This window comes from Pseudorca crassidens, chromosome 1 (genome assembly GCF_039906515.1).
Source record: "Pseudorca crassidens isolate mPseCra1 chromosome 1, mPseCra1.hap1, whole genome shotgun sequence".
NCBI classification, from domain to species: Eukaryota; Metazoa; Chordata; class Mammalia; order Artiodactyla; family Delphinidae; genus Pseudorca; species Pseudorca crassidens.
In genome coordinates, this window is record NC_090296.1 from 10,234,135 (window position 1) to 10,378,313 (window position 144,179).

General features: G+C 43.5%; 1 protein-coding gene across 5 annotated transcripts; it reads left to right on the plus strand.

The window, feature by feature from the left end:
• The first annotated feature begins 1,789 nt into the window (after positions 1-1,789).
• DICER1 (dicer 1, ribonuclease III) lies at positions 1,790-68,604 on the plus strand. Of its 5 annotated transcripts, XM_067726661.1 has the most exons (28): positions 1,847-2,109; positions 19,060-19,123; positions 20,421-20,521; positions 25,254-25,416; positions 26,398-26,528; positions 27,447-27,581; positions 28,042-28,202; positions 30,063-30,231; positions 31,526-31,998; positions 37,743-37,875; positions 39,107-39,349; positions 39,935-40,089; positions 42,645-42,777; positions 43,751-43,826; positions 44,492-44,631; positions 46,908-47,087; positions 47,316-47,529; positions 47,733-47,886; positions 48,872-49,054; positions 49,333-49,438; positions 49,876-50,051; positions 51,017-51,797; positions 54,612-54,767; positions 57,784-58,669; positions 60,639-60,907; positions 63,400-63,562; positions 63,654-63,729; positions 64,082-68,604. In XM_067726661.1, exons 3-28 carry the CDS (start codon positions 20,468-20,470, stop codon positions 64,245-64,247), a joined length of 5,676 nt encoding a protein of 1,891 aa, XP_067582762.1. In that variant the 5' UTR covers positions 1,847-2,109; positions 19,060-19,123; positions 20,421-20,467; the 3' UTR covers positions 64,248-68,604. The 5 variants fall into 5 exon arrangements, 4 of the variants coding, with proteins under 4 accessions (XP_067582770.1, XP_067582772.1, XP_067582762.1 ...); XM_067726651.1 differs by lacking the exons at positions 19,060-19,123; positions 20,421-20,521 and adding an exon at positions 24,419-24,607; XM_067726669.1 differs by lacking the exons at positions 19,060-19,123; positions 20,421-20,521 and having other exon boundaries at positions 1,790-2,109.
• Positions 68,605-144,179: the final 75,575 nt, after the last annotated feature.

Sequence of the window (144,179 nt, forward strand, 5' to 3'; positions counted from 1 at the left end):
ACTGCATAAAAAAATTCTCTAGGAGAAGGAGCAAGAAACGGTGGTTACCTGTTTGGAGCATGGGGACAGGTGTGGGGAGAATTCTTTTTACTGTATACCTTTTTATGCTTTCTAATTAATGAACCATACATATGTACTTCTCTTTTTAAAAATTCAAAAAATGGTTGAAAATCAGACAAACCTGTTGATGGAGAAGCTCAGCTAGTCTTGACAGATTGAGACGACTGTAGGAGGGGATGGGAATTTTACCTGCCCACAAATTTCCACTGTAGTGAACCCCAGTGCCTATTCCCACCCTAAGAGGCCATCCTTCTCATAAAGGATTATCTCCAGAAAGGCTTTATTTATATTACTGGGGAGGTCTTCTGCCTACAGTGCAATATAAGTGCTGTATATACTTAAGAAAAGTTATTTTTATGGAGGTCCGCCAAGTGCATTCTGACTACTTCCTAATTTTGCCCATGAACATTCTGTTTATGTGAAACGTCTTGCCAATTCACAGTAAATATATGACCAAAACGTGGGCGTTGTAGTGATTGAATACACCAGCCCTGAAGCCAGACCGCCTGGGTTCAAATTTCAGTTGTTCGCTTATTAGCAGCTTACTTGCTGGAAGTTATGAATTGTCTTCATCTGTTAAAATGGGGGGGCAATCAGCATCTACTCACAGGGTCCACATATCAATCAAAGCTTAGAACAGCCTGTCCAATAGCAATATATACGAGCCACAAAAGACATTAAAAACTTTCTAGTATTTACACTGAAAAAAAAAAATGAAACCCATATGTAACCTAATATGTCAAAAATACTATCACTTCAAAACGTAATCAATATAATAAATATTAGTGAGATGGTTTACATTCTTTTGTGGTAAAGAACACATACATCTGATTTCCAGCTATCATATCTCGACCAGGACTAGCCATATTGGAAGTGCTCAATAGTCACACGGAACTGGTGGCTGCTGTATGGACCAGCGCCGCTCTAGACATGTCCAGCACGTAGTATGTGCTAAGGGCTAACTCTTAGCAGAAGCATGGTCGCTGTTACCATACCTCGCCTGGAGTAAAGCAATCTATCAGGTGAGTCATCCGGAAGACAGGCCTACATTTGGGGATAAATTAATAGAATTTTCTTTTAGCCAGTCACTTACTGGATCTCTGTATTTTAATTCACAGCTGCAAGATAAAATACACTGTTCTGACCTACGCAAATGAACAATTTACATAAATGGGGCCGCTGCCCCCATCTCATTTTCTGGTTATCCCTGTTCCGGGGTGGGGCTGGGGGGGTGGGATTAGTTGTCTCCCCACATGTGGAGGGCCCTGGACCACTAGCAGGGGAAAAGCAGGCGAGGGGGTCGGTCCTTTAAAAAAGGTGCGGGGGCGGCGAAAGGAAATCCGAGCCCTGCGCACAACAATTACGACCATGGGGAAGGGCCTCGTTTAGGGGGCCGGGGGCCGTGGGTGCCAGAAGGGGCAACAATGCAGGCGGGCGAATTCCGAGAGCCAGCAGATTCTGCCGACTCAAGCGAGCGTCCGCAACCCCGACGCGCGGGCCCGGGATGGTGGCGAAGGTGCCGAGCGGCGGGCAGTGGAACGTCCGGGTACCGTCCCGGCTCTGGGCCGCAAACACCGCCTGGGCCTCCGCCGCTCGCCTTCCACTGTCTCCCGGCTCCTGAGTGGCTGGGGGGCCGGGATTAACCTTTCACCGCCGAGCTCTGTCCAATCACAGGCTCGCTCTCATGCCGGCGCGGGGCGAGTGGAGCGTGGGGGCGCGGAGGGGGCGGTGCGGACGCCGGTCGGATTCTCCAAGCCGCTGTGCGCAGTTGCCGCAGGCCGTGCGCGGGCTGCGGGCGAGCAGGGCGCTGCGCAGTCTCCGCAAGCGCCGGCGGGAGGGGTCGCGGCGGAGGCGCGGCGCAGCGCGGCGCAGGCTGCTTCAGGCCCAGGTGAATGGAGTAACCTGACAGCGGGGACGAGGCGACGGCGAGCGGGAGGAAATGGCGGCGGCGGTGGCGGCGCCGGGCGGCAGCGGGAGGCCTGGGCTGTGACGCGCGCGCCGGAGCGGGGTCCGATGGTTCTCGAAGGCCCGCGGCGCCCCGTGCTGCAGGTGAGGCGGGATTCCGCGGAGCCGCTTTGTGTCCGGGGAGGGGAGCGGCCCCGCCTGGCCCCGCGCCTGCCTGGGCTCCGAGGCCCGCGTGGGCGCCCGGCCTGGGGCCTACGGTGGCGAGACTCGCGCGGACAGATGGCGCGGCCTCGCCTGGTCCCGGGCGACGCGGCCTGTGGGCCGGACGTCCACGCCGCCGGGCTTTGCGCCTCCCCGACCCCAGCGTCCATCCTGATTCGGTGCTTCCCAGGGACTTTGTGCGGTCGCCCTGGCACCGGACGGGGACGGGGACGCGGGCGCCTCCGCTCCCGGAGTGGAGCGGGTCCTCGCAGGTCGCTCCCGGCCCGCGGAGAGTGGGGGTTTGACAGGTCCGGTTACGCACACGACGGTGGTACGGAGTCAACCGCCGCGTCTCGGGAGCATCCTCGGGAGCCTGCTTGGTGGCGGAGGCCGCGTTGGGCCTCCTGGGTGGACACCTTCGAGGGGGCGGGAGGAAAGGAAGCCGGGCCGTCCGCGCTGGCAGGAAAGCGCGAGACTTCGGGGCGCGCCCGGCGAGGATTGTTCGTGTTTATTGGCAGGTGACCAGATCTGGGTCCCCAGGGACGGGTGGCCGAGGCCATCTTTAAGCCCCTCCTCTCCGGTGTTTTTGTGCCAGCACGCCTGGACTCTGCAAAGGGGCTTTCTTGAGGGTTTTCAGTCTTTGGGGAAATCAGTATATGTTTTAAGTTGGCACGGCAGATTTTTTGTAGATTTTCCGGAAAAGCTGAGCTGCCCGATAGCTTTGCCCGCAGTACAGAACTAACAGACCACTTAATGTATCTTTAATGGCCTGAAGATTTGCAAAGACAGAGATGAGTGGGGCTCCTTGCTGTACAGTGTTTAGTCAGTGCTTTTGTGAAGAAAGTCATGCTTATGGGGACACGTTACTTAACCCAGATGATAAGTCTATTGTTGTGACTATCACGGTTTAAAAAATACTCATCTGATTAAAGAATATTACTTTGAAGTCTTTGCTTCTTGACGTGCTTTGGTCTTTAACTTTTCTGAATCTTCACAATTCTGATTTTCAGTTGTCTTCGTGTTGCTTCTTTTTCAAATGCAGCACACTCAGTGAATGGAAAAGGGTACAAATTAGGAGTCACTCGGAAAATACTTTTAAAAAATGTGCTTCAATAAAAGGTTAACTCCATTGCAAATATAGTGTCCTAAACATTAAATTTTTGAAATAAAAATATCCATCTTAACCCAGAGCTCCAATAATTTATTAGAGGGTGGATGATGGTACAAGATGCTGAATGAGGCTGCTAGTGAATAGTAATTTTAGTATTAATATCTTTGGGAACTAGGTTGCCGTAATCAGCTTATTTTGCAGTGTTGTCTTTAAAGCTAGCTAGTAGCTATCTGTGGCATATGTATATTATATGTAATATATGCTGTGTATACTTACATATATAATTATTTCAAAATTTTATTTTAGGACATAGTTTATAAAACTTTAAAGATTAGAAACACTACAAAGATTGCTTTTAATATGATCTTTATGAACATTTAAATGGCAGTGTTGGATAATGGACTTACTCAAGGCATCAAAATGCTGATTTAAGAAAAGATGAGCACATTTAATTTGGGGAGAAAAGACCTTCTTTTCCTGTAGTTATTTCAATAAGGGCTTGTTTTACTTTTTATGCTGTCATCTCATGATTAAAGGTTAAGTTCTGTCTACTGTATTATATCTGTGGCACTGTGTATGTGTTGTAAAGTGAGGTGGTTTTGCCATTGCTGAATTTTATTGTCTTGATTTAGAAGACATTGTATTTTGATGTGGCTCATGATTCTTATTTGATAGTGATTTTGTGGTAGTATATAGTGGGTAGTACTTTCAGTGTAGTGCTGTCTTCAAAGGAGGATGACTTTTATGGCATTGAGAGATTTATTCCCTGCCACTGTCTGATGTGTGAGATGCTTGTTTCGTTTGAGAAAATAGGTATTTCATCAACATTCTCTCCCTTGTGACCCTAACATCCTGTGGTCATTACTTGTGGCAGAGGAGAGAAGGGAAAACATTTATTCATAAGAAGTTCCTCCTTAACTGTGTGCCAAGATGTTTCAGATGCTTTTATGTGTGTTCTTATTTAATCCTCACCGTGACCCTGAGACAGACTTGGTATTGTCTTATTTTACATGCAAGGAAGCTAAGACTCAGAGAGTTATGAATCTAGAAGTGGCAGAGCCAGGATTGAATCATGGTTTGATTTAAAAATCTTTGCATGTGGGCTGTCTTCCTTACGTTGCATTGCTGTTCCAAGTGGATTTTAGGGAAAAAACCTGTGTAACTTGCAGGTAAGTTTTAGTTAATACTTGTTTAATGAATGGAACTCTGTCTTAAATGTTCAGGTGACCTTTGGTTATCTGAATAATTAAGATTTTTAACTTTTTTTGTGATAAAATATAACAAAATGTACCACTTTAACCATTTTTAAGTGTACAGTTTTGTGGCATTAATTACGTTCACATTGTTTGCCTGCCATCACCACCATCCATCTCCAGAACTTTTTCATCTTTCTCAACTGAAACTCTGTAGCCATTAATCACTAACTCCCCATTCCACCCTCCTCCCAGGCCCAGGCAACCACCATTCTGTTTTCTGTCTCTATGAATCTGCTGCTCTTGGAACCTAATTGAAGCAGAATTGTACAACATTTGTCCTTTTGTGACTGGCTTGTTTCACTTAGCATTGCATCTTCCAGATCCATTCACGTTGTAGCATGTGTCAGAATGTCCTTCCTTTTTAAGGCTGAATACTATTTCATTCTGTATGTATGCACCACAATTTGCTTATCCATTAATCCCTTGATGGACACTTGGGTTGCTTGTGCTTTTTTGGCCTTGTGAGTGATGTTGTTATGAACATAGGTATACAAATACTTGCTCGAGCCCCAGCTTCTGCTGCTTTTGTGTATACCCGGAAGCGGTCGGATTGTTTCTAGATCATCAGAACACTAGTCTCAGAACTTACTGCAGTATGAGTTTTCTCAGGGTTTTTCCAGGTGGTTATACTTCCCTACAAATAGGAACTTTTTATTAATAGAAGACTTTAATCTTCCCGAGGCCCAGGATTTACTTGTTTTTATGATCTCGGTTCCCACCAGTGTTTGGCAAGTAACTGAATTCATTCAGTTGATCCATCATGGAGCTATGTTCTGCTCTGTTGATGTCAGAGGAAGGTACTGGTCAGGTCCCTTTTTAACTTGTGTAAATAGTTAAGTTGGAGCCAAGTGATTTATCCTTGTGCTCTGCATTTTGGACATTCAAGAGTTCAGCTCATTCTCAAAGCCCGATGGATGTATGTGTTTTATTATTTGTCTGCTTTGAGAAAGGATTTGAGATGGTCTTACGATAGATGTTTGAGAGGACAGTGAAAATAGTGGTGAAGGTTGAGGGGTAGAGTGTGGAGGGAATTAGATGAGAAGCTCAGCGCAAGGATAATTAGCGTCTGCATGTCACTAAAGTTTTTTTTTTTTTAATATTTTATTAGTCAAAGCAAAAGAGGAAACAGGACTAATTATAGTTGGTATTGATTGGTGAAAGGAAGTATAGCAGTTAATCAGGAGAAGCAGACTTTTCTCTTGTATGATGAATAAGCATTTGAATTCTTATGTAAAATGACATTAACAATATATGGAGAAAACGTTTTACATTTTATAAATGATGGAGAAATAGTTTTCACATGCCCTTTTAGAGAAACTGGATAAAGGCCTCAGACATAATGGAAAAGTGTTAGTAATGTAGGTATACACGTTCTGGTGATTTGATTCATGAGTTTAGTTAATTTCTCTTTCAGACGATGTCCATCATATATCAGTTGTCTCATTCAGGCTTTTGACAGACGCTGAGTAATAGTCCATTCACAATGTACTCTTTTCTGGATAGTACAGGCAGTCAGGATTTTCCAGATTCTCTCTGCCTGTCTTTAGGAATTGTGTGTTGGTCTAAAAAGCAGGATTGCTTGTATAGTGGTATAGCCTTATTTTTGAGGTCCAGCTGATGAAATTGAAATTTTCAGTCATGTAAGAAGGCCTTTGTTAAAATAAATTTTGAGTACAAAATGGCTTTCCTATTTTCCTAGAATTGTCAGTGAATTGTTGGTTCTCCTTTAATATGCAAATTTGCTATACATTTTAAGTAGGTGGCTAAGAAGATGCCACAAGAAAACATTGTCTGAGGCTGTCAGTAAGACTTACTAGAAATAAGACACGAAAGACTTGAATTTTGGCCTTGCTGTTCTGATGTTTGAAGCTCATCGTGACACTAAATGTGCCGTGTTAAGGTTTATGGAATGGTAAGGATAGTAAGGGTAGAATAGAGCAGTGCTGGCGTAAAGACAGTGCTCATCTTTGTTGAGTGAATAAATTACTTTTATATTCGTTTTTAAAGGACTTAGAAGCTAACAGTTTTATGGAAAATAATATTGCTTGTATAGTAAGGCTTTTAAAAAGATCATTACTGTTCTGATTTTGGACAGATCATGCTGCCTCATTCTTCATTAGTGAGGACTTACTATGTACACAGAGACATTGTGGATGGAGAGAAGAATTTCATAGAAGAAAGTTGCTGTGAAATTGGGAGTTTTCCTGGTATTGTAGGCTTTCTCATGCCGAAGCTGGCTAACCCTCGGTTCTTTCTCAGGTGACGGCTCAATGTGTGCAATAAAGTAAGAATTTAGAAAACACATTTGGAAATTCTTTTTTGATTAGAATATGTCAGCACGCCAGTTCAGAATTTTAAAAATAATGTGCTTAAAGAACTCAGATAATGAGAGAAGGATCTCAATTTAAGAACTGATCTTTGACATGATGTAGAAAGGTTCTTTGATTAAGGAGTTAAATCAGTAACTCTGTTTGAAGGGAAAGAGAAAGGCAGTAGACTTTGAGATATTTTTTTTGAGAGGGCGAATTTAACATGCTGAGCCCAGAGCTTCGCGTGGCCTCTCCTCTCGCCCATCCTGCTACACTGCCATCACTCATGGGTAGCTCTGATTAGTGGTATTTTAAGCTTTTTCCATTTTGCAGAATTAAATATTAGTATTTTATCGAAGCATTATAAGGACGTTTAAGAGCAAGTTTTTGGTGTCAGAGAGACCAGGGTTCAAATTCTGATTCCTCCAGTTTAGCTGAGGAGCACAGGGTGTCTGGCAGCCTTTCTGAGTCAGCTCCCTCATCTGAAATCCGCTCATAATAATAGTACCTACTTCTTGAGGTTGTGAGGAAAAAGTGAGTTTCTTAAACTCTTAACCCAGTTCTGTCACATAACCACCATTTCATAAAATTTAGCTGATGTTATTTTGCTTCAGATACGTACATTAGAGGAAATTTTGCTCAAGAATATATTCTTAATGTGATTTGATGATATTGTGATTTCCCCCAGAATTATGAATATTGAGATGTTATGCTTAGCTTTATAATGGAAGATGAAAAAGAAAAGAGGGCTTGAGTGCAATATTTCACAGACAGGTATTCTATATGAGGATTGTCTGTATTGGGTCAAATGGTTCAGCTACCTTAGCTGGGTCTCTATAATAGTGACCAAACATAATAGTGCCTTAAGTATTGCTCAATTTCCCTATATAACTATCATTCTTCTATTATGTATGAATAAATGCATCATCCTTGAATCTGTATTTTGAAGCAGCATAAACTTTATATATATATATCATATGTACTTGATATAGTCCAGTGATTCTTATTCTTTGGAGACTCCTGATTTGACAAAAGATACGAATCTTATCCCCAGAAAAATGTGCATGTGCATATTCAGAATTTTATATACAGTTATAGGAGGTGCAGGGACGCCTGCTGAACCCCATCTGTACACGCTGATGTAGCTATATGAACACAAATAAAGACAAGTAATAGGTTAACCAAGGATAAAAAAATTTCAGATGATTGAGGCAGACATGATTGGTGGAATGAATGAACAATGTAAAATAACGCGTGGTTAGGAAACCTGTGTTCTAGTTTGGCTTTGCTTCTAAATAACTACATATGTTAAGGGCAGGTCGCCCTGGCCTTTCTAGACTTAGTTTTGGTTTTCTCACTTTTAAAATGAGAACATTTGTAAGACTCCAGGCTGTCTTATAGTCGGTAATCTTTGAAGCATCTGTATAATTCAGGGACTTCTCCATTTCAAGCTGAATCTAAACTACGTATGAGACTTGGAAAAGAGAGGCTGCATTTACTGAGCATTGAGGTTTGTATGTAGTGACTGTAAGAAAGTAGGTGATGGAATTGTGAGCTGTTCGGAGCAGGAAAGGTAAGGTGAAAACCATGGGAAGTAAGGCTTGGAAAGTAGGTCAAGTTGGATTGTGCCTTGAAAGGACGGCCAAATCTTTCAGAGACAGTTGAGTCTTTTCATCTTTTATCTCTGCATCTAGTACAGCTTAGTGAATGATTGTGAATGAATGAGAGTCTGATGGGAACTGTTTAAACTCTTGATCTGATCAATATGATGAAGAGCAAGTAACCCACTGAGAGGCCTCTGGTACTATTAAAGAGGAAGAAAGTATTTGATAGGCACCTTCGTATTTTAATTGTAAAAGCTTATTATATTTTTGTACGGGACTTCCCTGGGGTTTCAGTGGTTAGGATTATGCGTTCCAGTGCAGGGGGTGCGGGTTCCATCCCTGGTCGGGGAGCTAAGATCCCACATGCCTCGTGTCCAAAAGGCCAGAACATAAAACAGAAGCAATATTGTAACAAATTCAATAAAGACTTTAAAAGTGGTCCACATTAAAAAAAAAAATCTTAAAAAAATGCTTATTATATTTTGTACATAACACTACCGGGATTACCTACCTTTTCCAAGGGTCTTGTATATTGTATAGCTAAACATTAAAAAGAAAAAACCCCTAATTTTAAAATCTTTATATGTACCTGTTACATATAATAAACTCAAGTAATTTATCTTAGACCAAACATAATTTTGGTGTTCAGAGGAAAATGCATAATTTGTTGATTAAAAACATACGAACAAATAATAGAACAACCTAAATTAGGCATTTAAATGTAGTGTGTAAATTCTACTGGAGTTAAGGCAAGCTATAATTTCCAAATGCTATTAGTGCTTAAAAAGAGTAATTCTTTATTGCTTACATAACACATGGACTTCAGTTTCCAAACCTTCTTCAATAAAATATGTGAAATGAAGCATTGTCAAAGGGTGCTTTCTTTTGGGGATAATTTGTAAAAAAAAGTTTTTGTTGACATATGACAGAATTCTGAAGGAGAATATTTATTGTTATTATTTAAAATCAATCTTTGTACATCTCTAGCTTTTCTGTTGCTGAACATTAGGAGAATTCAGGGAAGTTTTTTTTTTTTAGATTTATTTATTTATTTTTGGCTGTGTTGGGTCTTCGTTTCTGCGCACAGGCTTTCTCTAGTTGTGGAGAGCAGGGGCTACTCTTTGTTGTGGTGCACAGGCTTCTCATTGTGGTGGCTTCTCTTGTTGTGGAGCACGGGCTCTAGGCATGTGGGCTTCAGTATTTGTGGCACGTGGGCTCAGTAGTTGTGGCTTGCGGGTTCTAGAGCGTAGGCTCACTAGTTGTGGTGCATGGGCTTAGTTGCTCTGCGGCATGTGGGATCTTCCTGGACCAGGGTTCAAACCCGTGTCCCCTGCATTGGCAGGCGGATTCTTAACCACTGCGCCACCAGGGAAGTCCCCGGGAAGTTTTTTTACGTATGAATTGGGTCCATATTTTGGCCAGGAGTAGGGAAAAAAATAATTTTCCTAAGGCCTCTTTAGCATGCACACGCTTATACATGTGCACGTGCATGCATGTACCCACACATACATGTACACATGCAAAACATAACTTATACCTACATATATACATGTATGAAATCTGTGTCTTGCCTCAGCAGCAAATGCTCTGGCAAAATGCTTACCTGTGTTGTCTATATTGAGTGAAGAAAAAGTTACATGGTACATTGTAGTTTCTATAATATTAATTAATCTAGTTTATTTCACTATGTCTGAACCCCCTTTATAATGATCTGTCTTAAGGTAGCACTTAATTCATTTCACTAGAGAAAGAAGTCATTATGTAGTTTCTGTGTCAAGCAGTAAATCATGTTTAGTCTTCAGTTAAATGTAATAAAGGTATTGAAAAAAATGGTGAGATACATAGTCTGTTATTGTGTATTTATTGAGCACCTAAACTAGAAAGGCCAAGAGAAATATCCATAGTCAGGGCTGATTTCAGTTGCTAAGGCTTTATAATTAAAGCAATATTTACTTATATGTGTTTATGCAGATTCAGTTAAAAGTAAAATATTCAGTGGGCATCTGTTAATCTTAAAATGGATACATTCTTTTTCAATCCCCTGAGGAGATCAAGGGGAACATATCCAGATACATATTTTGACCGGCAGATCAGTGTAAATGGGCACTTCCTTTGAGACCATAGTGTTTTGTATATTGTGAAAATAAAAATAGGAATCAGACAAAATTTTAAGCAGAATTCTACCTCTCCCATTCATTAGCCACATGGCCTTGGGCAGGTTATTTCAAATCCCTTTAAAATGGAGATGATAACTTGTCTTAGTGTTGCTTTGTGGATTAAACCAGATAATAGAATATAAGTGCTCAATAAAGGTAAATTTTCTCCCTTTCCTTCTTTACTCTGGGAGCTTTTGATATTTCATACTTGCCATGGTATATGAAGAATTTTTACACATTGTATTAAGGATTGTTTACTTCTCTTTTATTTTATTTTTTATTTTTAATTTTATTTATTATTATTTTTTGTGGTACACAGGCCTCTCACCGCTGTGGCCTCTCCCGTTGCGGAGCACAGGCTCCAGATGCGCAGGCCCAGCGGCCATGGCTCACGGGCCCAGCTGCTCCGCGGCATGTGGGATCTTCCCGACCGGGGCATAAACCAGTGTCCCCTGCATCGGCAGGCGGACTCTCAACCACTGTGCCACCAGGGAAGCCCCATAAGCAGTTTTTAATTAAATTTCTTTAAAAGCTATAGGCTTCTCCACATTTTCTCTTTCTTAGATGGTAATTTTGGTAAATTGTATTTTTCAAGAAATTTGTCCATATCATCCAAAGTGTTCTCCAGAGTAAGATATAATTGATATTAAAACATAACCAGGGCTTCCCTGGTGGCGCAGTGGTTGAGAGTCCGCCTGCCGATGCAGGGGACACGGGTTCGTGCCCCAGTCCGGGAAGATCCCACATGCCGCGGAGCGGCTGGGCCCGTGAGCCATGGTCGCTGGGCCTGTGCGTCCGGAGCCTGTGCCTCGCAACGGGAGAGGCCAAAGCAGTGAGAGGCCCGCGTACGGCAAAAAAAACAAAAACAAAAAACAACATAACCAGATAAAACTTTGCTCTGTGTGGAAAAAATTACAACTTTTTAAGAGAGTCATTTAATGATTTAATATAAATAAATACTCTTTGTTGTGGTGTATGGAAGAATAGAAGTGTTTAATGTCACTGAAATTAGGTTTTTTATGTCCTTAGAATTTAGGCACAAGTATGATTTATATGGACAAATTTAGTTCCCTGAAAACTAATAGAGTTAGTTTCATGAAAATGATATTCAAAAGCTGTCAGTATGTGACATCTTTAATTAGATTGGAAGCTAAATTTTTAATCTTTGGCCAAAGTTCACTCTGGATAAATTTGACTAATGAATTATAATTTAACATATTCTTTGTTGTTCTTGGAAGGATTGTTTCTAAGTGATAGTAAATAAAAATAAGTAGTTAAGGTATGAAACAGTAGTATTTTAAAAACCTTCCGGGAGGTGGGGGGCAGTCAGTATTCAAATGGCCTCTACCTAAGAGTTGCCTATTAGTGGTGAGAATTGTCAGCCTTTCTTCATGTATTCAGATAGATCCTGCTTGTGCCTGGTACTCGGATTGGTTCTGGACATATGGATTATATATATTACATTACTGTCTTTTAACTGTTATTGTTAACTTTGTGAAAATGTGACACTGGAGCTGAGACTTGAAGATTGAGGAGCAGATGGCCAGGGGATGGTGTGTGCAAAGGCTCTGAGGTAGGAAAGAGCTTGGTGGAGGGCCTAAGGCCCTGTGACTAGTGGGAGACGGGGGAGTTACCCAGCCCCAGTCAGGGAGAGGGAGAGGCAGGGTCACACATAGTAAGGATTTTAGATTTTATCCTAAGTGCACAGGGAAGTCATTGAAGGTTTTGAGCTGTCTTGCTGTCCTGGTTTGATTCATCACGTTTCTCGTACCCAGAGTCACCTGGAGCTTTACGCTCCATGAGTACTATACTTTTGATTTTAATCCCTTTGTTTTTTTTCTGGAACTGATGCTTGTTGGTAGTCCTTGGCGAGAGGTTGAGTTTGGCAAATGACAGCTACTTCTTCTGCTCTTAGTGTTGGATACTGTGTCTCAGTCACATTGTCTATTTGCCATTCAGACAGTTTACTTACTGAGTAGGTCCCTTAGAGGTGCCAGACTTTATCTTTGCAATCATGTGTAAGCAGATACATATGGGGTATCCTCGTGGCTTTGCTCATGTTCAAACAATGTAGGATTAAAAGCACTAGGATACGGTATCCTTGCAGGATACGGTAGCCGCCAGTTTTGTCCTTTGGTCCAGTGTGGGCACTTGCCTGTTTTTTTAAAGAGGACTATAACAATTCTGAAAGGTGGGACCAGTTATAGTTTTGGTTCTTGCTCTTCTTCCCATTCTCAGTAGTCCCCAGATTTGTGAACCATGTAGCATACTCTTAATTGACTCTCAAGGAGAGGCTCTGAGAGTCTTTTTGAGCATGGTTCCCGCAGTCTCTCACCTCTTCTCTCCAATATGTGCAATTCCTTTTTCCAGAACAAACATCTTACCTATTTTTTTTTAGTGATTTGTGTAGTTGACTTACGCTAGAGTTAAATGTGTGTGTTGTGGATTATGTAGGGAGAAGGAGGAGCCAAGGGGCTGCCATCTGTGTAGGTGCCATTGTAGAAATGAGGTCGTTTGCCCGCAGTCTTAGAGCTAACGGGCTCATTCACCACTGTGACTTCGGAGCCTACTTCCTTTCCTCTCTTACCTGGATTCTTTCTATAATATATGTATATTGGGTTTAATTGTAACATAATTGAGTGAAATAAGAGCTGTTACCTTAGGAGACTGCATTTATTTTGATGCTGCTTTTCTTTCTTGAAGCATCTCTGGAATTCCTGTAAGAATGGTTGTGTGAGGGGGTGTGTTTTTAATTGTATTTAGCAGTAGCAGATCTTCATCTTTCTTTTTAGATTAATTGAATTTTTGGAATTTTTGGAGAAGTTCCTTTGATCTCCAAGTGGAAATGTACTGTAGGCAGTCAGGGATAGTGAATGGGAGCTAGAGATGGGGTGACCAACCATCTTGATTCTTCCGTGGTTGGACTGGGTGGGTGGGTGGATCCTGGGACAAGGGATTTCAGTGCACCAACAGGGACAGCTCCAGCCAAACCTGTATTCGTAGAGGCAATGATTGTAACCAGGAAAAGGAATGTCCCCTGTAAAGGAAAGAGTAAAGTTCAGGAGTCTGTTACTTTGTTGTATTCAGATGTTCTTGTCTGTGGGCCTTGATAGAGAGTCATTCTTAGGCTGAGATTAGGTAGGTGACAACCCTTGGTGTATGCTGAGACTAAAAAGGCCCACAGGGATTCTAATCCCTTTAGAGCTGTGTATAAGGCCCTTTATGGTCTCGCCCCTGCTTATCTTACCACTTTCATGGTCTTGCTGTTGTCCTGTGGGACACTGCGCTGCACCACACAGCTTGTAATTCCCTCAACTCGACTTGCCTGGTTTCTGTTTAAATGCTGCTTCACATGCTGTCTCCCCGTCCCCACGATGTCCTGTATTATCTTCTCCCTAACTAGTGCTAATACTACACATTCTTCAAAACTGAACTCAGGTTCTCACATTCTCCAGAATACGAGTTTGCATTAGGGATGTCTTGCTTGATAAATATGTGTTGAATGAATGAACAAATAATTTGAGGGGCAGGAGGTGCAATGAGAATTTTTTAAGTGGGGAAAACCACTTTAAATATCACTTTTTATACTACTCATCTGTGGAGGCTGTGATACACTCGTCGTGGAGTTACAGGGAAAGCAGAGAGCATGAGTGGTTGCACGTGGCTGTGGTGTAGGCTCTGCCTCTCACCTGGAACTTTGATGTGTTTGCTTCCTGACTCAACATTGACTAAGCGTCCATCCATAATCATACGTTTCTTAGGCTCATTTTGTCTCAGAACTGACCTCTCTTTAGTAGTGAAATGTTCACATTGTAGCATCTTAAAGCAGCTTGACATAGAGAGTTGTGGACCCTTTTCCCTCGTGGATGTTCTTATGTGTTGTAAAAGGTAGAATTGAGTAACATTCTAGCACTTGTTGAACAATATTTTTGAGTAAAGTACAGAAACTTGGAATCAAACATTAACCTTAAAACTCACCTTGGAAGCTAGTGATGTATTAAATATTTACCTTTCTGAAAACAAAATTGCAAAGTAAGGTCATTATAGGTGACTTGAAGGGCAGGGGCGGGTATCTGTGCCATTTTGATGTGTTGGAATGTTGTCTTTTTAAGAAGTATTCCAAGTAAGTGGGCCATTGGCTGGCAGCCTAGAGTGACTTTCTATATGGAGATTTTGGTGGATGGAATTTGTTAAAATGGTATTTGACCTGTATTCAACTTCAATTTTGGACAAATCCCATTTTAGGCATAATTACATGGAAATGTAAATATAATATGTTTATGCTACAGATTTTAGAGAAATGCAGAAATTTGTTTGGGTCATAGAGTAGTGCAGGAAAAGAAGGCTGGTGAATTTGTGGTTTAAATTGTAGAAACTGGGGTAAATTTTACCACATTCAGTGGCTTAAGAAGGGAGTTTTTTCCCCCAATACTTAAGACAGAGTCATATATCTTTATTGTCTTCATCCTCAGTTTAAGAGTGTGTTTAATTCTGAAAGTAATAAAGTGTTCAAATTGTAGGGGATTTTAAAATGCAGAAAAGTTTTAAGGAGAAAGAAATTACTTACGGTAGTAATCCCAGCCTCAATTTTGGGTGCAATTTTCTTTCCCTCCATTCCTCCCTTTCTTCTTTTCTTTAGTTTTTAACTTGAGGACACAATCAGATCTTCCTGCAAATAAAAGTTTTTTCATTGAATCCCATAACGTAAGCATTTTTGTTTATTATAAACTGTCATCATTTTAATAGCTCAGTTGAACTGTAGTTCATATAAAGTGAGCCATCCATGGTTTACCAAACCATTCCCTCACTCATTGTTAGACATTTAGAGTTTTTGGGGGAGGTGGGAGGGACATTTTTTGCTATTATAAATGGTAATGCTGAAGGGTGCATATCTGAATGTAGTTTGTGTTAATGTTGTAAGCTAGATTTATATGCAAGGATTTCTAATTAATAATGACAGATATGACAAAAGTGAAAATGGAAATATTTCTTTTGTGCTGTGTATTTAACTACCTAAGACTAAAAATTCCAGTGTTTAAATTTTTGAAATTATTATCCCTTTTCTCTTTGGTCTGTCACTCTTTGGTTTGACCTTAGTCATTTCATAATCTATATTCACCAAATAATAGTTGATAAATCCTTGAAATATTTATTTTATGTACAATGGGTATTTTGGATGTTTCCTATCTTTTTGTTTTCTCTTTTCTTGCATTTTATATTTTCAAAACTTGTCTGATGGTGATGATGATGATGACGACGGTTACTTGCCCAGCTGTGTACCATTTCATTGCCTAAGAAACAGTTCAGTCATGTTTGCAGTGATGCCTGGGGAGCCAAACAGAAGTAGCACGTAGTATTTTTTGGTTTTTGCTTTTAAAGAGGACTAGTGGACACAAAGGTGTTTAATTTTATTTTACATTATATACCATGTTTTGTGATTTAAATTTGTTTGATTTTCATCGTACTGGAAATTCATAATGACTAGGTAGTGTGGTTTTTCAGGTTCATCTGATTAAAAATACTGTATAAAATCTTGTATAGTACTTTAACTTTGTATGAGAATAATTTTTTTATATTGAATCTTAGGATTGATACAACATTTTAGGTTCTTTAAGGAGTTCCTTAAAGTCTTAAGAATTGTATGACAACAGTGGTTGTAGATAGAGATGGTATTGTGGTTTCTTTAAAACTATCTTTTTTTGAACATTTTCTGTGCAAGGACTTTTGCTCTACCAAGGTTATTATGTGTTTAATTACTTAATCGTCATAATAGGTGCTCTATTTTATAGGCAAGGAAACAACCTTAGAGAGAGGTAGTAGAGTCTGATAAACCTTGGTCTTCCTGACACTGGACTCTGCTAGCATTCAGATTATTTTAAATGAAAGATACTTAAAAAGAAAGAAAGAGAAAAGACTGCTTTCTACATCCCCAGTGGCCTTACCCAGTGTCCCTCCCACATCAGAGGGCCTCGGTGAGGAGGGAATGACTATATTCCAAAATATTAAGAAGTGAGAGCATTGGCTTGACTTAGGAATTAACTTAAAACAGCCTCCTCTCTTTCTCCTCTAACTTCAGTTTAGAAAAGGGAGGTTGTTGGGAGTTATTTGTAAATACCTTGGATCCTTCTTGTGTGCAGATTCCTTTTTAGGAACAAGAGGAGGTGTTTGCGCACTTAAGTTCTATTTTCATTTTTAAAACTGCTCTCTCCAGTGCAGTTGAGCAGTATATTTTAGGATTTTTCTACTGTTTTAAGTTTCAAGAAGTGGATTTTGTTATTTGGCGTGAATACTTTTTGAGAATTGGACTATTTTTTTTTCTTTAAAGCTAATGTTGGGGAAATATAATTAAAAACAAAATCTCCTCCCAACCCAGAAAATCTCTCCAAAAATGTAGAAGGGAAGGAAGAAATTTTATTGAGTAAGCATTAAACTAGAATGTGATGTGTATCTCAGGCTATCCACTAAAGAGATTGCAAAGACAGAAACCTTATTCTTTTGTATAGCCAAGTGGTTACACCACGTTACACCCATGTTTTCAAGATAAAATTGCTACTTTTCTCGTATCTTTATGACTGGTGGTAGGTTTTGCAATTTGGAGTCAGTTGCCAAATTAGGCCATCCTAGGAAACTGGGAGATTGGGCATTATCTTTCTTGGTGATGACATATCTTAAGGAAACATTCCTGAGAAGTGAGACTGGCTAGAGGCTTATTTGGCTTTTATAAAGATTCAAGTACAGCACAAAAGAACTGAAAAAGAAGTTCTGAAAAAAAAAAGGAGGGGAAAGAGTCTCTTTCCTTTATTTTCAAGTGGGAGAATTGAACCGCTTATTTTTAATTTGCCCTTATGTCAGCAACCTGTATTATAAACCTGTTATTTTATATCCATAGCCAAGGATGCTCGTAGCATTTAGGCTTTGGCTGGAGTTAAAGTTAATGTCTTGGATCTCCATAGCATATTTGTTACTGTATTAGAGACTAAAAGCTCTTCAGACGTTTTTTAGTTTTATCTGTTAGCTTCCAGGAGTATTTTTGACAGTGTTTTAATGTCACAGTATTGATGTTGTGTGGGTGTGTTCTTTTGTTCACTATGGAACTTCATGGTAGTTGCGCATTTTGGGCTTCATGAGAGTAGGAATGAAATCTGGACAGTAATATTTGTAAAGTTAGTAGTATCAGAATCTGTGACACATAATAAAATGAATGAGTTGGAAGTTTTCTGTTACCAATTTTGAAAATATGTACCAGGAAGCTCTAGATGCCTTTAGACTTCAAACTAGGAGGGTTAGCTGTCTGTTGTTACAAGCCTTTGTCTGAAAGAGTACAGCCATATATGGGATCTAGATGCTAGATTAGGTTAAGTTTGTTGGTTTATACTAGAACTTGACTGAGCATCTGGTATGTGGCATGTCTTTTTCAGAGTTATCTTAAAGGGACCTATCAAACATGAGTCATGTATGTAATTTAAATCGTAGTCATCAATTAAAATGAGAAAACTTGACCTGTTGGCTCCGTAGTATGAACATAAGTTGTCATTGTACTTGGCATGTTAACTTTCTAATTTATCTCTATACAGAATTGTCTAGGGAAGTAAGTTGGATAACTCAACAATAATTTTGTAATAGTGGAGTTGCATTAAGTTTTAAAGGATTATCAGCTTATTATTTTGGCTACGGTGTTTCTAGAAAAGAGGTGAATATGAATTGGAAAGATGTCGAGTGTGACACATCAGGCCAAGTTGGTGTATTGCATTTGCATCATACTAGGTGGCAGTACAGAACGGAATTAAAAGTCAAAGCATGAGGTAGTTTTTGAAAACACGAACTTACTCATTAGGAGAGTAAGGGGTTATAAGTTCATGTAAAATAAAGCATGGTACTGACTTACCGTAGTCTTTTAGTATTTTTTTATTTTATTTTTTTTGCGGTACGCGGGCCTCTCACTGCTGTGGCCTCTCCCGTTGCGGAGCACAGGCTCCGGACGCGCAGGCTCCGGACGCGCAGGCTCAGTGGCCATGGCTCACGGGGCCCAGCCGCTCCGCGGCATGTGCCATCTTTCCGGACCGGGGCACGAACCCGTGTCCCCTGCATCGGCAGGCGGACTCTCAACCACTGCGCCACCAGGGGAGCCCTCTTTTAGTATTTTTAAAGCCAGATTTTACTGGGGGGAAATGTAATCTACTTCCAGGAATTCTCCTTATATCTAATTGGATTGTACTAACAACTCTTAAAAATTCCCAATTGTAATAGAACATAATAAATACTAATTTTTAAAGGGCAGCCCTTTCATACATACACTGTTTTCTTGATTCCCAATAGATAAATACAAAAATTGTTTTTATCAGAGATCTTATTCTGATAAGATAAATATCAGAAAAGTTTGTCAAGTAGGAAATTTCTTAAAGTTGTTTTTTAAAAATGAGTTGTATGTTCTAAAATATTCTCTCTGATTGCTTTTAGGTTACCTAGGGTATGAATTAATACAGACTTGGAAACTGAAAGAACTTAGAATCAGCATTTGGAGGTAAATATGTACATACTAAAGTAGTGTTAAGGCTTCCCCATTCTGCGTTGTTACCTTATTAGCAAAACCAATTTGTGTATGAAATGAGAAAGTTTAACCTCCATGCACGCACTGTAGACTAGACTAGACTAGACACAAATAAGTGAAAAGAAACCACTGCCAATTTGTTTTTCCTGAGCTTGTGGTAGTAGAAGCATTGCAGTTAAGGAGCATAAATGAAATCCGGTATCAAATCTAAAAAAAGCAGCATTTGTTGATTAAATCAAGCTTTTCACCTCAGTACTTTATGCTTCCTCATTTATTTTTTTTATTAATTTATTAATTTATTTTTGGCTGTGTTGGGTCTTCATTTCTGTGCGAGGGCTTTCTCTAGTTGTGGCAAGCGGGGGCCACTCTTCATCACAGTGCGCGGGCCTCTCACTGTCGCGGCCTCTCTTGTTGCGGAGCACAGGCTCCAGACGTGCAGGCTCAGTAGTTGTGGTTCACGGGCCTAGTTGCTCCGCGGCATGTGGGATCTTCCCAGACCAGGGCTCGAACCCATGTCCCCTGCATTAGCAGGCAGAGTCTCAACCACTGCGCCACCAGGGAAACCCTACGCTTCCTTATTTTTTGACTTATAATTTTGATTTTGATTTATAATCTCTTAGGATTATTTAGGACCACCCCTAAATTTAAATTTCTCCACAGTATTGACATTGTTGAACTGTGTTCTTAAATTTTTATTCATAAATGAATTTTATAAAAGAGTTTATCATTAGATTAAATTGTTCTTTGAGTTCGTATTTTTAATTTCCTTTGAGAAGTTGAAATTGCTGATAGATTTCATACTTGTAGTGAAAGCTTGCTGCCGGGTGATGTGGATTACTCAGCCAGGTACTCTTCTGGTGATCTTCTTTACTTCTTTTGTGTATATGAATTTAGGAAATGACACATCTCTGTCCTTTTATTTATTTATTTTTTCCATTTCCCTAATCACTGTCTTTAGAATTTATGTACTTTGTTTGATTTCCTTGCATTCATTTTTAAATCTTTCCTCTAACTTTTCTCAAGACAGCCCACGCCCCACCCCAGTCTCTGGGAATTAGGCATGCTATTGTTATAGCTCATTCTCTTGTTCTTTGTTTTAGAATACGACTTAGTATCCTAAAATAACCCAGATGTCTTTTGTTTAAATTTTAATCCAAAGTAATGGCCTTTTATTCAGCTTTTCATATCCATAAGGCTTTCTTGTAGATGCGTTTATATTTAGTTTAAGAACAGGAGTCTTAAACTTGGCTATTTTTGCATTTATTTTTAGAGCAGAAGCTTGGGTATGCTGTGATTTTCCAATAAACTGCTATCACAATGTCAAAATGCAGTTCAGACAACAGCAACACAGAGATCTCAAACATTAAGACGGTAAATCTGGGCTTTATCGTATGTGGAAAGAGGAAGAGAGTTTTTATTCATGTGTTTTACTAAGTTATTTCTAAATGAACCATATAAAAGCTATGAAACAACCTCACAGCTTTCATGAGTGTTAATTGTTTGACCAGAAATTTGAAATCTATGATTGGAAAATAGTCATGTGGATTACTCTGTTGGCTCTGCTGAAGCAGTTAACCATAGTCAGTTAATCTGTGAAACTATAGAACTTTCACTTACCAGCAGGGATTCAGAGCTTTTCATTAAGACCAAGTTAAGAAAAAAAAATCTATTTAAACATGCCAAAGAAAGTAAAAATTGGCAAAATTATAGGTTTTTCAGTTTTCACATTATTGGATTACTTGTTGAGTTTTTTAATGTTGGATTTGCTTTCTTCAGATAGATAGTGTATCGCTGGGGCCAGTCACTGTGTACTAAATGAATGAAAATTAATTTAAATATTGTGACCTTCTGGAAATATAACGGGGTGGGTTCAATTGCCGTCCTCCATTTCCCTGCAAATTCTCTGTCTTGTATCCACCCTTCAGGGTGAGTAGGAGTGGTGCGGGTATGGATTTCCAAACCAAATACTGTAGAAATAACTTTTGAACTATGATTCTGTTCTGTATGGTATTGTGTGGACATTCATGAATCTCTGATTCAGTTCATCAGATATTTATTTAAATGTACATATGGTACATTATACCAGGTAATAAGAGCTGCAAAGAATGAGACACACATCTAGTTCTCGTGGAGCATGTTTGCCAGTGTGCCAGTAAAAGGATAAGTCGTGTATGTATGTGTCTCTGTGAATGTATGCAATGTGATGTAAGTTATAAAAGGCAAATAGAAACTGTTTGAAGGTTTTCATGTCACGCACATGGACAATATTTGCATTTTACGAACCTGTATTTTTTGTTTGCCATGTCTGGGGTGTGATTTGGTTCAGTAGGTGGTAGGAATATGTGTGAGACATACAGCTCTTGTACTCAAGGAGATCCTAGTCTAATGGGTAATATTTATTTATTTACTTTTTAAAACTCTTTATTTGGAAGTAATTTCAAACGGACAGAAAATAAGATTAGGACAAAGAATATGTGCTTTACCTATTTTGCCCCATTTGCTTTATCAGTTGCACCCATTCTCTCTCTGTATATCTACGTGTAGTTTCTTCTTCTGAACCATTTGAGAATAAGTTGCATACGACATGACCCTTTTACTCCTAAATATTTCACTATATATTTGTCAAGAATAAGGATGCTCCCCTGCATAGTCATGGTGCGGTTATCAACTCAGTGAATGTAACACTGCTGTATCTACAGCCTTATCAATGGACTCTGTAATGGTCTTTATGGCATTGCTCTCAGGAAAGGATCCAGTCTGAGGTCAGTTACTGCGTTTAGTTGTCATGTCTCTAGAGTCTTCTTTAATCGGGAACATTTTCATAGTTTTTCTTTGTACTGATACTGATAATTTTGAAGAATATAGTTCCCCCTTAAGAAAATGGAACAACAGCAGCAAAAAAGGAACATGCTTCTATTTTTTAGACTATTCTAAAAATAGACTTTATTTTTAAACTACTTTATATAGTCTATAATAAATTTTTAACTAAATATTTATAAATAGAGTATTTTTAGACTATTTTTTAGACTGTTCTAAAAATAGAACATTCATTTACTTTTTAGACTGTTTTCTGGCACTGTCATTATTATTAATGTTGTCTACATGAAAAGAAATGATGACAGTGATAGGAAGGAGGGTTCCTGCTGTACATGGTTTCTGGAGGTGGAAGAAGTGTGTTTGGGGATTTACACTGCTGCCCTCTTTTCTCCTTTTAAAATTTCCATCCACCACCAGGATTTAGGCTTCTTTCCTGATCCCTTCCACCATGTCTTTGTTTGGTCTTGGATTAACATTTGGGTTGGGTGAAAAGTGAGGTGTCAGGCTTAACAATGATAAATCATCCTACCAGTAAGCAGCCTGGAGTAATGAAGGAGAAGTACAGTTGTCCTTCAGTACCCACGGGAATTGGTTCCAGGTCCCCTGCAGATGCCAAAATCCGTGGATGCTCATGTACTATGCCCCCTTGCATAGTGCAGTTGGCCCTCCGTATCTGTGGATTCATCCAACCAAGGATAGATTCGACCTGCGGGTGTGGAACCCGTGGATAAGGAGGACCGTAGAGATATCCCAAAAATGGTAGGCAGGTGGGAAGTGCCTGCAAATCTCTTGGGCCTTCAGCGTGGCCTGCTGGGTCTTCGGAGGTTAGGTATAGCCTTCCGCTTCAGGTTCTCTGCAGCGGCGTTAAGAAGCTTGAATGATCAACCTGAGGGTGTTTATCCTGTGGGCCTGTAGAGTTGGGAGAAGTGAATGCTGAGTGTAAAAGGGGTAAAAGGAAAGGCTGTTGGGACTTTGATTCAGTAGAGGGTGAGCACATTATTTCTCATGAAAGACATAGTTCTGCTTGACCCAGGCAAAATAATGACTTGATAGTTTTTCATAATGTACTCTGGAATGCTGTGCTTGCCATCTTCCTCTGAGAGGGATAATGAGAATGGTTGTGCTGTCTGGTCCACGGACACGCCTGCCTTGCTGAGGTCCTTGGCCCTGGAGCCATTTGCCCCTTTACCATTTACTTGAGATCCTACTTGTATTAGCTGGATGTTGAATTCTTGTCAACTGAATTGAGCTCTGAAATCAGAATTTGGTATTATACCTATGCATAAAAGAGACTCTACTCTTGAGACTTCTTGTTGGATTAGCTGCAACAATTTAAGTCACTGTGTTGTACAATGGTTATAAATTTAACATGTCAAGAGATTCAGAGTTTTTGTTGTCAAGGAACAAAGAGTGGGGATTCTTTCTTTCCAGTGTCATAGAGTAATAACAATGAACACTGCAAAGCAGTACAAGGGAGAAAATTCCCTTCTACAAGGCAGGTAAATTCTGATGATGATGGACTTTCACGTAGAGATTTGAAACCCTAACCCTCTCTCTGCAGGTTAGGAATTTTAAAAAGACTGAATTATTATTTTCTCATTTTACATAATAATTTTTATCTTTGGGGAAGAATATATGCAATATAGAAGAGTGCTTAGATACCATGAAATAACTTTTATTTCACAGAATGGTGTTGCCTTGTTTTAATTTATCTAGGATATGAATAATTTTAAAGATACATATGTAAATAGTTGAGCAGCTGTGCAGTTGTGATAGGTTATCAATTGAGAAGAATGACCTTCTGTGTTTATGGTCCTTTGATAAAATGACCAAACGTTGGCAGGCATTTGAATCCTTCCTGTGTGCAGGCACAGTGCGAAGTGCCTGCCATACAGTTTTCTCATTATTTTATCAATAGTAGCATCATAGAATTTACAAAGAATGTTTGAAATATATTTACGTATGTATTTACATGTTTTGTATATATACACGTTATTTTAAAGGGCATCGATACTGTACATATTTTCTCTTAAAGGTATATTATGGACACAGTTCTGTGTCAGTAAATACAGATTTGTCTTATCTTATGGATTTATAGTATTCTATTTTAAGACTAGACCATAATTTACTTAGCTAATTTTTGATTAATTCATTTTAAGGTTATTTCTTGTTCTTAAGTAATAATGCAGCAATAAATATTCATGTGTTTACCTCTTTGTGCAGCCGCCTAATTCTTTTAGACAGGTTTCTAGGTGTAGAATTGCTGGGTTGGCGAGTACAGAATGCTTGACTTTTAAAACGATCCTCTTAGATCACGAAAAAGCTAAAACAATTATGAAGAGTTTGAAAAGGCCCATAGGAATGATATTCTGATGTTCCTCTTGTTTCCGTGCTTTCTTTTGTTTTTAACCCTGCATGGTTGTGTAATGGTATTCTTTTTCCCTTTTGTAGTAAGCTGTGCTAGAACAAAAATGCAATGAAAGAAACACTGGATGAATGAAAAGCCCTGCTTTGCAACCCCTCAGCATGGCAGGCCTGCAGCTCATGACCCCTGCTTCCTCACCAATGGGTCCTTTCTTTGGACTGCCATGGCAACAAGAAGCAATTCATGATAACATTTATACGCCAAGAAAATATCAGGTACTAATGAGAACACTAATACTGGAGCATTTTCACTAAAATGGAATAAATTAGCATACAGTTGACACAACTTATATAAAACTCCTTTACCTTTTCAAGCTTTCCTCTTCTGATTAATTTTCTCATTCCAGATACTTTTTTTCTTAATAGTCCTTTTCTTTTCTAACATCTGCTGGGTAATTGATTTGATAGTTTTATTGGTGAAATTTCTTTTTCTTTTTTTTTTTTTCCCCTGTGAAAACTTCACTGTTCCTTAGTATCTATTTGGGTGTGTCTGTCCTCATGATCTGGGTAGGAATTGAGATTGGTTTGAACAACCTTGGACTGGCAGAAGAACCATGGTTATCGTCATTTCAGTTCATATTATTCTAGAGAAGTTTTCTGTCCCTGTGAAGATAATTCTTAAAGAAATTGTAAGTGCCACTTCAACACATTTACACAGCACAGCTATGTGTAACCGGTATTTTAATGCCTCTGATTATTATTCTCATATAAAGATGTAGAACGTATGCTTTTTGAAGGGGCAGATTTGTTGGAGGAAGATTTTAGAAAACAGTGAAATTTTCTGAATTAAAACAAATCCAATTTTGTAAATTCTGTAGTTAGATAAGAAGTGTATAATCTCTTTTTCCCACTGTATTTCTAGGTTGAACTGCTTGAAGCAGCTCTGGATCATAATACCATAGTCTGTTTAAACACTGGCTCAGGGAAGACGTTTATTGCAGTACTACTCACTAAAGAGCTGTCCTATCAGATCAGGGGAGACTTCAACAGAAATGGCAAAAGGACGGTGTTCTTGGTCAACTCTGGTAATAAAAAATTATTTTATCAAATTGTGTGGAGGAAAACTGGATGAGATTTTATGGTTAAGGAGATTTTTTCTGTGGGTATTAAGTTAAACTCTTGAAAGTATAGAGAGGTTGATGAATAATGTTTGTTGAAGCAGAAATATCATTCTGTCTTATTTCTTAACTTTATAGTATTTCTCTTAAATGTTAGTCATCTTACTTCATAGGTGTTAAACTTCAGCTTTTTTCTAAAACGTAATTGCATTTAATTCTGATTCTGCATTTTTTTTGAAGGATTACTTTCGGAATATAATCTGATCTAAGTAGTTATTTTTGTTTTTGATGTTTTAGCTTCACACAGTGTATCAAAAGGTGCTTGATTATGAAATAGGTAACTTTGATTTATGATCTTGCTATACCAGTTGTAGAAAGAAAGTTAGATGCTTAACTTAAAAGTTAGATATTCAGTAAGAGTTTAAAGTACTGGGTTTTATGTGTTTGGGATTAGATATTAAACTAAAAAGTATAAAATGTGAACATAAACTGCTCGGGTACTAATGTAACCATGTCACTCCTCTTCTTTTTTTTTTTTTAGATTGTCTCAGCATGTGATGTTCTCATGTGCTTTAAATACATATTAGTCTGTCTTATTTCTTGGTGATACAGTCTGATTTTATTGAAGAAAACAGGAAGGGTGGATCTGGAGTAGTTGCCATTCCAACCTAGAAATTATATTCTTAGATTGGGGAAAAATCACCTTTAAAGAAGGAAGGTGGTATAAGGCTCTCTGAAGTGAATGACAGAGGGTGGGGTGGTGAGTCTAATAAGTGTGTTTTGGAGATTACTGTGAAAATATGATTTTAAATTGGCTATCTAAAAAATTGGTGGTCAGGTGTAATATATAATAATAAGGATTTCCTTAACTGTTTAACTGTTAGTAGTCCAGAGAGCCATTTAGGGAAGAGTTCTCATATTTACACGGAATATTATATTTGTAATCAGCAAACCAGGTTGCTCAACAAGTGTCAGCTGTCAGAACTCACTCAGATCTCAAGGTTGGGGAATACTCAAACCTGGAAGTAAGTGCATCTTGGACAAAAGAGAAATGGAACCAAGAGTTTACTAAGCACCAGGTAAGACTTGTAGAGAATTTTCACTTAATAAATCTGTACAAGTCCTTGGTTTATAAGATGATCTGTAGCCTTGGTTGTCTGAATTAGGTTTGAAAACTCTACTTTTCTGTACTTTGTCAGCCTAGAAGCTAGCCCTCATGTGTTTTCTTACTATAATCTCATCCTAAAGCCAGGTAAATTACTGACATGTATTGCTCTTATGCGATAGAAAAGAAACAGCTTTTACAGTATGATTTACTTGCTTGAAAAACACAAATTCCTATGACCTATTTCCATCTTGCAGATAACTTGCTTTCACAAAGTTTATTCTTGAGTTAAATGTCTTGAAACTGGAGACGTTTCTTGGTTGAGATCTTAGCGTCTTTGATGGAAGACTTCCTCGTAGACGTTTCCATGTAGCCAGCTTGTGTTGAGGGCCTTTCGTGTGTTGGATCTGAAGTGGTTAAGAGATGCTTCCTAACTAACCTAAGCAGTCCCCAGTTTGCTAGTATGTCTTACATATTGGGGTAAAGCCCTCATTAGTAAAGCACTTAAAATCCACAGAATGATAAGCCCCTGTCTGCTTCCAGAAAACCTTGTCAGTTTGATGGGGAAAAACTGTGATAAAACTGATAGGTCTTATCAGTCAAAATTATGGCTCTAGGAACCTAAAAACCTGAAGTAGATTTAGTAGATTTATCATAAAAACATGATCTCCATTATCAAAATTTTCTTTCTTGTCTCTTTCCGCGTTTTCCTAATTTTACACCTTGGTTCTCAAGTACGAGCTTCCATACGTTGAGGATTTGGGTTTTAATTTTTACTGATGAGTGTCTTAATCTTCACCTAAAATACAGTGGTTTCATAATCTGATTTCATAGAAGTGTGTCCAGGCAGGTGAATGGCATGTGTTGTATACTGATAGCAGCTTTATTTTAGGTTCTCGTTATGACTTGCTATGTCGCCTTGAATGTTTTGAAAAATGGTTACTTATCACTATCAGACATTAACCTTTTGGTGTTCGATGAGTGTCATCTTGCAATCCTAGACCACCCCTACCGAGAAATTATGAAGGTAAGTTTTTAGATTTTTATCAGTCTTAATAATGCAGGTCAAATTACTGAGTATAAGCAATGTTTTTATAGATCAAAAGCAGTATTAGTTACCAGTTTGGGGAACTTGGTTCCAGTGTAGGAATGAATGAATGAATATTAAATTAATGTTCATTTAAATCTATAACCTATAATATTAAACTGTAATAAGTTTATAACAAGTTCTAAATCTATAATAAAAATTTAAACATAATATAAATCAATAAATTATATGATCTATCATAAGTGAATTCATAATCCATCATAGCATATTTAAATGTTCCTTTTTGATAAACTGATCTTTTAAACAAGCTACAGTAATTCTATAAGTGATAATTTTAGTATTTGTTAGGTCTTCTTGACATGTTTTATTAGGATGCTGTCTCTTTGGTTAGGGCCTTGCAAAATGAATCCCTTACTGTCAGTATCTTTTCTTTTGTTAGCTCTGTGAAAATTGTCCATCATGTCCTCGTATTTTGGGACTAACTGCTTCCATTTTAAATGGGAAATGTGATCCAGAGGAATTGGAAGAAAAGATTCAGAAACTGGAGAAAATTCTTAAGAGTAATGCTGAAACTGCAACTGACTTGGTGGTCTTAGACAGGTATGCACTTCGTATTGACTTGGCTTTAATGAGACCTGCTATGACAGTTTTAGGCCTTCAGTCTCAGTGCTTTGCAGATAGTCTCTAAGAGAACAAATGGCTATTAAAAGGAAAGAGCAAGGCTAAGAATTCCTTATCAGGATAGTCATCTTCGAATGCAAGAATCTGACGTTATTTCCACAGAGAGTAACGGAGGCGTTTCTGCCTTAAGAGGAAATGCCTCATAAGCGCGGGCCCATCCTATTTGCTGGTGTTGACGAGGACTGGGGAACTCAGGAAATCGGCGTCCTTTTCTGCAAGTGTGGACACTTTGTTGTTTTGACCCACGTGTCCCACATGATGCTTTGAAAGAGCATTTATTTATTTACAGGATTCAATATTTTACAACCTGCTTTAAAATAATAGGAAACACCCTCTAGTTTTGAAAGTGGGTGTAAATTTCTGAGAAGATGTTTATGACTTTGAGGTTTGTCTCTTTTCGAAGGGGTTGCTGTTTCGAGTTTCATTAAAACGTGCAGACACAAACAGCCTTTTTGATCTAAGTTGGTGGAAGTGAGCCTATATAAATGAGGTTTTTAAATAAATATAACGAATTCAATTCATATTAAAATACCCTTATTAGATATAGCCTTTAACAAGGTTAAAGATTACCAAGCGGTGGTTCTTAGGACAGTTATAATAGAGATGACTTATTTCTCAGGTTATGAAGTTAAGTCACACATGGGTTTTGAGTACTGGCTCCACTAATTGTAAGCCATGTGACTTCAAGTGAGTCATTTATTGTTCCTGAGCCTGTAAAATGGCATTAGTGGTTTCAAGGGATTCTTTGATGGCATGGAAAACACCTTGTGGTGTACCTGTCATTTAGTAGGATTTTGGAAAGAGTTCTCTTTGTGGAGTGAGGTGAAAAGGTAACTTGTAGATTCATAAAACTTATGAATCCAAATGTAAGGTGAAATACAAATCTCATGGCCTTAAGGACATGCTGTTTTCTGATTTTCCTGAGCTAAGACAGTCTGTGATGTAGAAGTGAAAGGCTGTACTTTTGCTTTTATCTGACCTGAATTAGATTGGTAGGCCTGTACTACTTGAAGTCTTTAGGAGAAGCAGTGGTATTAGAGTGTTTGGGTAAAACTGGTAAGTAATCTATTGAGTCTGGCATTACCTAATTCTCAAAATGTGACTCTTAAAAATTCTCTTTGGGAATAATGAAAACTGTAGTATTTAAATATGTCTTTATTGTGTTTCTTTTCCTTAATTAATTATTATATGTGCTTTTAGGATTTTGTGTGTTGTTCTGGTTGTCGTATTATGAAAGTCATGAAAGATCCAATTACGTGAATGATAATGTAATTGACTGAAATTTGGGGGAGGTTTCCTTATGAAGATATGTTAAAAACACATTAAAAATAAAATTGACATTTGCAAATGCTAAACGTTTTCAAATAGTGTGGAAATGGATACATTTAATGGTAACACTTCCTCTCTATGATCTTCTCCCCTCCCCCTTCCCTATTTCTGCTTCTGAGAAATCATCATTATTGAGTTTCTTGAGTATTTTGACTAACATTTTTTCTCATTCTGGATGATGCCTAAGGGGGCAAAAGATGAAAGGCTAAACCTAAAAAACCAAATGAAAAACCTGGGATAATAATGCAGTAACAAAATTCATATTGAGACCTAACAGGCAATCACAGTACGGATAGAAGGAGTACCACTTTAGGAATGCTTGTTGTGAGCCTGCTTGTTACTCCAAATGAAAATAGGAAGTTTCTTTTTTGGTTTAGATACATAATGGATTGTAATGCTGGAGTGAACTTGTGTATTGTGTGTTGACAACTTTTGTTTCTGATATTAAAGATATACTTCTCAGCCATGTGAGATTGTGGTAGACTGTGGACCATTTACTGACAGAAGTGGGCTTTATGAAAGACTGCTGATGGAATTAGAAGAAGCACTTAATTTTATCAATGACTGTAACATATCTGTACATTCAAAAGAAAGAGATTCTACTTTAATTTCTAAACAGGTAAGCGTATACAAAGTAAGTATGGGGAGTATAATAAAAGGCTTCTATTTATTTTTAATGTTGAAATGAATATTCTTCTAATGAGGCTGTTTTATATACATTTTAGTTTAAGGCCTTACCTTCTTATCTCTGGACATTTTTTGTTGAATGTATCGCATTGGGTTGAGTGTACTATTACCCGACAGACAGTTATATTATTAAATATAGACCTCCCTGGTTTAAGGAGATGTCATGATTATTTAAGTATAAGAAGTGAGTCCAGTTTTTTTTTTTTTTTTCTTGGTCAGATGAATTAGTTCCTGATCAAACCCCCGGGCTGAATGAATTCTTCGGCTCTTTCTTTGTATGTGACTGGATATGAGCTCGTCATCCCTGAACAGTGCAGCTTTGAGAAGCAATTCCTTAGGACGGTGGCCTTCAAAGTGTGGGCCCTAGATGAGCAGCTTCCCTCTGGAACTTTTTAGACATGCAGATGACAGGCCCCACCCTTGACCTGCTGAATTTGAAGCTCTGTGGGTGGGGTCCAGCAGTCTGAGATTTGACAAGCCCTTCAGTTATCCCGATGCCATTAAAACTTGAGAACCATTGTCCCAGGACTTTGCAGCCAGTTGGGAACGGTAGCACTGTACTGAATCTAAGTCTTAATTCTCTCCTGCTGGTTTTCTTCTGGAGCAGCAGTGCCCAGGCTCTGCTCAACACTTGTCTTCTCATTAAGTCCATGTTCAACCCAGTGTGTCTTTTACTTGCCTGCAGAACTGGCAGTCCCTCAGTTTTTAGCTTTAATAAGGATTTACATTCTGCTCTGAGCTGGCTTGTAAGATGTGGCACTCTGGGCATAGATAAAGTTCAAGGAAAATTGTTTTGTTTTTCTTTGATACCTAGAATAAAATTACATACTCTGTTGCATTTGCATGTACATGTATATGTATATTCTGCTACATAGTTCTTTGCATATTTACCTAGAAGTAAATGACTCAGTTGTACTTTGAACTAATCACAGTTCTAAAATTGCTTTATTAACTGTATACAGTTGCATCTTTTAATTTCTCTTATTTGATTATTTTCGCTGGGGAAAACAAAAGGATGGTTCTGGGCATATATATGAAAAAGTAGAGCTTGAAAAGACCATTGGCCCTTCCCCCTAACCTTGGGGAGTTAACCTCAGTGTTTATATTAGAGGGGTAAATTTATTTTGAAGGGGCAGACTAAAGACAACTTAAATCCCAGTTAAACTCCATATGAAAATAACTACATGATTATTGTTTAGCATTTGGGCCTTTACATTGTTTTGTAGATACTCTCAGACTGTCGTGCGGTATTGGTAGTTCTGGGACCCTGGTGTGCAGATAAAGTAGCTGGAATGATGGTAAGAGAACTACAGAAATATATCAAACACGAACAAGAGGAGCTGCACAGGAAATTTCTATTGTTTACAGACACTTTCCTAAGGAAAATCCATGCACTATGTGAAGAGCACTTCTCACCTGCCTCACTTGACCTGAAATTTGTAACTCCGAAAGTAATAAAACTGCTTGAAATCTTACGCAAATATAAACCGTATGAGCGACAGCAGTTTGAAAGCGTTGAGTGGTATAATAATAGGAATCAGGATAATTACGTGTCTTGGAGTGATTCTGAGGATGATGAGGAGGATGAAGAAATTGAAGAAAAAGAAAAGCCAGAGACAAATTTTCCTTCTCCATTTACCAATATTTTGTGTGGAATTATTTTTGTGGAAAGAAGATATACAGCAGTTGTCTTAAACAGGTAAATCTCTAAGATTAACATTTTTCCCATAGTAGAACAGGCAGCTCTTTGTTTTGTGAAGTGATATGTTGTAATAGCTTTAAGAGCTACCAGAAGGCTTTTATGTAAGTGTCCTGTACTTTTGGCACCATCCTCGAAACTCATGTGTTACGCTCTACTGGGATTGACAGGATGTTTATATATACAGTAGCTTTCCCCGAAGGCTAGATTTGATATGACTGAGGTTTTTTCCCCTAAAGGGTGCTAATCTTTTCTAATCCATTAAAATAGAGTGCAAGTGTAGAAAAATTGTTACATTACAGTAAAGCATTCCTTGTTTTATATTAATTGTTAGATTCAGTTAGATATTTACTAACCTGTGACTATGATGTGTTAGGCATTGTGTTGAGCATTTCACACCAAGCTTTCTCCTTCAGGTAAATCTTAAAGATAAATTTTATCGGGGTGTTACTGTGGCTAATTTTTCTGTGTTAGCTTTTTTCCTTACCAAATGTCGATTCAAGTTGGCACGTTTGCAGTGAAAAGTTTTCAGCAGCTGGATTTGAAATTTGGATTGGTTCATAGACTACATATTAAAATTTTCTGAATCAGAGGAAAATAAAAATGTTAGGGAGGAATTCAGAGGATATTGGCAAAGGTGACAGCGAATGCCAATTAGGTTGTGAATTCCCACCCTACTCCCTTCTTCAATAGAAGTGTATTTTTCCTGAATATAGACCCAGCCAGCTGAGGAGCTACACTTCAGATTTGTGTCAAATGGTCACTTACTGTATGGTTCTTTTGACTTGTGGATGGATGCTCTACTGTTTACAAGGGCCAAAAAGGGTCCTTATTTTGCACTTCAATCTACTTTTCTACAAGATCCATTAATTGGCCAAAGTTGATCCCTAAGAGCCTTTTCTGCAAGTATTGATCTCTGAGGAGAAATTAAGCTTTGTTTCCTGAGGTAATTTGGGATTTTTTTTTTTTTTTTTTTTCAAACTGCTCTGACTGTTTGGGGGCCTCGAGAACTTACTTGAATAACGAGAAATTGGACTCTGGGGAAGTCATCTGGCGGTTTTCGGTCTGGTAATTTTCATAGTCATTGGGCCTGATCCTTGTGATGAATAGGAGGTAAAGTAACTTCAGGTAGGGAATTACATTGGAATCAGAAGTTTAAGGTTGGAAAGGGACTTCACTGACTATCTAATCCAAGCCACTTACTTTTATAAAAAAGAGAAAGGCCTCAGGAGGAAAAGTGATTTGCTCTGAGTTAAATTGCCAGTCAGTGGCAGAGACAACTCTAGAATCCTGATATTCTGCCTCCTAGTTTTCAGTTCTTTGTGTAATCATAATGCCCTTGGGTATGACAGAACACTAAAAAACCAGTGCTTTCCAGTGGGAAGGCTGCCAGGAGACAGTCCAGGGAGTGCGTATCTGTTCGGGTTGTTTCTTAGAATGGGGGAAAGGCATTTTGGGGGTCAGAAAAGTTTAGCGTTGGCACAGTTGTAAGCCGAGTTATAGACGTACTCCCTGCCCCTATACAGGATGGTTTAAGAATTAAATAAATTTTCTGGGGCTTGGAGAGAAGTCGGGGTTCATTTTCTTCCTTTCCCCGCTTTTCTGCATGCGTTTTTAAGTGTAGAGATGTACTCGCTTTCACTGCAGGAATATTAGCCTGAAAAGGTTTATCAGAAGTCAATGTTACTTCCTGTTGACTCTGAGGATCAGATTAGTTGTGATCAACTTTCATAAAATGTGGCTGGAATTCAGTGTTGGATGATGAATCAGGAGTGGTTTGAGGCTTGGCTTTATGGGCAGCTAATTAAATATACAATAGAGGTCTTGTCCCGGTAAGCTTTTTAATAAGCTTAGAAAAACTTCCTGAAATCCAGATTCTTTCCTTCCATCAGTTTAAGGGGAGGAAAAACCCTTCTTCAGTGAACAGTTTAATGGGAGTACAAGCTATTGTAATACACAGGCAGTTTTCTATTCTCCTAATTAAAAAAATAAATCACAGCTACTTCTATAGATAATGTAGTATGTGTACAGTCTTCTGTTTATAGTTTTTCTTTTGCCTTTTGTGTTTAGGGCCTTATCATTTATAATTTACCTTTATATATTTTTTAAAATTTCAGAACAGTCCATGAGGGAAGAAGGTAGATGTTTTTACTATATCATAGATGAGGAAAATAACACTCAGTTTGTGACCTCCTAAAGTAATGCAAGTATCAAGTGGCAGAAAGTGGTTTCCACTCTCCAAGTCTAGAGCTCTTTTCAGTGTGTAATTTACTAGTATTGTGTGACTTTCACCAGTTTTTCCATTAATGTCCTCTTTTTTCTAAAAAAAATAATATATGTATTTATTTATTTGTTTTGGCTGCACTGGGTCTTAGCTGCGGCACATGGGATCTTTGTTGCGGCATGCAGGATCTTTAGTTGCGGCATGCATGTGGGATCTAGTTCCCTGACCAGGGATTGAACCCAGGCCCCTGCATTGGGAGCGCAGAGTCTTACCCACTGGACCACCAGGGAAATCCCTATTAATGTCCTCTTTTTAATCCAAGGTGTACCAGAGTTCATTTAGTTGTTTTATTTCCCTAATTTCCTTTGGTCTGTTACAGCGTCTTCTTTCCTTGTTTTTGATGACTTTGATACTCTTAAGGAGTACTGATCAGATATTTTGTAGAAGGCCTCTCAGTTTGAATTTGTCTGATGTTTTTCTCAGGATTAGACTGGGTTTTAGGATTTGGAAGAATACTACAGACGTGAAGTGCCCTTCTGGTCACTTCGTCTCAGAGGGATTCATGGTATCAACACAGAGCATCACTGGTGATGTTAGACTTCATCATGTGATTATGATTGCGTTTGCCAGTTTTCTCCACGGGAAAGTTATTGTTTTTCTCTTTTCTTACTTAATTCTTTGGAAGCAAGTCACCAAATCTAGTTTATTCTGGGGAGGGAGGGATTCAGTTTCATTCCTGGAGAGGGGCTTATATATGTATGTTACAGAAATTCTTCTGTGAGGAAAGTGTGTCTCTTTTATCCTATTTATCTGTTTATATTTGTTGAGTCATGTTCTTTTATCATTATGAACTCGTGTTTGTTTATTTTATACTTCGGTTATAATCTGATACTAGTTTTTTTTTTTTTTTTTTTTTGTATAAGTCGTTCCACCCCGGGCCGTTGGGGGCTGTTTGAGGTTAGCTCCTGTGTCCCTTTGACATGCCCTCATCCTTTTGTGTTTTGAACACTTCCTTACTGTCTGGCACTGCAAGATGTTCCAGGCTCATCTTGTATTTTTCTTGCATAGGATCAGCCACTTCTCCAAGGAGCCCTGGTTCCTTTTATTTCTACTCACTTTATAGGTGTATGTTTTGTGCAAGTTATTTACCTTTTTAAAGTCTCAGCATCTTCATCTATAAAATAGTAATAATACCTCCCTCTCTTACTGGGTTGTTAATAAGAGACACTGTATATAGAAATGGCAGTCTTTCCACCTGACATTGTACTTGGGGCGGCTGTGTGCACACACACATGCACTGTGAGCTGTGGGTCTGTGCCAGCTGCGTTGAGTGAGATACAGAGATTGAGGGTAAGCATAAACTCTTAGTTTTAAGAGTAAATTATGTCCTCTGAATGTCATACAGTTATATTCATAAACTCTTAGTTTTTTATGTCTGCTGAATGTTATACAATTGGCCATTGAATTTTAATGCTTTTAAAGTTACATTTTCTTAGTAGTTAATTTTCGTGGAATTTTACAAAAATTTTGGTTTCGGGTGAGTTTGAAATTAGGAAAAAAATAACCGGTTCTTTGCTATAGATTGTTTGAGAAACTCTGTGCACTAGAGAACAGCATTCTTTATCAAACAGCTTGCTTGTGGAACAACTCACATAAACTCAGTATAAAATTAAAAGAAACAAATAAGACTCTGTCCCAGCAATTCTGTGGTACTGTGAGATCTCTAGGCAGTGTGTGTTACTCAGTAACAAGCTCCCTGACAACAGTAGACCTTGTTTTGTTTCTCTGGAAGCCCGTAACTTTGCAGGGATTTCTTAAATTTATCTGATAGAGAAATTTTTCTCTTTAAACATTGTCAGCGTAGGTATATAGAATTCAGCTATTGCTTATAAGAGACTTTTTTTTTATTATTAATGTGCACATTGCTTCTTCTCTTCCCGGCATACTGGTGAGAGTCTGATTAAGGAGAAATAGATGTACTTGCAGTGCTTCTGTTTCTCAGCTAGTTGAAGTCTACCAGATTTATTTTTTTAGGCAAATTAAAATACATTGTATACCTAATTAGGAGTAACTTGAAATGCATTTTTTTAAACCTCTGTTATGTTCAAATTGCTGCTAATTTACATAAACTAAAATTTGGAAGTATATATTATTTCTAAGATAATTAATTTCATATTTTAGATTTGGGGGCATGCTGTTTGCATGTAGCACTGTTTTCTGTTACTGACATCATAAGTTTATAATAACTAAACGGATCTTGGAACATATTAAAGAAGTTTCTGATTTTGAACTTTTTAAGTACTTAAACTATAGAGCAGACTCTCAAACTAACCTAGACACACAAGTGTTTTACTGATTTGGAGGCAGGAAGATATTCTAGATGGCCCTTCAAGGTTTCTTCCAGGGCTTTGATATTAGCCTGTTTCATGTACTTACTGGGGGAAAAAAAAAAGAATGGTTTGACTTAAAAATGCAATTTTCTATTAGGAATTTATACTATGTTGTATGACTTCAGAAGAACCATATGGAATCGCTTAGGTCAGGTGTGGAACCATTTATCCTGTGTGCTGAGTTTTTGAATGTGGATATTTCCAAAATAGCTGTAATGGCAACACTAACTGTTAACCTTCTGCACCCATGTAACGTGAGCCCGTCCTGTAGCTCTTTTCCGTTTCTTAGTGGAGGACCCGTCTGAGGGGACAAGCGTTCTGGGTTAATACAGAGGTGCAGGCAGAAAGGGAGATGAGCTCGGGAGTATGTGCTCTTTCCTGACAGGATGGGGTGGGAACTCTCTTGGCCTTACAGTGCCGAAGCTCAGTGGCCTTTTATGCAGAACTGTGGTCAGCGGCCTGCCCAGGGACATGAGTGTTGGGAATGGAGATGCTTAGCAGTGGATGGAGGCATCGCTTTCCCTAGAGCCGTACTTCCAGTGGTACAGCGTGCTGGGGTAAATCTAAAAGAAATAACGCACTTCTTTTCATGCACAGCTGGAACTCTCTTACTACGTGCAGAGGAGAATGAAGTATTCCTTTGGGGTATTTGGTACTTTGCGTAAGTTTGGCCGTGGACACAAGGGCATGACCATTGCTGCAAGTTGTGTGTGTGCTTAGGGAAGTGCGTTGAGAAAGAGTGTGTGGTTTTTTCATTATAAGACTTGGACTAAAGCCAAAATACATGAGGAATCCATGTTTCTCTTTGCCTAGCGCTGTCCCCTCCTGGGCCACATTTCTATGAAGGTCATCACTGCCAAATTAGAAAGTTTGAGGGACTGTGACCATTTCATTCATCAGTGTAAATCAGCCCTGTATTTGGTGTTATAAGTATTTGGTCCACAGATCGACTCAGAGAAGAGCGACAGTGATTTCTTTTTAAGCTGGTTGAAAAAAAAAATACCGACTATTTTGTTAGGTATGTTGGCAAAAGGATATGTATTTCCATTTTAAGGGAGACCTTAGAAACAAAAGTTTAAATTTTTTTCCCTCAGCAGTGCTTAACTTCCAAATGTGTATAATTTTCTTAGATTGATAAAGGAAGCTGGCAAACAAGATCCAGAGCTGGCTTACATCAGCAGCAATTTTATAACTGGACATGGCATTGGAAAGAATCAGCCTCGCAACAAACAGATGGAAGCGGAATTCAGAAAGCAGGAAGAGGTAACTAAGTTCAAATAATTGTACAATAACAATTTTCAGAACATACACAAACTTTGCCCATAGGAACTTCCTTTCTTCATAGTTCCTCTGCATTTTTTGGGAATATAGAGTACTTGTTCATACAGAAACTAGCCATCTCCTTTGTGGTAGCTGTATAGTGATTCATACGTTGAGAATCTATCTGGAAAATCAATTGTGTCTTAATCGCCATCACCCATTTTGTCTTCCATTATTGGGCTGATGGCACATAACTGCATTTTATAGGAAAAGAAAGCTTGTGTAAACTTAACTCCTGTTGACTCCATACGACTCTGAAGCAACAAACTGAAATGTTTTCCTAGAAAGTGTTTTGTTTTCTACTTAAAGTCCTGCCTTGGTTGAATCCTTTAAAAATAACAATACATTTTAAAGATTTTGGCCTAATTTTTTTCATGCTTTTTAAGATTTTGGTATAGGAAATAGCATTGTAAAGATGCTAAAACTTAATATAGTGTTCCAGCTTGCAAGTAAAAACTTTTTATTTAAAATTTGTTATTTAACTTAAAAGTAGCAGAATAATTCACGTTGAAGTCATTTCTATGTGATAGCTCTTTGGTAATATTCCAAGTTTGGGGAGTCTAACAGCCAGAGTCTGACAGATCAGTCTAAAACCCAACTTACTTTCGTATTTAACTTATTCTAGATTGGGAAACGATGTTACCTTAAATCTGGTATGAAAACATTTTTCACTTTTAAAAAAAATCATTTCTGATCCCTTAAATGTGTCCCAAGATGCCAGAAGATAAGTAATGCTTTGCTTGTAATTTTTAATTCCAAGTGATTTAGGGATTTTAGTGAAAGAGTTTTGACATCTTTGGAGGGATGTTGGCACAAACTCACAGCCATAAGATCCCATTACGGAGGCTCAGAATGGCAACAGGACGCCAGAAGGGGATTCGTTTGGTCACTTTGGTTATTAAAGAAGCCAGCGCCTTCATCTTGAAGGCTGTGATTTGTCCGTGGGTGCTTCTGTAAAATAGAAAGGCACTTGGATTTTTCAAGTCATATTCAGTTGAAAATGTCACGTGTTCATGCGTCTCGAGTTTTGTGAGGTGTTATCATCATCTTCAGCCTGGCCTGGATTAAGCGTGCTCAGAGTATTGTCAGAAATGACAGTTGTCCCTTAATTTTACTACATTGTTTTCTTTGGAAAATTTCTTAGAATTGCTATCCTTGGTGGATTTTTTTTCAGGTACTTAGGAAATTTCGAGCACATGAAACCAACCTGCTTATTGCAACAAGTATTGTGGAGGAGGGTGTTGACATACCGAAATGCAACTTGGTGGTTCGTTTTGATCTGCCCACAGAGTATCGATCCTATGTTCAATCTAAGGGAAGAGCGAGGGCACCGATCTCTAATTATGTAATGTTAGCAGATACAGACAAAATAAAAAGTTTTGAAGAGGACCTTAAAACATACAAAGCTATTGAAAAGGTAAGATTCATGTGTTATCTTTAAGTTGTTTTTATGTGTTTAGAAATAGTTTTATCTTCAGAGAATAGTCTCAACAGAGCTGTGCAGTGTGTACACTATTAGAAAGTTGAGAGTAATTACACAGAGCCAGCAGTATTTTACAGGAAAATAGCAGTGAAAATGGTCATATGGATTACTGGGGAGGAAGACCTGCGAAGTGTACTGTTTATGTGGACAGTGTAGTAACAGTTGATTGTTTGAGATGCAGAGTGATTTGAGAGTGATGACATAGCCCCCATACTCATGAAAGACTGGGGATCACGTGTGTGTGTGTGTGTGTGTGTGTGTGTGTGTGTGTGTGTGTGGGTAGGTAGGTAGGTACAGTACCTTTTAAGCCTTGTTACCTGTATGGGGAACTTCTCCACATGATTGGAGCTGGAAAGGATTAATTAGGAGAAATTTTCAGCAGCAGGCAACTATGCAGTATTGCAGTGTATTTAGGAGAGATGTTTCATGTCAAGAGAGCTTTTTCTGTAGGTACAGAAGCAGACAACCAATGGCAGAAGAAGCATTTGTTCTCATAAGTTCTGTTTTTAAAATGTTCAGATCTTGAGAAACAAATGTTCCAAGTCAGTTGATACCGGGGAGACTGACATTGAGCCTGTTGTGGATGATGATGATGTTTTCCCACCATATGTGTTGAGACCCGATGATGGTGGTCCACGAGTCACAATCAACACGGCCATTGGACACATCAATAGGTATGGCATCAAATCATTTGCATGGAAAGCCTGTGAGAATTGCGAGATTTAAGTCTAAACCTATAAGTATTGTGTTGTTTACCTTTTGCAAACAATCACCAATCTTTCTGCTTATGGCCTGTGATACTTTGATGAGAGAAGGAAAAGAAGTTGCTTTTTTTGGTTCATTGTTCTTTTTTGTCAGAAGGCAAAACCAGTGTTGCATAGTAATAAATGTTTAGTTCTCATTGACAAGGCTGACATAATGAAGGCATGCGTATTTTAATTAGATTGAAATCAATTTTGCAACACTCACTCTTCTTTTATAAATCTTGAAACTTGTTCTGTGTCATGAATGTTGGTGGATGTTGAATTTTCCATTAGCAGTAATGGAAGATTATGATAAATTAACCTTTTTTTTTTGGAGTATGTTCTGTTTTACTTTGTCCTGAGTTGGTGATAACATTTCTAAGAACTAAGAAAAGCAGATACATAGCTAGATTATGTATCAGGATAAATTTTGTGCAGAGGCAAAATAAAGGAGCAGAAAACATAAGATTTTCTTTTTAACTTTTTATTTTGAAACAATTTTAGACTTTAAAATATTGCAAGAGTACTACAGAGAACTCACATATACCCTTCACCCAGAGAGACCCATTCAAGTTTCACGAGAATGTTCTTGGAGTGAAAGGGTCCAGTCCAGGATCGTGGGTTGTACCCATTTTCCTCATCTGTCTGGTCTCCTTCAACCTGGAACCATTCTTCAGTCCTTCCTTGACTTTAATGACCTTGAAACCTTGGAAGATGACAGGCCAGTCATTTCTCAGTTTGGGTTTATTTGATATTTTCTCATGATTAGACCCAGGTTATGTGTTCTCGGCCAGCATATCATGGAAGTGATGCTGCGTTCCTTTCATTCTCTCTAACGGGGTCACTCAGTGTTTATTTGTCCTCTTATTATGGTGGTGACTTCGATCACTTACGTAAGGTCTGCCAGCTTTCTCTACTGTAAAGTTGCCTTTTCCCCCTTTATAATTAGTGACTGTTTCGTGGGGAGATATTTTGAGATTATATGAAATTTATTCCTCTTCCCAGTTTCACCCATCAGTGTCAGTACTCAATTGATATTTCTTGCCTGAATTGATTATTTCTGTGATGTCTGCAAAATGGTGATTTTCCGATTGCATTATTCTTTCTGGTATTTATTGTCGTTTTACTGTGAGGAAGAGCTTTCTCTTCTCTCCGTTTATTTGTTCGTTTTATTTTTTTATCCAATGTGAACTAATGGGCTTCTGTTTTATTCAGTCATTTATAGTCTTTTGCTGTCATTTATTTTGTTGTTAAAATTGTGTAAAATTTGGCTGGTGGGGCCCCTTCATTCTAGCTGCTATGTCTTTTTAACATGTCGCCGTTATTCTTTGAACATTTCTGTATTTTATGGCACACTAAGATGTTCTAGGCTCATAATTTCCCTGCCGCAGCCTAGATATTGGCTATTTCTCCAAAAGGTCCTGGTTCCTTTTAGTGGAGAATGAGTTGTGTTTAGAAACCAAGATCTGCGCACTAGGTGTGTTCATTGCCTCTGGAGTATTACTGCTACCAGGCTGTTTCGTAGATGGAGCTGGAAAATGTTTATACCTATTCACATACACGTTTATATAAACATTTATATAAATACACGTTTGTAGTTATTTCTGTACCTGACTACCTGTCTGTTGTTTACTCCATTTTTTAGCATGACACCAGAGGGTTTATTCTAGCTTCCCTTTTTTCCATCTTTGTTCCTGGCTTTTTTAATAGTGAGGAATCTGATTCCCATTGTCCTCAAAAGAATTACTTGACTGTTCAGTCTCCCTATATATAGCAGTCTGCAGGGCTGCCACCACGTTTAGGTGCCCTCATTGCACAGGTCCTGACCTTGCAGGGTTGCTGCCCATTCCGCTGCCTTCCTTGCATGTGTCCTGGCCCCCACTGGGTTGGCTTCCTGTCCCAGCACCCTCCTGACTTGGGCCCCAGCTCCCTCGAGGCTGGCTTCTTGCCCTGCTTGCAGTGCTCTCCTTGTGCTGCTGCTGGGTGGTCGTCTTGTTCTGCTGCCCTCCTTTGTGTGAACACTGGGCCCGCTTCTGATGCCGTCCTTGCATAGACCCCAGCGGTTATGGGCAAATGTAAGGTCATTAAGGACCAACACTGCCGGTTTATTCCCTTAACGGGTTCTGAGCAGTACTTTCTGCACAGTCCAGTCATAGCGCTAGACGCGTATGGCTATTTACATTCAAATTTCAATGTAGTTCCTTCGCTGCCCTTGCCACATTGCACGTGCTCAGTGGCCTCCCTGTCAGACAGCACAGATACAGAAAGAACATCATTGCAGAATGTTCCATTATGTGTATAAATGTACTGTTCCATCTTATTGCAAGTTTGAAGCAGTGTAGCTCAGACTCCACACATAAATACCAATCCAGTAGAGGGCAAGAGGGGCATAAAAAAATCAAACTTTAGAATGTGAATATCAATAAAAAATTTTTCCTCTGTTTCTCAGTTGTAGACTCAGCATCAGAATTTCTTTTTCTTCACAGATACTGTGCTAGATTACCAAGTGATCCGTTTACTCACCTGGCTCCTAAATGTAGAACCCGAGAGTTGCCTGATGGTACATTTTATTCAACTCTTTATCTGCCAATTAACTCACCTCTTCGAGCCTCCATTGTTGTAAGTTTAGAAAAAGAAATGATTGTGCCTTAAAATATGTCATTAATAGATTTGTTTTCAACTTCTCTAAGGCTATGCAAGTTGCAGATAAATTTGGCTTTAAATCTACTTTAAAAAGTAAATTTGTAAATCTCTTTTGTAGTCAACTATATGTTCCAATCTTCAATAGACTATATAATTCGTAGACTCCCAGAATTAGATTAGATAACCTCTGAAGTTTCCTTTAAGATCTTACTGCTATAAACATTTCTGGCAGAATCATTGATCTGTGGCTTAGATACTTACAGTGACACAGAATTCATTAAATGCAGCTGGGTTGCTCTAGTTATTTTGTTGTTGACTTGAAAATCAGCCTTTGTGTAACTGCTATTCTTAGTCTCAATACTGATATATTAAGTTCTTACTAAAATTTAAATTCATCAAAATTGTAAAATCTTAGTTATAACTATGTAGGTTTTACTGGGCAGGCTTTTTTATTTATTTATTTTTGGCTGTGTTGGGTCTTCGTTGCTGCGCACGGGCTTTCTCTAGTTGCCGCGAGTAGGGGCTTCTCTTGTTGCAGAGCACGGGCTCTATAGGCTCATGGGCTTCAGTAGTTGTGGCATGCGGGCTCGGAAGTTGTGGCTCACAGGCTGTAAAACACAGGCTCAGTAGTTGTGGTGCACGGGCTTAGTTGCTCCGCGGCATGTGGGATCTTCCCGGCCCAGGGCTCGAACCCGTGTCCCCTGCATTGGCAGGCGGATTCTTAACCACGGCGCCACCTGGGAAGCCCTGGGCAGGATTTTTAAAGATGGCTCTTCAAATTATGGAGATTAGGATTTTTTTAAACTTGCTGACGTTTTTCAAAATGAAACATTGTTCTGGTAAATTTCAACTTTAAAGATTTCGGGGTAGAGGTTTCATATATGTTTTACGCACTAATGATAATACAGCTTCTTGCATATATAATGGTCACATTTTTTGTTACTTTCAGGGTCCCCCAATGAGCTGTATACGATTGGCTGAAAGAGTCGTAGCTCTCATTTGCTGTGAAAAACTGCACAAAATTGGTAAGAGTGTTTGAAAGGCACGTGTAAATAAAAATAAAGTTAAAAACACTGTAGAACAAAAGCACATCAAGGGCTTCATAGGTGCCTAAGGATTATGCGGGCTGTGAGCCTGTTGCTCTTGGTGTGCTTCGGTGAAGACAGGTGTAAGTATGGTGTAACTGAAGATCCCGTGTAAGGTGGAGGAGCTCTGTTTTCCACAGCTTAACAGCTACAATTTATTTGCTCCCGTTTCCTGACCTCTTTTCAGTATATAAGTACGTAAAGGTCTTCTAGTAACTGTTGAATCATGAACATTTGTGTTTTGTGTTTTAATGTATCGGTCTCAAATTAGTCTATGTTAGTGTACAAATTAAAACTTTTGTTTTTTAATGGGAAGACTCGTTTTCCAGTGGCATTTGTAAACGGATGACATGTGCTAGTTTTCTGTTCATGTTTTTATTTTTTAATCTTAGAATTTATAATCCTGATCATATTGAATATACAAATGTCAATAGACTTTACTTTAAGTATCACATCTGATAACTTTTGTATTATTAAAGGCACAGATGCTTTAGTTTTCATGACTTTTCCAGTTGCTTCCTAACATAGTGCTCCTCTGGATTATTCACTGATGAGTCAGAGAGGCAAAATCAGGATTGTTTGTTAACTCTCTTTACATTTCTTAGGCGAACTGGATGACCATTTGATGCCAGTTGGGAAAGAGACTGTTAAATACGAAGAAGAGCTTGATTTACATGACGAAGAAGAGACCAGTGTTCCAGGAAGACCAGGCTCCACAAAACGAAGACAGTGCTACCCAAAAGCGGTTAGTATTGGTTAGAACCGAGTAAAAATCTAGCCTTTCTGACTTTATTTCTTGCTATATCAAGTCCAGGTTCCTTTGCTTGGCTTCCAAAACCCTTGTAGTTTAGCCCACTCTGGATCTCAGCTCGTTTCCCTCCCTCGTTCACAGCTTCTCTCAGATCAGCCCCTTCGCTGTCATGTGGACACTGTGTACTCTTTCTCATTTCAGACATTGCTTTTGTTTTTCTTCTCAAAAGGATTCCTGGACTCATCTATCAGATTCTTTTTTCTTTTCTTATTGGCTTTTCATTTTTTATTTATTTTTTTAACATCTTTATTGGGGTATAATTGCTTTACAATGGTGTGTTAGTTTCTGCTTTATAACAAAGTGAATCAGTTATACATATACATATGTTCCCATATCTCCTCCCTCTTGCATCTTCCTCCCTCCCACGCTCCCTATCCCACCCCTCCAGGCGGTCACAAAGCACCGAGCTGATCTCCCTGTGCTATGCAGCTGCTTCCCACTAGCTGTCTACCTTACGTTTGGTAGTGTATATATGTCTGTGCCTCTCTCTCGCTTTGTCACAGCTTCCCCTTCCCCCTCCCCATATCCTCAAGTCCGTTCTCCAGTAGGTCTGTGTCTTTATTCCTGTCTTACCCCTAGGTTCTTCATGACATTTTTTTTTTTCTTAAATTCCATATATATGTGTTAGCATACGGTATTTGTCTTTCTCTTTCTGACTTACTTCACTCTGTATGACAGACTCTAGGTCTATCCACGTCATTACAAATAGCTCAATTTCATCTATCAGATTCTATCCAGAGTGTGTTAATGTCATTTAAAGGGACATTCTTTGTTTCATTCACTTTAGTGTCAAGGTTCTTGCTTTACCTTATGTTTGGAGCTAAAACGTAGAGGGTGTGTATGATAAAACAGGCAAGTGCCCATCCAGATGAGGGGCACACCAGCAGGTGCAAGCACAGTTACTTGTCGGGAGTTAGGATGTGGCTAGACTGGAGTTAAAATTAGTTTTTTCAATGTATTGTGTCTAGCTGGATCTGTGGCATAGTTCTAGCTGTAACCATACTGGGCTGAAATACTTATTTAAAAAATATTTGTCAATATTTTTACCTTATAAAAACCCCAAACAGAAGCAAAAATTTGCTGTGTACTTTGATCTTGGCCTAAATGTATGATTTTTTTGTTTTATTTTTGCAGTTTTATTGAGTTTTTACTTTTTTAAAAAGTTTGCACCCAGCTAAGCATTTTCAAGAGTCAAAATCATGTCAGTTTTTCAAAAATCATGAATTAAGTTATCCGATTTTCTGAAATGCTTATTTCCTCATATCCAGTTTTCCTGCTCTAACATTTATCCTAGAGATTACTGGACTAGTTTCATATGACATCATATGTTATCACCAATAAGTGTTTTGAGAAGCATAGCACTGCTTTGCATCCTGTTTAATTAATAGGTGCATTCTGTATTATCTGATATTCTATTAACTATAATTACCCCATAGCCAGCATTTCTGTATGCTTTTAACTGTGGGCATAATTATTTATATTATTAACTGTGGGCATAATTATTTATATTATTGAGCCTCAGAAACTGCAAGATTATTGGGTGAGGTTGTATGATTATTGAAAGTTCAGAAGCAATCTTAGTTTAAGTCATGGTTTACGCCTTCAATGAGATGGCCATTAAAAATGATACTGATTTGTGTTGACCCTGAAAGATGTTCTCATTGTAGTAACTGGAGATAAAAATCAGGTTATGATACAGTCTTTTTCTTGTGATTCCATTTGTAGTGAAAAATATGTATGTGTGTATGTTAATATACATTTATTCTGGAATGTATACATTTATTCCAGAAAAAGTCTGGAAGATGATACAGTATATCACAGTGTTAATAAAGGTTATCTTTGAGTTTCAGGATTACATGGGATTTTAAAAATTTGGCTACCTTTATTTTCTGGTATTCTACAAGTGAGTAAAGACTAAGAAACCCAAGAAAGAAAAGAGTTTGTTCTCTAGTCAAAAGAAATAGATCAAATGCACAGTATTGTGTTGAAAGACCCTGCAGTGTTTGACGGTTTTATGTACTTTTGCAGACCCAGAAGTGCCGACTGTCCAGTGAGGTTAAGAAATTAGGAGGTCTCCTGCCTTGGATATTTTCTCAGTTTTCTCTCGTCAGCTTTTAGTAAAGCCAGGAATAAATTTGTTATCTTGCCAACATCTGGAAAAGAGGTTAATACACTTGAACTTGATGCTTAATTTTTCTTTCCAATCCCAGATTCCAGAATGTTTGAGGGATAGCTACCCCAAGCCCGATCAGCCTTGTTACCTGTATGTGATAGGAATGGTTCTAACGACACCTTTACCTGATGAACTCAACTTTAGAAGGCGGAAGCTTTATCCCCCTGAGGATACCACAAGATGCTTTGGAATACTGACAGCCAAACCCATACCTCAGGTAGACATTTCATAATAACTGTTTATGTTGAACTGTCTTGTTCCTTTTTAAAAAAGGAAAAGCTACTTTAACTATCTTTTGTTACCTCCAAATGTTTAATATTTTAAAATTAAGGTATCTCTTCTGTTCCCCTGATACAAAGCACCATTCCTTTTCTGAAGTTAAATGTTTGTAATGGACTGAAACATCTGCTAACCTTGGGGGTGCGTTATTTTTCTTTTTGTTAAGATTCCGCACTTTCCTGTGTACACACGCTCTGGAGAGGTTACCATATCTATTGAGTTGAAGAAGTCTGGTTTCACGTTATCTCTACAAATGCTTGAGTTGATTACAAGACTTCACCAGTATATATTCTCACATATTCTTCGGCTTGAAAAACCTGCACTAGAATTTAAACCCACAGACGCTGACTCAGCATACTGTGTTCTACCTCTTAATGTTGGTAAGAAGGACCCAGACTCTAAAGTGTTTCTGTATACTAGCTAGAAAATGAAACTGTTGCTTAACAATGAGCTTATTGTATAAACTACAGGAATATCTTTGATAACTCTGAATTAGACACATGTAATGAATATATAGCTTGAGTAAAGATCTTACCTGTATTATTGTATTTTAACAAGCTAAAGGGTCTTTTTCTTCCCTAAGTTAATGACTCCAGCACTTTGGACATTGACTTTAAATTCATGGAAGATATCGAGAAGTCTGAAGCTCGCATAGGCATTCCCAGTACAAAGTATTCAAAAGAAACTCCCTTTGTTTTTAAATTAGAAGATTACCAAGATGCAGTTATCATTCCAAGGTAAGATTTTAAGTGGAAGGCTAAGTGGTGGTGATACGTCATTTCAGAAGATTCCCTTGTTCATATGGGGAATGTAAGTGACCTGTGACTTTGGCATTGATGTTACTAGTAGAAAATATAGGTATCTCTTCATGGTGGACCTGTTCTCTCCAGTTTACTTACTTAAAAAACAAAACCCATAACACTGTTGATGAAGGGATTTGACTTTGTGAAGGTCAGATCATCTGAATGATGTTGATAGGTTTTCTTCTTAAAACCTCCATCCTTTTAATCCCCAGTCTTAAAGAATTCGGGTGTAAATAATAGTTTATTAGAATTGTTCAAAGACATAGTGTTATTAAGTGCAGTGAAAACAGTAAATTACTATGCTTTGTTTCTTATTTTGTAAAAATTTAGGGGATGGAGTTTTTAACCAATAAAATTAAACACTGCACTTTTTAAAGAAGTAAAGTACTGGCTGCAATTCAGTCTTTGGTTTTTGTTTTTGTTTTCTTTTTTCTTTGTGTACTTCAAAGCCATATTTTAAATGTTAGCTAACACCAACCTATCAATATCATAAATGCTGCAGTAATACATTTTATGTGGCAAGTGTCTTTCATGTTTAGCATTAGTAATATACAAAGTATTTACTTGGTTGTTTAGATATTGAAAGTTTTCTATACTATTTATACTGATGAAATTAAGAGATATTTAAAGGTGCCATTTAGCTTTCATGTGTTATCAAAGTATAGATATTTAGAACAAGGACGGTAGTAAAATAGGGAAAGGGGGGAGTCAGTTTTTACTTGATATAAATGTAGTTCTTCTCGTCTTAAATCCACTTGAAATGTATTATTTAGAATTGAAGTTTCTTTAATGTTATTTATTTTTAACCTTTTTGAACTCTTTAAAATCAAATAATTTGCATTAACTGCATATTAAAACAGTTGTGTTTTGAGAATAGTTGATTTAAACCAGAAAGTCACTGATTGTTTTTCCTTTTTAGATACCGCAATTTTGATCAGCCTCATCGATTTTATGTAGCTGATGTGTACACTGATCTTACCCCCCTGAGTAAATTTCCTTCCCCTGAATATGAAACTTTTGCAGAATATTATAAAACAAAGTATAACCTTGACCTGACCAATCTCAACCAGCCGCTGCTGGATGTGGACCACACATCTTCAAGGTAAAGGAGCTCTAGAAATGACATTTTGATTTTACTTGTGGCATTATTTCCAGAGGTCAGTAGGCAGATGTGGAGGTTCACAGTCCACACAGCCCACCTGTATGTGGGCTCTGAACTCAGGAGGTCCTTTGCACACAGAGTTGCCCAGAATGTGGCCCAGCGGCCTGCAGTTTAAATGAGCTCTTCGGGTGACTTGTAGACACACTGAGGTTTTAGAACCACTGTGAGAGTGTACTTGTTTTTGTCTGTTGGATAAAATTATTTTGAAATTTTTATAGACTGAATCTTCTGACACCTCGCCATTTGAATCAGAAGGGGAAAGCTCTTCCTCTAAGCAGTGCTGAAAAGAGGAAAGCCAAATGGGAAAGTCTGCAGAATAAACAGGTAGTGAGTTAATCGTGACTAGCATAACTTAATGTTTTGAAAGATAAGTTTGAATTTTATTTTATCAAGTGAATTGAGTGATTCGTGAGGTTTCTGGAAGTTGCCCAACCCTTAGGTTTTGTTTGGCTTTAATTAATATGATGTATTGACTTCCATTTGAATGTCTTTTTAGTAAGTGTGAGAGGTTTGGCTTTTATACTTGATCCACTGATAGCAATTATATCATGAAATCATCCATGTAAATCCTAGGATAAATCCCATTTTCCTTAAAGGGTTATTTTAAAGAATATTTTTAAGATTTCTTGCTAGTGTTTATGATTTTTGTCTTTCTTCATTAGTGAAATTGGCCTTAAGTTTCATTTTTTCTTCTCTTGTATGTTTGCTTTCTATTTGTCTATCCACAATTTATATTTATCCACATTTTTGCTTACTCAAAGATACTGGTTCCAGAACTCTGTGCTATACATCCAATTCCAGCATCACTGTGGAGAAAAGCGGTTTGTCTCCCCAGCATACTTTATCGCCTTCACTGCCTTTTGACCGCAGAGGAGCTAAGAGCGCAGACAGCCGGCGACGCTGGTGTGGGAGTGAGGTCACTGCCCGCGGATTTTAGGTACGCCTGTGCTGTGGGCCAGGAAGAGCTCGGCTCGTGAGGTCCTGCTGGCAGAGGAGCGGAATTAAGTTCACATTTTAATTGTATGTAGAATAATTTTGAAAAGATTAGAAAGAAAACGTGGATGCCTATCTAATACGTGAAATAAATGCATCGCTTGACTCATAAGTGAAAATCTATACATTGGGTCAATGAGTCTAACATTCTTGGGAAGTTACAGCTGGAGAGGAGAGCCTGAGGTCAAAAACAGTCATTCCCCCTTCAGAGATGGCAGTTAAAGTGAAAATGAAAACAGTTGTTTGCCACTGCTGACATTTTAAGACGCTTCCTTTTTTTATAAAATCAAATGTACATGAAAGAGCGACTGCCTCTGTGTGGTCTCTGTCTTCATTACTTTCTTCTCACCTGTCAGGACTCTGCATTGTAAAGAAATTAGCCAGTTGGCAAGACCAAGATGGTTCAGGAAACGAGGAACTTTATAATAGCAATGATCACGCCTACATTTATTGAGTACTTACTACAGCGTCAGACACTGGCTTAAATGCTGTAGCTCATGTCAGATGATTTCATTGTTAGGATCCTGTGGTGTAAGAGGTGTTAGTTCCTCTTCCAGGTGTGGAAGCTGAGGTACAGACACATGAAGTAAGTTGTCCCAGGTTACCCAGCTAGTTACCTGGCTGGCCTCGGGTCCCAGCCCTCGCAGTTGGTGGCTTCTAGGTCCCGTAGGCTGGCCCCAGGCTTCATGAGCTAAGCCCTACGCCGTGCAGAGACCATGTCCCACTTGATGGTTTACACTGTGCAGAGTTCCAGGTGTGTTGGTTTCTGCCTTGGAAACTTATTTATCTGCTAAGGTAGGAGTATATTTATAGGGATCTTCGTTTATTTAATTTTTACTCAAATCGCTCTTGCTCTAAGCCTAGCCTTTTTGAAGGATCTGATGAAAAGCTATAAAAATGTCTTTGCAGATACCCCAACTTAGACTTCGGGTGGAAAAAATCTATCGACAGCAAATCTTTCATCTCAGTTGCTAACTCCTCTTCAGCTGAAAATGAGAATCACTGTAAGCACAGCACAGTTGTCGTCCTTGAAAATGCTGCACGTCAAGGTGCTAATAGAACCTCCTGTCTAGAAAATCACGACCAAATGTCTGTGAGCTGCAGAACGTTGTTCGAGTCACCTGGTAAGCTCCAAATTGAAGTTTCAACAGATCTGACAGCAATTAATGGTCTTTCTTACAATAAAAATCTCGCCAATGGCAGTTACGATTTAGCTAACAGAGACTTTTGCCAAGGAAACCATCTGAATTACTACAAGCAGGAAATACCTGTACAACCAACTACCTCATATCCCATTCAGAATTTATACAATTATGAGAACCAGCCCAAGCCCAGCGATGAATGTACTCTACTGAGTAATAAATACCTTGATGGAAATGCTAACAAATCTACCTCAGATGGAAGTCCCACGATGGCCGCCGTGCCTGGTACTACAGAGACTGGTAAGGCGCTCACGGACAGGACGGCTTCTGAGCAGAGCCCTTCTCCCGGGTACTCCTCGAGAACGCTTGGCCCAAACCCTGGACTTATTCTTCAGGCTTTGACCCTTTCAAATGCTAGTGATGGATTTAACCTGGAGCGGCTCGAAATGCTTGGCGACTCCTTCCTAAAGCATGCCATCACCACGTATCTCTTTTGCACTTACCCCGATGCTCACGAGGGCCGCCTTTCCTATATGAGAAGCAAAAAGGTAAGAAAGCGTCCTTGGATGTTGAGCAGTTATGTCATTCAGTGTGCATAAAAGTGGTCTCAAGCATCGGATAAATTTCAGAGGTTGAGGAAAGTGTTACCGCAGGGATTGCCACACCCGACAGGGCAGCTGGAGCCTCCTCTGTACCCCCGTGGGAGTGACACTAAATTTAGCGTGGAATTAAGACTGAGGGAAGAGAAGTAACGGAGATAAATATTTAAATGATGGTGAAAGAGATGTCACAAGGCACCATGCACCGGCTTGACAAGTAACACACAAAACTGCTAAGCGCTCAGAAGAAAGGAATATCACTTGTGATCAGGGGAGGCGTTAACAGAAGAGGTGCGTTTGTAGTGTGTAAACAGGGAACATATGGCAGAGCGTGTCAGGACTCGGTGAATAAACTGTGGAGAAAGTGGGGAAAGATCCGAGAAAAGACTTGAAAAGGCGGGTGGGCTGAAGCTGTATTATGGAGGGTCTTCGGTGCCAGGCTGAAGAGTCGGCACTGTTTTGAATGAGGTGCGTGTTGAGGGTACTTCTTGTGTAAGGGACTATTAATATTAATAAAGCGGTAGTTTTAAATGGTCAGGCTGGAAGCAGAATGCGGCATGAGTTGAAAAGCAAAACCTAACCGCGCTGCGTGATCATTTGGGCCTTTGAAGAAGTCTAAGCTTAAGTGGAAAATAGACAGATGTAGAGTCTGGCAGCAAGGAAAGCACTGAGGGGAGTGAGATTTCAGAGGCGATGAGATTCTTAGCCGACACCTACGAGTACTTACTCTAGCCAGACAGTACCCTCGTCACCTTACATATATTAATTACCTGATTTAATTCTGTATACTGCTATTTATTTTATTTTTTTGTAATTGTGTATACTTTAATCATCCCCATTTTATAGCTGAGGATACTGAGGCAGGAGAGATTACCTTGTTCAAGTTAACATGGCAAGTACGTGGCACGGCCTAGACGGTCTGGCTTTAGAGACCTCGCTCTTGACCACTACACTGACCTCCCTCTGAAGTTGTCTGTAACACTAGGCACTGCACTGAGTGTTTACACACCTGCTCTTTCCAGTCTTCTCAGCGTGCCCCTCAGCGGTAGATGACATGTCCCCATTTTGCAGTGGAGGAAACTCTTGCCTAGGGAGTTTCATTGGCTCGTGCAGGTCATCCAGCTAGTCTGGGATGGTCGGGAGCGTGACTGAGGCCAGAGCCCATAGCCTCGCCCACTCTTCTCTGCTGCCTCCCGGTAGAGAGGGTGACGCAGAACTAACGACCATAGCGGCTGGGGCTGCTGACGGGGCTGCTGCTGAGGAAGACGGAAGTACAGGAGTAAGAGTTGGGGCTAGAGTTTTTAGACCTCATGGACTAGGAAGTGGAATGTTCAGGTAATTAAGAATTTAGGACTTAGGTGCAGTCTGGGGAAACAGTCTTCGTAAGAGTGATAATTGAGAACAATTGAGATTTCCCAGGGGCGGTTGCAGGAAGAAAGTATCAGAGGCTGAGAATGAGCACAAAGTAACAGCACACTCTTAGGTAAGAAGGAAATTATTTTCCTTTTTGAAAGTTCATCCATCGTCTGCTCAGAAAGCTCTGACTCCTTACATGCTGCAGAAATCACTGTCGCTCCCGCAGCATGGTGGTGAAGGCCCTTTCAGGGTGCCCCCCGCCCCCAAGGGTCCCGGCCGGGCTGCCGCCCCTGGCTGTCCTTCGCGGGACCCGCGCACACACCTGCTGTCGTTCCTTCCCCGCTGCTCGCCCCGTTTCTGCGGGCTGAGCTCTGCCTGCCCCACCTTGTGCCTCACGTGGGCCCTTACTGAGCTCTTCTTCCTTTTCCACCCGGCAGACCATTTCTGCTGACTTTGAATGTGATTTCTGTCCCTTTCACGCCCCTGTCGTACTTTACCCTCTTGTTGGCATCTGTGATGCTGTGTTCCCATGGTGTGGAAAGGGAAGCCAGTGTGTACTTAAGCCATGCAGGCGGCGTGGGAAAGGGCTTCGGCCCAGGGTGAGCGTCATGGGGGGCTCCCGGCCCAGCCTGCGGGCTCCAGGGACCGCTCCTCTGCCTCGCTGTCCGCCAGCACCTCTCCGACGTGGGTGCTTGTTCAGGGGTATTGAGTTACGTGGAAAAAGGGCTCATGAAGTACTTAAATAAAAAGGAACCCAGTTTTTAGAAAATGAAAATGAGATTGAGCGTTCTAAACCTTGGTTTCCAAGTAAAAACGAGATGGAAACATGGCTTTGAGTAAATTAAGGAGGAGATGGAGGCCTTAGGAGAAACAGACTAGAGGGTAGACAGTAAAGCTGTTTTATTGATGACAGTAAACATGGAGCTTTTCTTTATTGCCTTTTGCTCTATTTTAAAATGGTTGAACAAAATATCTTGAAATGCCATCCAAAACTAAGGAATAATATTTGAGAAAGCATTGCAGTCGAAATCATATTTATAGCTTAGGTTCTAGGAACATAAAATTATTTTAGCTCAGTTCAGTGCCAATTTTCACTTTATAGCTAGAGTTTATGGTATTTCCTCCTTTTATTTCATTGAGAATATTGTGACATCTTGGACTTATGTGGAATTGCATTCTTTTCTATTTTGATAGTCCCAATTAACAGTTTGAATTTTATATCATCAGATTACATGAGAATTTAATATTTCCTATCATGAAGAGGTAGAGAAACTATACAGTCTGAATAATTGATGACCAGTTGTGGAATATGAAGAATGTTTAGCTAAAAAATTATGTTAATGCCTTATATGAATTTCAGCAATGACTGTTTATGGATAAGTATCTTATAAATTTTTTCTGCTAAAGGTCAGCAACTGTAATCTGTATCGGCTTGGAAAAAAGAAGGGGCTGCCCAGCCGCATGGTGGTGTCAATATTTGATCCCCCTGTGAATTGGCTTCCTCCTGGTTATGTAGTAAATCAAGACAAAAGTAACACAGAGAAATGGGAAAAAGATGAAATAGTAAGTTTTTGGTAACTGGATGGATTTATTTTTTGGTGAGGGGCAGAGTCTTGTTCTATTAATTTTTTGTTTCTTTTCCCTGGTGTGTTTATAGTAGAGTAGAAATTCAATATATTGAATTAATTCCTTTAAACAGATGTCTTTTCATGAATTTAGAACAGTGTTGTAATTCTGATGGAGAACAATTTCTGTGATCTTCCTTTTCCAAAGGCAAAAGAGTATCTGATGCTGTGACTCAAAAAAAAAAAAAAAAGCAAAGCTCTGTAACATTTCACTTTAATATTACATATTACGATTTATTGTAGATCCTTAGCTCTGTTCAGTGAAATGACTTTTCAGTGACCTATGATCTCCAATCTGTATGTGCAGTAATTTCAGTAAAATCTTGCTTTTGCAGCTCAGGGCTTTTTCAGGACTATTTCTCCTCTTGTGACCTTAAAAAAAAATACATAAAGGTAGTTTTCTGGAAATAGTTTAAAATCTTGCCAATGACTTTAAGTCTCCAAACGTTAGCTGCAGCTGCTTCATTTTGTCCTGTCTCGAAGGCCACCAGAGGGCACCTCGGAGGGCCTTGCGAGCCGGAGAGCTGTGGAAGCAGTCTGTCCAGTGTGGTTGGCTGGGAGGCCATCTCGCAGGCAGTTTCATTTTTCAGGCATTTATTTTGCACTAATGATAAACTGGCTCGTTGTTACTTCATTTCCAGGTAGCATGCTCTGTGACTCTGTTTTGATTTTTACTTATTCATTGAGTATATTTTTAACTCGTGCAGTATTCGACTTACTACAGAAATTGAACTTATCTGGAAAAGCATTAAGAGAATATTTTAATGCAAGTTGGGTTAGAAAAATTATATATGTTATTAATTTAGAAATAGAACCTTAGAGGAACATGTGTAAGATTTTGAGAACTTTAGAGGAAATATTGCATTTCTTTGGAGAACATTCTAGTAACACATATCCTGCCTTATAAATCCTGTTTCATAGTATCATTGGTTCTTTAAATTAAAAAAAAAAAAAAATTAGCATAGAGGTGATGTTAGCATGTCCTTTTAATTAAAAAAAATGTTTTTATTTTAAGATACAACATGAAGTTATTTTCCTTAACATTTCAAATGACCTGGCACTTTGGTTCTTAGAATACATTAAATACTGTTTATATTTTCATTTAATAATTTCTGCTTCTTGAAATGGACCATTATATGATATTGGAAAGCATATGCTGGATCCATTCCTGTTCTACCTGCCTCGCTCCTCAGCAGATAGGTTTAAGTGAAAGCTTTGCACACAGACGCCGAAGGTGGCAATAACGCAGGTGGAAAGTGAACTTGAACTGTAAAAGGAGTTTCATGCTGGTGGTTTTGCTTTTTGTTTGTTTGTTTGTGTTTGTTTTTTTTGGGTTTTTTTGGGGGTTTTCTTTGAGAGCTTGAAATGCTCTTGGAAACCATTTAGTGAGGCAGACTCCCACTATTTTGCAGATAAAAAAACCCCAAAACCCAAAGGCATTAATGAACTTTGCCCAAGATTACACAGCTTATTTGTTGATAAAACCCAGCCCTTGTTGTGAGTTTTGCCAGTGTCTGGTTATGATAGCATCTTACTAAAGATATATAAGGATTTTTTAAAATTAAAAATATTATTTAGTCTTTATTTATTTATTTTTTTAGTTGCAATTTGGCCTTTGTTTCCTAAGGACCAGCTAGTCAAAAACATCTCACGTTACCTTGGGAAAGTGTAATTTTTATTAGGTAATAGTCCCTAGAGGTGTCCACCGTTTCAGGTTTTTTTTTTTTTTTGGTTTTCTTCCTTATTCTTGAAAAAATTTGTAAACTTTTTAATTAAAATATACAGACAGTTGTAGGTATATGGATGGCTTGGCTCATTGCACTTACTTCTTTTCAAACAAATGCACTGTTTGTATCTCTTTTGAGTCTGGCTTAAAATGAGAATATTTGCAGCATTTAAAAAAATGGTTGACAAAGTTTGAAAACCTTTTTATCAGAATACTCTGCAAAGTTGTCACTATTGAAATTGAAGCACACCCTCATTGAAGCACTCCCTCCCGCCTTTCCCCCCAAAAGTAGTCTTGTTTATTTATTTATTTTTTTATTGAACAACAGAAATTTGGTATCTTTCTAGCATTGCAAAAAAGTTACATCATTACTGAATCCTGGCCCATTATTAAGGTTGTCATTCACAAATAAGCTTTTGCCAAAGAAATTGGAATTAGCAAAGATCTTCTGACAGAAATTGGATTGTTGTGTTTCATGTTAGTCTAAATTGTCTTCTATTTTTGTCAGTTATGCTATAATCTGTTACCCTGATTACTCTAGCTCACCGAAAGGGAAAAGCATAATTTCTCAAATTCATAGCTTAGTTCACAGTGATCACTTTTAGTTTCCAAGCAAAGTAGTTTAGTTTTACATTGTAGCGAATGACCTTTGAAGTGGAAATAGGGACCAAAACTTTATTATGAAACCCCACTGTACATTTTTAATGTTACAAAGAAAATAATTTTATCTGTTTACATATTATTCTCTTATTTAATTGCAAAGATGATGCTTTTTCTACATCTGGAATTTAATTTTATTAATTTGAAAATCTTTTAAAAAACATTGTAAAACTTTGTCAGCCAACTTGAAGCTCTCTCTGATCAGCATATGAGAACTTTCCTTGTGTCTCCTGCTACAGTTAGAATTCTTAGCTGAAGTTTTGCCTTGTGGAGCTTAATTTTAAACTTTATATCCATGTATAAAATCCTTGACTTAAAGCTTCATACTGGATAAAGGTCATTTTATAACTCAGAAAATGAACATTCAAAGAACGTGTTTTACTTTGTTTATATGATTAAATAACTTATTTTATGTTAATTGAAAACAAATGGCCATGATTTGAAAGTTGCCTTTTAGTATTTGTGGTTGTCATTTGAAATTATCCATAACCCTTGCTTTTATTGAGTCTCAAGCCCTTTTAAAAACAGCAGCTATGTCTCCCCTCCTTCCCCATTCTCCCTCTTGCAGACAAAAGACTGCATGTTGGCTAATGGCAAGCTGGACGATGACTTCGAAGAGGAGGAGGAGGGGGGGGGCCTGACGTGGGGGGCTCCGAAGGAGGACGCCGACGACGAGGAGGACTTCCTGGAGTACGACCAGGAGCACATCAAGTTCATAGATAGCATGCTGATGGGATCCGGAGCTTTTGTCAAGAAAATCTCGCTTTCTGCTTTTTCAGCCACTGATTCCGCCTATGAATGGAAAATGCCCAAAAAATCCTCCTTAGGTAGTATACCATTTTCATCAGATTTTGAGGATTTTGACTATAGCTCTTGGGATGCAATGTGCTATCTGGATCCTAGCAAAGCTGTTGAAGAGGATGACTTTGTGGTGGGGTTCTGGAATCCATCAGAAGAAAACTGTGGTGTTGACACAGGGAAACAGTCCATTTCTTACGACCTGCACACCGAGCAGTGCATTGCTGACAAAAGCATAGCCGACTGTGTGGAAGCCCTGCTGGGCTGCTATTTAACCAGCTGTGGCGAGAGGGCTGCTCAGCTTTTCCTCTGTTCGCTGGGGCTGAAGGTGCTCCCGGTAATTAAGAGGACTGATCGGGAAAAGGCCATGTGCCCGACCAGGGAGAATTTCACCAGCCAACAAAAGAACCTTTCAGGGAGCCGCGCTGCCGCCTCTGGAGCTGGCCCCCGCTCCTCCGTGTTGAAAGACGTGGAGTATGGGTGTTTGGAGATCCCACCGAGGTGCATGTTTGATCACCCAGATGCAGATAGGACACTGAGTCACCTTATCTCGGGGTTTGAAAATTTCGAAAAGAAAATCAACTACAGATTCAAGAATAAGGCTTACCTACTACAGGCGTTTACACACGCCTCCTACCACTACAACACTATCACTGGTAAGGAGCCCCAGACCAGAGCTCACTGCTCTGAAAATGAGACCTTGTGTTAATGGAGTTGTTCTGTAGAATAATGTAAAAAGAATAATCTATGCATGTACATTAGAGTTTAGTGTGCACGGTGGGGGGAGGAAGCACAAGAAAGTGAAAGAAGCCTTTCTTTTTGGGAGCATGTACTGTTCCTTACCTTTGACAGCTGGGAGCAGAGCTATCTTAGCTCCTCGTGTCTCTGTCATTGATATGCAGCATAATTAGACAGGTTCGGGCCTTAGTATTTCGGTGTGTTTTTGCCATTTTATGCTCCCCCCCCCTTGTCCTTCTGATGCCCGGTCACTGCTGCTTTTGGTTCTTGAATAATTTATTCGTATATTCTGGATGTCTTTCCATATCTTTTTATTGTTCTTCCTGAACAAAAAGTCCCCTCCCTTTAAGGTCTTTTAAAATCTAAAGATGAACCGATTAAAAGAAACTCTTTCACAGGAAGGTTTCATTGCTCTGACTCTGCTGTCACCTTCTGCTTTGCGCTGTGCTCCGTGTTTTTTTTCCTCCTTTATTTAATAGGCTCCCAATCCATTCGATTAGAAGGGAGAATAGGCGCCTAAAACCAAGATCGGCTTCAGGTTTCGAAACAGCTAAAGTCTGTATTTTTTCTCTGTGTCAGAGTAATAAGCGCTTGAATTCAGAAAACCAAAGCCGAGTATAAAGTTTGTATAAGAAAAACAGTGTAGGTTAAGATGATCAGAAAAATGTAAAACCAAAAGTGAAAAATCATCTGACTCTGGACTAGAAAGGCTGGTGAAACTAAAACCTGTTTTTCTTTGTGGAGAAGAAACGAGGCCTCCTTTTCCACCATGCTGTACTGGCAGGAGCCCTGGGTTCTAGTCTGCCTCGGGCCCTGCTTCTGAGCTCATCGGCTGTGCGGGGGCAGCTCACTATCTCTGTTCCCGCCTCAGTTTCCACAGTTGAACGGCTTCTTTTTTTTTTTTAATTTTTATTGCTTTACGATGCTGTATTACTTTCTACTGTACAGCAAAATGAATCAGCTATACACACACACACACACACACACACACACACACACACACAAATGTGTGTATCTCCCCTCTCTTTTGGACTTCCTTCCCGTTTAGGTCACCACAGTGCATTGAGTAGAGTTCCCTGTGCTATGCAGTGTGTTCTCACTAGTTATCTATGTTTATAGCAGTATCAATAGTGTATATGTGTCAGTCCCAATCTCCCAGTTCATCTCACCTGAACAGCTTCTTTTTAATCACTGCGAGATGATAGAGGTGTTGATCAGTGTCGATAACTTCTCACATTTTGACATCGATCATTTTTGCTTAAGGTCTTTGCTCGCCTCCACGACTCTCCTTTCTCAGCCTCTTGGTTTGTGTGAAATTCAACATTTTTCATTCAAGTTGAGAAGAAAACCGTCTTGTACTAACTGTCATCTTGTGTAGCAAATGTAACCCAGGAGTGGCGAGGCATGGTATCACTCCCACACTTTCCAGAGTGTGAGTGGACAGTGTGCAGGGGTGACAGCAGAGTGTGGGGCAGGACTATGTGCAGGGTGTGGCGTTCGTTGCTAGGTGACGATGTGTGATGGAGCCTTTAGAAAGGTGCCCCAGCACCTGCCTGGCCAGCACAGTGCCGAAGGAAAAGGGTTGAGTGATGATGTCACTTGGGAAATGCTTTTTTCTTAACGAGCATTAGTCTTTTGGCCACTTAAAAATTTTATGACCCCAATTTCTATGTAAGAAATATGCTTAATTTGTCATTAGAATTTAATTTCCAGAGGCTTCCGTATGATGTCAAATAATTTTGTCACTGAAGAATATATATGAAAACGAATCCCAATAAAAGTCTTTTCAGTGTGTCTGGGGGATCAGTTCTTTATCCGAGTTATTATTTGAAAATTGTGGAAACGTTTTTGCCGGAGCTCAGGGCTTCACTTTGGATCTTCCCTCAGATTGTTACCAGCGCTTAGAATTCCTGGGAGATGCAATTTTGGACTACCTCATAACCAAGCACCTTTATGAAGACCCACGGCAGCACTCCCCAGGGGTCCTGACTGACCTGCGCTCGGCTCTGGTCAACAACACCATCTTTGCATCATTGGCTGTGAAGTATGACTACCACAAGTACTTTAAAGCAGTTTCTCCTGAGCTCTTCCACGTCATCGATGATTTTGTGCAGTTTCAGCTCGAGAAGAATGAAATGCAAGGGATGGATTCTGAGGTTAGTGCCATTTTAAGATATGTTGAAGTCAGTGTTTAAAATAAGCCTTCCGACTAGGGTTCTCGACAGAGCTGTCTAGAGAGCCAGCCGAAGGCCAGGGTTGTGGTCCCCAGCACGCTCTGCGTTTTCCAGGGAGAAGTGAATGGGTCTCAGTCTTCAGGGGGAGGCCTTTTCAACTTGACCACTCATACTGTGGTCGTTCTGGCGAGGAGAGGGAGCCAGGGGGCTTTCAGCTGCTTCACCACCCCCAGTCCTTGATTCGGGCTCCAGGCGTTTAGGCACGCCAGAGCGGTGCAGCCCTCCCCCTGCCCCCAGAGAAGCTTTAACCTCAGTGAGAGCTCGGCGTGGCTGGTTCTGTCTTTCTTTCTGTTTAAAATAGGTCAGGAATATTTGCTAATATCTCAGGTAGGCATCACAAATGTATATTCTGCTTCTACTTGAAATGGGAAAATCTCATTTAAAACCCAAACTTCTAAATTTTTAGGGACTGGAATTTGAGAGGTTTCTGCTGTAAGTTCAGCCAAAGGTTCTTTGGTGATGGAGCTAATTCTAATGTGTTTGTGAACTATTTTGAAATTTTGTAGGAAAGGATTTTGCTGAGATCTTTCCAATCTCCTCTAATCCTTCGCTAACATCCATCCACATACCTGGGTACCCAGGAGAGCACTTGCATTTCTTCTTCTCCTCATTCTGATTCCTTTGTGCTTCTTTCTGTAGATTTCTTGTAAGTCATGGAATTCATTCATAACTCCGGTAGCCATTTTAATTGCTCTTTCTTTAATCTGTACCTTCCTGTTTTTTAATCGCACAAGCCGTCGTTAGGGAGCAGTGCATTTCCTCGGCCTCCTGTGGGAGAGATGAAGAGCCTGGGTTTTGAGGTGTAGCCACGGGGCAGAAGGGTCAAGCGTGTTGAACGGGGTGGAGGATGTGCTGAAGGGGAATCAGTAGGCAGTGCCCTTCCTCTCCCCTTTCACCCTTGCACACCCTTCCAAGATTAATGGTCTGAGTTGGAGCACAGCTAGCGGTGAGACCAGGAATTAGAACCATCTCAGATATATTCAATATTATTTCTAGTCTCATTCTGTAGAAATATTTAAGCTTAGAAGTTGAGGAATTAGCTAAACCCTAAGTTCTCTTTTGATGACAGTTGGACATACTGGCTTTGTTAGTTTTTGTTCATTCTTTTCCTTCCCTTCATTTATATAAACATATGTATAGAAGTTACAAAAACTGATTGGGAATGTCATGGTCTGGCTTCTCTAACTTACTGTTTGATCTTGAGAAAGTCTCTCCACCTCTCTGGGCCCCAGTTTCCTCATTTGTAAAAGGAGAGAATTAAACTTGATAAGTTTAAAAATCCCCATCTACAACAGTAAGTATCTTATTTTTTCCGGTAGAGTCAGCATCTATCATGTAGAACTTTGTGTGGCTAAACCATCCATTTAGAAATTACTATCCCCTCTTCTTTTTATTTCTCTTTCACAAGTAATGTGTGTGTATTTTAGAAAATACAAATAACCGAAATTAACATTTTGTGATGTCTTATTGCTAATGTACATAGACATAAAGTTATGTACGATATAAAATGAAATTATAGCATGCATAGTGTACCATACCCTATTCTTTTCACTTAATATATTGTGGATGACTTTTCCCGATCATTAATAATTGGGATTACAACGTTCAGTAGCTGCACGCTAGTGAGTATATGGCTATAATGTAATGTGTTTAAACAATCCTTTGCGACTGGGTGGTTAAGGTATTTTTTGTTAGGGTTTGTAATAAACGTGGATGCGGTAAATATACTTAAATATCCAGTTACCTCCTTAAGATGAATTCCTAGAGACAGAATTGCCACATCAAAGAATTATGAACTTTTAAAAGGCGTTTGATACGTATGTGAGTTTTTATTCTATTAATCTGAATACCTACTGTGTGTCAGGTTCTCTGTCATAGTGAACATTTATTAAGTGGTTTAATAAAAGGGGAGCTTGGAGGAAAATATCTTCCAAATAGAATTTCCCTGTCAAAGAAGTGGCAGTTTCCACTCCCCAAGGCAGCGTACACCCTTGCTTGCACTGCCCCGATGAGTCTTCTGCCTGCCCCTTGCCAAGCCGCCAGGGGCTAGACCTGTTTCAGTGTGCAGTTCTGTGATTATGAGTGAAATATGAAAATTTTTTCCATCAATTTATTGCCTATTTCCAGTTTGTGTTAGGGTTGTTTTTGTTTTTATTTGGAAGTAATCTTTTTTCCTTTGTTGACAATGAATACTAAATAGGGAAGGGCTTTTTTTCTTTTTCTTTTTTTTTTTAAGGTAAGGTAACGTTTGTGAAGAACCTATTAACGGTGTAATTGGCATGTCATAAATGTTTGATGTTGTTACCCTTGTTAAAGATATAGTAAGAGTCATATCCAAGAAAAGAAACACATCTCTGTAGACTGCCTTTCAAAGCGGCCTTTTTGCTTACGAGTCACTTTTCTCCCTATAATAGCTTAGGAGATCTGAGGAGGATGAAGAGAAGGAAGAGGATATTGAAGTTCCAAAGGCCATGGGGGATATTTTCGAGTCGCTTGCTGGTGCCATTTACATGGATAGCGGGATGTCGCTGGAGATGGTTTGGCAGGTGTACTATCCTATGATGCGGCCGCTGATAGGTACAGTTGGCTCCCCTTCGAGAGAGGCAGAATCACAATTAAAAACAACTTCAAGGGTACTAATCACATTATTCTTTCATTTTGATTACAGAAAAATTTTCTGCAAATGTGCCCCGTTCCCCTGTGCGAGAATTGCTTGAAATGGAACCAGAAACCGCCAAATTTAGGTAAGCAAAAATATGCGTGGAAAACAGTTAAATTACTGAAAAACAAGGGGGAAGAGTTCTCGAAGATGCCATATACGAATGATTTTGAAAAATGTTTACCCTGGGACATGCTCTTGTGCAGTTGCTGTTTGTAGCCCGATTGACTTCGTTTTGTTTTGTAAAGTAACGCTGAGTGAGAGAAAGAGCTGCAGCCCTGTCTGTCGGTAGTATGTAGCAGTCATAACGCATGTTTCCTTCGTGTGGTGTCAGCTTGTATCGGGGACTCTCAGCCTGAGAGTACATACTTGGTGCTGACTGACTATAATAATAAATACTTCTGACTTCTAATTCAAGCTGTTTGGCTCTGTTACAGCCCGGCTGAGAGAACTTACGATGGCAAGGTCAGAGTCACCGTGGAAGTAGTAGGAAAGGGGAAATTCAAAGGTGTTGGCCGAAGTTACAGGATTGCCAAATCCGCAGCGGCAAGAAGAGCCCTCCGAAGCCTCAAAGCTAATCAGCCTCAGGTTCCCAACAGCTGAAACCCCTTTTTAAAATTAAAAAAAAAAAAAAAAGCAAAAAAAAGCAGAATTAAGGTGGAAAATATTTAAGTTGAAAAGGATGGTTTAAAACTGATAGTGAGTGGAACGAATTGAAGGCAGAATTTAAAGTTTGTTTGATAACAAGATAGGTTACAGAATAAAACATTTAACACATGTATAAAAATTTTGGAACTAACTGTAGTTTTAGTTTTTTGCGCAAACACAATCTTGTCTTCTTTCCTCACTTCTGCTTTGTTTAAATCACAAGAGTGCTTTACTGATGACATTTAGCAAGTGTTCAAAGAAATTATTGAGAGTTTTTGTTTTGTTTTGTTTCGTTTTAGTTTAATTCTGTCAGCTTTGCTTAGAGTTCGGAGGCCAAGGAGCTTAAACCTGGAATAGCCCCCAGGGTTCTGTTGAGAGCTCTTGACACCCGACGGTGTGTGTGGCAGTGCCAGTCCCGCGTAGTTGATAAGCTGAGTAGAGCGATGCAGTTTGCGAGAGAAGTGTGCCAGTGTTGTCTTTCCTTTCCACGTTAGAGCGTGTAAGATGATGTTTCCTGGTCGCTGTTGCACTTAATAGTAAGGGACAGATTTTTAATTAACATTGGCTGGCATGTTGGCAAATCACATTTTAGTTTTCTCATGCCATGTTGTCTTGCATAAAAGAGGTTCTTGCCTTAAGAGTAAAACCCTCATGGATATTCTTTCATTTCTGATCTTTTTGGAACAAACTGTTTTACATTCCCTTCGTTGTGTTTTTATGCATTAGACCTTGAGACAGCGTGATACTTACAACTCACTAGTATAGTTGTAACCTAACTTATGACGGGATTATATGAGAATTTCTGTCATATGTGTACTGAAGACATTTTCAAAACCAGAATAGGTAGTCTATGGAGTTTTTAAAATACCATCATAAAAATAATCGTTGGCTAAATACCCAATTTTACTGAAAACCTCCTGCTAGGTAGTTCCGCTGATGGAAATTGTTTGTGGCAAATAATTTTGCCCTGTAGGCTGTTGCTCTAACAAAATAAACTTTAGACATATCACACCTAAAATATGCTGCAGATTTTATAATGGATTGGTTACTTATTTAAAGAAGCAAAACAGAGCACCTTACCCTTAGTCTTCTCACATACATTTCTTACTGTACTTTTCAGAGTGTTGCATGCGTATTTCACCTACCAAAGCTGTGCTGTCAATGCCACGAAAGTTTAACGTTTGCGATAAACTGCCGTAATTTTGATACATCTGTGATTTAGGCCATTAATTTAGACAAACTAGCTCATTGTTTCCATCTTTGGAAAAGGAAGAAAAAAGGCATTTTTAGGCATTTGCCTAAGTTTCTTTAATTAGACTTGTAGGCACTCTTCATTTAAATACCTCAGTTCTTTTGCATGCATTTTTTCCCCTGTTTGGTGCTATGTTTATGTATTATGCTTGAAATTTTAATTTTTTTTTTTTTTGCACTGTAACTATAATACCTCTTAATTTACCTTTTTAAAAGCTGTGGGTCAGTCTTGCACTCCCACCAACATACCAGTAGAGTTTTGCTGCAATTTGCCCCATTAATTATGCTTGAAATTCAAGAAGCTGAGCAGAGGCGTCTAAATAATTTCCAGCACATCATTGTGAACGTGATGCCTCATGCAATGCTGCATTTATGTTTTAAATTGCAGTTGAATACTGTACTTCTTGCTTTATCTGCACCACCTACCCCCGGAGAAACACCTCTGTGCGTGTGCACACAGAAAACTGTCAGCTCTGCTTTCTAAGGAGACCTGAGTGAAGGGGACGTTAAGCTTCTCCAGTGTGATTTGTTGTCTCCAATCTTAAACTTCAGTTGAGATCTAAATTATTAAATGAGCTTGAGAGCAAATCAGTTTGGGTGGACATGTTTTTAAAATATTTAATTCTGATTTGGAACCTTAGATTTCTATTTGTTTTTTTTTTAAGAAATCTCCATGTAAGATCTCCTGGCAATTTAAAACCAAGCAATTGTTGGATTATGTAACTGTAAATGTATACAATTAACAAGTAAGGCTGGATGTGAATTTCACTTTTGAGGGTGATTCGTGATAAAGTTGTATCACAAATCTCTTGATAATTTATAAACTACCTGATGCCAGGAGCTTAGGGCCTTGCATTGTGTCTAATGCACTAATCCCAGTGTTAAGGGATTCACTGGCCTCCTGGTACCAAAATCAGATTGTTTGACAGTTACAATTCCCGTGGGGAGAAAAATGCCTCAGTATATTTTGTAACCTTAAGACGAGTATTTTTTGTTAATACTAAAAAGTTCAGACTTGGATGAGATTAGGTCACACAGTCTCAGGGGTTCAAATTTCCTGCTACCATTCAAAATGTTTTTATCAACAGCAAACTTCAGCTATTGCTTTTTTTATTTTTTTGGTTGGAGGACAATAGCTGATTTTAATTGTGACTCACGCTTTGAAGCAATCTGTGATCCCCTGGTTACTAAGTTAAAAAATAAAAACTATGAGTTAGACGTATGGAATGGTTATGAACGCTTTTGTGCTGCTGATTTTTAATGCTGTAAACTTTCCCCTAGTTTCGTTTATTGAAATGTTTCCCATCCATTAATTAAGGAAAAAAAAATCACTCTTGTTGCTCCACTTTACCACCTTGTCTGTCATCCTTTTGTTCCTGTGATTGCCATGTGAGACTGAGTGTGATTTGGAAACCCCCCCCTGGCGTGGTTGTGCGGCCAGCACATGCGGGAAGGACTGGGCAGGCGCGTTTTGAAAAGCAACTGCAGAAATTCCTTACGATGATTGTGTGGAGGTTAGTTGGCATGAACCTTCATTGTAAATGTCTTTTGATTTTTTTTTTTTTTTATAATACACTTTCAGCAGTCCTGACTATGCTGCGTTTTGTAATAGCTTTTTTCCCCTCTGTTCTGTTCATGTAGCACAGATAAGCATTGCACTTGGTACCATGCTTTACCTCATTTCAAGGAAAATATGCTTAACTGAGAGGAAAAAATGTGGTTTGGCCTCGCTGCTGTTTTGATTTACCGAATTTGAAAAAGATAATTATAATGCCTGCAATGTGTCATATACTTGCACAACTTAAATAGGTCATTTTTGTCTGTGGCATTTTTACTGTTTGTGAAAGTATGACGAAGATTTGTTAACTGAACTCTTAATTATGTTTTAAAGATGTTTGTTACTTTTTTTTTCTTTTCTCTTTTACATTATGTGAAGTGATTAAATTTAGAATGACCTCTAACACTCCTGTAATTACCTTTTGAAATACTAATATTTTTCCTCTCTTAATAATAGCTTGCCCTCAGAAAGATTCAAATTGCCCTCCCTGCCTGAATAGTAAGAGACTGGAGGCTACTTTGGTTCTGTTGGTTCAGTTCATAAATACAATTATTCACCCAGCAGTCGGCTCTTTTAGTCATTACCTGACATCAGCCTGTGTAACTGCAGAGTGCAGAGACTAATCGAGACCCAGACCTACCACAGTTCAGTCTTAAGGCCCAGTTGATTTAAAACTTTCTGTCTTCCTCTGTTAGGGTGTCTGATCCTTTTACACAAAATTTAAGCCACCAAACGGAGACCTTGATGTCTTCATTTCGACTGCATCTGAAGTTCTTCTAGTGCCCCGAACCAGTTTGTGTTAGCTGCGGAATTGAAACTCATGTCTTGTTTATTACCTATAAGGTTATTTTAATTACATTTAAATAGGTATATTTTTTCAACCACTGATTACTTTTCAGGAACTTAATTATTTCCAAATAAATTTCTTTATTTTATATTATACATGAGAAGTTTTTAAGATATGTTTAAGACCAAGAATATTGAAATGATTTTAAAAGTTGTTGGATTCGCCAGTAGCAATATCTAGGGAATTTGCATTGAGACTATTGTATTTTCCACTAGCAGTGAAAATGATCTTTTGAAGCTAACTTGTAAATATATTTTAATCGTTAATTGTTTTTTTTTCTCTAGTCCATTTTTATTTGGACATCACCCACAATTTAAATTTTATAGATGCACTCAGAATTCACTGCAGCAGCAGGTTACATAGCAAAAACGCAAAGGTGAACAGGAAGTGAAATTTCTGGCTTTTCTGCTGTAAATAGAGTGAAGGAAAATGACTAAAATCAAGTAAAACTAACACATATATGATTTGATTGACAAAACAATATTTACCATCACGTGCTGCAGCTGTTTTTAAGGAACATGATGTCATTCATTCGTACAGTAATCATGCTGCAGAAGTTCGCAGTCTGCACCTTATGGGTCACAATTACCTTTAGTCGTTTTTTTTTTGTAATAATTGTAGCCAAGTAAATCTCCAATAAAGTTATGGTCAGTTCACTTTGTGTCCTTTTGTCTTTTTCTTTTCTTGTTTTGATTCAGATCAAGTTTAAATAGTTGTAGCAGAAATGTCTTTAAAGTGTTTTAATTCCATGGTCATCTGAAAACGCATACTTTAATATGATAAAACGTTGTTTACCAAGTTATGCTTCCCATCTACTGGTGGAGTTATCTACTAACAATTGCCTTGTTCTTTTTCTGATTTAAATAATACCAGTGTGTTTGCCTGAAATTCTGCCACATTGACTGATGTTTTCCAGGTCCTGGATTATTTGTGACACATTTGACACATTCCTTAAGGGAATTTGGTTATTCTGAAGTCAAGTGGACAGAATGTTCGGCTTCCAGGTTTTTAGGACCCACTTCCAATATAGTATTGGTTAAGAAAGAATTCCGTTATTTCAAGCTTTGACCTATCCTTTCTGTAACTCAGTAAACCAAGCACTAAAAGGAATGCCTTTGCCGTAGGAACAAGATGGTAAGTATAAGTTTCTCAGAATGAGAAAAAAAATTCAGTTTTCCTTTATAAGAGTTTAAATTAATCTCTTCCTTTCCCCTCACTCTGACTTCTCGAAACTGAAGGAGAAAAAAGTATACGTATTTTAATCCTGAGGAATTTGGTTGAGTTCTACGTACTTGCGTTCGTTGGTGTTACTGCCCAGAATTCACTGCGTGGTTCAGGCCAAGCCCGGGAGCCACAGCCCTTTCCCGCCGCCTCGCCCTGCCTTCCTGTGGCTGGAACAGGGAACACAGCCAGGCCAGGCCAGGCACATCAGCTTGCAGGTTGTGATGTGCATGAAAAGAGTCCAGATGGAAGTGAGCTTGTTTCTTTTTGTGGATCCGTAAGTGTATAATGTAGGTATTGGATGGAATGGTGGGTGCTGGGTGCAGCCCGCTTAGGCGTGGACTGAGTTGTGATCCCCGCAGAGACACCAGGGGCCAGGGAGTGCCCTCACGGTAGACGCGCGGCCAGGAGCGTTCCCGACCTGTGTGCAAGGCAATGTGGGAACAACTCGTAGATCTTTTTCATTTCTCCTTTTTCTTTTTGTGGTAAATTATACATAAAACTCACCACAGAGCCATTTTTAATTGTAGAGTTTAATGGCATTAGGTACATTCACATTGTTCTGCAACCATCACCACCATCTAGTTCCAGAACTTTTCTTCATCCCAAACTGAAACCCTGTCCCCGTTAAACGCTAACTCCCATCTGCTCCGTCCCCCAGTCCTGGTATCCACCATTCTGCTTTCTGTCTCTGAATTTGACTATTTTAGCTACTTACAGGTAAGTGGAATCAGACAGTGTTTGTCCTTTGGCGTCTGGCTTGTTTGTTAGGGTCCAGCCGTGTTGTAGCGTGTGTCAGAATTTCCTTCCTCTCCAGGGCCGAGTAACCTTTCGTTGTATGTATATTATCTAGACCACATTTTGTTTATCCGTTCATGTGCCGACGGGCGTTGGGTTGCTTTCACTTTTTGGCTGTTGTGAATATTGCTGCCGTGAACGTTGGTGTACATTTACCTGTTTGAATCCCTGCTTTCGTTTCTTTAGCGTATGTATCCAGGAATGGAATTGTAGATCACAGGGTAAATTCTCTGTTTGATGTTTTGAGAAGCTTCCCTACTGTTTTCACAGTGTTGCACCATTTTACATTCTCGCCACCAGTGCACAAGGATCCCAGTTTCTCTCCACATCCTCACCAGCTCTTTATTTTTATTTTGGATAATAGCTCTCCCGGTGGGTGTGAGCTGGTATCTTATTGGAGTTTTGTGCTCATTGGCCATGTGTACGTCTTTGTAGAAATAACTCTTCAAGTCCTTTGCCCATTTTTGAGTTGGGTTGTTTTTTGTTGTTGAGTTTTAAGGAGTTCTTTATATATTTTGGATATTAAACCTTTATCAAGTTCGTGATTTACAAATACATTTTTCCATTCTGTGGGTTGCCTTTTTACTCCCTTGAGAATTCTGTCTTGAGGAATTCTGAATTGCAAGACACGTTGGCCTCAAGGATTTCAAATAAGGGCTCTCGGACCTATACTAACTAAGATTTATTGAACGGGTACGAGGTGCCTGATCTGTCCTAAATGTTTTACACATTTTACGCCATTTACTCCTCACCACGATTACAGAAATGGTAGCCTTTGGAGGGAGGTAGAGTGTAGTGCATCACACTGAGAACTGGGGTCACAGTGTCTGGCTTCCGGCACGGTGCAACTTCAGGCAAGTTGTTAAGCCACCCTTAGCCCCACGTCCTTGCCTTTACAATGAGGGAGAGTCATTTGGCTTCAGTGAGGGTTCGTGTAAAACGCTGGGCTCAGGGCCCCACACATCCTAAGCCCATAATGAACGCTCATTGTTACTGTAATCCCCATTTTACAGATGGGAAAAACGCCTAGAGAAGGGAAGTAACTTGCCTGAGGTCACAGCAAGTCAGGGCTGGCCCTTGAACACCCATCTGCCTAAATCAAAAGGAGTGTTTAACCGTCATTCAACAAGTCCCTAATTTATGTGGCTCCTTTAAGATAAAGGTGAAATTAAAACAAGTGAATGTGTGTGTGTGTGTCATAGATTTTTCACGCTGAGAAGAAAACCAGATGGTGACTTATAATGAACATGGGCGGCGATTGTGGGATTTGTTTCTTTGTTTTGTATGTAACCCTAGTAGCTCCTGAGGAGAAGATTCATGGTCTTTGTTAGAGAGCCCGAGTTAAAACCTACCATTACTCTGTTACCCAACTCACATTAGTCTGAAAAACTAGGGATGTGCCCAGCGGCTGTTTAAGGGCTGTGCATGAGGCCAGTAGTCTTGGTAAGAGAAGCCATTGGTTCCCCGTTTTAAATAACACTCTTCCTGGTCCAACAAGAAATAAGCGTTTATTTTAACCTCTCTGCTTTTTTCCCTCCTGCTTTTGCATTCACTGTATTTTGAAAAGAAAGGAAAGCCCTTTTACCTCAGTAAAGCCACTCCCGTTATGCTGTAAGGTGCCATTATAACAGGACCAAAATGAGTGAGTGAAGTTGGGCTGCAGTCCAAAGTGTGTGTTCTTTGCACGCACGCATACACACACGCGTGCATGCACGCGCGCGCGCGCGCACACACACACACGCACAGCCTTGCAGCAGAAGTGTGGCCCACGATGGCGTTTATGCCGTGCACAGTGAAGGGGATGTTCCCTGATCTTGGTGACCTCCTCCCAGTTTTCCGTGGTTGTGGGACCGGGTGTGGTGGTTGGTGTGTGCACAACCTCGAATCTGTAACTAGGAAGTTATCAGGTGATGAAGCAGCACCCGAGTGCTATTGGTGTCTTGAAATGTTTTTCTAACATTTTTAGGGAATAATTTTTGATTAGCCTCTTTCTAGTTCTGAGTGTTGCCTGGGTTTTTTGTTCTGAACATTGCCTCTCATTCGTAACACTCCCTACCCACCCCCACTTTCCTATCAGTGCCTAAATCTGCCTTTGAGATGGAGACTTGAGTAGATTCCAGGGATGTTCATAGATGTGATATGGCAAAAAAAAAGGTTCCATGGTTCGCTAAGTTTGGGCATTTATGGGTTAAACATAGTTGAACAGGATTCTTTGCGGGGCTTCTCGGGTCCTTTATTATGCTGAAGTGCCTTGGGCCTGAGAGAGGGCTGCATTTCCCAAACTTATTAGACCACAGACCCCTTCCCAGTCGATCTTAGGTACCAGCATTCTGAGTGACACACTTGAAGACATGCCCTGCCGAGCCCAGTGCCGTGTGCCCTCTATCTGCAGGTGTTAATGGTCCTTCAAGAGGTAAGGGCAGGCTCAGGAGAGGGTTGAGGGTGGAGGCAGCAGAGAAGAGAGTGGGGAGAATCCCCGCTTTGCACAATGTCTTCACCGAGGGGAATGGGACCTGGGTCCTCCTGACTATTGTGTCATAGTCTGGGGTGAAGAGTGGGTCTTCTGGTCCATCGGACACAGTTGGTTCATGCAGAGCTGAAAACCCAGTTGAGAAATGTGTGGAAGAGCCTGTGCTTTTCCTGAAGATCTGGTTTGAATGGACACTGATCTTGTAACTGATCTTTTTTCCCCTTTTTGCTTTGACTACTCGGAAGCTCAGAGCCAGATTTGCAGCAGGCCTATGGGTCACCTGTTCACTGAAACATTTGTGGGCACCGTCTGTGTGCGGCACTCTTCCAGGTACTGAGGACAGAGCTGTGAGGGGCACGAAGACCTCGTCCTCATCACAGGCTGTCACATCCCACGGCCAAACCAACGGGTGGTTGCTTTCTGGGAATAAAACCCTGTGTTTGTATTAGTTTCTCATTTCCCTTTGCCCTCATCCCCCTAAGTCTCCATCCTATCCTGTTATAGCATCTCTACCGTCGCTGCCACAGATCTTGGGAATAAGATGGGCTGTAACAAGCATATCGATACGCCTTGGTCTAGGATATGCATTAAGCAGCTACTAAGTATTCGGCCTGAAGCTGACCTAAATGAGTTAAGGTAGTTCTTGAGAAGGCCGGTAGCCCAGTAGAGTCACAGCTTTGAACTTTGTTCCGGTTTTGCTGTGACGTCCCAGTGGGCCGGCCTGTTAAATGGGTACAGCCGCAGCCCACGCGCTGTTTTGTGAAGACAAGCAAGGCGACGGCCAGCCGTGCTCTCCCATGACAGGGGGCGTCGTGCTCTCGGTGTTCCCCCCGCTCCCAAGCCCAGGCTCAAATGTGGGCAGATGCAGTGGGACACAAGTTGATTTTATGGGAAAGTGTGTTTGAGCTTTAAGTTCTCTTAAGAGCCGTAAGGCCACTTTGGGTTTTGTTTGGTGGTTAGTTATTTTTACTTATATTTACCTATTTTGGAGTAAAGGGCTGAATCAGTCCTTAACAAGCCAGAATTCCAGCTTGAGGCTGTGTTTATAAATAGAAAATCAGAGCTTTCCAGAACTAAACTCACTAAAATCAATTCTGTTGACAAAGGGGAGGTACTGTCAGCTAGTGGTCTGAGCATTTCTAGGCATCGGGAATTCCTGAGTCCCAGACACGCCCCCAGGGTGATCCAGCTTTAACCCTCCTGTACCAAGGATGCTGAAAGGAGCCGTCAGCTGGTCCTCGGGAGCCTGCACTGTGGCCAAGTCATTAGCCTCCCAAGGCCTCTGCCTCCTCTCTCTACAGTAAAGGATCCAACAGCTGATATAGCCACAAAACTTGAACTTGTGAATGCACAAGTAATAGATATCTGAGTCATGGCTGGTCGAGATCATGAATTCTTGGAAGCCAAGACCATGTTCTTGTTCTTTCGCTCGACTCATCAGCTATGCAATCATCCGCGAATGTCCGGGCCCCCGAAGTCAATGGGATTCAGTCAGTTAGGTCTCTCACATTCCGGTCGGGTGGGGGTGGGAGGGAAGACAGATCTGAAAGAAATCTGATAGTTTTGGAGAAAAATTGCCTGGAAGACAGTGAAACGAGGTAGTGTAAGCGAGCGGCATGTGCAGTGGTGTGGCCAAGGTTAGATTACAATGATAGATAACATTTATTGAGTGCTTACTGTTCTAAGCACTGTCCCTGTGGTTCATACAAGAGGAGGTTCGACCACCAGTTTACAGATGAGTAAAGATACGCAGAGATGCTGCTGATGTCCTTGAAAATGAGTAAAACACAAGATGCTGCATTCAGGGCTCAGCGTATGGTGGGGACAATTGTGTATAACCAAATAACTTCAATCCCGTGTCCTCTCCGATGAAGCACTGACCAGGGCAAAGTGGAACAAAGCTGGAGGATTAATGGAACCTTTATGGTAGGAAGGGGCAATACTTGAGCTGGGTTTTGAGGGATGAGTAGAAGTTCTCACAGAATGTCTCCCTGTGGGAGCTGTTGGTCCATGGCACCGTGGATATTTGCAGGCTCTTTAATAGACCACGTAATTCTTTGGCATGATGGATCCAGGGAGGCTCCTGAGACGTGGGTCATGTTATATGGCCATTTCATAAAGCCCTGAATGTTTTTGAGGAATTATTTAAAGGGAGTGATCACTATAAGTCTTCAAAATTAACTCACACATTTTAACCCAGATTTATAATGTCGATGTGGCTAATTACATCCCTGCAGACATTCTGGGAGCAGGCTATATTTTTCTGGGTGGGAGCTTTAAACCTGTACTTCTTTCAGCAAATCTCACGGTCTCAGGTTCCTCAGAGGTAAGGTGGTGGTGGTGGGGGGGGGTTCAGCCAAACCAGTGATTCTGAGTTAGTATCACACCGAAATCAGAATGTCTGGGGTGAGGCCCGGGTGTCTGCATTTAAAAGAAAGTTGCCCAGATGATCCTAATGTGTAACCAAGGTGAGGGGCCACGGGAGCGGAAGCAGGGTCTCCCCGGTGTGCTGCGGAACACTGATGAGGCCCCTGCTTCTTTCCTCGGCCAGAGCCATTCCAGTTGGCTCTGTTCTATTCATTGGGCTTTCTTAGAACATTGTGTGGAAAGAAAGGGCCCTACTGCCAAAACGCATGTTTGAAAACCATTGGCCCAGAAGCCTGCTCGGACCCTCTGACTCTACATCTGCGGTTCTCTGTGGGATTTCCCCCCGAGGGCTGGATCTTGGTACCATTTCTGCACTTTGTAAAGCAGCTGCCTTCTCTCCCAGATCTGGCTACCTTGCCTTGATAGGTGAGCTAATTCCCAGATGTGGCAGCGGCAGCATTACAATGAGTTTTGATTACCTCGTTGTGAATTACAGCACAGTGTCCTGGTGAAGGGTCAAAGGTATTTGAGATCCTTTGGGATCAAATGTGAGATATTACTAAAATGAGGCTCCATTTAATAGGTGATAAATCTTGATATTGTAAGTTTAATATAGTTTGATGGCTGTAAATCCAGTGAATCTACTGTAGGAATTTGGTGTGTGTTGCATTTATGAAATATTTAGTCAGGTGTTTTTAAAGGTATGATTTTACTCATAAGGTACTAATTTTTATGGGCTTAACAAGCAAATTTCGTATTGGTGTCAAGAAGGCTGCTGTTTGCGGGCCTTTGAAATGAAAAAAGAGAAGGTATTGTAGTTTTGTTGTTTTTTTTTTTTTTTGAATTATAAGAAAGCTCTTCGAAAAAAAAAAAAGAAAGCTCTTCGGTAATATTCACAGTAATAGTCAAATCAAGAAGTGGATTTTAGTATACTCTAGAGTATATTTTAGGATAAGAAAATGGCTGAATAAGAGCAACTTAAAAGTAAGTTTATATTTGATGTGTAGACTGTACACATCTGGGGTGGAAATATGGCCACAGCGTAGATGTCGGGGCAAGTCTACCAGGTTGGTGGGCAGGAGGCCCTGAGTTCATTACTAGTCATGCATGTTTGTTTTCTACTGCTACAAATAACCATGCATTTGATGGGTCAAAACAACATGCATTCGGGACTTCCCTGGTGGCGCAGTGGGTAAGACTCCACGCTCCCCATGCAGGGGGCCCAGGTTCGATCCCTGGTCAGGGAACTAGATCCCACACACATGCCTCAACTGAGGAGCCCGTGAGCCACAACTAAGGAGCCTGCCCGCAGCAACCAAGACCCAGCGCAACCTAATTAATTAATTGTTTTTTAAAAACACGCATTCGTTATCAGGTTCTGTGGGTCAGGAGTCTGGGCACCAGCTTAGCTGGGTCCTCCGCTCAGGTCTCGTGAGGCTGCAGTCAAGGTGTTGGCTGGGCTGAGGTCTTATCTGGGCTCGGGGCGCTTCCAGGCTCACATGGTTGTTGGCAAAATTCATTTTCTTGCAGATGCAGAGCTCCTGGCAGCTTGCTGCTTCAAGGCCAGCAGGAGACCTTCTCTCCCACGTCAGTCCTTCTTTTCGGGGAAGGCTCGGACCCACCTAGGATAACATCAACTGACTCAGAGTCGACTGATTAAGGACCTCAATTACATCTGCAAAATCCTTGCACCTTTGCCACGTAACATAACCTGACCGTGACAACGACATCCCATCGTATTCCCAGGTCTCGCCCACGCTCAAGACGAGGGCGTTATAGAAGGTGTGTATGCCAAGGGTGGGAATCCTGGGGGCACCTTAGAATTCTGCCTGCCACACCACACATGTGACCCTACACAAGTCTCTTCACCTCTTTAGCTTTCCTTCTGATGTACTGTCAAATGGGGAGTAATTCCTACCTGTCTTGGAGGGATGTTGGCAGCCTCAATGAGATAATGTGTAGGAAATCAGGGGGTAAACTGGGCAGCCCCTGGTGCGGTGCCCAGGCAGTGTGCTGCATGCCATGGGCACTTAGAGGTGCCTGAGTGGACGTATAAGATGTGGGGAGTGTTACCTGCTTGGGGCTGCAGGTACCACTGAATACACTGAGTGGGTGTAAAACTGAAGACACCATGGACACGTCTTCAGTTCCCCTTCATGTGATCAGTGACCTGAATGGGCACTGAAGTTGCTTGTAGTTCATTTTTCAAAACACTTGCTTTTCCAAATCCTCACACTTTTAATAACGACCACTGACATCTTTTCTGGATTGGGAGTGGTTGCAGTGTCCAGTCGTTTACTTTGACTCCCTAATCTCCTCCCAGCCATTCCCCAGGTTCAGAAAGACACCATGATCAACAACCCTGTGATTTGCCACATGAGGGCCATTCGGTGGGACGCATTTGCCCCTCCTGCCCACCTACCTACCCTCTGGCTTCCTGGTAGCCCTCCCCCAAATAGTCCCCGTCCATCACTTTCCATTTCACAGCTAACGTAGAACCCAATTGGAGACAGATAGGGACAGACGAATTTTTACCCAGTTGCTGCAGGTCACTGGTTAAGTTATTGGTCAAATAATACTTGCAGTACAGATAACTGCTTTTGCCATTGCAGCCTGGCACTGCACGGCAGTGATTACAGATGCAGGGAAATGGAGGGAAAATCCATCTTATTTAAAAGTGTTTTAGTGTCAGCAAACACACTGTGATGCCATTAAGAAAGTTTTTGTTAAGGACACGCTCGACTTGAGGTTTTTAATTTGTTTGAAGTATTTTGCTAAAACAGAATTATGTTGGAGTTTACATAAAAGTAGAGAATGACATGAAAAGTTTTAACTTAAGCAGCAAAATATAAAGGCTAATCTTATTTAAAAGTAATATGTATGTCTTGATTGAGTGCCCAGATACGCTCAACTGGGACTTTTTAGTGGAATCGGGTCTAAGCAGTTACACTGAGTTATACTGAGAAGGTTTTCCCTGAGCTTCTATTGCCAGACCTGAAATACTCTCGTGGCTGCATTTAATAAAGAAACGAAAGTCTTGAGTAAAGGGATATGATTTTTTATGACAGAAGGAATGCAAATAACTTTTAGTCTCATTGCCTTGACCGGGGTTGGTTTGATTTGATGGAGTTTAATAATGACTTATAACCTGTGCTGACAATATGCAGGCCCGCACAACGTCATTTAACTCATTTATTCTGCGTGCTGTAAAAACAAAGAGATGGCAAATAAATATAGGGAACGTTCATTGTTTGTCAGAGGGCCCGAGCCAAGAGTTTTCAGTGACCTTTTAAAATATGGTCCCAGGCTAGTACTAAAATGTCTGTCACTCAACACACACACTTGCATGCTTTGGCCTTTTAACCCATGCATCTTGCGTTTTTCTCTTTCAAATGGGTGTATGAATTTCCAATCAGCTGCGGCGATGTAGGCTTTTGCATCAGAGGATTACTGTAAATTGCAGCCTGACAATTACAATACGCAGGGCACCGGCGAGTTATTAATGGGCTCGCCTACTGATGGCCTTTCAGCACAGCCTCGGACCTGCTGAGCCTCAGCCTAATTAGATCCAGGGGTAGAGGCCCCGGTGGATGCGGCGAATGGGGAGGGGGCTCACCGAGACCCCGCCTCCAGCAGAGGAAGATATCAATTGATTATGGATGGCTCCTGTCCGCCATGTCGGATCTCTAATTCACCTCCTCCTTAATGACTTGTATTGGCTTAAGGAGCTCTGCCTGATTTGACAGCATCAAGCTCAGCTGACAAAGACCAGCAGATGACTTTAATTGAAGACTTCTATGGCAAGAGACTTTATGCAAGACAGAGCAACAGTTCAACAGACACAAAAGAGGCTTGTAAAAAAAAAAAGGGGGGGGGAAGTCTGCAGCGGTTGTAGGAGGAGACTGGGACCAGACCTGGAGTTAGCTACTTGCTTGCGTTTAGTTTACACTTTTTTCACCCCTTCAGTGGTGGGATCGGGAAGGGAGACCCCCTCTCCTACCCCCCGCCCCTGGCAATTCTGCAGCCATCTCTCCTCTCTTGGGTTTCAATATTTATCTTTAGGGATGAATTATGTCCAGGCATAAATTATGTTTGACACATCTTGATGCTGGGGTAAAAAATTAAATTTTTCACTGCTCGGAAAAACATTCCCCAGAACATATCACACTCCGAGTGCGTCCTGAAAGAACTCAGCATGCTGTTTAGTTTTACAAAATTAAATGGACGGCCTGTCTGAAGCGTCGGAAGGGTGGAGGATAATGATCACTGAGTGAATGAATGAAAAAAAAGAAAAGATGACTGATAGGATCGCAGACTTGGAGCGCTGCGAAAGGAGGGGAGAAGGAGGGCTAAGCGGGGTCCGGCCAGAACGCTCCTCACTGGTAGGGTCACTTAGAAAACTCTTTAGGACATGCCTTGGTTTTTTGGAGGGTCGAGACATTTAAAGGTATCGTGTCATCCAGGTGGCTGCACGGCCAGCCTCTGCTGGGGGGCCTCGGATGTGGCTGCCTTCTTAGATACCCTGTGGGCAGTTCATCTGATCCAGCCCCCAGGAGCTCCATGTCCTAGTCAGCCAAACATCCTATACTTCGCCTCACCCAACTTCTTACCAGGATCTGAATATGCCAAATATTCTCATACCTCTACCCTTTGCTTTTGGAACTTTCTCTGCCTGAACTTTCTTCCCTCCTCCCTCCTTCTTCATCTTGCAAACTCCTATTCAGCCTTCAAGACGTAGTTTGGTCACCTCCTCCAGGAAGCTTTCCAACTCCTCCCTTGCCCTCCCACTGGAGCGTTCTGACTCCAGAGCCTGCGCTCTCGCCCACTATGCTGTGCTGCCTCCTACAAAGGGGTAAGGAAATAGTTGAACATCCGACTAACCAACCGGAACACAGTTTGCACCCCAAGGGAGGTACCAAAGGGGTCCCAGAGTCAGAAGGGAGTGATGGATTGTGGGGAAGGTGGGTGGAGGCGGAATCGGGGGCACCTGGGAAGGGAGGTGGATGCTGGCAGGACCCTGGAGCAGTGGTAGGAGCGGGCTTTCCAGGAAGCTCAGACTCCGGAAGTCAATTGGGCATCCGTGCCAGACAGTTTAAGGGCTGGGAATGTTGCCCAGAAGAACTGATTTGGAATGACAATGTGATTAGGAAACTCCAGAATCCAATAAGGCTAATAGCCTAGCTTGGTCCATATGTTATGAACAGATTGGCAGATGCCCCAGTCCCCCCACCCCCACCCCCAAACAAGCAAATCCATACTCTTCAGCCTCCCCACACACGCCACAGTCATGGCCTCAACTTCCTGGCTTCTGCTCTGCAGAACAACTTTCTCTCTCTACCTGGCTGGCCCTACCCAGCTCTCAAGGAACCCCCCCCACAACACACACACCACCACCACCACCAGGAAGCCTTCCTGGATTCCTCCTCTTGGCAGAACCATTCCTTGGGTCTGCCTGCCTCACACACCTATCACATGTTATCAGTCTTACTCTTTGCATTCCTGGATCCCCCTGGGAGCCACTTGGGGGCAGATTCATTTCTGTATCTGTACTCAGGGTGGCCACGTCTGTTGCTGAATGAATGTGAAAACAAAATGGGGGAGCTGATCCCAAAGAGTTATCTTCAGCCACAAATTTGGGAAGTTACATTGCTTTAAAAAAACCCAAAACTTGGAACAGTTCAATGATTATTTGTCAGTGGGGATCTTTATTTGGTAACAAAGAGGCACCATAATCAAGGTTATCTTATTTGCTTACTGCGCTTCTACTGTGCGATGGGCCCTGTGTGTGTGTGTGTGGGGGGGTGGTGGCTCCTGCCACAGAGATGACGCCAGTCCAGTTGGGGAGGTGATGCACAGAGGCAACCAGAGAGTGACGCAGTGAGACGAAACCCGTACCTGGACCAGGGAGACGCAGGTGATGGAGATGGAAGTGGATGGAGATGGGGGAGGAATAGAGACAGGGGTGGTGGAGATGGGAGATAGGTGGAGACAGGGTGATGGGGGCAGATGGAGGTGGATGGAGATGGGGATGAGGGAGATGGAGGTGAATGGAGAAGAGGATGGATGGGGAAAGGGGTAGATGGAGATGGGGGAGTCTAGATAGGAGATGGTTGGAGATGAGGGTGGTGAGAGATGGGGGTGATGGAGATGGGGATGGATGGGGAAGGGGGTGAAGGAGGTTGGGGGGTAGATGAAGGTGGGGGTGATGGAGATGGAGGGTGAATAGAGATGGGGATAGGTGGAGATGGGAGTGATGGAGAAGGCGATGATGGAGATGGGATAAGGATATGGGGGTTATGGCTATGGGGTGATGGAGAGGGGGATGGACCGAGCTGGGGGGTGTTGAGATGAGGGCATCCTGGGTCTTGTCTCAGAGGAAGGAGAAGGTGAGGACTCTGAACCGTCACCCCTGCTGCGGGGATGGGGGAGTCTGAGCTCCTGCAGCGCAAGGACCATTGCAAAGTCATCTTTGTCTCCCTCATTGTCTAGTCCCGAGCCTGAAACAGGAGGTTGTTTCAATGCATATTTAATGAATGAAGGAATGAATGTTGAATGTGCAGAGTGGCTCCTAAATCCACATTCCAGCCCTGACTTTAAGCCCCAGGTTGATTTTCCCGGCGCCTCCCCAGCCTTCCCCAAACCCAGCCTGCGCCCAGATGACCCATTTCTCCTCTGCTTTTCTCCATCTCCAGAAACATCAGGCCACCTTGCCCTGCTCCTGTCCTCAGCATCCTTCTATGACCGTTCCGGGCTCTGCCCTCCGCTCGGGCCCACCTGGACCCTCCTCTTGGCTCCTAAGCCGCAGCCCCGTCTTCAGTCTTCCTGTCCTGCCATCCCTGTCCCGTGCAGCTGGCAGAATTTTTGGCAGCTCAGATCATGTCCAGCCCTCCTCAAACGTCTTCCGCCGCCTCTCTCTTCATCCGGCGCCGTCCCCACCTACCCCACTCCCTGGCCTCCTGGCTCACTCCTCAGCTGGCCCATCACCGCCGTTGCCTGGCTGCGGCCTTCCTCCTTCACCTCCTCGCCATCCACCCGCCTTCACGTGGGCCACAGAGGACTAGGCCCCATACATTTGCTGGGTGATCTGTGGAAGCCACTTACCCCCGACTTCGGTTTTCGCATCGCTGTGATAAGTAGGTTGTTTGGAGCGAATGGTCGGAGATGGAGTCGACATGACATAACAGGGAGAAGCATAGCTTTGGACTCAGGCAGCGCTGGGTTCGAACCCAGATTGTTCTTCTTAGCAGCTGTCTGACCTCACCACACGAGAGTGACTGTGACCACACCGTAGCAGAAGTTCTGGTGCCCAGCACAGGGCCTGGCACAGTGCATGTGCAGTAAACGTGCCTGTCCTTACTGAAGTCTCATCTGTGTCTGGAAGACAACCGTGCATCCCCTTCCATCACCCCCAAGTGAGGGGAAGGCTGCTCTGGGCTGCACCTCCATTTATTTCGGGGCCACCTGGCATTCTTTTTCCCGAAAGGGCGCAGCCCTTGGGAGCCGTGAACATCCGAGGAGACTAGAGCTGCCAGGCTGAGCTGGGGATGGGTTGCTGGGACGAGGCGTGGCCAGGTCCGTTGTCCAGGACCGAGCTGGTCCCCCGGTACCCTCAGAGCTTTGGCTTCCTCTCCTTGCAGCCGTTCACTGGAAGCGCCTCATTAGGCCGCCTCGGGGAAGGCAGCCCGGCCGGCCTGTCAGACTTGCTCTGCCGGGCATAACTCAGGCCTTGGCTGGGCCCCTTGCCCTGGGCTCACGGGGGCCCCCCAGGCAGATTGAAGTCATCTGTCCCTTCGCTCATCACTCTGGGGAGGAGAGTGGAGCCGCCTTCCTCCCGGCTGGGAGGCTCCTGGAGGACAGTTTGTGGATTTCATTCTCCTTCCAAAGACGCAGCTGTGATGGATACATATTTTCTGGCCAAATCCAGCTGAAGTTGGACCCTGCATTTTGAAGCGTCAGGCTGCACAGAGCAAAGGCTGGGAGGGTGGAGCGTAGGGAAGAGGACGTGGGGAGGGTGGAGGCAGGAAGAATACAGGCTGGAGATTTCTGCACTCAGGAGCTGGCCCAGGAGGGCACAGCCTGGAGGGTGACCCTGCCGGGGTGGCTGTTCTGCAGAGATCAGGACACTGATGCCTCCATGAGTGAGCCCGCTGGGCCCCACGTAAGGAGGCTCCAGTGAGAGGCATCCAGAGAAAGGAAGGGCCTGTCAGGAGAGCTGGGAGCTGAAACCCTAATCCCCCAGTGGGGTGTGGAGATGCAGCCCAGATTTTAGAGGCTGGGGGCTGTGATGACAGTTTCCTCTGCCCTCTTCAAGGAACGCCCAGACTAGGGCCCCCCTCCCTCCTCCCTCCTTCTCATGCTCTTGGAATCGTGCAATGTGAAAACTGCATGGGGCTTTCAGATCTTCCAGCAAAGTCCTTCCTTCCTTCTCCTCAGACCATTTTCTGAACGAGGAGACTGAGGCGCAGAGATGGGAAGTGGCTTGACTGTGTCGCCACCTGCCTGGCCGTGGAGCTGAAGCAGCGGCTTGCCTGGGGCCCTTTCACTTTATACCACATGCATTTCCATTCCAGCCCCCATCCTCTGTGTTTTACATGTTTCTTCTCCAGGATCCTTCTATTTTAGCATCCCCAAAGCAAAAGGAAGAAGTAGAGACAGAGGGGATTTGAAAAGAAGGTCATACATGAGAAATAACTGGAAAGGGGGTAGGAGAACTGGAGGGAAGTTCCTAGATGACAGACAGAAGGCATCTCCTGGTGTGGGGGAGGAAGAGGCAGTGTAAGACCTGCAGAAAGAGGGGGGGATGAGATGGGGGAAGGAGGACACCCAAGAAGGAGTCTGTAGACCCAAGATGATGGTGGCTAAGGTGCCCTAAACCCTTTTTGAAATAATGTTGGGTATAAACAGATAAATGGTGGTGATGGTGATAGTGACAGTGATGGTGAGGCCGATGGTAGTGATGATGGTGATGATGGTAGTGGCGATGATAATGATCGTATTAACTCGCTGTAGGACCTTGGGTAAGTCTTTTATCCTCACTGGGCTTCAGTTTCTCCATGTATAAAACAAAGAGGTTGAACTTCTGCCTCTTTTTTCCTCTGAGATTCTGTTATCCAAAGAAAGGATCAGCAAAATGTAGGAAAATCTTTTAGGGAAGAAAGAAAAAGGGTTGGGGGAAAACAGGCAAGTGGGGGCCAAACAAACAGAAACAGAGGAAACGTTTGTGCAGTCGTGACGCAAAAGAGCCCCCTCTCCTGAAAGGCTCTCTCCTTCCGGGACTGGGCAGGCTGTCCCTGTGCTTCTGGGAGATGAAGAGTTGCTCCGGCTGGAATGGAAGTGGGTTAACAACGGCACAGCCCACTGTGCGCCTGACAGCACCTGATTTCCCAACCCAGAGAGTCCTGCCTGCTAATTACATCTACCAGGCCTGCCTCCGCAGGGAATTTGGCTTCACACAATCACCGCCCCACGCCCCAAAGGGTCTGGAGTAAATCATTAAAATATCAGGTTTCCCGTCCCTGGGGGATGAGTAGGTGCTAAAAAGAGGCCAGGCTGGATTTGTCAAAAACCAATCAGCTCTCACACACCAAACAGCCCCACTCAGTGCAAGTAACCAGCTCAGGGTTTAGGGGCGTGAGACGGGGGCAGACGGGGGCTCTGGGAAAGCGCTTAAGCCCAGGGCACCCATTAGTTGCCCTCAGGGCCAGACAGAGCTTTGGGGAGCCAGGGAAGGGCCCAAGTGTCCTGCCCGGCTGAAGGCAGGAGAAATTACCCCATGAAGCACCTGTAAGTTCAGTTCGCCACCAACTGAGGAAGTTTTTGGAGGCCCGGGGTCAGTCTTGCTTGCCCCCTCCAAGGGTCAAATGGGCCCAGAGCTATGGCGGAACTTTGCAAGCTGCAAAGCACTAAGGAAATGCAATTCATTCGCGCACTTTTTCAATCAAAAAAGTCGTCTTACAGAGAAAGACAAATACTGTATGATATCACTTATATGGGGAATCTAAAAAATACAACAAACTAGTGAATAAAACAAAAAAGAAGCAGACTCGCAGGTACAGAGAACAAACTAGTGGTTGTCAGTGGGGAGAGGGGAGGGGGAGGGGCAAGATAGGGGTAGGGGGAGAAAAGGGTAATTATGGGATTATATGAAACCATGTGTGTGAAACTCGTGAAAATTGTAAAGCACTACAGGATTTAAAGAATTTTTCATTCAATAAAAAAAAAAAAGTCATCTTAGAGCAAGACTGTGTGCCAGCCCCAGGGACGCTCTGGGGACCCTAACATTCTGCCCTCGACCACCTTGTCCTTTGTGATCCAGGTTGTCCCTTGGCCACTGTGACCACCCTTAGTCGTCATACTGGCTCATCCTCTGCCTGACCTTGAATGTGGGAGCTCCTCTGCCCCGGGGTCTGCTCTCCCCTGCCCTTTCCTCCTTCTCCCTGGGTGATGTCTTCTACCCTCATGGTCATAATTACTCTCAGTAATTATGGCAAGGGCTTCCCAGGTCTGAGTCCCCAGTCCCACCAGTCTTCCCACTTCCAGACCCATCTATCCGTCCATCTGCTGGACTCTCCCCTCGGATGGCCCTCAGCGTCAGCTCATGAAGCACCGTCGTCTTCTGAGTCCCTCCAAAGCCACTCCTCCTGTGCTTCCTGTCTTAACTGAGGGCACCTCTGTCCATCCAGCGCTCCAAATTGGAAACCTGGGAGTCAGGCTCCTTCCCTCCCTCCTCCTCCCCTGCCCCCGTCCAGCGAGCCCCGGTCCCGCCAATTCTTCTGTTAGAGCTCTTGCTGGTGGTCCTCCTTCTGAGCCTAGCTGGGGCACCTGTCTCGGCAGCCCCCCTCTGTAGCCTGTGTGACAGACGGGCTTGCAGCTGCAGGGCCACCTTCCAGAGGTTTTCACCTACTTTCTAGCTGAGGTCTAAGCAAGTCAGTCACCCCAAACCCTCGGTCTCCATTTCCTCATCTGTGGGGATAAAATATGCCTAATGCACAAGATTGGTGTGAGGTTCACACGAGGTGAGATTGGTCCTATTTTCACAAACTGGGTCATGGATATCTTGGGGTGTGTGTGCGTGTGTGTGTGTGTGTGTGTGTTTATCAGCGTGCCAGGGAGTCCAAAGAGTTGCAGGGTAAAATGAAGCACTTTTTAATAATGCCAGATTTGCTCAATTCTTGGGGCCCAATATATACATTTTTCTAAATACTTTTATATTAAAATAAACACGGACCTATTATGGCATTGAATACAAATCTTGCCTCCACGTAAAAGAGTAACAAGAGCTCTAGCCGATGCGGTTGGTGTCCTGCCCAGATCTCCTCACCTTCAGTCCTTCGGGTCTGACCACCCAACACCCAAATGTTGGCACCCGCATTTCTCTGGCTGCAGAAGCCCACACCACCCAGCCCCATGCAGGCCAGGAGATGAGCAGTCTCTGGGGGTCGGCTCAACCTATGAGCAGCGGGCATGGGTGTGTCAATACCACAGCTCCCAGGCTCACGCAGGTGGTGGGGGGAAGGGTGGACACTGTGAGGCCTGTGGGCTGCATTGGTCCCGGAGGCCCCAGCAGGAGTGGGGGGCAGTTGCCCACAGTGATACAGGGCTTAATCATGCACCCCTTCTTGGCTGCCTTGGCCTCCCTGTCTCCTCTTGCCACCCCTCCCCCCCACCATGGTGTGTCTTGGGATCCTTCCTTCCCACCAACCATCTGCCTCCTGATCTCAGAGTCTGCTTCTGGGAGAATGAAACTAAGACCTGGGTTGCCTACCAACAGCAATAGCAAGAAAAACACCGTAACAGCAATAAAAATAGCTGCCACTTAGCCGGCTCCCCGTTTTCCGTACATCGTCTTCGCTTACTCTCGTTTCCCTGCAGTAGGTACTATTTACAGAGGAAGATGCTGAGGTTTAGGTCACACGCTTGCCCGAGGCCTCACAGCCCGTGAGAGTGGAGCTGGTATTCCAGCTCCTACAGAGTCAGAGCCCACGTTGCAACCTCTAGGCAAACAGCCACTTTGACTGGTGCCCTTGGCGGAACCGTCTGGGAAGCGCATTGCCGGGGAAAGTGCTGGTGGGCTGTAATCCAGGAAGTCTCCACGTGGATGCGGGGCGCACCTGCGACTGTTGAAAAGGAGTCCTACGAGCCCAGAAGCTCTGCAGGCCGTCCCTCCCATCCCACTACTCTTTTTGAAACACTGCCTTTCTTTTTTCTTTTTAATTGAAGTATAGTTGATTTACAATATTGTGTTAGTTTCAGGTGTACAGCAAAGTGATTCGGTTATACATATATATGTATATACCTATATCCTTTTTTTGATTCTTTTCTATGTTATTACATGATACTGAATATAGTTCCCTGTACTGTACAGTAGGTCCTTGTTGTTTACTTTATATATAGTAGTGTGTATCTGTTAATCCCATACTCCCAATTTATCCCTACCCCCCCTTTGCCTTTGGTAACTATAAGTTTGTTTTCCATGTCTGTGAGTCTGTTTCTGTTTCGTAAATAAGTTCATTTGTAACATTTTTTTTCGATTCCACATATAAGCGATATCATATGATATTTGTCTTTCTTTGTCTGACTTATTTCATGTATGGTGATCTCCAGGTCCGTCCATGTTGCTGCACATGGCATTATTCCATTCTTTTTTATGGCTGAGTAATATTCCATTGCATATATGGACCACATCTCCTTTATCCATTCCTCTGTTGATGGACACTTAGGCTGCTTCCATGTCTTGGCTATTGTAAATAGTGCTGCTATGAACATTGGGGTGCATGTATCTTTTCTAATTAGAGCTTTCCTCTGTCCCGGATATACACCCAGGAGGAAACATTGCCTTTCTAACTGATGTCTTCCTTTCCCACTTGATACAGGCACCGGGCACAGGAACCACCGTCTTTTCAGCTTGCCGGAAGGAAACCCCAGCACAAGGGCGGATGCTTGTGGCCTTTTGGGAGGCGGTGCTGGCTCCCCTCGGCCAGATGGGATATTTTATGAAAAGCGTGAAATCCAGATTTCCATATGAAATTTCCTCACTTTAAAATATTGGCCACTATCTAAAAATGCTTAAAATCCCCCATTTCGTAGCCCAAATAACCCCATCTGGGGGCTGAACTTTGCCCAGGACCCACCAGCGAGTGACCCTGGCTGAGACATGCCACCAGCCCCGGGGCTACAAGGGTACACGGGCATCCATGTTTCCGAGGCCCCCCCGACTTCTGTCACGGAGAAGGGAAGGACCTGTTCCTGGACCAGCCGCCCGAGGGATGGCTGAACGGGACCTCCCTGTGCAGCCCGGGAAACTGAGGCCGGCAGGGCAAGGAGGTGCCGAGTTGCCACCCTGCAGGCAGCGTCTGAACCAGAGAGGAACCCGCCGTCCCCGGTCTCCTTGGTGGCGTCCCCACTGCTGGTTTGGCCCCGGCAGGGCCGTGGGAGGTGCTCGGTTTGGGCGGCCCCCGCGGGCACCCCTCACTGGCCTCTGTGGGTGGCTCTGCCCATTGGTTAGTTTTCAGGCTCTGGGACTGTGGAGTTTGCTGACAACTACCAGAGCCCTGAGAAGTGGCGAGCCACCAGACTTCGGGACTGTGGCTGTTTATTTAAAACCTTACAAACAGTTTACAGCCAACAGAGCAGAGTTGACAGGCCAGGACCTCACTGCCCGGCGGCCCTGAGGGGCTGCGGAGAGAGCAGACTTCTAGCCGGTCCGCACACTTTAGGACGCGCCTGCTGCTTGGGGCCGCCTGGCTGGGCGTCTCCGGGAGGCCCCTGGTTCCCGCCTGGCTTGACACACTCTCTGGGGTCCTCCCACGGATGTGGGTTGAATGTGTCCCTTCAAAAACGTGTTGAAGTCCTAACGTCAGATACGCGATAATGTGACCCTATTTGGAAATAGGATCTGTGCAAATGTAATTGAGTTAGAACAAGGTCATGCTGGAGTAGGATGGGCCCTGAGTCCCACGCCTGGTGTTCTGATGAGAAGGCCAGGCCAAGACACAGAGACACAGAGAGGAGAAGGCCATGTGAAGACAGGCGCGAGGATTGGCGTTGGGCTGTCACAGCCGAGGACCACCGCGGATTGCCAGGAGCCAGCAGAAGATGCAGGAAGCAAGGAAGCATTCTTCCCAAAGCCCTCAGAGAAAGCCTGGCACTGCCGCCACCTCGTTGCTGAACTTCCTGCCTCCAGAACCGAGAGAGAATACGCTTGTGCTGCTTCAAGCCTCCCAGCGTGTGGGTTCTTCGTTACGGCCGCCCTACGACACTGACTCACACATCCACCTCCAGGCCTGTGCTAGGGTCCCTTCGCGGCTCACGCCCGCCACGCACACCTACCTTAGTACCACTCGGCCGTGTCTACCTGGACGCTCCTCGGGCCCCGCAGCTCAGCTTCCCTGCAGCAGGACCTGGTCGTGCTCCTGTGGTGGCCCCGGGCTCCTGGAGCAGGTGAGCAGAAAATTAGCAGACACCTGGTGGCCAAGAGGACGTGGTCCTGAGCACGTCACCGCCAGCCTACTGGGACTCCCGGGGACAGCCAAGGATGGGGTTGGGAGAGAGAGAGGAGGAAAGCCTGTCTCTGAGGGTGGGGACAGGCAAGAGGAAAACTGTTTGGCGGTAACTGTGCTCCTGGCCGGCCCCGGCGGGGGCCGGCCGGCCTGCCACTCAGCCCAGGCGGAGTTTGCAAACGCCTCGCTACTGGGTGTGGTCGCCGACCAAGGGCGGCGGCTGTTTGACCTCAGGTTCTCGGGCTCAGCCCAGACCTGCCGAACAAGAACCTGCATTTTACCAAGATGTCTGGCGACTTGCAGGCGTGTGGTGTTGCAGAAGCTCCGGGCCTGGGACGAGGAGGGTAGCAGGAGGGGTGGACGCGCTTCTCCAGTGCCTCTAGCTCAGCTGGGTTTTCCTCAGGAATTGGGGTGACCGATCCAAACTGGGGTCTGCAAGGGCTGATGTCGGGAGGAGAACATTCTGGTCTTCATGGGCTCCAAACTTGTCTTCCTCCGCTGCTTCCACCCAGGTGCTTCAAGCAGAAACCTGGGCGTCACCCGGAATCCTTCCTTCTTGACCCTCCACCCAGCCTGGTCACCAAGCCCTGGGGATTGTAAAGGAGGTCTGTTCTCTCTCCATCTCCGTGGGCAGTCTCTCCTTCTTGCCTGGACGACTCGTAGAGGCCCTAAAGTTCTCCTGTCCTGTGCAGACCTACCTCCTCTAAGCCACTGTCCACCTGGTGGGCAGAATGATGCTAAAAACTCTAGTTTCCACCAAGTCAGGCTCCTGCTTAATTCTCAGAGCCCCAGCCCCTTGGCCCATCTTCAAAGAAGGACCCAAATCCTCACCGCGGCCTGGAGGCCTGGCCTGAGCTGGCCCCGCCTCATCTTGTGCTGCTCTGCCCACACTCCCCGCTGGCAGGTACCACACCCCTCTCGTCTGCCAGAGCTCCCTGCACACCCCTTATCCATGCAGGGCCTTTGTCCATGCAGTTTCCTCAACCTGGCATACCTTCCCCCACCCCCCTTTTCCTCTGGTCAATTGCTATCTCATCCTTGAGATGCCACCTCCTCCGGGAGGCCTTCCTGCACCCCAGACAAGGCCAGGCCTTCCTGACCTTCGCGTCCTGCGTCCCTGCTTTTCCCCTGCAGCACTTGTCACAGTGCTGATTGCAGTGCCGTGTGCACCTGCTGGAGACTGGCGTATGCCAGGAGGGCAGAGGCCAGGTGTGCCTGTCTCCTGCATCCCCTGCCCGGCACCGTCAGCACCGCAGCCTCCCCTCTGGCCCCTCCTCCCTCTCCACTGGCGCCAGAGTGGTTTGGCTGAGGTGCCAGCCCGATCGCGCGGTGCCTTGCACCAAATTCCCTCGTGGAGCCCGAGGGCCACTGAGTGGATGAATGAACAGTTGAGTCACGAAGGAATCTACGCAGGAGAAAAACGTGCCATTTCGAGGTAGTGATCAAGGCAATGAATGAAACACCCCACAGCGTGTCGGCAGTGCTGCTGACCTCTGCACAGCAGCCGCTTCTGTCGTTGTCATTTTGTTTTAATTGTTTGTTTTGTTTGTTTAATTGTTTGTGTCGAGGCCTGGTTTACAAATACTAAAGTGCAGGAAACTTCAGGGTAGAGCTGGGTACATTGTTACCCATGTAGCAGTCAGGGACCAGCAACCAGACCCAGATGTGGGGTATTTCAGGCCCTCCCCCTGTGGGTGCCCTCTCAGCCCCTGCCCCACCCCAGAGGCAACCACTGCTCTGACCCCTATCACCCCCAGAGTTTTGTCTGTTCTTGAGTTTCACAAAATGGAGCAGGCCTCTCTGCCTGGCCTCCTTCACTCCACCCACGTCTGGGAGATTCAGCACGTCGGAGGGGAGTGTGTGTTGTGGGGTGGGGGGGCAGTTTGCTGTGTAATATTCCATTGTACAGAGCTGTCACCGCTTGTTTGTCTGTCCCTGGCATCTTACAAAGGACAAAGGTGGAACGTAGAGGCATTTACTAGCATGTCTGTGGTCACACATTTAATCAACTGTGATGCTGGAAACCGTTTTCTGTCCAAACTTGCGCTTATTCCTTACCTTCCCACCGTCTTTCTGGACAAAGTAGGTTGATTGGGAAACAGCCATCCAGGGCAAGGCAGCGGCTTCCCAAGAGCAGAGAGAAGGAAGGAAGCTTGGACCCTGGACATGATGACCTTGGGGACATCAGGCCGTCTCCCCAAACTGCATTTCCTTCCCTACAGTGATCTGAATGGCCTCCTTAAAAAATTGGTGTGCGGAAAACTCTAATTCGAAAAGATACGTGCACCTCTGTGTTCATAGCAGCGTTATTCACAATAGCCAAGGCATGGAAGCAACCTAAATGCGCATCAACAGATGAATGGATAAAGGAGATGTGGTACATATATACAATGGAATACTACTCAGCCATAAAAAAGAACGAAACCATGCCATTTGCAGCAATGTGGATGGACGTAGAGATGATCATACTAAGTGAAGTAAGTCAGACAGAGAAAGACAAATACCATGTGATATCACTTATATGTGGAATCTAAAAAAACAGTACAAATGAACTTATTTACAAAACAGAAACAGACTCACAGACATAGAAAACAAACTTGTGGTTAACCAAAGGGGAAAAGCGTGGGGAGAGATCAATTGGGAGTAGAGGATTAACAGATACATATGATTATATATAAAATAGATAAACAAAAAGGACCTACTGTATAGCGCAGGGAACTATATTCAATATCTTGTAATAACCTTTAAAGGAAAAAAATCTGAAAAAGAATATATATATATGTATAACTGAATCGCTTTGCTGTACACTTGAAGCATTATAAATCAACTATACTTCAATTAAAAATTAATTCATTAATTTAAAAAATCATTGTGTCTTCAATAAATAATATCAAATCTCCAAACAAGTGAAGAAAAGAGCAGACTCAATCTTGTTGTGTGATCTTGGGCAGGTCCCCTTCCTGCTCTGGGCTTTGTCACCTCCTCTGAGAAGCCAGAGGTGGGCTCTGGCCTGGGGTCCCAGCCGCCATCAGACTGTGAGGCTCTGCATCCCGTGGCCTCTCAGGAGACTGCGTCGGGCGACCTGGTCTGAGATTTCCTCTGCTCAGCCGGGTCAGGCAGGGGCCACGCTGGGGGCTGTCCGGGGCCACGTTTGTTTGACTTGAGTCCATCCCCTGGTGTCCGCAAATTCACTTTTGTTTATTTTCCTGAGAAGCTACGCACGCCAGTGAGACTAAGCAGTGCAAGCCAGACGTGCGTTTTCGCTGTAAAAATATTTTTGCGGGTCAGAAAATTGCACCAAAATGTTTTTGTAGGCAAAATGCTGCCGTGAGCTTCTCGGCCCCCTGGCTGGCTGGCTGCGGTGGATGGGGTTTCATATATGAAATATGTCCAGGAACACATTTCAATAATAATAATAACAACAAACATGTAAGAAGCACTTATTATTTGTCTGGCAGTTTGCCGGTAAGTACCTGTGTGATGTTTTCACCCTCACCTCTCTTTCTGTGGTCAGTGTGACTGTCATCAGTTTCATTGTGCGGATGAAGGAGATGAAGCCCAGAGAGGTCGAGTGACTTCCTTAAGGTCACACAGCCTGCTAGTAGCAGAGCCAGGATTAGAAGCCAGGTCTGTCTGACTTCAGAGGCTGGGTTCTTACACACTGTTGGTGCCCATCTGAGGCCCTAATTCATGTCTGGGACAAACCCTGGGTTCTTCTATCAACAATTTTTGTGTCGCTATGGTTTCTAGCAGTTTTCTAGGATGACGTTACCTGTAAAAGTTTCATAAGCTACAACTTGCTGCCAGTCTAGAAGGAATGTAGAACATTCCCTGTGTATAAGACTAACAGAGCCAGAGTGGCCTTGAAGGTCAGCTCCTGTAATCCAAGGGGATTTGTTTAACCATCCTCCTCCCTGGGGACAGGGCCATGGTGATCCATCTCAGTGTCTCTGGGCCTGGTACAGATTTGCCGCTCATGATGCTTGGTCATAGATGACATGGGGTTAGGGTCCTGCCGCTCTCTGAGCGATGGGGCCCCACCTCTGGCTCTGCAGAGAAGCATTCCCAGGGCAGAGGAGGGAGGCAGTCACAGACCATGCCTGGAGCTGGGGCTCCTGCAACACTGGGGGCGGGACAGCCCATGGGACCCGTCCAAGGGGCAGCTCATGGCTGGGACCATGATGTGCTCAGGTGGGAAATTTCAGAGGGGTCAGTCAAGCCCCCAGGACACGGGTAGGGGCTCAGTCACCGTGGGATGAAGGAAAGTGCCTTGACCATCGGCCCCTTTACTGTGCTGAGCGTCCGTCTGCTCCTCGACCACATCACCCCTGAAAGTAACATCGTGACGCTGAGAAGATTACGTCCCACATTCTCACTGTTGGGTCTATACATGCATAATGCCGCGCTGGCCCGGGCACAGAGCAGGTCTCTGTAAACAACTTCTGAACAAAACTGTATAATATTTAGAACCATTTAGTTCAGGATGACAGCCCTCTAAGAGGGCTGGATGTGACTGGCTCGCATGTCAACCTGGAGATGAAAGGGGATTTCATACGCCAAACGCTTTCTTTTAGAAATCAGGAGAGGAGAGCTGCTCAGTTCTGGACTGTGCGTGCATATGTGTGTGTGTGTGTGTATGTGGGTTGGGTCGTGTGCGCATGTGTGTGTTTAGGTGCCTCTGTGTGTGTGTCACACGTGTGTATGTGTTGGGTGTGTATGTGTGTGACGGGGGAACGGGGATCAGCTCCAGGGTGGGCTGTGTTGGTGGCCACATGGATAGATGCCAGGGAGGGGTCCAAAGGGCGTGGCTGAATCAGAAGCTAGGGGCTGAAGCAACCAGAATTGAGTGGAGAAGGTCAGCAGTGACGGATCAGCCCCCAGGGAGGCGGGCAGGGGGTCAAGCTAAAGGCTCAGCAAAGGGCAGGTGTGAGACGCAAAGAGGCCAGCGGAAGAGCAGTAGGGGAGTGGACGGTGTGGGGCAGGCCCTCGGCACAGTAGCCAATGGGGCCATGCAGCTGCTGCAGAGAAACAGCGTCTCCTGGACATCCCTGTGTGCGGGCCACCTGCCGAGCTCTTACCAACACTGTCACATTCAATCCGCCCCGGCCTCAAGGTACAGGACTCTTACTCCCATCTTCAGTGGACACACGAGATGACTTCTCCAGGTCCCACAGCCGGCGAGGAGTGGCGCTGCGGGTGGCGCCTTAGCTCGAGCTGCTGGGTTGTGTAAGCGCCAGCTGCCTGCTGCGGGGATGATTCCACCTTCTGTGACGGTTACTCTATGTGTCAGCTGGGCTGGGCCACGGCATCCACATACGTGACCAAACGTTATTCTAGATGTTTCTGTGAGGGTGTTTTGGGATGAGATTAACGTTTAAATTGGTGAACTTTGAGTAAAGCAGATTGCCCTCCCTAATGTGGAGCCCTGCCTAGAACAAAAGACTGACCTCCCCCAGCAGGAGGGAATTCTGCAGCAGACCGCCATTGGACCTGAGCTGAAGCACTGGCATGCTCCTTGGCTCTCCAGCCTGCCAGCCCACCCTGCAGATGTTGGACTTGCCAGTCTCCATAACTGTGCCAGTTAATTCACATATATATACATATTTGTATATCGATATCTTATCGGTTCTGTTTATCTGAAAAACCCTGACTCAGACATCTTCTTGGGAGCAGAAGTCACCATAGGAGTAATAGCCTGAAATGGGCTCCCTGCATGGCCCAGGAAGGGGGTCAAGCCAGGGAGCTGTGGGGGGTGAAATAGGTTGCAGAGCAGGAAAACGGGGGGTGTCTGGGCAGGGACAGGGCAAAACGCCCGAGATCGGGCCCACCTCTGCCATGTTTTTGCTCTGTGACCACGGCCAAGGCATTTTCCTGCTATATGCCTCAGTTTCCCCATCTGTGCTGGTCTCCCTGTGTAACAGGTGGCCTTTGGGAATCTCCCTCTCTGGAATATTCAAAGGTCTCCAGAGGAGCAGAGCAGAAATTGGGACCCCACAAAGGCCCGCCTCGTCCTGCCTGCAGCTCCTTCTACAGGTGCCTGCCAGTGACCCGCCCTTCCCGCCGCACAGTGTGGAGCTGTAGAGACAGGGTTGGCAGGAGAGCAGGGTTCAGGTCCTTCTCCACCTTGTACTAGCTGTGTGGCCTTGGGCAGACCAGTCTGAACTCAGCCTCCATTTCCCCAGTCTACAGGATGGAGTGGTGATGCTATCTCACTGGTTTGTTCTGAAGGTTAAGTAGGTGAGAATGTGGGCCTGGTATTTACTATACATTTGTAAAAACATCACACCAGTGATTCTTGCTGATCTCCTGGAATGGGCAGGCGTGAAGTATTTGGCCTTGCCTTCTTTTTATAGGCTCACAAGCTGCATCTTCTCATGGCTCCCTACGGCCCTTGGGGGACACTTCCTTCAGAATGGGGTCACCACAGTGTGAACGAGCAGGGCAGGTGTGGGGTGGGATCTTGCTGTCCTATGTGACTGCAGCATGATGTCCTGGACCTTGAGAGCCCATGGTGCATGGGGGACGTGCACCTAACGGGCCACAGCCCAGTAGGTGGTGCTCTGCCAGAGGTGTTAGCTGAGGGCAGACGAGGGATAACAAAGTTTGCCAGTCTCTTTTTCTGCCCCAAGATCCATTGAAGATGAAAAGAACACAGCTCTTGGGACAACAGCAGTGTGACACACAGGGAAATGGGCTCCAGTGCAACTCAGGGAAGGGCTTTGTGTCCATCCCTTCTTTCCAATGGACAAGGGCTGCCTCGGAGGTGATGAGCTCTACGTCACTGATTTTCATTCATTTATCCAACCATGCCTGTTACCCTCTAACCTGCCATCCATCCACCCACCTCTCCAGCCATGCATTCATCAATCCACCCAAACAGCCATCCTTCTACCCATCTATCCATCCATCCACCCATCCACCCATCCATCCTTCCATCCATCCACCCACCTATCCCTCCATGTAACCATGCACCAGTCCATCCATCCATTCATCCTTCCATCCATCTACCCAGCTACCTATCCATTCATCAATCCGTCTAAACATCCATCCTTCCATCCATGCATCCATGTATCTACCCACCTGTCCTTCCATCCATTCATCCATCCGTCCATCTATCCATTCATCCACCTAACCAACCATTTATCCATCCACCTGATCCCAGGTGGCCTTGGCCTGCAGCGGCTTGAAGCAGGATTTCGGTTCTCCAGTCAGAGACTGAAGTCAGGCTGCAGCAGTGAGAGTGCTGAATCGTAGCCTCTAGACCAGTGGCCAGTGACAAGACCCTTGGCCTGTCAGCTTTGTAGAAAGTGAATTTCCACAAAGAAACGGAAGTAGTGAAACAAGTAAAGTGTTTATTAGGAGGAAAAAGAGTACGTATGGATAGACACGCTGGTGGGCTCAAGGGGGAGAGTTGCGCCCTCGTGGTAGTTTGAATCACTTATGTGGGATATTTCTTCCAGGTTTCCTTCGGCCAATCATCTTGCTTTGTCTGGTTCTGAGTCTGTATTTGGTTTATCTCAGGGTCCTTCCATGTGTGTGCACGCATCTCTTAGCCAAGATGGATTCCAGCGAAGAGGTCTATGGGTAGGTTGACATCACTCTGTTTTTGACGTCCTAGGAGCCTTTCTGTTCACATATAGTCAGGAAGGTCTCCTTGACCTCGAGAATAAGAAATACGTGGACTCTATCTTTTATCTGGGCAGGGCTCAGCTTCTCCTCCCCTTCATCTTGGAGGATCTGTCCACAGGGGACAAATTTCTGCTTCTCAGCCTGGGTCCCATCTATCTTCTGCATCACCCCCATCTATCCATCCAACCATCTAACACATCCATCTATCCATTCACCAAACTACCTTTCTTCCATTCATCTACCTTTCCATCTACCCAACTATCCACCTACCTATCCTTCAAACGTATACTGAGAGCCCAATCTATATCAAGCTGTTTATTGGAATCCTGACATTCAAAAGATGACTATGTTGTCCTTGCCACTGAGGGAATCCTGGAATAGTTGGGGAAATTCAGCTCTTCAACCTGAGGCCAGGTGGACCACCTGCCGTACAGAGCACTGAGGGGATTTCTGGGTGGGCAAGGTGGGGCAAGGCAGGACAGGGCGATCCTGACGGGCCTTCCAGCTCAGACATTCGCTGGGAGCATATGTGTGTGTATAACTGATTCACTTTGTTATAAAGCAGAAACTAACACACCACTGTAAAGCAATTATACTCCAATAAAGATGTAAATAAAATAAAATTCACAGCAGATAGGAAAAAAAAAAAAGAACCACTTAATGATTTTCCTCATGTTTCAACGTCAACCACAGATCACTCAAAGGTGTCTATTCAACCCTGACTGTGTGTACCTGGCCTCCTGGGCCGGCCAGCTGTGGGGATGCAGCCAGCCTACGTCCTGTTCCCACGGAGCTGACACCCTCGTGGGGAAGACAGTCAGCAAATGAATGTGCCACAGGCTGTGATCAGTGCTTTGCAGAAGCGCGCAGTCAGGGGAGGATGGAGAGGTTTGTGGGGGGATGGGAGCTGGGGGGATTGGGGTGTTATTTAGGTAGTAGGGTCAGGGAGGAGCTCTCTGATAAAGGGGCGTTTCCGCCAACGCCCGCAGGCAGTGAGGGTCTCTGGGTGACATGTGCAGAGGGCGTGGGCCCTGAGGTGAAACTAGCTTGGCACGATCCAGAAAGAAGCAGGAGGCCAGCGTGAGGGGAGCGGCCTTAGCGAGGGACGGCTGGCAGGAGAGGCGGCCAGAGGCATCGGGAGCTGGAGCCTGAGGGGCTGTTGGGCCGCCCCAGGCTGGCTCAGCTCCCAGGAGGTGAAGCCCTGGAGAGTGCAGTGTCAGGATCTAAATACACATCATAAGCGTCACTTGGGCTGCTTAGTGGGAGAGAAACTGTGCGGGGCAAAGATGCAAGCAGAGTCAGTGGAGAGTCAGGCGCGCTGGCGTAAGGAAGCAGAGTCAGAGGGAGGGTGAGCTTAGAACTTGCCCCACTCCGGGCTTTGAAGACGGGGGGAAGGGCACACAAGCCAAGGAATGTGGGTGGCCCCTAGAAGCTGGAAGAGGCAAGACAATGGATTCTACTGTCTCCAGCACGAACCAGCCGTGCTTACACCTCGCTTTGAACCCTGTAAGACCCATCTTGGACTTCTGACTTCCAGAATTGTAAGAGAATAAGTGTGTATTGTTTTAAATCACTGTTTGTGCTCATTCGTTATTACAGCAGCAGTAGGAAACACATGCCTAGATTGGTTTCCTCTGAGGCCTCTCTTGTTGGCTTGTAGATGGCTGTCTTCTTCCTGTGCCCTCACCTGGCCTTTCCGCTATGTGTGTCTACATCCTCTTCTTCTCAGACACCTGTCAGACTGGCTTAGGGCCCACCCATATGGCCTCATTCTAACTCAGCCACCTCTTTAAAGGCCCTATCTCTGAGCACAGTCACATTCGGAAGCACTGGGGGTTAGGACTTCCATGTATGAATTTGGGGTGGACACAATTCAGCCCATAACCCTTTGTAAGGTACAGGCTTGTTCCCCACTTACGAACTGGGAAACTGACCCTCCAAGCGGCAAATGACCTCGCCCAAGGCTTGTCACCGGCATGTGACTGGACTACGTCTTGCCTACCCTGCCCCACAACTCCTCTAGCCACCAGCCCACGCTGCCTGGAAAGCAGACCGTCTCATTTCCCCGCTGCTGGGTCCCATCCCCCCAGGTGCACCTCGTCAGCAAGGGGGAGCCTGGCGAGAGCGGGGCCGCGGTCCTGCTGCGCGACCTCACACCACATCATGCGTCGTCCCCTTGGCGGTGGCCTCAGTGTAATCAAACACCCCTGAGTCAGATGTCGCAGAATTAACAATCCTCCACATGGTATAAACAGAGTCTAAGTCAAATGCCAGCAAAAGGATATTGCCTTTTAAATAGGTCCTGACAGCTGTGGAAAATATTATGCCCAGCTAGAATCCTTACACACGACAGACAGTAATTCTTAAAGAACGCCTCGACGGGTCTTCTGGACGGTTTGTAAGATTTTATTTTATTATGGGCTGGATGTATTGAAGTAAGACTATAATCTTATTGTGCTCTGACCTCTGTTTTTATAGCTCTGTATAAACAGCAGTTACTGTATTAGATGGAGAGATGTTTACAGATGGAGAAATAAAAACATGCCGATTTACTGTGTTGTAGAAACCTGAAACCAGCCCGAGGCAGGGCCTGGGTTTTGTACGGCAGGGGCCCTGTCCTGATGGGAGCAGACAGCTTTGACGGGCAGGAACACAGAGCAGGGCACAGGGTCTGGGTTCCTCTCGGTGGGAGGACGCAAGCTCGTGGCTCCAAAGTGTCAGGTCTTTACCGCCAACGTCCCTCTGAAGATGCTGAGATCCAGGCGTTTTGCATTCCCGGGCTGGACATGAATAGAAGAAGGCTTCCTTGCCGAAAGGGTTTGGTTTCTGTCTTTTGTGATCGTTGCTTCACAGATGCAGAGGCTGTGCAGAGAGGACCCGGGCTTCAGAGCTGGGCTGACTCTGCTTAATGATTCTGTGCCTTTGAGCTTCAACCCTCTGAGCCTGGGATTTCACCTCTGGAACGTGGGAGTGAAAACACCTGTCTCATAGGTTCTTGGGAGGAATGAAAGAGATAATAGACAGAAGGTGCTGGGCCCTCGGGAAAGTTCCTTTCCTTCGGCCTCCGCTTTCCTTTAAAATACTGTTCTATTTTCGTTAGGGAGGACCTGGTAGTCCTTGGGGAGCAGCCTTCTTGTGGCGGCCATAGGCCACTGTATGGCATCCACTTGGCTCCCCAAAGGAGGGCCTCACCCTCTGCTCCTTCCTTCCCAACTCACAAAGCATGGAAGGCCAGCTGGGGCCCCATGCAGGGAGAAAACGAGGCAGAGGGGCTGTCAGCAGTGGGGATGCTAAAGCATCAGGAAGGGTGGCCAAGGCAGGTTTAACTGGGAAGTTAACCTTGGAGTGAAAACCCACCTAGTTTTCCACGTAGAAGTAAATGTATGTACTTGGGAGAAGAGGACCCCTGGCAGGGGAACCAGCGGAGGCAAAGGTCAAGGGACAGGTGCAGGCAGGGGTGGGATGAGGGGACAGTGATGGGGATGAGGTCAGGGACATGGTGGGGTCACGTGGGGTCAGGTGTCCAGGTGGGTGTGTGGTCCGGTCACACAGATGGTGCTACTGTCCACCTGCTTGGCACCAGGGTCCTAATGTTTCTCGATGGCAGGCCCCTGGGAGAGTTTGTGGGTGCTATAAACTGACTGTTTGTGTCCCCCCACCAAATTGGTATATTGAAGCCCTAATTCCCAATGTGATGGTGTTAGGAGGTGGGGCTTTTGAGGGGTGATTAGGTTTAGATGTGCTCATGAGGGTGGAGCCTGCATGATGGGATTAGTGCCCTTTTAAGAAGAGTCACCAGAGCTCACCCTCTGCTCACACACAGAGAGCTCCTGTGAACACACAATGTACACAGACACCCAAGCCAGGAAGAGAGGCCTCACCAGGAACCAAATCTACCAGCACCTTGGACATGCAGCCTCCAGAGCTGTGTGAAATAAATATCTGTCATTTAAGCCACCCAGTCAGGGGTATTTCATGATTGCAGCCAGGGCTGACTAAGGCCCTAGTCAGGCCTAGTCAGGGCCTTAGTTTGACAGGAGGTTCCCCATGTCAAACCATGCCTTGGACAGGGCTGTCATTTAGTTAGTAACAGCCAGGTCAAAGGATCGCTCAACAATTGTTAAAAATCAACCGTCCATTCCTAATAAACCATAATGGAAAAGAATATTTAAAAAAGAATGTATATAGATGTACAACTGAGTCACTTTGTTGTACAGCAGAAATTAATATTGTAAATCAACTGTACTTCAATAAAAAAAATTAAAAAGAATCAACCGTCCATTGAGTAATTATTAGAACGATTTGTTGAGCCATTTCTACTATAATTAATAACATCTGGTTTGTTTACATACACTCACATATGTTAAAACAAATTAAATGCTTTTCAAAGTTGTATTTATATATCGATTCATGTACTAATGTATGTTGCCATGGTAGTTGACACGTATATAATCCCGTGTGCATAACGGTGGCAGCTGGAGCCTCTAAGTTTGCTGTCAAGCCTAGCATTCTATGTTTTCTTCTTCTGTCCCTGTGTGTCTCAAGCCCCCAGCACCAACGTTCTAAATGTCACCCTATTCACCCAAATCCTCACCACCCCAGCTCATTGGCAGCTCTGGCTACGTCCTCCATCTTCACTTGGCTGCCTTCCACTGGCCATTTCCCCAATGAAAACTCACTCAGTGTCTCTGCCTTCATGTAACAAGAGTGGTACATATATACAATGAAATACTACTCAGCCACAAAAAGGAATGAAATAATGCCATCTGCAGCAACATGGATGGACCTAGAGATTGTCATACTGAGTGAAGTAAGTCAGAGAAAGACAAATATCATATGATACCGCTTATATGTGGACTCTAAAAAAACTGGTACAAATGAACTTATTTACAAAACAGAAATACAGTCACAGACGTAGAAAACAAACTTATCGTTACCAGGGGGGAAGTGGGGGGAGGGATAAATTGGGAGGTTGGGATTGACATATACACACTACTATATATAAAATAGGTAACTAATAAGGACTTACTGTAGAGCACAGGGAACTCTACTCAATACTCTGTAATGACCTATACGGGAAAAGAATCTAAAAAAGAGTGGGTATAACTGATTCACTTTGCTGTACAGCAGAAAATAACACAACATTGTAAATCAACTATAATCCAATAAAATTTTTTTAAAATAAAACAAAATTCACCAAGGGAAGCACAAACTAATTCTCATGATGGGAATAAAGAAAATAAATACCGAAAAAAAAGAGTGTATTGCACATCCTCTCGAGGTACTGGGGAGATGGCCGTGAGCAAGACAAAGACCCCAGCTCATGGAGCTGACATTGAAGGGGGAACGTGATGTGTACTCCCTGCCAGGGGACAGTGAGTGCCAAGGAGAAAGATGGAGCAGGGCGAGAGGATAGAGTTTAGGATAGAGTTCAGGCTGGGAGTGTTCAAGGAGAGCCTCTCTAATAAGGCTTTGTTCCTCCTGACATAAAAGATTTCTTGGGTCATCCGTCCTGGGTAGTTTGTGACTATTTCTTGTCCCAGATCAGGGCATTTTAGATGCAATAAAATGTCTGTGGGGAAAGAGGAAAACCCTGAAAGAATCACACCCATTTCTACAGTGTTTTTGGTTTATACTCATTTCTAGGGCTTCACATCGACCCACGTAGAGGGCAGGGCAGGTAAGGACACTGTACCTAGGGAGGCTATTAGTGACCCTCCAAGGTGGGTCGTTAACCTAGCAGTGAGGCAGCAGGTCCATCGCATTAGGCAGGTGCCATTTCTGGTTGTCAGGCTCTGGAGCAGTGGGGCGGGCTCACCTTCCCGGAGCCCAGTGGGGGTCACTTCTTCCCCTCTACATCAGTCCTTCCACCAGCATGTGCCTGCCCTCTCCCAAGTGTGGCATTGGACAAGAGAAGGGAAATTATGGTTCTCTTCAAATAGACAGTGGCCTGGAACACAAGGGGTGGCACAGACCACTTCTGGATGGTCCTAAACAGTGATGGACACTACAGTTCCATTCAAAGAGCCCTTTTCACTGGGGAGTGTTGTCCTGGAGGGAAGGACTTCGCTCCAGAATTCCCAGAGCAGAGGATGTTGGAGCCGAGATGGAAGGAAGATGGCCCGATGGAGGAGGTATACAGGCTCCGCCCTCAGGCAGGTCTGGACTCTCCAATCCTCCTTGATTTGAGCGTCCGTGAGTCTAGGGCAGTGGTTCTCCATCAGGGACGATTTTACCCCCAGGGGACATTTGACAACGTCTGGAAACATTTTTGATCATCACACTGTAGGGGGAGAGGGGCATATTTCTTGGGACCTAGTGGGCAGAAGCCAGGGATCCTGTTAAACATCCTCCAGGGCTCACTATTTCTCCCCCCACCCCCCCAACAAAGAAAGTTCTGGCTCAAAGTGTCCATAGTGTGAAGATTGAGAAACCCTGGGGCGGGTAGATGTTTAGCTCTGAAGAGGACCTCAGAAGTCAGGGCACTTTGAAGATGGTGAAACTGAGGCCCAGGGTGGGGAAGGGGCTTATGGAGGGTAACATGGTGAATCGGGGGCAGAGCCGGGGCTAGGACCCCATGGAGTCCTTATCCAGTGTGCATTCCCCTACTCCAGGCCAGCTCAGTCCCTCGCTTCACCCCGGAGACCCCCGTCTCTGCCCGCACTTTGCCTGTGTAGGCATCAGTGCTCGGTCTAGCCAAGGGTTAAGGCAACACTGTGCCCACAGCCCTGTGTCAGTGCAGACGCAGTCCCTGCTCTCTGTGTGGCCACAAGCCGGGAACTTACTTTTACTTTTCCAGTTTTCCCCACTAGAATCTGGACCAAACTCAAACCAGACCCGCCATCTCTGAGCCACAGACCCAAGCGGGCCTCCGTGTGCATCCCTCTTACGGTCTAACGCAGCCGGCACAGGCAAGGGTTCACCCTCAGCAAAAACCAGCAGCTTTTCTGCCTGTGGCCTGTGACACAGTTGATAGATAAAAGCTTTGGCCTCTCTGGGACAAAGCGGTTCAGTTAAAGACTCCTCATTCCTAAATTGTCAGGGAGGGGTCTACAGGGAATGTTTCCAGTGTGGGGTTTGCATGTGGCCATTTCCCCAGATGCTGCTTCTGAGACGTAGAGGCAGGGCTTCGGGTGTGAGCAACAAATAATCAGAGGAACATGTTCTCTTACTGGATCTCAGATCACACCAGAAACATATGGGATCCTCCCTCAGAATCTGGTGCAAAAATGAGACTGTGTAGGGTGCCCGACTTACATATGTGTTATCCAACCGCACCGGGGGGTGGGTCTGAAGGGTCCAGTCCCTTCCTCCTGGGGGAGCCTGGTCCATGGCTCTGGGTCGTCTGCAAGTTCCTGGCTGGGAGGCAACCACCTGGGGCAGGTGTCACCTGGTGTCCCAAGGAAGGAAGGGGGAGAAAGGTGGGTATGGAGAGCCTGAGTCTGGGGTCACACATCAATTCTATCTTTTTTAATTTTAATTATTTTTTTACTCTTTATTTTGAAATAATTACAGACCCACAAGAAGTTGCAAAGATAGTCCCAAGAGGTCCTGTGTACCCTTCTCCCAGCTTCTGCCAGTGGTGACAACGTGTATTATCAAAACCAGCACATCATTCGGCACATTGCAGGGACCAGGACTCTAAGCTCTGCTTGGATTTCCCCAGTTTTTACATGTGTCCACGTGGTTTTATTTCTTGTGTGTCTTTGTGTATCATTCTATGGCACTTTATCCCATTTGTAGATTCATGTAACCGCCACCAAGATCAAGATCTAGATCGTGTGCCTCAAGGAACTCTCTCCTGCTTCCCTGGGTTAGTGACACCCACCTTCCCCGTGCCAGATCCCCCAGTACCTCTTATCTTTTCTGCGTCTCTATGATTTGCTCACCTCGAGGATGTCATATCCGGGAGCCATATGGTATGTAACCTTTCGAGACTGGTTTTTTCACTTAGCACAATGCCCTCGAGATCCATTCAAGCTGGTTCCTTTTTTATGACCGAGGCATAGGCCACGGGGTGGACGTACCGTGGTTTGTTTCATCCGAAGCCCATCAGAACGGTCGAGTCTGCCCAGTTGGTGGTAGCTGCCTGAGACACAATGACAAGGAATGGCCAGGCCTCGTGCCGGTCAGCAGAGGACGTACCATGGTGACTGGCAACCCTCTTCCGATTCACTGATTCACACATTCAATCAGCGCATTTATTTGGCACCGACTCTATGCGTTGTGAGCAACTCAATGGTGAAGAAGAGACCCAATTCCAGAGGCCAGTGAACTTACGGCTCAGTGAAGGAGATGATATTTAACAAATAAACAGGAAAATAGATAGTTATACCTTGTGATAAGGTCTTTAAGGAAAAGAGCCAGGATCTGGGAGAGAAGATAACTTCGGGTAGCGTGGATGCCTCAGTCTTTTCCCAGCAAGATGAAGAGGTGTCGGTTCATGGAGGGGAATGGCATTCCAGGCCCAGGAACAGCATGTGCGAAGACTCAAAGGCTGGAAAGAAGAAGTGCACATTCTGGAAGGATAGAAGGAACGCAGAAGTGCTGAAGCGTGATCCAGGGGGTGGAGGTCAGGTTGGGCTGCATCGTGTGAGTCCTCATAGGCGGAGCATTTTGCCTCCAGGGCAAGGGGAAGGCTTCAGAGCATTTAAACAGAAGAGAAATGTATGGTTTGTGTCTTACAAACACCGTGCTTGCTGGGGTGTGGACACTGGACCACGGCGGTGAGAAGGGAAGCCAGGAGGCTCTTTGGGAGGTAATGGTGGCCTCCTGGGACCACAACCATGGGGGTCTGGTCTAAGTCTTTGGCAGTGGAAGTTAAGACAGGTGGACAGCTTGGAGAGGCTGAGAGTCAGGAGGTGGAAGAGATGTGATCCGCGTGTGGAGACACCTCAGGGCCTGACACTATCTTGGGCTAAGCGATGGCGCTCTGGGCTTGAGGCTATGGAGAAAAGGCTACTTGAGGTGGTAGAAAGAACACAGACAAGCTCTGGGGACAGTGGCTCAGTCCAGGTTCTGGCTATGCCTTCTATTGGAGACCAGTGCTTGAAGTCACTTAGCTTCACCCAGCCTTTATTTTCTCAGCAGTAAAATGGGTATAATCATTATCTATAGGAGCTGTTGCAAGGACCAAACGGGATACTCTGTGCGTGGTACCAAGCACAGTGGCTGGTGCAACAGGCACTCAGTGGGTTGTCATCATCTTCTCACCTCCTCTCTTTGAGGGCAGGAATTGGGTCTCATTTAGCCTGGTCATGCCAGCATCCAGTAAGTTCCTGACCCGGGGCAGGTGCTCCATAAAGGCTTGTTCATTTCTTCCCTTTCCTTGAATTTCCTTGAGAGTCTCCTTGTCCAGGGACACATGGACAGTGCTGGGAGGCTGTGAGGCATGGGGGTGGCAGTACAGTGGGCTGAGGGGACGGATTGGACTGCCTGGGACCCTTTGATGTGTTGGGCCCGCAACGTTCTCTCTTTAATTTGTAGAGTGTGTGATTCATACTGCACGTTGGCTACTGGACCTCTAAAAAGCATGACCCAGGGAAAGGGGCTGGAAACAAGACTGCGGGTCTAAAGGGGCAGCAATCTACCATAGTTCCTTCATGTGAAATGGATATGATCTTTCTCTTTCCTCCTACTTTGCAGCGTTTTTGAAGTCAGGGTACATCTTGCATCTGTGTGGCTACTCACCCCCCGGCCCCTCGCTGAACGGTTGGTAAATCTTTCAGTTGATGGTATTTTATATCGAGGAAATCTGGCTGTGCTAGGCTTCCTGGCCCCACCACCCCTTCCCCATGATGTATTAAGTCACTATGAATTAGGCTGGACGAGCCAGACAGATCCTGTCTGAAGGTTTTCGGAGTCCCCTGGCGGTCTCTCTTTGCCGTCCAAAGCTTCTGAAAGTAGAGGCAGATATTTTATTATTTGGTAGCAGATAACTTCCTCGGCGTGATCTCCTGGGGGTTATTACTGATGAACTCAGAGACATTTGCTACTCATCAGAGTTTGCCCTCTGACAACGCAAACTGTTAGAGGAGAGGAATTCCCGTCAATGACATGTGCACCTCAGAGAGGGCATAAAAGAGATGCCCGTTGCCAGGAGACCAGTCAGGGGAAACTAACTCCCTTGCACCCTGTCCCCTGGTGGTGGAGAGTCATGGCTGTGCTTTCATGAACAGTGCGGGGTCCAGATGACCTCAGAGAGAGGTCAGCGTCCAGGTCGGCAAGGGCACGAGCTCCCGTCTGGGTGTCCAGATGTGTGGGGTAGAAGGGGAGGTGAAGGGATGCTGGAGGGAGAAACCCCCTGGGCTCTGGGTGCACGGGGCTTCGGGGTGGGTGGGAGCCCCCGACCCTGTGGCCTCTGGTCCCCTGTGCTGCTCTGGGTCAGTGGTGTTGGACACCCGGCTGTGGGCGGTCCTGACTGTGAACATGGCTGGCCGTGAGGCGGGCCCTCCCGGTCTCAGTTCTGGGGTTTGAGGACACACTGGACCAGCCTCTCTCTTTTCCCAAGGACAGCCCTCAGAGAGGTGGCAGTGCCAGGCATGAGTCTGAGTCCTGGGCTGTCACACTTTATGTGCTCCTCTTTGATGGGGGGAGGACAGGGCCCATCTCAAGGGATGGGGAGGTGCCTGGCACGGCAGGGGCCTCACAGGACAGGGAAGTAGACCTAGAACCCACTTCTATGTTGTCAGGATGTTATGATCGGCTCATGGCAGCATGTCCCATGAGGACCCAAGGGGGACATTTCTCTCTTCCTTTAGTCCCAGGCAGAGCTTGGGTTGCTCCAGCCCCAGGGGTTTGCTGTGAGCGCACAGGAGACAGAACCAACCAGTGTAGAGGTTTCCAGATGGTGGGAGCTGGAACCTTCTGGGGGGCGGCTCAGGGCAGCTGTGAGGGGCAGCGGGAGCGGAGAGGGTGGAGCCTGGGCTCCTGAGTTCTCCCCTCCCCCACTCCCATCTGTTTTAAATATTGTGGCTCTTGGTGACAGGACTTGCAGAGAACTTTGCTCTTTGGAAGGTGCAGTTCCAACTTGCAGGTCACCATGGCCCAAGCGCCCGGGACCTCAGTTTCATCTTTGTTTCCTGATCTGACTCTGGGCTTCATCTTGTTCCTCCTGTTCTGGTTTCCTTTGGCTGGTTTCTTCACAGCATTTTCATATTACACGTTATGCATCTTTTCATGCTGCCCCAAATCCTTTTTGGTGTTGAGCCAGGCACGATGAATTGACTAACAGTGTTCGCTTCTATGCCCTCTGTGTCACTCTCATCCTTCGGGTCAAGGTCCAGGTCTGTGAGCGCTAAGTCAGGAGGCGAGAGGGTGTGGGATGGTCCTGAGGCCACCGACCTGGCATTCCCCACCCCTCCACGTACTGCCACATATCCTGACACGCACACAGTACCCCTCCCGGGAGCACAAACGCTCCCCCTACCCTTGCCCAAACTATCTGGGAGACCCGAGGCTTGGGGACCCCTGCTCCAGCCTGGGCCACATTCCTTTTCTAGAATGTTTGTTTGGTTTTTCTTCTGTCCTGTAAATACCTGGGGAGCCCGAGGGCGTGGTTGGTGCTGTTTAAAGAGAAGCAAAGGGTAAGTCTCCAGCTCAGGGGTGGATTTAGGCTGGAGCTGGTCTTTCCAGCAGAGGCTGAAACCCTCAGTGGAAAAAGTGAGGGGTCTGGGCGTAGGAAAGTGGTGGAGCTGACTGACCAGGGGTCCTGGGCTGGACCTGGGTTGGGAGCCTGAGATCTAGAGCTGTGCCGCCTGCTTTCGGAGCCCCTCTTCTGGGAAGGGATGTGTGATGGCCCAGTCCCCTCCCGGGTGTGCTGTCCTGGAGATGAGGACACGGGGCCACAGGGTGGCCCAGGGCCGAACAGGACTGCAGCTCTGTCTTCAAGCCCCTTGGCCAGCCATGGTGCAGACCTTTCCTAGATGTAGCCTTGGGCAGCGTGGCCCATCTTGTCTGGCTAGCGGTGAGGCATGTGGGTGGCCTGTTGTGTCCACTTGCGGCTCTGCGTCCTCGGGGCCATCCGGAAGCCTCAGGGAAAGACGGGGGAGTGGCAGGACCCCGTTGCGTGTCCTCCTGGCTGGCCAGACTCCTCCCACCATGGGCACCTGCAGCCACCCTCAGACCCCTCCCCCTCCCTCGTCCCCCGCCCCCATGCCCCAGTACTCACTCCCATCCCATGCTACGCCCACACATGTCCTTTCAAACACACACACACACACACACACACACACCCCCCTCCACAAGGACACCTCTCACTCTTTTCCTCCCCACAGAAGAGTGAGGGTGGGTGTCCCCTCCTGGAAGCATCATCATTTTGCCTGTGAGCCCACTTCCCTCCTCTACCCCGCACGTGTCGGTCCTCCTGGCATCCGCAGCCTGTTTCTTTGGGGACCTGCCTCTCTCTGGTCTCAGTACACACGGCTCGGTTGGGGCTGAGCCCACCATGGACCCCAGACAGTGAACCAGGTCAGGCAAAGCAGAGGCCAGCCTCCTTCTGGCACATGACCCAGCTCGGTCAATTGGAGCCCTTGGCCGGAACCTTCCGGAAGGAGGACGTCCCCTTGGCTGCGCTGGTGGACTGAGGATCCAGAGCTGCGTGGAGTGAACCCACACGGGGGATGCAGCGTCCAATCCGAGGGGCGTGTTCCTCTGACACCCTGGGGCTCCCAGGGAGCCTGTGCCCGGTACCGGAGCCACCCCTGAACTCCCCTATAGGTACCCATCAACCCTCTTTTGGTCCAAATCAGTTTGGGTTGGGTTCTATCCTTTGCACCCAAAGACATCCCAAGTGTACGAAGGGGACTTAGACGGCACCCGGCCTTGGGGCTCTTTCCTGGATCCGCTGGGTGGTCAGGCTCTGTGGGAGGAAAGTTGGGGCACGTGGCTGGTTGCACGGTGGAAATCAGGGCTCCGCTCTCGGAGTCCTTACTCTTCCTTCGTTTGTCCCCCTTCAGGGCAACTCCATGCCAGCTCCCCTAATGCCAGCCCGTCAGGCTGCTTGGGGTCCCTCTGAAGAGTAACCAGCGCTTAGAAAGGGGGCAACCTGGCTGTCAGGTTGGTGAGGGCCCCGGCCATCCTCGGTTCCTCTGCTCAGAAGGCGGGTGGGGTTACCAAGGCCCAGGGCGGGGAGGGTGCCGGGACCTCAGCCAGGACCATGCATAAGTCTCCCAGCTTTGTTTTGCTTATAGATATTTCTCAATTGTTCTTCAACACATGGGATGGTTTGACATAAAAATAAACGATATACAGCAAAATCCACCCCCATAACAGCTGTCATCTCTTCCAGGGGGCGTTTCCAGCTCCCACCTGCCGAGTAGGAGCCGCCCTTCTCCCGTGTTACTTCTGTCCTTGCCTTCAGGTGGCATGTGTCACTCAGGGCTGGGGTTTGCTTGCTCACGTCCTGCACGACATCCTTGGGGACACGGACTGTCGTCATCATATCTGTTTCCCAGCCTTCAGAGCCCATCAGACACACAGTAGGTGGTGAGTAAACATTTGCTGAGGTTTATGTACGTTTTCTAGGCAGACAAACCTGGACAAGAGCTGGTCTCTTCTCTAAACCTCAGTTTCATCTGTGGCAAATGGGGTTCATAAAAATACTTATCCAAAAAGTGCTGTAGCAGATTTTGTTGATGCCAGGGTCTGTATCTCCTCGTCCCATCTCCAAGTTCACCTTAGTGGTGGTGGACTGTTTCTGGCTGGAGGATAGCTCTCCTTGTCAAGAGGCTGGGTCGCCCTGCTGCCCTGCCTACGGGCGTTGTCTGGCTCCAGGTCACCATGAGGGTTGTCCCCAGCTGGCTACTGCAACTCAAGAATTGCAGGGAAGTTCTCGCCCTCGGAGAAACCCTCCACCAATGGGAGTGGGGGGTCCGTGGATAAATGCACCAGCCTCCACGTCATCCAATGGGGCAGTTCTGAGGTGTATTCCATAATCCCCGAGAGGGTCCCCAACCAGGTGGAGCCCCAGTGCCTGTAGAGGTGACATGCATTAGCACACACTTCCTGCCCTGCTCGGCTTCTCCATCCCTTACTTACTGTTCCTGGGACAGCCTCCAAATAAACAACCGCACCCGAGTCCTGGTCTCGGGGGGTCTGCTTTTAGGGAATGCAAATGGAGACCGTTATTTTGAGGGTAAAATGAGGCAGTCCATCTCAAGAGCTTAGCACCATCCCCGGCATGTAGTTAAGGCTTAATAAGCATGGGCCATTGTAGCTCTATCATTCCCCTGCCACATCATCAACACTGTTACCGTCAAGACCCTGTGATCATCAAAGTCAGGTCTTCTCTTTAGGAGAAGCCTGCCTGATTAATGAGGAGAGATTTCCCCATATTTCCACCCCTCCTCGCCCCCGACTCCCCTGCACAGAACCTTGGCAGCGGGCACTTGGCACACTTGTGGCCAATCAGATGTCCCAGGATCTTGTCCCCAGTCCTGACACCTGCCAGGGACCCTGCCACAGCTGCTCTTTCTGCTTTTCTGCCTTTGAACTGTAAGGTAGAGAGGTTCAAGTGTCCCCCTTGGAGCAAGGCCAGGGAAGTCCGCCCCTCCCCACGGGCCTGGCAATCCCCACCAGCCGCGTTCCAGCGGGAAGATGCAGTGAATCGCAGAAGGCAGTCATTTTCTGGGCCCAGATGGCTGCACCACCCCCGCTCCAGCCCCTCCCCAAACAAGATGCACATCCCTCCTGCTCCATGGTCCAGTGATTAAAGCAAACATATTCAAAGCAACGAGTTTGCCAAATCAAAGGAAAGACAAAGAATGCATAAAACCCCAGCAGTTTCAATTTCATATTGGAATATCAAAGGAATATTGAAATATAGGAATATCAAATACCAATTCGTTATTTTTTTAATGTTTTGCATTTACAGACTCAATTTCAATGGGCTAAAGCCTGCTGCCTTTAAGAGGCTCCCGTATAATATAAACTTCATTGGTTTTAAAGGAAACAGATTGGAAACCTGGGGCACAGATAGGTTTTCTTTTTCCCTTTCTTGCACAGCTGCGAAGGGTCCATATGCAAGAAGATCCAGAGATGTTTGTTGATTTATTAGTCAAGTCATCAAGGCCTCATGGAGGAGCTCTTGTACGCTTGGTGTCACGCTGGGTGCTGGGGAGACGTGGAGAAATGGAAAGTGTGGTATGTTATTGTTCCTGCCTTTGAGGAATCTCAGTCCTTCTCCTAAAGTAGGACCGACTCTTATCATATTAGTCTGAGTTCTCCAGAGAAACAGTCCAACAAGATGTATGTGTGTATATATGTACATATGTGTGTGTATTTCTCTCTCTCTTCCTATCTCTCTACTGAGAGGCTTATGTTAAGAAATTGGCTCATATGATGGTGGGGAATATGTACATATGTGTGTGTATTTCTCTCTCTCTTCCTATCTCTCTACTGAGAGGCTTATGTTAAGAAATTGGCTCATGTGATGGTGGGGATTGATAGTCTGAAATCTGCAAGTCAGGACAGCAAGGTGGGAATCCCAGCAGGAGTTAATATTGCCATTCTCGAGTCCAGAGGGAGTCTAGAGGCAGAATTCCTCCTCCTCAGGAAACCTGTCTTTGTACTTAATGTCTTCAACTGATTGGATGATGCCCACCAACATTATGGAGGGTAATCTACTATCCTCAAAGTCTACTGATTTAAAAGTTAATCTTTACCCAAAGTCTACTTGTTTAAGGATTAATCACATCTAAAAAGTATCTTCACGGCAATATCAAGACTGATGTTTGAATAAACAATTGGGCACCATAGCTTAGCCAAGTTGTTGTGTAAAATTAACTGTCACACTTATCAAACTACCTAAAAGGAGTATAAAATCCAGTGCTGAATTTGGCTGGTTGCCAAGCCCCTCCAACGTGTCTGGCATTGTTTCAAGTACTGGAGAAAAAGTGGGAAATAGGATGGCAGGCCTTCGGATTCTCTACTGGTGGAAAACTGATAATGAGAAAGTGAAAAGATACATGAATGAGATAAGTTCAGGCAGTGGGGGGAGCCATGGAGAAAATGGACCAGGACAATATGATGAAGAGAAGTGACATGCAGCTCTGGGTGGAGGGAGAGCAACTTTGATAGAATGGATGGTCACCTCTTTGGGGAGGTGACATCTCAGCTGAGACCTGAATAACAGGAAACAGCCAGTGATGTGACAGTTGGAGGGAAAAGTGTTCCTGGCAGAAGGAAGAGCAAGTGCAAAGCCCTGCGGTGGGAAACAGTCTGGCATATTCTGAGATCAGAAAGAAAGCTCATATGGTCAGAATGAGGAGAGGAGTGATGCATGGTGAGGTTAGAGGGATAGACAGTAGCTGGAATATTCTGGAATAAAGAGGCCACTGATACTCTAAAATTGATGGGAAGTCTTTGGAAAGTGATAAGTAAGAGAGTGACATGACCTTATTTATGCTTTTTGAGAATCAATCTGATTGCTGGTAGAGAATGGGTGTAGGGGAATAAGGTGCAAATGGGGAGCCCAGTTACCAGGTTGTTGCAAAAATTCATGGCAGAGGAAATGGCTTCCTGAATGGCAGTGTGAGAAGCTCTGCAAACCCCCTCCCTAGTGAAATAATGACAACTAGTGAAAATCATAAAAACACAACAATTAAAATCTCTGGAAAACTCTGGAAATCTCTGGAAAAGAAAAACTCAGGATCCATGGTGAATTCCACCAAACACTTAAAGAAGAGTTGATAACAAATCTTCACAAAGTCTTCCAGAAAAGAAGAGGAGGGAACACTTCCTAACTCATTCTGTGAGGGTACTATTAGCCTGATACCAAAATAAACACAGATATTACAGGAAAACTATAGATTAATAACTCATAAATATGGATGAAAATCCTCAGCAAAATAATAGCTAACCAAATCTAGCAGTGTATAAAAAGGATTGTATACTATGACCATGTGGGATTTATCTTAGGAATGCAAGGTTGGTTCAACATCCAAAATCAATTGTTATATCAATGGAGTAAAGGACAAAAACCTACATGAATATCTCAATAAGTGCAGAAAAATTATTGACAAAATCCAATACTCTTTTATGATAAAAACTCGCAACAAACTGGGAATAGAAAGGAACTTCCTTAACTTGACAAAAGCATCTATGAAAATCTCACAGTTAACATCATACTTAATGGTGAAAGACTAAATGTTTTCTCCCTAAGATCAGAAAGAAGACAAGGATATCTTCTCTTGCCAATTCTATCTACCATTATATTGAAAGTACTAGCCAGGGCAATTAGGCAAGAAAATGAAATGAAAGTCATCCAGATTAGAAAGGAAGATGTACAACTATCAGTATTTGCAAATGACAAGATCTTGTGTATAAAAATCCTAACTAATCCTTTGAAAATTTATTAAGACTCTAACAAGTCCAGCCACATTGCAGGTAAAAGATCAGTATACAAAAGTCAATTGTATTTCTGTAAATTAGCAGTGAATAACCTGAAAATGAAATTAAGAAAACAATTCCATTTACAATAGCATCAAAAAAATAAAATAGGGAGAAGTTTAATTAAAAAGTATAAAATATATACTCTGAAAGGCACAAAACACTGTGGAAGAAATTAAAGAAGACTGAAATAAACGGAAAAATATCCCACGTTCATGGAGCAGAAGACTTAATATTGTTAAGATGGCAATACGATACATATTGATCTATGGATTCCATACAATCCCTATCAAAATCCCTGCTGGTGTTTTTTCAGAAGTTGATCCTAAAATCCCTGTTGAAATTCAAGGGACCCATCATAGCCAAAGCAATCTTGAAAAAGAAGTACAGAGTTGGAAGACTCACACTTCTCCATTTCAAAACTTACTTCAAAGCTGCAGTAATCAACATAGTGTGGCATTGACATAAGGACAGCTATGCTGAACAATGGAATAGAATTGAGAGTCCAGAAATAAACTCTCAAATATATAGTCAATCGATTGTCAACCAAGATACCAAGACAATTCAATGGGGGAAAGAATAGTGTCTTCAATGAACAGTATGGGGACAACTTGAAATCCACATGCAAAAGAATGAAGTCAGGCCCTCACCTCACCCCTTTTATAGAAATGAACTCAAAATGGATAAAAGATTTAAATGCAGGAGGTAAAACTATAAACTTGAGAAGAAAATACAGGAATAAATTATTGTGAACTAGGATTAGGCAAAGCCTTCTTAGATACAATAGCAAAAGCACAAGTCACCTCAGAAAAAAACCGATAAATTGGACCTCCTCAGAATTAAAACATTTTGTGCTTCAAAGGATAGGAAAATAAAAAGGCAACCCATAGGATGGGAGACAATATTTGGAAATCAGATTTGGCAAAGGTCTTGTATCTAGCATATATAACGAACTCTCATAACTCAGTGATTAATAAAAAGACAAAGAACTCAATTAAAAAGTGGGCCAAGAATTTAGACATGTCTCCAAAGAAGATATACAAATAGCCAATAAGCACACGAACATATGCTCAAGATCATTAATCCTCAGGGACATACAAATCAAAACTATAGTGAAGATACTGCCTCACACTCGTTAGAATGGAACACTCATACATTGTTAGGAAAATTGTAAAATGGTGTAGCTGCTTGGAAAAACAATCTGGTAGTTCCTCAAATGGTTAAACAGGGCTGCCGTGCAACCCAGCAATTCTACTCCTAGGTATATACCCAAGAGAAGTAAAAACATACGTCCACAAAAAAACCTATATGTGAAAGTTCATAGCAGCTTTATTCCTTTAAGTCAAAAAGTGGAAACAACCTAAATGTCCATCGACTGATGAATGAATAAACAAAATGTGGTCTATTTATATTATTATTTATATTATTATGCAATAAAAAGGAATGAAGTGTTGACACATGCTACAACATGGATGAACCTTGGAAACACTATGCTAAGTGAAAGAAGCCAGTCACAGAAGACCTCATATTGTATGATGCCATTTATATGAAATGTCCATAATAGGCAACTCTATAGAGACAGAAGACAGTTGTTACCTGGAGCTGGTGGTGGTGGATGGGGGTGCTGGATACCGCTATACTGTAGGGAGTTTCTTTTTTGAGTGATGGAAATGTTCTAAAATTAGATTGTGGTGATGTTTGTACACTAAACTGAATGATACACTTTAATGGATGAAATGTATGTAAATTACATTTCAATAAAGCTGTTTAAAAAAATTCCAGGGTAGAGATGAGGGTGGCTTGGACCACACAGTTTAGACAGCTATTTCTAAGCATTTGCTGATGGGTTGGATGCAGATGAGAAGGGGAAAGAGGTAGAAATCAAGGATAACTCCAAGGTTTTAGCCTGAAAAATGAGGAAACTGAGGCGTGGAAATGTGAAGGCACCAGTATAAGTGACACTTTTTTTTTTTTTGCGGTGCGCGGGCCTCTCACTGTTGTGGCCTCTCCCGCTGCGGAGCACAGTCTCCGGACGCGCAGGCTCAGCGGCCATGGCTCACGGGCCCAGCCGCTCCGCGGCATGTGGGATCCGGGGCACGAACCCGCGTCCCCTGCATCGGCAGGCGGGCCCCCAACCACTGCGCCACCAGGGAAGCCCAAGTGACACTTCTTAAAGGGACCCCATCCTGGATGGAAAGTGCGAAGGAACCAGTTATTTGATGCAACATTGAACATCTGTATTCACCAAACCAGGGGCCACCCTACAGGGGCTTCTGGTTGGATAATAAAAATCTATGTTCTGTATTGGTGAAGCCATTTTGAGGGGGGGGGGGCGGAGACTGTTCCTTGTAGCTGGAAGCATCCTGACCAACACAGGCATTCTCTGGTGTGTACCAATATTGTCCCTTAGCTTATTCTCTGTACCAGCTAGGGCTTTTCCTGCTCCTTGGGACAAAACCCAATCCTGAGTCTGAGGAAGAGATGGCTTCAGGCATGGCTGGATCCAAAGACCCTGACCACGTTGTGCCTCTTAGCTTTAAGTCCCACTGATAGTTGATCCTATCAGGTCAGTAACTCCGACAAAAAAAGGACTTCTTCACAAATAGAGCCAGCAGAGAGTTTCCAAGGAGGACTCTTTTAGACCAGCCCTGAATCACCTGTTTATTTTTGTGATGAGGGAAATGGCAGAGGTTCAGATTCAGCCCCTTCAAACCACCATGGAAACAAGAAGAATCTGTTGCTGAAAGAGGGAAGGAATGCTGGGAAAGCAAAAACAGGAATTGCCCACTGCACCTGCCACAAAAGGGCTCTGTGGTCCTTAGTTTGGGAAATGCTACATACTGTATCCCCCTCTTAGAAATTCACAAGGCACCTTGGCATACTAAAGGCTCTGAGAAGTCCTGCAGAAAAAGGTTAAGAACTCTTAAAAAATTTAACCCAGCAGTTAATAAACACTTTCATTTCGTTTTGTTTTGAAGCCCACTAATCAGCTTCCTATGAACCACAATTTTGGAAGAGGATTGGGAAGTGCTGGGCTACATGACAATGCTTCCAGGCACTGTGTGTTCACATTTGTGAATCTTTCAAGGTTGTGGAGTATCAAAATATCAAGGTTCTAGGCTGGAGGGGGACACTGTGAACATGACAAGCCAGCTCACAGGACTCTGTGGAATAGTGGTGGCACGGTTTGGGCACAGTTTGGCTGTCCCCCAGGGATGTCCACCATCCACTAATGTGTGTGGCTGGAGCAGGGAAAAACCCAACATGATCCACGAAAGACATTCCCGTGAAATTGCGAGAACACTGAAACAGGTCCGCCGCCGCCCCAGATGGTCTGGGGTGCACAACCTGGATTCATAAAATGGTCAGGAGTTTAGTCCTCTTGGCGTGGCTGGAGATTGTACATCTTCACAAGTTCAAGGCAAAATGTATGTACGTGTATGTTTCAGATTTGCTTTATGCAAATGGAAAAAGCATTGCGCCGGTTGTAACTTCGTAAGTCTGGGAGATCAGCCTCCAGATCTGCATCCTGAGATAAAACGGGGCAATTACCGAGCAGGCCATCTCCTGGGACAGCTTCAGACGAAGCCCCAGCAGCCATAATTGAGGACTCTGATGGAACAGAGCTGTTCCAAGAATGTTCCCAACCACCGTGATTGCATCAGCCCTTCTCGGGGAGCCCGGACTGAGGCTTCCAACCATGGAGCAGCTGCTCCCCTGTAGACAGCAGCTTAGGATTTCCAGGACTGTGCATAGGGGCCTTAACTTGAGGTCCCTGTCCCACTCGATGTCTGCCAGCCCAGGCCACCTTTGTCCAGAGGAAGGGAGAGGCGGGGCTCCAGGACTGCTCAGACCTCCAAAGCCAAAAGAGAGGAGAGAAGACTCCAGAAGCAGGCTGTGTGGAGCTGTCGGGAACCCAGTTTCCCCCTGATGACCAGGAGGCCTCCTCACCCTCCAGACCCTATGCTTTCTTCCCCAAAACTTTTATGGTCCCAAGTCCTGTTTCTCAGGGAGAATAACACTTCTTTGCACATAAGGAGAGACACACGTCTTTCCCTTTTCAGTGCAGAAAGGCTGTTGAACAGGGGACAAGCTGTAAGAGCCACCAGGAAGCCACCTTCTTCAGGGAAGCATTGTCAGGTCCCTCCAGTCTCCATGACGACTGGGACTCCATGCCTGTAAAGAACCACAAAGATGGGCTCAAGATTTCCTTCCATGTTCTGTGTGGACTCATTCCCCCTTCAAGGTTTCTGGGGGCTCCAGATGGCTATGCTTCCATATCGCCTTCAAGCTCGGAGCTGCTGTCTTGACTGAGTAGACCCAGTTCAGAGATTGTCTCTCTTCTGTATGTGCACCCGGCTCCCTTGTGGGCCTCATCTCCTTTCCTTGGTTTATACACACACACACACACACACACACACACACACACACACAGAGTCCTTAGGCCTTTGAGAGTGTCAGACTTTATTGAGTCAGATTTGCTTATATAATAAAGAGCTTAAAACTAAATACTAGTTATTCTTGTTGATAAGAGCCCTTGTCTTTCCTCTACTTCTCAGGGACAAAACCCCCAGCCCATTTCCTTATGCAGAGTCATTTCGTTATCCCTTTCTTCTGCCTTTTCTTTTCAGACCTGATCTGAGGCTGATCTGTCACATTCAAGTGCTTCTTCAAAAGACCAAGGTATTTTCCACCCAGAAAAGAGAGTGAGTTTAAATGATTTTCCCAAAGTCACATAGCTAGTGAATGCTGTTGGGATACTAAAACCCAGGATCCCTGCTTTGTGGCTGAGAGCAAGGGAGGGAGAGGAATGGGGGACCCGGCTGTTGGTGAGCTCACTCCGTGGAGAGAAGGAGTAGCCATTGATCATGATCTTTTCCTCCTTGTGATCAGATACATTTCTGGATCCAATTCACTAAGATCTCTTTGGAAGCATATCTTCCTCGCTTGAGCCATCAGATAAGACTGAAGCTACGGCCATGCTCAGATTCCTGACCCACAGAAACTGTGAGATAATAAATGTTTATTGTTTTCAGCTGCTAAGTTTTGGAAAGTTACAGGTCAATATCATTCATGAACAGAAATGCAAATATCCTAAACAAAATATTGGTGAACTGGATCCAGAAATGTTGAAAAAAAGAAAACAAATTATGATGAAATTAAATGTCATCCAGATAGGCAAGGCTGAATTAACATTAGAAAGTATATTAGGAAAATTCACCATGTTAACAGCTTGAAGGAGACAAACCATTGGATTACCTCAATATTTCCAGAAAAAGCGTTTGATGAAATTCAATTTATGGTAGAAACTCTTAGCAGCTATGAAGGGAATTTCCATAAGTTGGCAAAAAGTATCTGCCCAAAACCTCTACCAAATATCCTACTCAATAGCGAAATGTTAAAATCTTTCCCTTTAAAATCAAGAATAAGACAAAAATTTCTATCATTCCTTCTACTTAACACTTGGCTGGAGGTCCTAGTCAAAGCAGAAAATAAGAAAAGAAATAAAGGATGTAAATAGTGGAAACAGAAGTGTCCTTATTCACAGATGATATTCTTGTCCTAAATCTAAAAGAATCTATGGAAAATTTATCAGACCTAATAAGGGGATTTTACGAGTTTACTAGATGTCATAGACTGAATTGTGCTCCCCACCCCGCGATTCATATGTTGAAGCCCTAACCCCCAATGCGACTATATTTGGAGACAGATCATTTAAGGAGATAATTAAGGTTAAATGAGATCATAAGGGTGGGGTCCTAATCTAGTGTAGTTCTAAGAAGAGAAAAAGGCAGCAGGGATTTTTCTCCATGTGTGTCCAAAGGAAAGGTAATTTGAGGACATGGCAAGAAGGCAACTGTCTACAATCCAAGGAAAGAGGCTTCACCAGAAACTATCTCTGGCAGCACCTTGATCTCAGACTTCAGTCTCCAGAACTGTGAAAAAATAAACTTCTGTTGTTTAAGCCATCCAATCTGTGGTATTGTTATGGCAGCCTGAGCAGAATAATAAACTAGATATAAAAGCGATATATGCATATGGCGCTTCCCTGGTGGCGCAGTGGTTGAGAGTCTGCCTGCCGATGCAGGGGACACGGGTTCGTGCCCCGGTCTGGGAAGATCCCACATGCTGTGGAGCGGCTGGGCCCGTGAGCCATGGCCGCTGAGCCTGCGCGTCCGGAGCCTGTGCTCCACAATGGGAGAGGCCACAACAGTGAGACGCCCACGTACCGCAAAAAAAAAAAAAAAAAAAAAAAGCAATACATGCATATATTAATTGCATTTCTACATATCAACAATGAACAGTTAGAAAATGCATTAAGAGGTCATCATTTGTGGCAGCAACGAAAATTAAGGTATCTTGGGATAGAACAAGCCAAATAGATCAAGACAAAGTCAGAAACTATAAAAATGTGTCGAGAGGTATTAAAAATATCTAAATAAATGGAAGGACGTACATCTACATGTATGGAAGACTTATTATTTGATAGACATCAGTTCTTTCCAAATTGATTGATTGATCCAATGCCATTTCTATCAAACTCCCAGGGGTTTTCCCCACTATTTTTTTGAAGAAATTTGACAGTTGATTTTAAATTTTATACAAAAGATCCAAAGGCCAAGAATAACAAAGACCCTCCTGGAGAAGAAAGAGCTGTCAGGGTAACTTACCCTGGCAGGTGTTAGGAGTATTAAATGATCGTGATTAAGACAGTGGCGTGTATGAACAAGGACAGACAAATAGACCAAAGGAACAGAGGAGATATCCAGAAACAGACTAGCACATTGTGCAGACCTGGTATGGGATAGGGTGACAGACTGAGGGAAAGAAAAGTTGGACTGGTCAACAAATGAGACTGAAACAAATGGTAATTTATATTGGAAAAAAAGAAATGGATCCCTACCTCACGCTGTGAATTATAAGTAATCCCAGATGGATCAAGGATTTCAATGTGACAGGCAAAAATTCTGAAGTTTTGGAATAAAATTTAAGATAAAATTTTGATGAAGTCAAAATTATCAAGCTTTTCTTTTAAGGCCTGTGATTTTGGGGGTCATCTTTAAGAAATCTTTCCCTACCTAAAAGCGACAGAGGTAGAGAATTCTGATTACCCAAAGATTTTATGAACAGTGTAAAGACAAGTTCCAAACTAGAACATATTTTTGTAAAATATAATTGCCAAAGATTAACATCTAGAACAGCACTGTCCAATAGAAATATAATGGAAGGTATGTATGAGTTTTATAATTTTTGGTAGCCATAATAGAAAAGGAAAGGCAAACAGGTAAAATTCATTTTAATTAATGATAATGATAGGTAATGAATATAACGAGTGTTTACCAGAAAATATTTTATACTGCTTCAGTTTTTTAATTTAAGTAAAATAAATAAAATTAAAAATTCAGGTCCTTAGCAGCACTAGTTACATTTCTTTTTTATAAAAATTTTTGAAAACTGAAGTGTAGTGGATTTACAATGTTGTGTTAATTTCAGGTGTACAGTCAAGCGATTCAGTTATATATATTTTTTCAGATATTTTTCCCTTATAGGATATTACAAAGTATTGAATATAGTTCCTTGTGCTATACAGTAGGTCCTGTTGCTTAACTAGTTACATTTCTAAACGGTGGTGGCTGAAACTTTGCTCTTAATTGTCTAAATATCCAAATTTTGGGATGAAGATTACATTTTTAAATGACTCAGACACATGCCCTTTCTCAATTTCTTGGGCTTGGAAGTTAAAAATTTTCTTTTAAAAGTAATATAACAACTATAATAAAGTTCTGAACAGAGAAAACAAATCACCCATAATCTTACCTTGCACATTCCCATGCAGCCCTGTACACACCCTCCACATCACACCTCACACACATGTGCACACACCTACACACAGTCACATGGCTGCACACCGGAAGTTCTGCACTTTTCCCCTCCACTCACCCTCCCAAAGCCCTGTGCTTAGCTTTAGCATCTAGTACACAGTAGGTGCTCAATAAATGCTTCTTGAATAAGTGGCCTCTGCAGCCCTGTCCACTCTATTCTTTAACATCCATTGTTATAGCAAAACACGTTTCCAGTTTACGGCATTGTCTTCATACTATAAGGCTGAAGAGTATTGCAGGAAGTGTCATGTGTGCTCTTCTAAGCCACTGGCATGTCACGAGGAGCTTTACAAGAGTGGCATTTATAGACAACACTGCAAGGAAAATCAACCTGCATGTAGCTTTATCTTCTACTGAACCGTGTCTTCAGCATACGGTTTCCAGGGTGGTCATGCCAAGACAAAACCTGTGATGGTATTTACAGCTCTTGATTTATGTTGCCAAATTGCCTTCCAAAAACCTCACGCCATCTTCCCCCGCCAGCCAGCCCAGGGTTACAACGTAACATTGCCAGTAGTGTGTGTACTGTTAAAATGATTTCTTTTGCTAAATAAAGTGTATCGGTTAAAGCTTACATTTGGCAGAATGTTTTTATTTTGTTTCATCGGACTTGCATGTCTTTTCCTTTGCAAATTTTTTCTTTGGCTTCAAAGCTTAGAAGATCACCACCCTTCCCGGAGTCTGACAAATATTTGATTGTATTTTCTGCTAGACTTTTCGGATAATTTGATTTTTGATGGGTAACTTCTTTATTGGAAAAAATGATCGAGTAACATTGCAGAAAATTTTGAAATAAAGAAAAAAAATTGTCCATACACAACACTGTCCCCTGGTCCGGGCTGCCATCATTTTCTATAGTTCCTTTCAGTGTTTTTCTTTGTGTGTACGTATTTTACATAGTTTTAGACATGAGTAGAGATGATGTTATATTCTGTTTTTTCACTTAACATAATAGCATAAGCATTTTTCCAGTTGCCTCCTAGTCTCCTTAAGAATAATTTTAGTGGCTGCATAATATTTTATCGAGTGAATGTACCTTATAACTTGATTAACCAATCTCTTCTTTTAGATACTTAACTTGCTTTCAACTTTTTACTATTAAAAATAATTCAGCGATAAATGTCTTTATACATCAAGTCTTTTTGGATTACTTCTTCTGAACAGAGTCCCAGAGCCACATTCCTGGTAAAGGATATTAAACCACAGCAGACACAGTTGCCTACTCATTACCCTCTTCCCTTCTTCCTTATAAACAGAACCTCGGATTCTGTTCAGGATAGCACTGTTCTCAGTTTAAAATTACTTTCCCAGACTCCCTTGCAGCTGGCATTGCCCTTTGACTCAATAAGGAGAAAACAGCAGCTTGTAACTTCAGATTACTGGGAAAACTATTGCTTTCTGGCTTCAAAAGGAGTGGTTTTGAGATCAAGAGGATGGCAGCCACCCATTTATCTGGCAGGGAGAAAGACCCTGGCCATGAGGACATCACAGAGATGGTGTATCCACCCTGGAAGCTATCTCTGGACTCCTGGAATGTTTCTCATAAGTCTATTATTCTTGAATACATTTTAGAATACCATATCAGAATTCCTGGTATTTCCCAGAATGGATGGAGGATGGGGGATATTTAGGGGAGGTAAATAACATGTGATGAACATCTCTCAGTTATGCACCAGGTGCGTTACATACTTACCCAGCATGGGCAGCTAAGGAGGAACTATTATAGTCCCATTTTGCAGATCCAGAAGTAGGGGCCCAGAGAGTTTAAACAATTTTCTTTCCAGGTCTCCTAACTAGTAGGTGACAGAGCTAGGGCCCAAATTCAGATCTGTTTAAAAGGTCTGTGATTTTTCTGTTTCAAAGAGAAAACTAGTTGCAACATGGAAGGACAGTTAAACCCCATTCATTAAGAAAACAAATGCCATTGGTGTCAGAAGGAAGCAGAGATGGGCAGGAACTTGTTTTGGAGCCGGGGGACAACGTTTGCATCTGAGTTCATTGTCCCCCATGCAAAACTCTCTGCAAACTCATGTTCACAACTATGCCCCACTTCTGATTTTAAATTTCCTTCTATTCATCTTTTTTTTTTTTTTCCTGATTTCAAGAGTAACAAATATCCATTGCAGAAAATTCGGACAATATAAACAATAAAATAAAAATTATTCAGAATCCCACTCCAAGGGTTAATCATTATGAACATTTTAGTGTATTTTCCTTCCAACCTTTTTTCCACATTGGTATTATTTACTAACATGCAATTTTGCTTCCTACTTCCTACTGTATTGCCTGACTAGGAAGCTTTCAAAAATATATATATTCAATGAAGGAATAAGTAAATGGATGACTTTGTATCCAGATCTTAGCTGAGTGCTTGACACATACCAGGCTATCAATAAATTTTGTTTGAATGAATGTATAAGGAAAGAAAGAAATGCTTTTCATCTCAGTTCCTAGCCTGGTAGATAGTAGCTTCTCATTGAAATTGAAGGAAGTAATAAATGCTATTTTTCTATAACATTTTTATCAGAAACATGTTCTCATTTCATGACAAATTCTTTATTGTTATTACTTTTAATGGCTGCATAATGTTCCACCACTTCATCTTTACTGCCCCCCATTGTTGGATATTTAAAGAGTTTAAAATTTTTCATGATTATATAAAATATTATGGTTAATATGGCTATGGTTAATATCTATGTACATAACTCTATGTTATGTATGTATTTTAAATAGATTCCTCAATATGGAATTCTTGAGTCAAAGGTTTTGATATATTAATATTGATATTACTCTATTCAAAAATATTGTTCTGGGGAATTCCCTGGTGGTCGAGTGGTTAGGACTCAGTGCCTACACTGCCATGGCCGGGTTCAATTCCTGGTTTGGGAACTAAAATCCCACAAGCCGAGTGGCATGGCCAAAAAAAAAAAAATTGTTCTGATCCGCGTCCAGACCAGCAAGGTATGCGCGTGTCTATCTCACTTTATGCTCAACAGCCCGGAATCGCATCCATGTTTTTTCCATCACAATTGCATTTTGCTGACAGCTAAGCATTACAAGAAGCTCCAGGATGAACAAGATGGGGAAAGTGTCAAATGATGATTTTAAAACTTGGGTTCGATTCAATCCCACTCCTGGGCATATATCCAGAAAAGACGAAAACTCTAATTCAAAAAGATTCATGCACCCCAATGCTCATAGCAGCACTATTTACAATAGGCAAGACATGGAAGCAACTAAGTGTCCATCCAGGGATGAATGGATAAAGAAGATGTGATATATATACACAATGGAATACTACTCAGCCATCAAAAAGAATGAAATAATGCCATTCGCAGCAACATAGATGGACCTGGAGATTATCATACTAAGTGAAGTAAGCCAGAGAAAGACAAATATCATATTATATCACATGCAGAATCTACAAAAATGATACAAATGAACTTATTTACAAAACAGAAAGAGACTCACAGTCATAGAAAACAAACTTATGATTACCAAAGGGGAAGTGGGGAGGGATAAATTAGGAATTGAATTAGCAGATACAAACTACTATATATAAAATAAACAACAAAGACCTCAATATCTTGTAATAACCTATAATGGAAAAGAATCCGAAAAAGAACATATATGTATAATATAACTGAATCACTTTGCTGTACACCTGAAACATTGTAAATCAACTATACTTCAATTAAAAAAATAAAAACATTAAATGCCGATTATGAGCAAAACCAAAAAAAGTTGGGTTCAGTGAATCCTCCTAAGTCCACAAAGGTATTTATAATTTTAGTGACAGGATTGGAATGATAGGTGCAGTCTCACATACAATGAGAAGCAGGAGGGAGACGATCTTCCCAGTTCTTTCCAGTTCTGGATCTTTCTCAGGCCTCCATAGGCATGTACTGTTTATGCACTGCACTGGTTCTTTTTGTCAAGTGTATACTCATTTGAGAGTTAATTATGTGGCTTCACTGGGTTTAACAATTCTCTGGCTTAGCTCTGACAAGGGCCTAACCTTTGGGTAATGATTAAAATAAATAACATTTGTAGACTTCATTACAACTTTCAAATCAACTTTATATGCCTCAGTCCTTTGAACCTCAAAATATTCCTGAGAGAAGGTAAGTATGACTATTGCACCCACTTGAGGGAAGCCTGGGGTTCAGGATGCTCTACTGACTTGCCTGAGATCACATGTCACAACCTGGTGGAACCACGACTTGAACTCAAGTTTGCTGACTCCAGGTCCCAGGGTTTTTCTACTCTCCTAGGGATTGAATAAAAAACTCACAACTGGTCAGAACCGGTATCTGGTTCTTTTTTCCTTCCTGGGCATAAGAAGACCACACTTCCCAGCCCCCGCACAAGGAGGTGGGGTCATGTGATGAGTTCTGGCCAATGAAGTGTGAGAGGAAGTGGTGCATGACATTTCTAGATGGAGGCAAGGAAGAGTTCTTGTGTGACTGATTCTCCTGTCTCGTCCTCCCTGGACTGCCTGATGATGGAGGAGGACAGAATGTTGAGATGGTGAAGCCACACAAAAACACATCCTGAATCCTGAGTCACTGCATGGAGGATGGCTGTGCTGGAGAATCACCCAGAGCTGCACTGGAGCTTGTGTGAGTGAGCAACCAAGTTTTGGGTTAAGCTCCAGAGATTTGGGGGCTTGTTTGTTACAGCAGCCTGGTCTAGTTCATCCTGACAAATATAAGGAAGACATACTTAAATGGACGTATGCCAGGAGGTATAGTGGATAGTGGAGCCTGGCTTTGGGGCTGACGTCTGTACCTTTCTTGTTTCGTGAGCTTGGTCAAGTCCCTTTCACTCTGAATCTCAGTTTTCTTCTCTTCATTATCAAGTGATCAGCTATAAGAGTGTGCAAATGTGTGCTTTATTAATTTTTTTTAAAACAAAGATCTCTGTTTTGTTGAATACTACCTTGAATAATCTAAGAAACTTATAGCTTTGCTGCTTGGCTGGTGGAATATATTGAATGGGGCTTCCTGAACCAGGCCTGCTTGGTCTTCCCTCTGCTTGACCTGTCCCCCTGGTTCCCAGAGCACACCCAACAGCCATCTGGGGCTCCTCATGGCCCTGGTTGGAAAGTCTGGGACCCTGGGGGAGCCAGGTTATTTTCTGGTACTGGCTTTGGAGACACTGGGCATCTATTCCAGGCTGTGGGCCCTGCGAATTTCTTCCCATCACAGCAACGCTTCCTTTCAGAAGGCAGGTGATGGTCTTCATGTAATACATGGTCATTTTCTGCTTTTGGTAAATGTTTCCTGAGTACCTACTGTGTACCGGGCCTCCTTCTAAGCACAGCAGATCCAGAAATGACAAAGGCTCAGTTTCTGTTCTGAGGAGTTGTCATACTGTGAGAGGCAGGGGAGAGAATTGGAGGTAAAAGAAAGACAATACATGTTTTTTTCCCTTTGGCCATGCCTCGCAGCTTGCAGGATCTTGGTTCCCCTACCAGCAATCAGACCTGGGGCCTTGGCAGTGAAAGCGTGGAGTCCTAACCACTGGACCTCCAGGGAATTTAAAGGCAATACATTTTATTTGTAATCATTATGCCTACATTACTATTTTTTGAGCTCCGTTATGTTCTGAGCACTTCGGATAAATTATTTCAGATCTTTGTAGCCACCCAAGTATTAGCCTCTTGGGTGTTTCCTAACACTGCTTTTGGGGCCCCCTTTCCTTTGAACAGTTAAAGGGGAATGGCTTGAACCCCTACCCTATGTGTGAGGGGACCCCCATCAGCGTGCTCCAACCAATTTCTCTGGAGGCTCTTTGTCTAGGGTGTATGTTTCTCCTCATCTTCACCAACTCTAAGCTCTGCTTCCAGCAGCTTCTCCATGTTTCCCCCAACTTACCTCCTGTGTTCTGGTCCATTCTCTTTGGTCCCTCCTGCAACCTGTTTTTCCCCCAAATCCCCCTAGGTATGGGAGCTTGAGCACATGGAACCTGCAGCCCTGGCAGCACAGTGATGCGCACAGCTTACAATGGAATACGGGTTGGTCAGGGGAGACTGCATCTTCATCAGGAGAACTAGGCCATACTGGGCATCTTTGCACAGCTCTCCTCCCACCTACTTGCCACGCTCTCTGAATACCTTAGAAACCTTGAACTATCCCTGCTTCAATTTTGTCCTCTTTCTAGAGCTTCTCCCCCCCACCTATTGGACAAAGCCTGTGGCCCATCAACATATTTTGCTAAACAAGCTACTAGAGACCCTGCGTCTTAAAATTTGTTTTTCCTGCAACTTGAACAAACTGTTTGTCACAACTCGTGTCCCTCCAGTCTCTGTAGGTGGCAGGGAGCAGTACTGAGGTTTATTCTTCCTGATACAAGTGACACTGTGTCATCTCCACTCCATTCCCTGAAGCCCCGGTTAGGAAGGCAAAGCGTCTACCTTCCCTTTTTCTCTTTTTAAGAAACCCCCCTTTGCATGCCTATCGAGTACCGTCAACCTTTGTTATTCGTGGAGTCCGTATATGTGACTCTGCCTCTGTAAAATTTACCTGTAACCCCGAGTCAAACTTGGGGGTGCTTTGGAAGTCTTCCATGGGCGTGCACAGAGCAGTGAAACCTTTGGATCACCTAATGTGTGGATATTCACACCCGAGGTTGAACGAGGCAATGCTCTGCTTTCCAGGTTCTGTTCACGGGCTGGAAACGAGGGTCCTGGTGGCAGTCTATTTAGCACTCTATTTTTTGCATTTTTGCACCTTTTGTTGGTGATATCCCTGTTATAGTGGCCCCCATGCGTCATGCTGTCAAGGTCAAGAAGGCTGTAATGTGTCTTACTGAGAAAATACGTGCGTTAATTCAGATGTGAGTTACGCTGGCCGTGAGTTCAATGTTGATGAGTCAGCAATATCTATTAAATAAGGTGTCTTCAAACAGAGACACACATAAAACAAGGTTACGTGTTGATCAGTTGATGAAAATATTGTGATCAGAGGCTCTCGGGAGCCTGACCCTATGTTTCTCCCAAGAGCAATGGTTCGATGTTGGCTAACTCAGTGTTTGTGATGACATTTATAGAGCATAGCTACCACATCACGCTTCATTTTATACATAAGGAAAGTGAGCTCAGAAAAGCCAGTTGCCAAGTTCATGTCCAGTCGGCTGGCTCTAAGTCCCCTGCTCTTTCCATCAAACCATGCTGCCCTGATGTTCTTCCTGCCTCCTCTCCTGTCTAAAACCCTTGAAATGTGTGGTTTATTTTCTATCCTTCAAGCGGCTGTGCAAAAATTGTCCATCCCCTCTTATCCCTTGCATTTTAATTGTTCCATTTTAATCGGCTTGGGGCTAGGAGGGGTGACCTGTCCCCCACCAGCAAGCTGAGCAGGGTACAAGGGTCCCCATTTCAAGTTGTCCCACCCCCCCAACTTTGAAGCTTAATAGCTTTAAAATCTTACAAGTTGTAAAAACAATTAAAGCAATAATCTTAAAAAGAAGCAGAATGCGGCCTTCAGAGGAATGTGAGCCGTTCACACTTCATGGTTAAATGCAGCCTGGGCCTGAGAAAACGCAGAGACGCCCTGTGAATTTGTTGATGCCAGTTTGGACAGACTGTTTATTTTCATGATTTCATGGAAGAATTTTAATTTAATGAGTGTTTTATACTCTAATGTAAAGCATCGTTCGAGCCCTGTAATTACTGTGTCAAAATAAGCCTTCTTAAGCGGCAGCAACTTGAACTCCAGAGCTGTAACTTGCATCCGAAATCAGGCCGCTGGAAGTGGGGGCGAAGGGGCCGATCAGAGCAGATCGGCTTCTTAATGGAATTGGAAATTAACGAAGGGGCGAAGGGGTGTCTCGTTGAGCTCATTCCCCCCAACCTGTGGCTTAAATGCTGGAGCTGATGGGCCTGGAGACAAATGTCTCCTTCTCCTTGGTCAGTCTGAATCTTCTCTCAACCGAGAAATAATTTACTTTCATAAGAGCCTGTTTATCTGACGGGGCGCGCCAGTAGGTTAACTTCAGACACGTAGTTCATCATTTCAGCATTTCCCGCTTTTTGCAAAAAGGAGGATATTTTTGCTTTTTGGCTTTATGCATGACGCACAAAAATTATTAATTTTCCTTCCATTTATTTATTTTAGAGCATGGAAGAGATTTCTCTGCAGCCTGAAAGGAGGGCAGCCGGCCCCAGTCCTCCGCGTCAATGGCTAAGGCCAGTCGAAGCCCTCCAGCTTTAGCGAACTCTCTGTCCCTGTCTGCTACCTGCTCTTTCCCTCTCCTTGTCCACTTGCCAGGGCCAGCATTCCTGGGCGCCTCCGGCTTTTGCCTAATGAAGCACAAAATGGTCTTTCCAGATGCAGGCGGAGGACCTCATCTTTCATCACGCTCTCTCGTCCCTGGTTGGGGGATCCCCCAAACAAGCCACTGGAACGTCTTCTTCGGGGTATTTTTTTTTTCATGCTAAGCTGCCCAGATTTGTGCTCATTGTTCCGAGTCCAAGAATCCAACTATGCAATACGGTAACTTGCTATTTCCATCCCTGCTAAGAAATACATGTGTAGTCGAGACACTGCGTACTTTTCTTCACAAGGGAGGGAGGGACTTCTCACTCGGCTAATGAAAGAGCCTCTTGCACTGTGCATTTTTTTTTTTAACATCTTTACTGGACTATAATTGCTTTACAATGGTGTGTTAGTTTCTGCTGTATAACAAAGTGAATCAGCTATACGTATACATATGTCCCCATATCTCCTCCCTCTTGCGTCTCCCTCCCTCCCACCCTCCCTACCCCACCCCTCCAGGCGGTCACAGAGCCCCGAGCTGATCTCCCTGTTGCACTGTGCATTTTTTTTTTAACATCTTTACTGGAGTTTAATTGCTTTACAATGGTGTGTTAGTTTCTGCTGTATAACACAGTGAATCAGCTATACATATACATATATCCCCATATCTCCTCCCTCTTGCGTCTCCCTCCCACCCTCCCTACCCCACCCCTCCAGGCGGTCACAGAGCCCCGAGCTGAGCTCCCTGGGCTGTGCGTTTTGATGGCGCTCACCAGTTATGAAATAGCAGCAGCAGTGAACCTCAGCAGAGCCTCCCACAGCGTCCTAAGTCCTACGGCAACGCGCTGTCTTTTCCCCTCTCCTGTGAGTCAGGACCAGTGTTACCATTTTTCTGCCTGGACTCCAGGAGGTGAAATGCATTACTAAGGGGCAGCAGGATTTCAGCTTTGGTCTTTTTAGATTCCCAGTTCCAGGCTTTTTCTAACAGGCACTGCCAAATTTAGAGAAAGAGAAAAAAAAAAAAGGAACAACAACAACAACATTTAAATTCAGATAAACAGCGAATACTTTAAAAATACGCCCATGTGATATTTAGGAGGTCCACATACTAATAAATGATTTACCTGACATTCAAATTTAATTGGGCATCCTATATTTTATTTAACAACCCAAGTTCTACTCTACCAGCTGCCTTCCCTTAAATATAAGAAGATATGCGTCTTCTAGGGATGAACTATTGGTCCCTGGCTGAATCCACTGGCAGCTAAATTTGCTCGGGCCCAGGTATTTGAAATTCGAATTTGGGAAATTTTAGATGGAGCAGGTGTTCTTCAGCCATCACGATCTCCACCACTCCTTACGTGGCCCCAGCAGCTTCCCATGTAGATGTGCTGCCTGGTAGCCTTTGAGTTGGGCACCCGCGTTCCAGCCTCTCCAGGCCTTTCTCCTCTATGGCTTCTGGTTGGAAGTCCCCAGAACAGCATCCTGAAACCTTGCTGTGGGTGATCTTTTGAAGAGAGGAAAGAAAATGTATCAAGTGACTGTAATGTGCTTTAACAGTCATGGTCGCAGTTAACACGCGAGGATGTAGGCTTGGCTATCCTCAGCTTTGCCAACGAGGGTAATGAGGTTCAGAAAAGACAAACCATTGGTCGAGTCACACGTCTGGCAGCAGGAAGGGGATCCAAGCCAGGCTGCCCGACTCCGACGTCCCATCTCTCTACCCATGACCTTAAAATTCATTTGTTCATTTCCATGAACCAATATTTGTTGAGTGACAACCACATACCTGGCACGGCCGGGTCAACTGTCTGGCTGGTTGTTTTTATTCCTTTCATTTGGGAAGGACTAAGTCCACAACTGAAAGGTATTTGAAAAGGTCTTTGGCTCTTCTGATCCTGCAATACAGGAACGGGTCTGGAGTTTTATTTTTTAAGCACACGGCATCTTGGTAGAAAACGCTCTTCTCATTTTGCGCCTATGATGCAGCTAAATTGTCCCCTGGATTTATTTCAAAGTGAAAAGAAGCAGCAAAGATTGCAATTCTTATGCTGTAGTTGCTCTTTTTAACTCAATTACATTTTGACAATTCGGAATGAAACTTGCGGGCATGTCTTTGTTTAAGCCGCCGGCCTTGCATCAGAACAGTCAGCTCACGGTATATGGCTAGTGTCAGGCCTAACAATCTTTGACAGGGGCATTTAGCGGTTGTAATTCAAATCTAATTCAGAACATCTTAGCACCGGACCTGTCAGGCCCTTAAAATGCACTGTAACTACAAAACCAAGGGCAACAGTCCCAAACCCAGCTCTGTGCGGCCTCAAGTTGATATGTCAACAAGAGCAGTTACAATTAGGGGTTCTTTCAAGCATACTAAACTAATTTACAGTTCTCTGGAAAAGTGGGAAAAGGACCTGAGGCTTAAAATCCCAGGACTTCTAGATTTCAAATCCACAGCACATAAAAATACAATTAGAGTTCAGCACCAAAGAGTGCAGGCTCGAGTCTGCCTTTCGGTTCCATATGTACTTTTTGGTCCTTAGAAATAGATATGCTTAAAAAGGAGTGCATGTGTGTAGTTAAAACAAAATAATAATAGTTAACTCTCAACCACTAAAAAAAAAAAAAAAAAAAAAATCCGCTTGTCAAATCTTATTAGGATCATGTTGTGGGTTTCTTGAACCCTAAATCGGCAATGCACCTATTTATTATTTGTGGGTGCTCCTTGTGATGGAATCTGGCTTAATTGGGGAGTGTTTCTGCTTGATGAGTTTCCACATTTGGCCACAAAGCACTCAAAGTCAGTGTGGCCTGGATGGTTTGAACTGGATTGAGAAGCCGGGCTGGGACAGGGGGGATTCGGAGAATGGCCGACCCATTGGACGCAGATAGGATTACGGTGACCAACATGTAATTTTACCATCAAGATAAAACAGGGTCCGATTTTCAAGCACTCTGGTGATTCTAGGCAGCTGTGCGCTTTTAAGAGGCGCTGCCTTAATGCAAGGACAAAGGCTAATGGGAATGTTTGCAGATTTTGCTCTTATGATTTATCTACTTTTTATGCACAACAATATAGACCCTCCCCTCGGGGGACTCGTAAATGTGGTTTTTACTTCCCAAATTACAAACCTGGTCAATTATTCGGGAATGAGTCATTCATTCAAAAGTGTCAGTAATGTGATGTGTTAAGCATCAGGAAACTTTACACCAATTGGAATTATAAACACCAGATTTAAAAAAAGAAGAAAAAGAAAAAGGGAAAATCTTAGCCAGCAGCCAACTCTCCTTACGAAGGGTGCCTCCTAGTAGGTACTACATTTGGGGGAAGGCAGAGCCGGACACTAGGTAGGTGAACTTTTTCCCTTCCTGCCTCCTCATGCCTATCCCAGAGCTGAAGTTCTTTGAATACATTTGTCCGCAAGACTGAGATGGATGGCGGGCCATCTCCCTTGGTGACAGAAGAGATGCTGGCAGAGGTGGGACAGAGGCAGTGACTGAGTTGACACTCATGTTCTCTGCAAGCCCTGTTGGCTGCAGGGTAGGTAGGCTGGGGGCCCTGCCGCGGAGGGGCCAGGGTGTGGACTGAGCTGTTACAGCCGAGCTGAGTCTCAAAAACCCTCCTGTTCTTCCCACACCATCCACGGGGACTCCCTCTCTTGGGGTTTTGCTCCCCCTGCCGGGATCTGGCCCTGTAGTTGGCCCCAGTGGGTTTGGTTGGATCCCAAAATCCATAAACTCTTCCTTGTGGGTGGGCCTCTTGGGAAACTGCAGTTTGGCATCAGCAGTCACTGGAAAAGTTTAGTTACAACGATTGATCACAGTGGAGGGCTGAAGCGGAAACCATGGTGGTCTCGTCCTGAAGTTGTTTCCCGGAACGACAGGATGAATCAGGGTCAGGGCACCACAGCATCAGGGCGCGGCCCTAAGACTGTCTGCTCCAGCTTTCATAGAGGGTCCACGGGCCTGCGTGCGCCTACAAGACTCACTCAACCTCTTTGACTTCTGGTACAGTCTCTTCTCCCAACCACTTGTCTCCCTGGAGGCCTGGCAGGTAACTCTGGTTCTAGATCTATTTCTCGCTGTGGAATTTCTGGATGTCTCCTGAATTGGCTTTCACTGTTTCTCCCAGTGAATGTCAATTCCTGCCCCCACGGCCTCCTCTGCTGCTGCGCCCAGATCTAGGGCAAGACCTGAGGCCCACGGGCTTCCATTTCTGACCCGTTGACTGCTTCCCTGGTGGCGCAGTGGTTAAGAATCCGCCTGCTAATGCAGGGGACATGGGTTCAAGCCCTGGTCCAGGAAGATCCCACATGCCACGGAGCGGCTGGGCCCGTGTGCCATAGCTACTGAGCCTGCGCTCTAGAGCCCGTGAGCCTCAACTACTGAGCCCACGTGCCACAACTACTGAGCCCGCGTGCCTAGAGCCCGTGCTCTGCAACAAGAGAAGCCACTGCGATGAGAAACCTGCGCACCACAACGAAGAGCAGCCCCTGATCGATGCAACTAGAGAAAACCTGTGCACAGCAGGGAAGACCTAATGCAGTCATTACGTCTTCTTTTTTTTTGCACCTCATCTTCTTTAGGAAGGCTCCAGCCCTGAGGCCAGGGTGTGGCAGCAGGCAGCCGTTAGGGAGTTCTTGACAAGTAAGGGCAGATGTGACTGGACACCTTATGACAGTTATGCTGCTCAACTGTGGGCACTGCATCTGTCCTGCCACAGCAGGATGGGGAAGAAAACCAAGTCTTGGAGGGTGAGGGGAGTCTCTCAGGCTTGCCTAGTCACATAAGGACAGAGTCAGGACTATGACAATGTGTACATTTCTATGTCCTCTCTTCTTCTCGAAAGTTGAAGCAGCTTAGAGCAAAGGGTACTGGTTAAGTCACTATTTCAATGGCTAGTTGCTGTGCTAGTTTCTGGGGCTACATGGAAGAGAAAACTTACCATCTTCCTAAAAAAGAGCAAGGACTGTGATTCTTTCCTCCTGGTTCCTATTGAAATGGGCATGAGATATAGAAACAGAAAACCCTGCACCAGCTGGTAGTTCAGGGAGGGTGCCAGGCATGGGTCAGAAATGGATTCTAGCAGAAAGAGGACAGATTCCAAAATGCTGCTAAGGGCCTGTGTGCAGCTCACCTTTCCCAGAAAGCAGCATTGCTTGTAAGAGGAAACCCAGACCTTACGGAGATGCTCTACTTACAGGGATGTATTTGCGAGCGAGTCAAGTTATATTTCCTTTCAACTGCTCTACGTCAGTAGAATTTGAAGGCAGCTATACGGTTATCACAATAATTACTTATCCAGTTATTGCTGATTACTTATTTAGGGTCTCTCTCTCCTTTATCAAACCATCTTTGCTTGTCTCTGATTCCTGGGGCCTGCACCTGCCTGGCACATAGTGCATCCATTAAACATTTGTTGAATGAACAAATAAAAAGGTGGCCAGGCCTTATCCCAAGAGTAAAACAGTGAGAGATGGCTTCTTGAAGCTGTAGGTGAGTACCAGTGTGTCCAGAAGATTTTAAAATGGTATGTAGGACTTCCCTGGTGGCGCAGTGGTTAAGAATCGGCCTGCCAATGCAGGGGACATGGGTTCAAGCCCTGGTCCGGGAATAACCCACATGCTGCAGAGCGACTAGGCCCATGGGTCATAGCTACTGAGCCTGCGCTCTAGAGTTCGCGAGCCACAACTACTGAGACCACGTGCTACAACTACTGAAGCCCGTGCGCCTAGAGCCTGTACTCCACAACAAGAGAAGCAACTGCAGTGAGAACCCCGTGCACCACAATGAAGAGTAGCCCCAGCTCGCCGCAACTAGAGAAAGCCCGCACGCAGCAACAAAGACCCAACGTGGCCAAAAATAAATAAATTAAAAGTAAATAAATAAATAAAAATGGTATGTACAACTTCCTAATCAAAAGAAAAAAATCAAAGTAAAAGAAAGAAGAATAAATCATTAGCTGTATCTTATAAAACAAGGTGATGGAGACAAGAGCAAAAGTATCAGTTATGACAATAAATGTAAATGGGTTACACCTCATGCTTACTCCAAGATTGGACAAAAAAATAAACAAAACCCCCAATTCAGCTATGTATTGTTTCCATGAGGCACAGGTAAAAGAAAGTGGCTCAAAATTTTGAAGAAAAAGTATTTTCAAACCCCTTTTCAAGCACTCATAAGACAAAACAAACAAACAAAAAACTACAAAGGCTAAATTTTGGTTTCTATAAATTGATAAAGTATATAAAGAAAACAAAACAATCACAAAGTTGTATGGGATGAATTGCATAGTATTAAAATTTAGAAAGCAATAACACAAAGAGAAATTATCACAAACATAATAAAAGTAGGAGAATTTAGCATTAAGAAGAAGTCCTTTAAGATTAAGTAGGTAAAAACAGGAATGTGGATGAGGCAAAAATGTATTTATTACACCTTACAAGTTGCTTTACAACTTTTCTAATCCCATGAATATTAAAAAAATTGATGATAAATTTTAACCATGATAAAAATGTGGATAAATTCAAAGAAAGCACAAGCCAAATTCAGAATGCCAAAAATAACACTCTAATCAACAGCAGCAGCAGAAACTAACAAAACCCACTTAAAAAGAAGGGAACACAATTTCCTCCTAAATATCTCTTAGGTCAATACCCATCAATAAAAGCTTCAATTGGAGGCTACCTAGAAAATATGGAAAATGACCAACCAATACGTGGAAATCCACGCAACAAGGCCAAATGTCTATTAGATGAGATATTAGTTTCCTGTGGCTGCTGTGACAACCTACCACAAAGCTGGTGGCTTAACAGAAACGTGTTCTCTCACAGTTCTGGAGAGCAGAAGCGTGAAATCGAGGTGTTGGCAGCGCAGTGCTCCCTCTGTGGGCTGCAGGGGAGAGCCTCTTCTAGCTGCCCCAGTGATCTCGAGGCTGCGTGGCTCCATCCTCTGACTCTGTCTTCACATCACCTGCTCTTCTGTGTGTCTGTATTCAATCTCCCTCGGTGTCACTCTTGAAAGAATACAAATGATGGCATTTAGGGTCCACCTAGATAAACCAGGATAAGCTCCTCCTCTCAAGAGCCCTAGCTTTATCACATCTTTTGCCATACGAGATAATATTCACAGGTTCTGGGAATTAGGAGTGAAGATTTGGGGGAAGTCATTATTCTTCCTATTGCAGATGCAAGTCTGTAACATAAAATACGTCTCATTGTTAATGAAGAAAATAAAAATCACATGTTTAAGTCAAAAAATAAGAAAGAGAACTCAGCAAAGAAATCAAGGGAAAAAGGGGGCTGGTATTCTGTTTAGGGTTTTAGAAAACTGTATAAGTGGGAATGTTAAAGATGATTTTTAAAATTAATTTTTACTGGAGTATGGTTGATTTACGATGTTGTGTTAGCCTCCACTGCACAAAAAATGAACCAGCCACACACATACAGATATCCCCTCCCTTTTGGACTTCCCTCCCCTTAGGTTACCACAGTGCATTAGGTAGAGTTCCCTGTGCTATACAGTACGTTCCCATCAGTTGTCTATTTTACACATAGTATCAAAGATAATTTTTTAAAAATAAAATGAATGTAAATAAAAGTATGAAAAGAACATGTCAGAGATTTCATTTAATTCATAATTAATGAGGCAATCGGTAAGATATTATTGGCTCCAAGGAGAATTTAAAGAGCAGAGACACATACAGGCCATGAAATAAAGCTACAAATAGATGGGTGACTGCATTTTCCGAGGCAGAGCCAGGTGCAAGGCCCAGCCTCTGGGTCGGGCCCACAAGGGTTGGGGGCAGCCTGGACCATGTGTCTAGGGCCTGGGAGATGCTTACTCATGGTATGCGGCAGTGCGCACCCACGGCCCGCTGTGAAGATCTGGCAACCAGCCAAGTCCCATTAGGGCGGAGCCTCACCTCCTCTTCCGCCCCTGTATCCTGCCCCTTAGTAATGGATCGCGTGGTGCCCGGCCATTAGAAACAGCAGAGCCTTAGCCACACGTGGGCTGTGGCCCTGGGGCCAGGTGACAGTTCCTTCACCCCACCTCCAGGGCCAGCTCTCACCAGTTCCTCCCAGCCACCCCAGAGAGCCTCAGAAAGGGGCTGGGCGCAGTTGCTTGAGCTAGTGGCTACCTGAGGCGTTCCCCGGAAGCCTGGTATTAGGGGTTCTTAGTGGGATAAGACGGAGACACACTGCTTTAAATGTGGTTAACCTGCTTCCCTTCATTTTGTTTTTCTTGCTGTTCTTCTCTAAGCCCTTAACCCACTATCGTTTTCATGAATTTCCCGAACAGAATTATAGTAGGCTGTGTTTCTCAAACTCACTAAATCACAGAACCCCTTCTCTCTTGCTTCCCTAGAAGGCAGCTGGAAGGATTGGTGTTCCACGGGGCATACACTGCGGAAGGCCGGCTGATGTAATTCTGAGGAAGGGTGAAGGATACAGAAACAGCTGATCAGAGCCTCTTTATCCCATGCAAATTGGTGATTGAATCCAACGTGTGCGGGAGGCCTGAGGCAGGGAGGGGCTGTTCCTGGACCTTTCCTCGTCCCCCCCACTGTCATGATATAGTAGCAGGAACTGGGCCTCCACCTCGGAAATGTGGCCCGCGCTCACACAGCGAGTGTTTCATACTGGAAACAAGCTGAGGAGCAAGTATAATGTAGAGGTCAGGAGAACAGACTCCGACAGAGCCGAGTTCAAGTCCTGGCTTTAGCCCTGTAGTGGGATTTTGTGGCTTCTGACACATCATTTAACTTCTCCAAGTCCCCATGTTTCCATCTGTGAACTGGGAATTACAAGACATACCTTGTTAGCTGCAGTTGGAATTCAAGGCAAGGACATTAGTAAAGCTCTTTAGCACGGAGGTCACTCATAGGCAGTATGTGTGCGCAGCCCCCAGAAAGGGGCGGCGGCTGCTCTTATCACTCCTGCCAGCTGGCGGGGCAGCTCTCAGCCTCTCCTGTCCGAGGACAGATGCCTATCCGCCTGGCGTGTCGTTCATAGAGATACCTCTGACTGGAGGCTCTGGGAGCAGATGCAGACTCCTGGGATTTGCCCATTTTAAACAAAACCCTGAATTCCAGAATCTATTTATTTAGAATCCAAAGGATCCCTTTTACAGGAGGAAAAAACAACTTTTATTTTTACTGTAACAGAAGCAGGTTTAAAGATAAGCCTGCTTACATATCCATATGAAATTCTTAAAGAGGAAAAAAGGAATTTGATATCTATGACAAAGATTACTATTGGAATCGGTCTCATTGTCAGTCTCCTCCAGCAGCCCTCACACTCTGCCTTTACCTATGACTTCATTTAATCATGAAGTTCAGAGAGGTTGTGACTTGTCCAACCTCACACAGCTGTGGTGGGGCTTGGAGACAAGCATGGTTTTGTCCGAGCTGAATTTCCTTTCTAGAATACATAGGGGTCCATGTTCATGGGATGGAGTAGAGAACAAATGGGAATAGAGACCAAATAAGAATAGAGAATGAAATAAAAGGCATTTTCCAAAGTGAATACTTTCTACTCTCCCCACCACCCACCTCCTGCCTTAGGCAAGAAAAGTTAGCTGGGCTTCTTCTGTCACTCTGCATCTCAGCAGATGGCTCATCCGTCCACTTATGGTCCAGGCCAGCGTCCTTGGAGCCATCCTGAGGTCTCCCTCTCCCTCACATCTCCGTGAGTCCATGTCCTCAGCATCTTTGGAGATGCCTCTAATTCCTGCTTCTCTCTCCTCACCCACTGCCCATGTTCAGGACTAAATCATCTCCCAGTTGAATATTGACCTTGAGTCTTAGCCAGTCGCGGAGCTCTGGTCCCCCCGCCTCCCATTGTTGACAGTATGGTCTTCCTTTCTTTAAAATTTTGTATTCATTTAATTTATAAAGAGGTGATACATGCACAAGACTCAAAATTCAGAGAGTATGAAGAATGCGGGAAAGACTGGGTACCCTCCTGCCCTGTCCCCAAGTCCCACAGATGCCCCTCCAGGGACCCCTACAGTTGGCAGTTACCTCCAAAGGCAGTCAGTGCATATAATATAGAACCACTGTCTCTGCCTGTCCCTACCTCAATGGCAGCACCTTATTATGTGTTGCCCTGCCCCTTGCTTTTGTTACTGAGTCCAAGCTTGTACTGCTCGCTGCATGACAGGCCAATAAATTGATAGACAAGTTGTGAGGGCAAGGAATTCAGACTTTATTTGGAAAGCCAGCAGACCGAGAAGATGGTGGACTAGTGTCCCAAAGAACCATCTTCCCCAAGTTAGAATTCAGGCTTCTTTTATACTAAAAGGGGAGGGCGTGTGGCTGGTTGCTGCAGTCTTCTTGGTGCTGGAATCCTTTTTCCTGCAGCTGCCCAGGTAGGTCCCACCACGATATTCCTGTAAACCTCCAACAAGACAAATGTTATTCTCTGTTCTGCAACTTCGTATCTTTAAATGAATGGAAAAGTGTTATACCTTTAAAGGTCACAGCTTTGAGAATGAGATATCATGTATATTCCAGGCTATAGGCAACATTCTTGTAGCAAGAGCAATAGAATACAAAGGTTAAAGTAAAAGAAACTGATCCAATATGGAGTTCTTCCCTACTAACACTTTCTCCTCCTTAGTATACCTTAGGGATCACTCCATTTCAGTGCGTTAGATCCACAGCCTTCTTTTAAGGCCTCCATAGTACTTTCCTGTATACACCTGCTCTATCTTATTGGAAAATGTATCTATTTGTATTTAGTGAACACTGAGATAGTAGTATTCTATGCACCAGGTTCTGTTGAAGAGTTCAGGCATTCATTTATTCAATCTAAAATCAACCCTAGGATATATGTTGCTTGTTATTTCCATTTTAAAGATGAGAAAATAGAGGCTCAGAGAAGTTGAGAAACTAAGCTCAGTCAGTGACAGAGCAGGGATGCTACCCAGGCGGTCCAGCTGCAGAGTTTGTGTCTGTCTTAGTTTCCTAAGGCTACTGTAACAAAGTACCAAAAACTTTAAGTGTGGCTTAAACAATAGAATTTTATCCTCTCACAGCTCTGGAGGCTGGAAGTCCAAAATCAAGGTGTCGGCAGGGCCACACTTCCTCTGAGACTCTGGATAGAGCGTGTCTCATGCCTCTCTCCTAGCTTCTGCTGGTGGCCCACCATTCTTGGCGTTCTTTGGCTTGTAGTTGCTTCCCTCCAGCCTCAGCCTTCATCGTCACATGGCCTCCTCTCCCTGCGCATCTCTGCCTTCAATGGCGTTCTCCTTTCTGTGTCTTGCCTCTTCCTGTAAGGATGCCATAATTATGGGCCCACGCTATTCCACCTCATCTTAACTCATTACATCTGCAGTGACTCTATTTCCAAATTAGGTTACATTCTGAGGTCCTGAGGTTAGGACTTCAGCGTATCTTTTGGGGGACACGTTCAGCCCATAATGATGTTCCTAACCACTATTCACGTGTTAATGGACCTCTATGTCGCTTCCAGACTTTTCCTGTTGCAAGTGGAAATCCATGTACATGCATGTAGCCACAGAGCAGGTTCCTGGAAGTGGATAAGTTGTTGGGTTAAGAATATCTGCATTTACTCTGAATTAATATTGACAATTGTTCTCCATGAAGGTAGAGATTACTGCCCTCCTCCAACTCACTTGTGTATAAATATGTTTTTAATCTTTGTAAATTTAGCGGATAAAAATGGAATCTCGTACTTCTATTTGCATTCCCTTTATTAAGAGTGAGTTTGACCGCCTTTTAATATGTTTAAAACTCATTTGTATTTCTATGAACTATTTGTTCACTTGTTTGCAGAATTTGGTCTTTTGGTTATGGATTTGTGAAGTCTTCGGAAATTAAGGAACTCAATCTTTTCTCTGTGATACGACTTGCAAATATTTTTTTCCCACTTTGTAGTTTGGACTTTATTCATGTTTTTCTCCATGCAGAAATTTTAATGTGTTCCACAAATTTTCTTTTTACATAATCAAATTTATCAGTTTTTACTGCTTCTACATCATGTGTGGCATAATCTTCCTAAAACATCCATCTGATTACGCCACTCTGCTTCTCATCCGCCCTTAGCATAAAATCCTAGTGCCTTGGCCCTGGCCTCCTGTTTCCTCTCCCACCTCACCCCTTACTCCGCAGATGATCCTGAATGAATCCCAGTTGAATGAACTCATCTTGCGGGTCCATCCTCATGAGCTTTGACTCATGCTTTTTTTTTTCAATTACAAGAAGGCCCCTGCTTACATGACAAGGGTGGCAGCCCCGTGGTGGCCCCTCAGATTTCCCTTGGCTGGAGACCAGTGTGAGGAGGGAGCTTCAGCTGCTGTAGCTTCATGAGAGCTGCGGGCTCTTCTCAGCCAGCTGCAGCCCCACGCTGACCTCAGCCAGGGATTCTCCTGGTCATTTCTGTCCAACATGGGGTGGCCCCAAATGTCAGAGCCTGTGACTTAAGCATTTACAGAAATGGCATTTTCGTGGCTTTAAATAATCAACAATTTACACAGCCTCATGTTAGATTTTGTGGGGCATAATTTGCTTATTTTTAAAAAAGGGGAAATCACCCTGTAGGGTGTGAAATAAGTATTTTCCATGGCTTCCTTCACAGATAAAGCCAACCCTGTTGACTGAAGGCTACCAGGGGAAAGCACAGGAGCGAGCCCTCTCTCTTTTTGCTTCAGTAATCTTTTTTTTTTTGTGGTACGCGGGCCTCTCATTGTTGTGGCCTCTCCTGTTGCGGAGCACAGGCTCCGGGCGCGCAGGCTCAGCGGCCATGGCTCACGGGCCTAGCCGCTCCGCGGCATGTGGGATTCTCCCGGACCGGGGCACGAACCCACGTGCCCTGCATCGGCAGACGGACTCTCAACCACTGCGCCACCAGGGAAGCCCATGCTTCAGTAATCTTACTGACGCTCATGAGACGTTTCTATCCAATGACTCAACACGTTTTATATTCAGCCTTTCAGCAGAGTCCAATCTCTGTACCCCTCTGCTTTCCTGCAGTACCTCCACATGCTTCCCCATACCCAGGACTCTGGGGGTACAGGGGAGAGAATGACCCACTCAGCCCTGGCGGGATCGCAGGGAATGCCAAGACTCGGTCTTTTGGATGGAGAGGGTGCGCAGTGCAGAGAGAGGGGCGGCAGGGCCGAAGGTGACACAGCCTAACTTGATAGGGACACGTCTCCTTCATGTTAATTGGCCACCCAGGCTCTCTGGGAGTCAGTGCTGAGCCAGAACTCCACGTTCCTTCTTGTTCAGTCCCCTCTGCCTGCCTCCCCTCCCCAGCTCTCACCTTTATTCCTCTCAGCTCCTAAAACAAGGAAGTTACTGACTGTGAAATCTGGAACGTGAAAGTTCTCTTCCTCACCTGGCTGTGAGTGAGGAATCACGTGGGGTGTATAGACCAGACCCTTCCTCTGCCAAGGCTATGGACAGAAGGGTGCCCCCCCCCAAATATATGCCCAGGACCTAATACCCGGATCCTGTGAACATGACATTATTTGGAAAAAGGGTCTTTGCAGATGGGATTAAATTAAGGATCTTGGGATAAGATCATCCTGGATTACCCTGGTGGACCCCAGATCTAATGATGGCTGTCCTCATAACAGACAGATGAGGAGACACAGAGAGAAGGCCACATGGCCATAGAGGCAGAGATTGGAGTGATGTAGCCGCAAGCCAAGGAACACCGGAGCCACCAGACGCTGGAAGAGACAGGGAAC

Bases quoted from the DNA above. Each gene is read 5' to 3' on its own strand.
- DICER1 (XM_067726651.1), top strand. From the start codon at position 24,464: ATGAAAAGCCCTGCTTTGCAACCCCTCAGCATGGCAGGCCTGCAGCTC. The intron at 26,529-27,446 runs GTAAGACTTGTA...GCTTTATTTTAG, and splicing joins AAGAGTTTACTAAGCACCAG to GTTCTCGTTATGACTTGCTA. The intron at 54,768-57,783 runs GTAAGTTTTTGG...TCCCTCTTGCAG, and splicing joins AATGGGAAAAAGATGAAATA to ACAAAAGACTGCATGTTGGC.